The 144,179-nt window shown below is 44.8% G+C and overlaps 1 protein-coding gene across 1 annotated transcript; it reads right to left on the bottom strand.

Moving 5' to 3' along the window:
• Positions 1-25,163: 25,163 nt before the first annotated feature.
• On the bottom strand, positions 25,164-129,331 carry LOC110535061 (RIMS-binding protein 2). The gene is made up of 26 exons (XM_036935781.2): positions 129,002-129,331; positions 116,517-116,600; positions 67,585-67,674; positions 63,736-63,858; positions 60,152-60,256; positions 57,760-57,810; positions 57,207-57,227; positions 55,156-55,366; positions 54,221-54,375; positions 53,505-53,584; positions 52,900-53,009; positions 51,160-52,587; positions 41,957-42,108; positions 41,013-41,660; positions 40,278-40,418; positions 39,782-39,934; positions 37,178-37,924; positions 35,849-35,969; positions 35,188-35,301; positions 33,678-33,847; positions 32,912-33,080; positions 32,636-32,698; positions 32,183-32,286; positions 31,009-31,080; positions 30,640-30,783; positions 25,164-28,209 (listed from the first exon to the last, which is right to left on the bottom strand). Exons 1-26 carry the CDS (start codon positions 129,137-129,139, stop codon positions 28,015-28,017), a joined length of 5,589 nt encoding a protein of 1,862 aa, XP_036791676.2. The 5' UTR covers positions 129,140-129,331; the 3' UTR covers positions 25,164-28,014.
• Positions 129,332-144,179: the final 14,848 nt, after the last annotated feature.

Genomic DNA, 144,179 nt, shown 5'->3' with positions numbered 1-144,179 from the left:
GCCAGTCCTCTTCTGGCTGTGCCGGGTGGAGATCACAGTGGTTGTAGAGGGTGCAACAGGACAGCACCTCAAGAGTAAAAATGAACAGTTTAGGGTTCCATAGCCGCAGGCAGAACAGTTGAAACTGGAACAGCAGCAAGGCCGGGTGGACTGGGGACAGCAAGGAGTCATCATGGCAGGTAGTCCTGAAGCATGGTCCAAGGGCTCAGGTCCTCCGAGAGAAAGAAGGAGAGAAAGAGAAAGCAGACTTAAATTCACACAAGACACCGGATAAGACAGGAAAAGTACTCCAGATATAACATACTGACCCTAGCCCCCACCCACTTTGCCATATAACCCCACCAACTTTGCCAAAACTCTAGACAATATTCTGCTGCTGATGCCAGATGCCATTAGCAGTCTCTTTCTGATGTAAAGCAGACGGTCACTGAGCATGTGGTGCATGTGATGGGAGACTTAATCTTGCAAGCACAGCAACGCCTCCATGCTGTGCCCTTTTGGCCCTTAGGCACATCCATGCCTGCACAAATATATTTGGGCAGATGAACACTTGTGGCAGGAGCAGAAGGGACAGGGCTTGTTGCAGTGGTGCTGTAGCCAGCAAACTCCTTGATGCTCCCTCTAATGTAGACTGATTGGAGGAAGCATGCTGGCTGTGTTGAGATGTATGGGTTTGCATTCTACACAATACCATTTTATATAAAATGAAATGGGTAAAGTACACGTTAGCTAGTCATTGTGAGTGAGAGTCTGTTTGTTTGTATGAGAACGACCATAGCATATGTCTGTGTGTGTGTGTGTGTATATATATATATATATATATATATATATATACTTTTGGCCCTTTGGCACATCCATGCCTGCACAAATATATTTGGGCAGATGAACACTTGTGGCAGGAGCAGAAGGGATAGGGCTTGGTGCAGTGGTGCTGTGCTATAGCCAGCAAGCTCCTTGATGCTCCCTCTAATGTAGACTGATTGGAGGAAGCATGCTGGCTGTGTTGAGATGTATGGGTTTGCATTCTACACAATACAATTTTATATAAAATGGGTTTGCATTCTACACAATACCATTTTATATAAAATGTCTGACAATTTTTAGGGCCTTCCAATTTTTAGGGCCTTCCTCTGACACCGCCTGGTATAGAAGTTCTGGATAGCAGGAAGCTTGACCCCAGTGATGTACTGGGCCGTACGCACTACACTCTGTAGTGCCTTGAGGTCGGAGGATGAGCAGTTGTCATACCAGGCAGTGATGCAACCAGTCAGGATGATCTCGATGGTGCAGCTTTAGAACCTTCTGAGGAACCATGCCAAATCTTTTCAGTCTCCTGAGGGGGATTAGGTATTGTCGTGCCCTCTTCACGACTGTCTTGGTATCCTTGGACCATGTTAGTTTGGTGATGTGGACACCAGGGAACTTGAAGTTCTCAACTTGCTTGGTCCTCCTTTTCCTGTAGTACACAATCATCTCCTTTGTCTTGATCACGTTGAGGGAGAGGTTGCTGTCCTGGCACCACATGGCCAGGTGTCTGACCTCCTCCCTATAGGCTGTCTCGTCTTGTCGGTGATCAGGACTACCACTGTTGTGTCATCGACAAACTTAATGATGTTGATGGAGTCATGCCTGACGTTTAGTCATGAGTGAACAGGGAGTACAGGAGGGGACTGAGCATGCACCCCTGATGGGCCCCTCTGTTGAGGATCAGCGTGACAGATGTGTAGTTACCTACTCTTACCACCTGGGGCGGCCCGTTAGGAAGTCCAAGATCCAGTTGCAGAGGGACGTGTTTAGTCCCAGGATCCTTAGCTTATTGATGAGCTTTGGGGACGACATCATCGATGCACTTATTGATGAAGCCTATGACTGATGTGGTGTACTCTTCAATGCCATCGGAAGAATCCCAGAACATATTCCAATCTGTGCTCGCAAAGCAATTCTGTAGCTTAGCATCTTCTTCCTTTGACCACTTTTTTATTGACCTGGTCATTAGTGCTTCCTGCTTAAATTTTTGCTTGAAAGCTGGAATCAGGAGGATAGAATTATCCCCGCCAAATGGAGGGCGAGGGAGAGCTTTGTACGCGTCTCTGTGTGTGGAGTAAAGGTGGTCTAGAGTTTTTTTTAACCTCTGGTTGCATATTTAACATGCTGATAAAAATTTGGTAAAAGGGATTTAAGTTTCCCTGCAATAAAGTCCCCGGCCACTAGGAGGGCCGTTCTCGCTGTTCTGATTTCCAGAAGTTATTTTCAGTCATAAGAGACAGTAGCAGCAGCATTATATACAAAAGAAGTTTAAAAAGAAGTTACAAATAATGCAAAAAAATAACAAAAAAACAAAGTTGGTTAGGAGCACGTAAAATGTCAGCAATCTTCTCTGGCGATACTCGAGGGTATCTCTATGGCCCTCCGTCATAATGATCACGTGTCAGAAACAGTGTTAGAATTAATTTACGATCCCTTTGAGTATCTTGACGAGAACAAATGCAGAGGTGTTTATCATCACAAGATGATGAATATGATAAGATTACAGCAAGTGACTAGTAATAGTGGTGCTGATTCTGTTTAACTCTGACTGCCAGGGAACAGAAAGTCTGTTCCTTCCCATTTGTCTTTGATTCCCTCATATTTGTTCTCATTGTTTTGATGCTTTCATGTACTCTTCCATTGGTTTAGATGTGTGGCAGGGTTGCTGAATGGGACAACTTCAAACTAAATGTTTTCAGGGGGAAATGTGGAAAGAATGTCCATCGCAGTTATCATCCTCTAGGGGGATCTTTATCTCGCTTTCCATTTGTTTCCACTTACTGTAATTCAAAGAAGTTCCTACTTTTTGGTCAAGGCTGCATTTAATGGAGATAATGGTACAATGTAGTGCTTATTAAAGTTTAAAGGCAAAAACCTTTTAATCTATCAGTGTGAGAACCATTTCCATGGACTTTACTCTTTTGGGGGAAGAAGCCATCTTTCAGCATCGTTGTACGTGATGACTCAGTTTGACTGTGGTTTTGTAGAAGAACTGAGATAAGTAAGGATGGAGGATTCAAGACATACCCTGAGTGTACAAAACATTAGGAACACCTCCTAATATTGAGTTGCACCCCCTTTTGCTCCCAGAACAGCCTCAATTCGTTGGGTTATGGACTCTGCACGGTGTCAAAAGCATTCCACAGGGATGCTGGCCCATGTTGACTCCAATGCTTCCCACAGTTGTGTCAAGTTGTCCTTATTTCCTTTGGGTGGTGGAATATTGTTGATACACAAGAGAAACTGTTGAGCGTGAAAAAACGGCATCATTGCAGTTCTCAAACCGGTGCGCCAGGTGCCTACTTCCATACCCTGTTCAAAAGCACTTAAACATTTTGTCTTTCCCATTCACCCTTTGAATGGCACACATAAATACAGCATCCTTATCTCAATTGTCTCAAGGCTTAAACACCCCTTTTTAACCTGTGACATCAATAAGGGATCATAGCTTCACCTGGTCAGTCTATGTAACCCTTTGTTTTCTACTGTGTTATTGACTTGTTAATTGTTTACTCCATGTGTAACTCTGTGTTGTCTGCTCATACTGCTATGCTTTATCTTGGCCAGGTCGCAGTTGCAAATGAGAACTTGTTCTCAACTGGCTTACCTGGTTAAATAAAGGTGAAATAAAAAATAAATAAAAAAATGGCAAGAGCTGTTGTGTACACTCAGTGAATGTAAAGCCTTATATAAATCACTGTAGTACTTTTTGTGGTGAGGTACATTAAAGGTATACTATACTATATGGTGATATATTATGAATCCATGGGTTTAGAGGACATGGGTGTGTAGGCAAGGGAAGTGAGGTCAAGTCAGATTTAAAAAAAAAGTATTTTGCTCATCCTGCACAATCTCCATAACGTGAGAAACAGTGGTGTGTGTTTGTGCACCATTTTACTATGGGGTTGCGTTGATGCTGAGCAGATTAAGTTCCACAGCAGGCAATAAAGTAATCTAATTTCCCTAACCCGCTTACTGATATCATGCCACGGTATCCCTATTATTTAGAATCCCCTCATGTTCTACTTTTCCAATCAAGTGTCGGAGCGTAATAGGTCCACTGCTATTCCTATGAAGGCTTTGATCCTGCTTTGTTTGTTAGCATATCTTTGTTAAAATGGGACAGTGAGTTGGGGTGTAATAGTGCTGGCCATGACGTATTGGACAGACATACACCGTTTTTACATGTTTTGGGTCAGAAATACCCAAAACGACGATCATAATGACGATAATGATCCCGATGATCATACATTTTTAAACAACATAACCAATTGCATATGCAGTCCTAAAGTACATTCTGTTTTTCTTTTGGAGGAAGGCACCCACTCATTTCTGTTGGGCCTGGATGTCTCGCAGTGGTTGATTAGTGTAAGTGTGGGATCCACACTGCTGGGGGCTGCTGGGCGAGCTTAAAGCCTGAAGCGCATTCATCAACGTCCCTGGCAGGGGGCACCTTTCTCTGCCTCGCACTGCTCAGCTTGCAGCTCGCTCTCTGCCTCGCTTTTCTTCTTTTCCCTTTCATTTTCCTTTCTCTTCTTGGCTTTGGCCTTTGTTGTATTTTTTTTAAGGGAAGGGGTGGTGTTTGAAGGAAACTTTTTCTCCCCAAAGAAGGCCTTTATAGTATGTGTCCAATGTCTTATTATTGGAGTGAAAGGTGGTATGATAGATACAAATATTTTCAGAAGCCACACCACTTTTTTATCACTTGGAGCTACCGATTGAAATAGATTCCAGCTTCTCATTGAAGTATTGTTGTCTGTCTCATGGTTGGCTACCCCGAATATCAAATAGAATTTGAGGAAACGCTGTATTTACTGGTATGATGCTCATTGCGAAGAAGGGCATTCCTCCTTGGTCTTGTAATAATTTACTTTGTTACTCCAAGTGAAAAAGTCCTTAAGACAAGAGACCACTTGACACCACAACTGTCCTATAAAAGTATTTTGTTGCTCAAGGGAGATGTATGGCATCTTCCATGATAGCCAGCTTTATATGTCCAGGTGTTCAATTAGCACTTTATATGGAGTATTTACCTTTCATTTGCATTTAACTGGCCCGTCATAAACATTTACACATTACTTGCAGTCTTTTGGCAGAAAAACACTGTACAGGGTTACGTTTGTGTACAAACATACAAACATACTATTGCATTGTAGGATGTAACATTCATGTTGACGACACTGATGCCCCCTCTCCCTCGTCTCTCGCTCCCTTTCTCAGGCAGGTAAACAGTGACTGGAGCGATTCCTCTCAGACTGGTCCCTCAGGTCTGAATCAGTAATCACTCTTAGATCTCAGACATGAAAGACTTGCTTACATCTTCCTCAAAATGCCCTCCAAGGTGCCAACTTATTTTCGAACGGATGAAGGGTGAGATGGAGAGGGGAGGAAGAAGAAATGGTGAATCTTAGTTTAGCCCTCTTAAAAGAATGTGAAAGAGAAGAAAGTGACTTTGTCACAGAATCATTAACATCTGAATCATTCATCTTTCATCAAAGTCAACAAGAAAGGGATTGGTCCAATCCAGCCTTTAGGAAACTTCTGGCCTCCAAAAACTATGGGTGACTGCTTAGTCCGTGATGATCTGTGTGCCACCTCAGTGCATGTAAAAACCAATGTAAGAAGCTAGTCTAAACAAATACTCCACATTAAGTTTTGACAGAAGCAAGACAGATTTCTCCTTTGAAAAGAACAATGGGCATACAAAATTAGGTGTAATGACAGAGGCAAATGTTAGGTATCACAGCTAGATGATTTGAGTGGCTGGCCTGCAAGGAAAAACACATCAGACTCTCTTAATAGTTGAATCATACACTTCCTCATTATTCTTCGCTTACCAAAAATGAGAGACCAAGCAAGACAATTCTGATGTTATTAATAGGACCTGCAGGCCTGATATAATTTAAGATGATGTGTATTCTTTGGGCTTTTGAATTAAACTATTTTGTATATGAAAAAAATATAAAGTATTTTATGACATCATCAAGATAAGAGAGATTATAACATTATGTCTAGATTATAATCAAGTAGCCTAAACATGCAAGGCCGATACATCTATAGGCATGGATTTATGTAGCTGCCAGGCCTGTACTTTATCACCATCTGGTGGATATTTGTAAGATTTCAGCTGGCACTAGGTGCATGAGGTCTACTGAAAACATTTAAAAAAGCACTACATTTATTTTCAGATCTCTATCAACAACTGTGACCTGAAAGATACCCACCATTCTCATGACCAGTACAAACAGGTACTTTGGGCAACCTAACAAGAGTGCAGATGCCAAATATGGTGGCTAGCTAGCTAAGTGAGTCAAAAATAAATTTTCCTGCAAACCATCTAACATAAACTCACCCCATTCCTACAAATGTGCGCAACCGCAAAATTCAAACTAGGCTACAAAGAAGCGACTGTGTTGACGTCAAAATCAGGGGTGTGAACTAGGTTTTTATTCAAGCGTTGATCGACATGGTAATGGCTCTATAGTATTGGAGAAAAGTTGAAAAAACTGACCCTCCGTTACATCTTGATGTGTCATGTCGTAACGTACAGCAGCATAAAGCAACTATTTCTGTCTTACAATCTCTCTCCACCAGGTGTAGCACTTCTCTCATCCTTTAAAAACAAAAAATAGACAGTGACGGGGTAAGGGGGGGATACCTAGTCATTTTTTCGTCATCATTGCATGAGATCATCATTCTCAAAGCCGCTGTTTACTTCTAAGATCATTTTAGCACTGCCCTAAAACCCCGATTCAAATTCGACACAAACTTTCAAATAGGTATGTAATGACACATTATATAAACTCTTTATAGTGTTTTATATACATTTTACAGGCGATAAGGTGATAAGTTGGACAGAACGAACGAAAAACAAAACATTTCCCACAAGACATCTCTACTCACTATCACGCATTAGTTTCGCTTCCCCACCCGCCATTTTTAAAAAGACCCGATGGGGCTCATTGCCTGCTTGAATTATGCAGAAAAGGGCAGCGTTTAGGTCATGTAATTGATTCTGTTGGAAAGGAGAGAAATTGTGCTTTACAATGGTATTGACATTACAGTTGATCTGGAAGTATTACGTTTTTGGGGCGCGATATACGAGTTTACGTTAGCTAGCTCACTTTAGTTTATCTACTGAAACCCATATTGTGTTTTGCTAGCTAACATACATAATTTTTCTGTTTGCTTACCATTAGCTAAACAACTCCAGTTAGCCATATCTATAACTAAAAATAGAAGGTGTTTTACAATCAGAGATCTATTGCATATCAATTATAACACCTATTATATTTTTAGTCATAGATATGGCTACTAAACAGCAAGTTATAATGTTACAACTAGCCACCTAAAGCTAGGTTTACCAGCAAACGTTAGCTGAGGGCTAACTTGTTACTATGTGCCAGGCCTCCCGTTTGTGACTTCTTAGCAAACGCGTAACATCAACAACAATAAATACATAAACATATACATAAAGCTTATTAAAGAGCAGTGATACTATCAAGAGCAGTGTGCGGGTTCCCTCTTTTTTCTCATCTTATTCAATTGCTACCATGCACCTGCAAATAAGATAGCTCAGATGTGCGAGGGCCTTTTGAATACTAAATAGGTATGTAACATAAGTGACAAGGGTTGACATTGGTTATGATTATGACCATGGATCCATTTAAATGCATGACGCAAGATAGCATTCCGAAGAGATGTAAATAACAATTATTGGCATTCCAGCAGGCTAAGTTTACTAGCGGTGAGGAGAAACAATAATAGAACAATTTAACTGTTGTAAATCTCTAAAACTAATAAGCTTGTTTTACTTAAAAAATATGTGCCTAAGCATGCCTGTTAGACATGGCTGTAGCTGGATATTGTCTGCCTACCTACCTAGGTACATTTGTATGGTCTGGTCACTGTGCAAAGGTTGAGGGTTGTGCTATTGTGCTATATTTCTTTCTATTAGGCTAGATATTGTTCTAAATATAATCAAATCAAATGTTATTTGTCACATGCCCCGAACACAACAGGTGTAGTAGGCCTTACAGTGAAAAACGTGCTTACAAGCCCTTAACCAACAACGCAGTTTTTTTTAAGTAAGTAAGAACAAAACTGCAGATGGATAACTTTTTGGGGATCTGAACCTTTTCAGTCTCCTGAGGGGGATAAGCATTGTCATACCCTTTTCAAATCAAATCAATCAAATTTTATTTGTCACATACACATGGTTAGCAGATGTTAATGCGAGTGTAGCGAAATGCTTGTGCTTCTAGTTCCGACAATGCAGTAATAACAAGTAATCTAACTAACAATTCCAAAACTACTGTCTTGTACACAGTGTAAGGGGATAAAGAATATGTACATAAGGATATATGAATGAGTGATGGTACAGAGCAGCATAGGCAAGATACAGTAGATGGTATCGAGTACAGTATGTACAAATGAGATGAGTATGTAAACAAAGTGGCATAGTTTAAAGTGGCTAGTGATACATGTATTACATAAGGATACAGTCGATGATATAGAGTACAGTATATACGTATGCATTTGAGATGAATAATGTAGGGTAAGTAACATTATATAAGGTAGCATTGTTTAAAGTGGCTAGTGATATATTTACATCATTTCCCATCAATTCCCATTATTAAAGTGGCTGGAGTTGAGTCAGTGTCAGTGTGTTGGCAGCAGCCACTCAGTGTTAGTGGTGGCTGTTTAACAGTCTGATGGCCTTGAGATAGAAGCTGTTTTTCAGTCTCTCGGTCCCAGCTTTGATGCACCTGTACTGACCTCGCCTTCTGGATGATAGCGGGGTGAACAGGCAGTGGCTCGGGTGGTTGATGTCCTTGATGATCTTTATGGCCTTCCTGTGACATCGGGTGGTGTAGGTGTCCTGGAGGGCAGGTAGTTTGCCCCCGGTGATGCGTTGTGCAGACCTCACTACCCTCTGGAGAGCCTTACGGTTGAGGGCGGTGCAGTTGCTCTTCCGGCGCCGGCAGAGATGGCCGCCTCGCTTCGCGTTCCTTTTCACGACTATCTTGGTGTGTTTGGATCATGATAGTGTGTTAGTGATGTGGACTCCAAGGAACTTGAAGCTCTCAACCCGCTCCACTACAGCCCTTTTCGATGTGCACTCCTTTTCTTGTAGTCCACGATCAGCTCCTTTGTCTTACTCGAGTTGAGGGAGAGATTGTTGTCCTGGAACCACACTGTCAGGTCTCTGACCTCCCTATAGGCTATCTCATCATTCTCGATGATCAGGCCTACCACCGTTGTGTCGTCGGAAAACTTAATGATGGTGTCTTAGTTGTGCGTGAACAGAGAGTACAGGAGGGGACTATGCATGCACCCCTAAGGGGCCCCAGTGTTGAGGATCAACATGGCAGATGTATTGTTTCTTACGATTACCACCTGGGGCAGCCTGCAGGAAGTCCAGCATCCAGTTGCAGAGGGAGGTGTTTAGTCCCAGTGTCCTTAGCTTACTGATGAGCTTTGAGGACACTATGGTGTTGAACGCTGAGCTGTAGTCAACAAACAGCATTCTCACGTAGGTGTTCCTTTTGTTCAGATGGGCAATGTGGAGTCCAATAGAGATTGCATCATATTTGTTGGAGTACTTCTCCTGTCCTATTCGGTGTCCTGTGTGAATCTAAGTGTGCGTTCTCTAATTCTCTCCTTCTCTCTTTCTCTCTCTCGGAGGACCTGAGCCCTAGGACCATGCCCCAGGACTACCTGACATGATGACTCCTTGCTGTCCCCAGTCCACCTGGCTGTGCTGCTGCTCCAGTTTCAACTGTTCTGCCTTATTATTATTCGACCATGCTGATCATTTATGAACATTTGAACATCTTGGCCATGTTCTGTTATAATCTCCACCCGGCACAGCCAGAAGAGGACTGGCCATCCCACATATGCTCTCTCTAATTCTCTCTTTCTTTCTCTCTCTCGGAGGACCTGAGCCCTAGGACCATGCCCCAGGAATACCTGACATGATGACTCCTTGCTGTCCCCAGTCCACCTGACTGTGCTGCTGCTCCAGTTTCAACTATTCTGCCTTATTATTATTCGACCATGCTGGTCATTTATGAACATTTGAACATCTTGACCATGTTTTGTTATAATCTCCACCCGGCACAGCCAGAAGAGGACTGGCCACCCCACATAGCCTGGTTCCTCTCTAGGTTTCTTCCTAGGTTTTGGCCTTTCTAGGGAGTTTTTCCTAGCCACCGTGCTTCTTCACCTGCATTGCTTGCTGTTTGGGGTTTTAGGCTGGGTTTCTGTACAGCACTTTGAGATATCAGCTGATGTACGAAGGGCTATATAAAATAAATTTGATTGATTGATTGATCATATGTGGATCATATGTGGATCTGTTGTGCTGGCATGCCAATTGTAGTGGGTCTAGAGTTTCTGGGATGATGGTGTTGATGTGAACCATGACCAGCCTTTCAAAGCACTTCATGGCTACAGACGTGAGTGCTACTGGGTGGTAGTCATTTAAGCAGGTTACCTTGGCATTCTTGGGCTTGAAACATGTAGGTATTACAGACTCAGTCAGGTAGAGGTTGAAAATGTCAGTGAAGACACTTGCCCGTTTGTCAACGCATGCTCTGAGTACACATCCTGGTAATCTGTCTGGCCCTGCGGCCTTGTGAATGTTGACAGCTAGTGCTCTCATGCATGGTTCAGATTTGCTTGCCTCGAAGCAAGCATAGAAGGCATTTAGCTCGTCTGGTAGGCTCAAGTCACTGGACAACTCGTGGCTGAGTATAAATGCAACATTTATACCTAACAATTTAATTGATTTTACTGAATTACAGTTTATCTGTCATTTGAAATAAATTAATTACGCCCTAATCTATTGATTTCACAGATACCTTTAAAATAATGGGCTGCACAATGGACTTCAGGATCTTGTCACGGTATTTCTTGTACATTCTAATTGCCATCAATAAAATGCAATTGTGTTCATTGTCCTTAACTTATACCTGCCCATACCATAACCCCACCGCCACAACGTTGACATCAGCAAACCGTGATGTCACAACGTCATACACGTGGTCTGTGGTTGTGAGGTCCGTTGGACATACTGCCAAATTCTCTAAAATGACGTTGGAGGCGGCTTATTGTAGAGAAATAAACATTACATTCTGGTGGGTATTCCTGCAGTCAGCATGTCAATTGCGTGCTGCCTCGACTTGAGACATCTGTGGCATGGTGCTGGGTGGCACAAATGCACATTTTAGAGTGCCATTTTATTGCCCTCACCACAAGGTGCACCTGTGTAATGATTAGGCTGTTTAATGAGCTTCTTGATACGTCACACCTGTCACGTGGATGGATTATCTTGGCAAACATAAAATGCTCACTTACAGGGATGTAAACAAATTTGTGCCAAAATGTTGAGAGAAATATGTTTTTTGTGTGTATGGAAAATTTCTGGCATTTTCATTTATTTTCTTTTATTTCAGCTCATGAAACATGGGACCAATACTTTACATGTTGCATTTATATTTTTGTTCAGTGTAGTTTTCAAACCCTGCCACATCCAACGAGCGTCAGAGCCAGTGTAGTAGGATTCAAGCTTAGTCCTGTATTGACGCTTGGCTGTTTGATGGTTCGTCGGAGGGCATAGCGGGATTTCTTATTACATGCTGACCAGACCGGACACCTCGCGTGCACGAGCGTCGCAAAATACATTTTGAAATCCATGTTATTCAATTATTGCACCCACACTGCTCGCGCGCGCGCAAACGAGCGTCTGCAATGCCAAGGGCTAAAATAGAACTCCTTTCTATTTCTGACGCAGATCGCGCTGGAAGTTCTGCCTCTCCCATCTCCTCGTTGGTTATACCCACGTGGGTGATTGAAAGACTAACTGTTTTGCCGGTTGTCGTGGTAATGCTATGAAAGTGTAGATGCGATCACCATATAAGTTCAAAGATGAAAAAGCCTGGAAGGAGGAGAGATGACTAGAACGATTCGGTTGGCCGTTTTATGTGTGGATTAATTGTCGGAGTAGAGGACCTTGTGCATTTCAGATTAAATAACAACTCAATGTTTATATCCCAGGACAAATTATCTAGAAACAGCAAGCTAGCTAAATAGGACAAATTAGCTAGCAAGTGCAAGCTAACTACCTAAATTGCCATACATGTTTAATGCTTTTCGACCTGTCCCCAAATTAATGTCTTTGGTTCAGAGTTTGTTTTGATATTTTAACCTGCGTGTCGTGATCGCGTTTGGTGTAGGGGGACAAAATAAATGTATGCACGATGGCGCACGCGCACAGCCAATTTGGGTTCCGTGTAAGCGTCCGGATTAGTGTCCCACTCTTTGAAAGCGGCAGCTCTAGCCTTTACCTCAGTGCGGATGTTGCCTGTAATCCATGGCTTCTAGTTGGGATATGTACGTACTGTCACTGTGGGGACGACGTCATAGATGCACTTATTGAGGAAGCCGATGACTGATGTGGTATACTCCTCAATGCCATCTGATGAATCCCAGAGCATATTCCAGTCTGTGCTAGCAAAACAGTCCTGTAGCTTAGCATCTGCATCATCTGACCACTTCCGTATTGAGCGAGTAACTGGTACTTCCTGCTTGAGTTGTTGCTTGTAAGCAGGAAGCAGAAAGATGGAATTATCATCAGACTTGTCAATTGGAGGGTGAGGGAGAGTGTTGTACTAGTCTCTGTGTGTGTTGTAAATGTGGTCTAGAGTTTTTGCCCCGTGTTTGCACATGTGACATGCTGGTAGAAATGAGATAAAACAGATTTAAGTTTTCCTGCATTAAAGTCCCCGGCCACTAGGAGTCCCGCTTCTGGGTTAGCATTCTCTTGTTTGCTTATGGCCTTATACAGCTTGATGAGTGCGGCCTTAGTGCCTGCATCGGTTTGTGGTGGTAAATGGACAGCTACGAAAAATATAGATGAAAACTCTTGGTAAATAGTGTGGTCTACAGCTTATCATGAGGTACTCTACCTCAGGCAAGCAAAACCTTGAGACTTCCTTAATATTATAAATTGCTCATCAGCTATTATTGACAAAAAGACACAGACCACCACCCCTTGTCTTACCGGAGGTTGATGTTCTGTCTTGCAGATGCACTTATCCATGTCCTCATTCAGCCACGACTCTAAGAAATATAAGTTATTATAGTTTTTAATGTCCAGTTGGTAGGATAGTCTTGAACGGACCTCATCAAGTTCATTCTCTAATGATTGCACGTTCGCCAGTAGGACGGATGGTAACGGCGGATTATCCACTCGCCAACAAATTTTCACCAAGCACCTGGATCTGTGGCCCCTGTATCGGCGTCTCCTCTTCATGCGAATGACAGGGATTTGGGCCTGATCTGTTTCACCCAACTTGTTATTGTCTCCACCCCCTCCAGGTGTCGCTTGTTTCCCCCCGTGTATTTATCCCTGTGTTTCCTGTCTCTCTGTGCCGGTTCGTCTTGTATGTTCCAAGTCAACCAGGGTTTTTCCCGTTCTCCTGCTTTTTGCTATTCTCTTTTTCCTACTCTTCCCGGTTTTGACCCTTGCCTGTTTCTGGATTCTGTACCTGCCTAACTGACCATTCTGCCTGCCTTGACCACGAGCCTGTCTGCCACTCTGTACCTCCTGGACTCTGATCTGTTTTGAACTTTTGCCTGTCCACGACCATTCTCTTGCCTACTCCTTTTGGATTAATAAACAATGTAAGACTCCAACCACCTGCCTCCTGTGTCTACATCTGGGTCTCGCCTTGTGCCTTGACACTGGGAGGAGCTGTAAATCTTTTGCCTCCAATTCATTTAACAACAAATGTGTACGTGTGTCATTGTAGCATAACTGTATCATGTTAACTGTACCCCTCTCGATAGATTGGACCTTATCCTGGATTTCAAGCAGAAGAACGGTGGTGCTGAATGGCAGTTTGATCATGACAACACTCCTCCCACTGCTGTACAAGTGTTCCTTGAACTTACTGTATGTTTCTTTGGAATGTCAATTTCATCACGACCACCTATCCATCATCTGCTGATCACCAGTTATCTTAGTTACAGATTGTTAACCAGATAATGTGATTTAACCAATTTATGGTATATATTACTGGCAGTTACAGGATAGATACTGTTTGGGGTAGAGCCGTTTGAATTTAATTAAAAAATGACCCCTTTTTTCTCCCCAATTTCGTAGTATCCAATTGGTAGTAGTTACAGTCTTGTCTGATCGCGGCAACTCCCGTACAGACTCGGGAGAGGCGAAGGTCGAGAGACATGCGTCCTCCGAAACACAACCCAACCAAGCCGCACTGCTTCTTGACACAATGCACATCCAACCTGGAATCCAGTCCAACAAATGTGTCGGAGGAAACACCGTACACCTGGCGACCTGGTCAGCGTGCACTGCGCCCGGCCCGCCACAGGAGTCGCTAGTGCGCGATGAGACAAGGATATCCCTGCCGGCCTAACCCGGACGACGCTGGGCCAATTGTGCGCTGACTCTTGGGCCTCCCGGTCGCGGCCAGCTGCGACAGAGCCTGGGCTCGATCCCAGAATCTCTGGTGGCACTGCGCCACCCAGGAGGCCAAAAATAATCATTTTTTAAAATAATATATTTTTTTGCTCCATGAGGTAATCCAACAGTGTACCCCGTCATCTTATCTATTTCAAGTCTTCTCTAATTGATTGAGGCAGGTGAGTGTCCACACAAAAGTGCCTCATGTCATGATGACAGATATATGTCTCGATCAATGAGAGAGAAATTGAAGTAGACAATATGGCGGTGTTCACGTTGTTGGATTACTTCATGAAGCAACAAACGTAGCATTTTCTAAATTCAAACAGACCCCTTGCAACTGGACACAGACATCTTGAGACTCCTGTTTCCATGAATCGAGAATGAAGACAGCATCGCCAAGCTACGGTTGGTTGGAAATTCTCTGTGCTACAAAAAACAGTACCTATCCTGTAACTCCCAGTAACAGACACCAAAAATCTTATGGTAAGTCACATTATATGTTGTAACAATCTGTAGCTACAGTTCTCTGCACTTTACTACACCCGAGACACACTGAACTGTACTACACTGTACTTTTACCATATAACATTCTTGCTGAATACCCAGTTATTTTTGTGTTAGCATTAAATATTGTACGCTCCCCTGTATTTTAGATTTTGACAAATAAACATTATTTGGATATATCTGAATGTTAAACATCTGTTTGATGCTACAGAGCCCTGTACGGCTTTTATAAATATCTTCTGTGAATTCATAAAGGTAGACAGATTTTGAGGATTGATCCTAAAGATCTATGTACATGTTTTGGTCCTTTATCCAGTATAGGTACCCTGGCAATGGTGGGCTGTGGAAGCAGAGTGCTGGTCTTGTCCTGTTTGCGGTGTGTGGCCAGCTGGATAAGACTGCCAGAAGTGGTGTAGGGCTTGTAGACCTTAACCACCAATTGTTTGGACCTCTTGCAGAAGATTTGCTGGTACATAACGTCACGTGGAAAGACTTGGTTGTGGGGCTACCAATTTACACTTTTTGTGGAAGGGATGTAGGGCAACATGTTGCTGTTGGTGTCAACCGATTGGGACTTAAGTATTTAGAAATAGACTAGTGTTTTGTTTAGGGACAATGAGCGACATTGGGAGCTACTTTTTTAAGGAAAGATCAGTGAACATCTGGGGGGCTGCAGAAGGTGTGAAAAGTCTTACGGGGCAGTTTTTACACAGTACAGTGCCTAATGAAAATATTCAGACCCCTTGACTTTTTCCACATTTTGTTAAGTTACAGCCTTATTCTATAATGGATTAAATAAATACAAATCCTCAACAATCTATACACAATACCCTATTATGACAAAGCGAATAAAAAGGTTTTTACATTTTTTTGCAAATGTATTAAAAAAATTATTTACATAAGTATTCAGCCCCTTTGTTATGAGACTTGAAATTGAGCTCAGATGCATCTGGTTTTCATTTATCATCCTTGTTTCTACAAGTTGATTGGAGTCCACCTGTGGTACATTCAATTGATTGGACATGAATTGGTAAGGCACACACCTGTCTATATAAGGTCCCACAGTTAACAGTGTATGTCATAGCAAAACCCAAGCGATGAAGTCGAAGGAATTGTCCATAGAGCTCCGAGACAGGTTTGTGTCGAGGCACAGATCATTCTTAAATGGAAGATGTTTGGAACTACCAAGACTTCCTAGAGCTGAGCAATCGGGGGAGAAGGGCCATGGTCAGGGAGGTGACCAAGAACCCGATGGTCACTCTGACAGAGGAAACCTGGCACCATCACTACGATGAAGCATGGTGGTGGCAGCATCATGCTGTGTGGATGTTTTTCAGTGGCAGGGACTGGGAGACTAGTCAGGATTGAGAGAAAGATGAACAGAGCAAAGTACCGGGGGGATCCTTGATGAAAACCTGCTCCAGAGCGCTCAGGACCTCAGACTGGGGCTAAGGTTCCCCTTCCAACAGGACAACGACCCTAAGCACACAGCCAAGACAAGGCAGGAGTGGCTTCGGGACACGTTTCTGAATGTCCTTGAGTGGCCCAACCAGAGCCCGGACTTGAATCCGATCTAACATCTCTGGAGAGACATGAAAATCGCTGTGCAGCAATGCTCCCCATCCAACCTGACAGAGCTTGAGAGGATCTGCAGAGAAGAATGGGAAAAACTCCCCAAATACAGGTGTGCCAAGCTTGTAGCGTCATACCCAAGAAGACTTTAATCACTGCCAAAGGTGCTTCAACAAAGTACTGAGTAAAGGGTCTGAATACTTATGTAAATGTCATATCTGTTTTTTATTTGTAATCAATTAGAAAAAAATTCAAAAAACCTGTTTTTGCTTTGCCATTATGAGGGATTGTGTGTAGATTGATGAGGTAAAAAATATATTTTATACATTTTAAAATAAGGCTATAATGTAATAAAATATGCAACAAGTCTCAGGGTCTCAATACTTTCCGAAGGCACTGTAGATATAGCTGTGTATAGGAGATTGAAGAGAAATGGCACCTTTCAATCGTTCTCATACACAACAATATATTTACTGTCTCTAAGCACAACCCCCTTCCTCAAAGACCTATCTGTAAACCTCCCCAGCCCATTGACCTTGACAGATCATTCTTGTCAATAGTAGCAGGGGATTTTTGTCGCCCTGTCCTTGTATTGTTTTTTGAGAATCTGTAGAGAGAAGAATGAGGTGGTTGTGTCATTAAGGTTGTCTCAATTTTATACCTTTCAGTGTCCCTTGCTTGTTTTTTTCCCCCATAATCGTGTTGTGCTCTATAACCGCACGGTGTGTCCCCTCCCTCATGCTGCCACTTTGAGGTATTTTTCAGCAAGGCCTGTGGAATGACTCCAGATAACCTGAGTTTTAAAAAGAGAAAAGGCCAAAAGAGAAAAAGGGTAGACTAAATTGATCACATGGCCTGGAAGCTACTCTGTGGTCCTCAGGCTACGCCTAACCACCTGTAACCCCATAACACAAACACAAACCCATACAAACACTACCAAATTCATATTTATGCCAAGCTTTCTGTTAATTTAGCTATTTTAGCCATCAGCTTGTAAATATTTTTGCCAACTTACCTTCACCTTGTGCAAAGCTTGGGGTTGGAAAAACATGCTGGTGGAATCAGATTGTGTACCACCTTCAACAAAACACATAACAATACACAATTTAACCACCCAACTAATTGCATCGATCTCTGTTAGACTGGCAAGCTTAGCACACCTAGCATGGACATTTCAATATTGTCAGCTTGCTGTTAGCTAGTTAGCATCACTAAATCGGCAGCAAGATTGCTAGCCAGCTGAGAACCAACTAACCAACCATAGACAATTTATACACATTCATAATTTCTGGGCCAGCTGTGCATCCAAGGGCCAGCTGTGCTGCCTTGTTCTGAGCCAATTGCAATTTTCCTAAGTCCCTCTTTGTGGCACCTGACCACACGACTGAACAGTAGTCCAGGTGCGACAAAACTAGGGCCTGTATGATCTGCCTTGTTGATAGTGCTGTTAAGAATGCAGATCAGTGTTTTATTATAGACAGACTTCTCCCCATCCTAGCTACTGTTGTATCACTATGTTTTGACCATGACAGAGTTACTCTAAGCAGTTTAGTCTCCTCAACTTGCTCAATTTCCACATTATTCATTACAAGATTTAGTTGAGGTTTAGGGTTTAGTGAATGATTTGTCCCAAATACAATGCTTTTAGTTTTTGAAATATTTAGGACCAACTTATTCCTTGCCACCCATTCTGAAACTAACTGCAGCTCTTTGTTAAGTGTTGCTGTCATTTCAGTTGCTATGGTTGCTGACATGTATCGTATTGAGTCATCCGCATATGTAGACACACTGGCTTAACCCAAAGATTTTAAAAAGTAAGGGCCCTAGACAGCTGCCCTGGGGAATTCCTGATTCTTCCATTAAAGAACACCCTCTGTGTTATATTAGACAATTAACTATTTATCCACAATATAGCAGGGGGTGTAAAGCCTTAACACATACGCTTTTCCAGCGACAGATTATGATCGACAATGTCAAAAGCCGCACTGAAGTCTAATAAAACAGCCCACACAATCTTTTTATCATCAATTTCTCTCAACCAACGATCAGTCATTTGTCGGTCGTTTGAATTAAACAACACCATGAACCAAGCTTGTGGGCACGCCCTAGCGGGGCGATATCACGCCCTAGCGGGGCGATATCTGCATTCACTATGAATGCTGGACTTTGTGGTTCGCTGTGAGCAGACAAATACACAGGAAGTTGAAACTGGTCACATCTGGCCGGCCAACTGGTCCCATCTAGTTCGGCCGACTCGTACTATCTGGCTGGCCGACCAGTTCAATCTGGTAAAGGGCCTCATTGGAGCTGCGACTGCTTCTCAATCGATTACGGCTTCACCCCCCTATTGCCCTATCTCTGTTGACAGATTGAGAAGCAGTAGCAGCTCCGACGCAGGAGTAGGCGGAACATAGCTCGGAGCTAGCCCACAGCGCTGACGAAGAAACCAGAGCAGTGATGAGTTTCACTCTATTGGAATTCTGAGAGTGTGGAGCCTACATGAGTTCTTGCAGTATTGCCAATATGATCATGATAGTGCCAGCTCACTGTTTCTGACATCCCACCACCACCCCAGCCTCCATCTGTCTGGGTTCTGTGTTTCTTCCAACAGGGGATTTGATATAGCATATCATGCTCATTGCCTGTCGTTATAGTATCATCTTCATAAGATGTTTGGCTCTGGCAGTGAGCTACCCTGAAGGAGCAGAGCCCTAACGCCAAGACTATGCATTGTTGTATTCTGTAATACATGGTTAAACGTACACGTGGTGTTTCCTTTCTGTAATCAATTTGTTGACTATTACAGCTTTCCTATTGATCTTATTGCAAGTGTACCACACAAAATGCTGTTTGATTACATGACTGTGTACATTTATTATTACAACATTTTATGGTTCTGAAAACATAGATTGCATTAACAGGAGATTGGACTATTTCAAAAGGTACAGTACATTCTGTGGAAAAAGTTGTATTTTATCTAATTTAACCAGCACAGACCATGGAACTTGAGCAGAGAAATAACATGAATCTATTTAAAGTAGACATAGTAAAACAGTCATTCTGCATTACATCTAATTTCTCAGTATAGCTTGTGATTTATATAGAAATATCTCTTTGGTGATTTACCCCTCAACTACAGCAGAACCCTCTCTTTGGCCCTAAACAGTGCAGACAATAGTACGTCTTATATATAATCAATAATTTCAGTAAAATTATCAATATAAATAAGCTGAAAAGTATGACAAACAATGGTGCATACAGATATCATGTATACTGAACAAAAATATAAACGCAACATGCAACAATTTCAATGATTTTACTGAGATACAGTTCATATAATATCTGTCAATATCTGTCAATTGAAGTCAAATCTATGGATTTTACATGACTGGGCAGGGGCATAGGCCAACCCACTTGGGAGCCAAGCCCAGCCACTGGGGAGCCAGGCCCATCCAATCAGTTCTTCCCAATGAAATAGCTTTATTGCAGACAGATTGCATGCTCCCTCACAACTTGAGACATCTGTGTTGTGTGAAAAAACTGCACAAATTTAGAGTGGCCTTTTGTTGTCCCCAGCACAAGTTGCACCTGTGTAATGATCATGCTGTTTAATCGGCTTCTTGATATGCCATACCTGTCAGGTGGATGGATTATCTTGGCAAAGGAGAAATGCTTACTAACAGGGATGTAAACAAATTTGTGCACAACGTTTGCGAGAAATAAGCTTTTTGTGCATATGGACATTTCTGGGATCTTTTATTTCATCTCATGAAACATGGGACCAACACTTTACACATTGCATTTCTATTTTTGTTCAGTGTAAATCTAAGACTATTGTTGTCAAATACGTGCCTATCATGCAGTGGTGGGAAAAGTACTAAATTGTCATACTGAGTAAAAGTAAAGATACCTTAATATAAAATTATTCAAGTAAAAGTGAAAGTCACCCGGTGAAGTACTACTTGAGTAAAAGTATTTGGTTTTAAATATACATACAGTTGTAGTCGGAAGTTTACATACTTAGGTTGGAGTCATTAAAACTCATTTTTTCAACCACTCCACAAATGTCTTGATAATAAACTATAGTTTTGGCAAGTCGGTTAGGACATCTACTTTGTGCATCCAACAATTGTTTACAGACATATTATTTAACTTATAATTCACTGTATCACAATTCCAGTGGGTCAGAAGTTTACATACACTAAGTTAACTGTGCCTTTAAACAGCTTGGAAAATTCCAGAAAATTTTGTCCTGGCTTTAGATGCTTCTGATAAGCTAATTGACATCATTTGAGTCAATTGGATGTGTACCTGGGGATGTATTTCAAGGCCTACCTTCAAACTCAGTGCCTCTTTACTTGACATCACGGGAAAATCAAAATAAATCAGACAATTGCGATTGTAGACCTCCACAAGTCTGGTTCATCCTTGGGAGCAATTTCCAAACACCTGAAGGTACCACGTTCATATGTACAAACAATAGTGCGCAAGTATAAACACCATGGGACCACGCAGCCATCATACCGCTCAGGAAGGAGACGCGGTCTGTCTCCTAGAGATTAACTTACTTTGGTGTGAAAAGTGCAAATCAATCCCAAAACAACAGAAAAGGACCTTGTGAAGATGCTGGAGGAAACAGGTACAATAGTATCTATATCCACAGTAAAACGAGTCCTACATCAACATAACCTGAAAGGCTGCTCAGCAAGGAAGAAGCCACTGCTCCAAAAACGCCATAAAAATGCCAGACTACAGTTTGCAACTGCACATGGGGAAAAATATCCTAATTTTTTGAGAAATGTCCTCTGGTCTGATTAAACAAAAATAGAACTGTTTGGCCATAATGACCACCGTTATGTTTGGAGGAAAAAGGGGGATGCTTGGAAGCCGAAGACCACCATCCCAACCGTGAAGCATGGGGGTGGCAGCATCATGTGGTGGGGGTGCTTTGCTGCAGGAGGGACTGGTGCACTTCACAAAATAGATGGCACCATGAGTCAGGAAAAATATGTGGATATATTGAAGCAACATCTCAAGACATCAGTCAGGAAGTTAAAGCTTGGTCGCAAATGGGTCTTCCAAATGGACAATGACAACAAGTGTACTTCCAAAGTTGTGGCAAAATGGCTTAAGGACAACAAAGTCAAGGTATTGGAGTGGCCATCACAAAGCCCTGACCTCAATCCTATGGAACATTTGTGGGCAGAACTGAAAAAGCTTGTGCGAGCAAGGAGGCCTACAAACCTGACACAGTTACACCAGCTCTGTCAGGAGGAATAGGCCAAAATTCACCCAACTTATTGTGGGAAGCTTGTGGAATGCTACCTGAAATGTTTGACCCAAGTTAAACAATTTAAAGGCAATGCTACCAAATACTAATTGAGTGTATGTAAACTTCTGAACCACTGGGAATGTGATGAAAGAAAGAAAAGCTGAAATAAATCATTCTCTTCACTATTATTCTGACATTTCACATTCTTAAAATAAAATGGTGATCCTAAATTGACATGTATTTGGTAAAGGTGTATGTAAACTTCAACTGTATTTATAAAGTTCTGTATCTGTTGTCACTCTGCCTACAAGTGTACAATGCATTCATCTCAATGGAATTATCCTAATTCAAGAATTACAATCAGTCAGCAATACAATATGTTTGCAATTTAAAAAAAAAAAATAATCACACTAAAAGCAACAGCAGGGTGTTATTTTTGTACATTTCATCATATTTACTGTACATTTTTTAATGTACATGTCTCTTATATAAAACATTTTCAGATAAAATAGCAACATTACATTATTCTACCTCCATGTGTTCTGGAGTGAGTTTGTTTTGAGATTTGACTTGACCTCTTGTAACATTCCGACTCTTCTCCTCCACTCTGCTGTTCTCGGGCGAGTTCAGCAGGATGTAACGTTTCAAACATTTGTTTTAAAACATTTGGTGTGGCTGCATTGTCTTTATGGTCCTGGCCTTTGGAACCAACCTGGTCTCAGAGCATTTCATATTATTCTATACATACAGTACCAGGCAAAGGTTTGGCCACACCTACTCATTCCAGGGTTTTTCTTTATTTTCGACTTTTTTTTACATTGTAGAATAATAGTCAAGACATCAAAACTATGAAATACCACATATGGAACCATGTAGTAACCAAAAAAGTATGCAAAGCTGTCATCAAGGCAAAGCGTGACCACTTTGAAGAATCTAAAATATATTTTCATTTGTTGAACACTTTTTTGGTCACTACATGATTCCATATGTTATTTCATAGTTTTGATGCCTTCACTATTATCAAGGGTTTTTCTTTATTATTTTTTTACATACAGTACCAGGCAAAGGTTTGGCCATACCTACTCATTCCAGGGATTTTCTTTATTTTTTACATTGTAGAATAATAGTGAAGACATCAAAACTATGAAATAACACATATTAAATCATGTAGTAAACATATGTCTTATGTAACCATATCATACTAATTTGAGTGTCCCGGATTTACATTGACTATGTTACGAGATGAGACCAGGCTGTTGGAACAGCCTGCTGGTGCAGCTGAGGGCGTCAGAGACCATAGACATTTTTAAGAGAGAGCTCAAGACAACTTTATAGCCAGGCTTTTACATGGAGTGATGTTATTGTGCTATTTTATCAATCGGATATAATTTATTTGCTTTATAAAATTGTGTTTATCTTATTTATTTTACTTCCATCAGTCTCACTGGTTTCACTGTTTTTTATTGCCCTATTATTATTTTAATGTTTAGTTTCATTTTAATATCTATCTTATATTTGTCAATTTTATTTATTTATTATTTGAATTTTTGTTTTAAGAACTTTGAAATGCATAAACTTGTAAGAAATGTGCTTTATAAACATGCCGTACTTTAGAACAAACATGTATTTTTTATCCTTAGAAGTCCTTCCTCTTCCTTATTAAACAGGAGCATCATCATTATCAGGAACCTGCTTCCTGGTTGCTGTTGGATGACTTTCCTCTTAGCTCGTCCATTGGAAAACACCTGGTTTGAAGTCTATAAAGATTTGTCAAATTTCTGCCCAGCTAGAGCAGCCCCGGTCAACTTTAAGTGCTGATATTGGGAAGTTGTCACGCCCTGGCCATAGAAAGGCTTTTATTCTCTATTTTGGTTAGGCCAGGGTGTGACTAGGGTGGCATTCTATGTTCATTTTCTATGTTTTGTATTTCTTTGTTGTTTGGCGGTGTGTTTCTCAATCAGAGGCAGCTGTCTATCGTTGTCTCTGATTGAGAACCATACTTAGGTAGCTTTTTCCCACTGGGTTTTTGTGGGAAGTTGTTTTCTGTTTTTGTGTCTGCACCAGACAGAACTGTTTCGGTTATTCCTTTTGTAATTTTTGTATTTAGTGTTCAGTGAATAAAAGTATGGACACGTACCACGCTGCACCTTGGTCCTCTCCTTCCAACAGCCGTTACAGAAGTGGAAACATCTAGGAGCAACAACAGCTCAGCCACGAAATGGTAGGCCACACAAGCTCACAGAATGGGACCGCCAAGTGCTGAAGTACAAAGTGTGTAAAACTCGTCTGTCCTCGGTAGCAACACAGCACAATAATTGTTTGTCGGGAGTTTCATAAAATGGGTTTCCATGGCCGAGCAGCCGCACAGAAGACCAAGCTCACCATGCACAATGCCAAGCATCGGCTGGAGTGGTGTAAAGCTTGCCGATATTGGACTCTAGAGTAGTGGAAAAGCGTTCTCTGGAGTGATGACTCATGCTTCACCATCTGGCAGTCCGACAGACAAATCTGGGTTTGGTGGATGCCGGGAGAACGCTACCTGCCCCAATGCATAGTGCCAACTGTAAAGTTTGGCGGAGGAGGAATAATGGTCTGGAGCTGTTTTTCATGATTCGGGCTAGGCCCCTTAGTTCCAGTGAAGGGAAATCTTAAAGCTATCAAATAAATGACATTCTAGACAATTCTGTGCTTCCAACTTTGTGGCAACAGTTTGAGAAAGGTCCTTTCCTCTTTCAGCATGACGATGCCCTCATGCACAAAGCAAGGCCCATACTGAAATGGTTTGTAGAGATCGGTGTGGAATAACTTGACTGGCCTGCACAAAGCATTGACCTCAACCCCATCGAACACCAATGGAACACCAACTGCGAGCCAGGCCTTATCACCCAAAATCAATGCCTGACCTCACTAATGCTCTTGTGGCTGAATGGAAGCAAGTCCCCACAGCAATGTTCCAACATCTAGTGTAAAGCCTTCCCAGAAGACTGGAGGTTATAGCAGCAAAGGGGGGACCAACAATTTTGGAATGAGATGTTCAACGAGCAGGTATCCACATGCTTTTAGGCATGTAGTGTACAGGTTGGAACCGGTTCAGGGAACAAAACCAGAAAATAACAAATGTTTTCAAGGAATAGAAACAGAACCAGGAGCGAAAGTGATACATACTGTTCCGGAACAGAACCGCTATTGAGAACCAGTTAATAACGTTACATTCAAGTCATTGTTTTGTAGTCCCACTCAAACGTATGCTGTTGCACCATGGCATTTGGGAAATAAAACACGGCACAACCAGCATTACAAAATATCAAATTTGTTTTATAAAAAAAATTGCACATGCACACCCACACAATATTTTGTAACCCCCAATATAGGCTATTTCTTTTCATAAAGCTAGCACACAATTGCAGACTTTTAAAACATGGTTTTGAAGACACCATGGGGAAAGCTTTGCACAGTTTGATTATAAATTTTTATGTACAAAAAAGGCAGTCTGAAAATCAAGTATAAACATTTAAAAACAATTTACAAATGGACAAAGTACAAAAAGAGCAAGTCACTCAAACAATATGTATAGAAGCAATGACGGACAACTTATTATGGAAAAGATGTACATCTATTAACTGTAGATTGAAATGCCTATTTGGCTGAGAATTGTACAGAACGTTATACAGAATGCTTTTGATACATTCTTTTTTGGCAGTCTCAGTTCAAATCTCATGTAAGTAGTAGTTCAAAAACAAAACAGTGATGTAAATTGAATGGAAAGATGAAATGATGAACAAAATAGTGTAAGAGGTTCTTAACAGATGGAAAAAGGTTTCATTTCACATACAAACTGGACCAGAAAACGGCTGGACATCTGCATACTCATCATGGATAGTTTTGATAAATATAATACATTGGCTTTCAATTAATCATACATTCACTACTATATGTGCTAGTTGGGGGCTGACACAAATACAATACTTCAGGGCAAACAGAAAGAGCTCAGTTTCATAAATGAAATGGAGTTGGCTTCTGTGAACATGGAGTCAAATTAGTTGGAATTCTAGGGGTCATTATGGAGGTAGACTTGTCTTGTTGAAATCACAATTTCTATGTAACAGAAATAACTTAATATGACTTACATCCAATGAAGGTTATTCTATCAAACCTTGTGTCTGGGATAAGTCAAACATAACATTCTCCTACTGCATAATGCAAGTTTGGAGTGTACTCTACAAAAATGTTTTGTTTTAAACTAAATGGTAACCAACTGCACATTAATTCACACCATGCTTTGTTGTTGCACAGGAAGAATGCTGATTTAAACTTATCCTGGAAACAGTTTTGATTGAACCGGCCTTCAATTGCATTTCCTTCTTGTCCATTGTCTTGTACACAAACCTATGTCAAAATGGGATTGTGAATGCAGAATGAACACATTGCAAGTACTGTATATAACACGAAGAACAAAATAAAAGTGCCTTGAATTTTTTGTGCCAAAATAGTGACAATGTACAGACAAAAAAACCCATTAAATACACCTTTACATTTTCACCACACTTCTTTCTTTTTTTTCTCTTTATGTCATTTTTAATGTGGACAGAACATGAAGAGTGTAAAGTTGGGCCTTCTGAAGTTTCAAACAAGCTAATAATGCTCAGCTCCTCCAGAAAACATGACACTCTTACAAGTAATAAAATGCACATCACGAGCTTTGATAAACATCTTTTGCAAAAATATTTCATGTTTAGAAGTATGTATTGCAATGACATGAATGCATACAAGACATAAAAAAATCTCCACTGACTGGACACAAACAATTGTGCATTTATAAGGCAAATACATGGAGGTTGGTTTCAACTAGGCATTTCATGACCATTCAACTACTTAAAAAATAAAGAAACTGAATCTTGAAACCCTTTCCTATCTAATGTGCTTGTCCAGAGGTCTTTTGGTGTGTTTAAAGAACTAATACTTGCTGTTAGGAATTGATACTTGCTTATCTGACTTCGGTCTTTCTGGAGATGTAGCATATTTTACCAGTGCACAGATCTTGACTTCAGGTGCTAGGTCGTGACTAGTCAAATGTGTACCTGGGCTTGAGTTGAACTGAGAACCAATCTGACAATTAGGTTTGTATGGAATATTCTGTATGGAGGTAAAGAAAACGAGGACATGCTTTTTACTACTAAAATTACAGTAGAGTACATTTTGCTCAGTGTAGATTCTGTCATCAAATGCACCGACATAGCATGCACATGTGCCTTGCTAACATGTTCTGATAGAAAAGGCCATCAGTTAGCATGTGCTTCAAATGTTGGGTGGGAATGATCATTCTGGATGTGCTTTCAGGTAAAACATGCAAACCTCCCATACAGTTCCCATACAAGGACCTCAGCTGCCTGGCCATAAAACTGCTCTTTTCCTTGCCTCATTTGGGTACTACAACATGAAGTGTATGGTTAGGAAGGGCCACCAGTAGTAGTCTCATCAAGTATGATGTTGACTGGCCATTCTGAGCTCTATCGTTTGATCTCAGCCCTAAAGAGACTGGTTTAAACACCTCCTATTCTGGGGGACATTGTAGTCTTCAGTCAAACACACACCTACGTACTATTGGCCATTTCAAGATGGAGAATATTTTATCCCATCGCATTGCAGTCCTGTGCTTCAGATAGCAAAATATACATGACCAGAGAGGTTGGCTTATGACATTAAATGTCAAATGAGGTCCCTGGAACTTATTCAAAATACACACTGCAATTAAAAAATAAATGGTTTCTAGTAGACAACAACAGATGTGTAAGAGTACAGCATCTGACTGGTTATTATATGGCATCAAAATCTTCAACCAGTGGATTTTTTCGTCTCACAGGACTGAACTTACAGTAATGGAAGTGTTTGAGATTTAGGGCTCTATTCAATCCGCATCGAGGAAATTCAGCTTTTCAGCGTGATTGAAATATAAAGGCAATGTACCCGTGGAGTGGAGTGGAGTGGAGTGCAGTGGAGTGGAGTGGAGACTGCATTCATGGTAAACACTGCTCAATTGGAAATGACCTTTACATTTCTATCACGGAATCGGTACCGCTTCAGCACTACAGATTGAATAGAGCCCTCTATGATGTGGTTGGTAATATACTTCAAGTATATGAAGGGGTTATTTTACAGCGCCAAGTCTTTTCAATAGTTTCTTCCCTTTGGAGAGCAGTCCCTTTTTCTTTTTGGAGGACAAGTCGCGGGGGCCCCTGATGGGACTGCCAGGCCCCACGGTAGCAGGGCCAGTGCCGGGGATGTGTTGGTGCACTTTGGGGTAGGCAGCTCTTCTGGGCGGACTCGCTTTTTCCAACGGAACCTAATGGAAGACCCGTAAGGGACAGTTCAGGGGGGTTAAAAAGCCAGCCCTCTTGCACCCCAGTCACTACTCCCTTCCACTCAGTCCATTCTGTCTCAGCAGGGCCACCATACCTTTGGCTTCATCAGTCTATCTCCCTTATAGTGCAGCCCAGTTCAACTTGTCAATGCTCGGATGTCGTATTGCAATATTGTATTAACATTATGGGACAACATATGACAGCAGATTTTCTTTTTAAATATAAAGGGCATTCATATACAATTAGGTTACAGTAAACATCTAATATCTACATATTCCTTAATTGTAATCATGAGCTAAAAGGCTTCTTTTCAATTGCACTTAGGAAAGATGTAACCTTAAGATTCCATTAACATGAAACTGTAGTCTCTATCCTTAAGATCCCATTAACATGAGACTGTAGTCTCTAGCACAGTAGTATATGGCTGTAGTATATAACTACATATTAGACGTTAAAAATATGGTTAGAAAATCTAATTGATGCCACTTTCTATGAGAAAAACATGTTAATAGCTCTTTTTGCCATTTTGCATCATTCCTTATGTGAAAGAAAAAGTGCACCCCACCAACAACTTAACAAGGGCATTGTGGAGCGGACCACTATCTCAGGCATCTATGGGTAAAGAAATGCCAATTATATTTTTATCTGATTGATTGGATTGCCTGTCTGGCAGACATTTGATTACCATTGACTTGTTTCGAGCAGTTTGATTAAATTAAGTGTGGCAGGGTGCACTGCTTCAAGGAGAGAGGAGGTTCTATCAGAATGTTAGCTATAGAGTCTGATTGAATGTTACCACTAGTACTACGGGGAGGCAACCTAGACGTGCAACAATGGCCTTTTAGCTTACCATGATTTACAGCAGGAGGCTTATCTTGAGAGACTGACATTGTAATGTACAACACCCAGAGAAACAACTGAAGATACCATGCTTCTTGTCTAATGCATTGGCTAGGGTGGTCGTCCTTAACTTGCTCAGTAGCTCAGTTGGTAGAGCATGGCATTGCAACACCAGGATAGTGAGTTTGATTCCCGGACCACACATACGTAAAATGTATGCACGCGTGACTAAGTTGCTTTGGATCAAAGAGTCTGCTAAATGGCATATATTATTTATAAGTTAACACAATAACCTGAATGCTTCTACAAGAAACTCACGTCAAATATTAGCACGGACATCGCTGATAACTGCTTTACTGAGGGAAAATGTACTTACTACGAGTGTGATATGTGGTTGTCTCAGCTAGCTATCTTAAGATGAATGCACTAATTGTAATTTGCTCTAGATAAGAGCATCTGCTAAATTACTGTAAACAAAAACGGTAAAATATGTAAACTGGGATCAAATGTGTCATCCTGGTGTGTTCCACAGTATTCTATCACTAATGTTCTGGTTAATTTTAAAAAAGAGAAATATTTTCATCCATTCAAAATGAATGAACTGAAACATAAACTGGCATAATAAAGGTCATAAAAAGTGTGTGTGTGTGTGTGTGTGTGTGTGTTGCATACCGGAAACTAAGGGGAACCCATGTCATCTGCATTAGACGAGGGGAGCGTAACCTTGGTATCCTCAGTTGCTCACTTACGTGATGGAAACAGAGCCTCTAAGGTGTGAAATGAACACTCTTCTTCTGTTTTGCCAAGCGGGTGAGGAAAAGAAAAATGCAGTGATGGCATTTCAATAGTCTGCACTATGAGAATGACAAACTAGAACAGCCAAGAAACTTCAGATTAAACCTGCTGTTATTCAAACATTAACTTGCAATTATTTGTTAAACAAAGAATTATAGTCACATTATTTTACAGCTAGTATTATGATTACTTTCGAAATTATACTCTCAAAGAGCAACGTAACCTTCTTGATATCTTGCATGCTATTTTACAAGTAAGCAATATACAAAAACAAGGCTTCGGAAGCAAATACAAAAGTCATACTGTACTAGACTTATTATTGTTCACTATAAAAAGGTTCAAGGGGAATTCATGCATCATAAAGAGAAAACATACGGTGCTACAGTCTAGATGTTTCATCCTCCAGTACATCAAAACTATTTCCTCTATTAGAGCCTATTTTACATTAAACACAGGTAACACCCATAAAGCATGTATTGCAATGCTAAATGTGCATGTGCAAAAACATTTAAAAGTTACAATTTTCTTTTATTGTTTCTGTTTATTCTCTTTGAGAACGCTATATGAACATGTCCACATTTTAAAATCCTTCACAGCAGTCAACATTAAAAAATAAGAACGTTTACAGCATAATGCTCCGAAGTCTGACCTCCCATCATACGTTCAGGAATGAAACACTCACAAGCACAGACGGAGAACTAAAGGAGTAAGGAGGTTAAGGGAACGGAAAGGAGCGAATGGATGACAGAGGGCTAGTACTGCGAGAGAGCATGTACCCTTTTGGTCTTTATCCGCGCTGCAGCGTCCTGCGGGTATCGAGAATCTCCACATGGAGTGTCAGTGAGAAAAACCTCAACATCATCAGGCACTTCTTCTAGAAAGTTGGAGGGAACAAGACCTTTGTGTCCATTGAGCTCGCCCTGAGGGATCACAAACACACGGGGTGACTCGCAGAGAATGTACATCGGATTCCACAATATAGTGGACTAGACAAAAGGGATACAAAGTGATAATTTGTAATTGTTTATCCTACGACGACTATTACTACCACTGTCATTTCCACTGGTGTTTATTTGCACAAAGCTGGTTGAAGACAATGTGCTCCTTAAATATCATTATGTGTAAGTCACATCTCACATACTTACATAATGAAACCCATCTTCATCAATTTCACCAAAAACTGTTATGACGTCACCAGCGCAGAATGTCAGTTCAGCCTGTCAAAACAGTGAGATGTTCGAGTTAAGTTTGAGCTGCTTTCTCTACAACAAAGCAGCTTGAATCTGTTGAAGATTATCTCTACAACCCAACCACATTGGATATTGTTAGGGTTGAATTTGTGTGAAATGCTGTACTTCCTATTCCAATCACTGAGAAGCATTGCAAATCTAGAAGTGTCAATGAAGTCTTGGCAGACTGTTGCAACTATCAAATGCATCAAGTGTTGGATGGTTGAAAACAGGATTGCAACACAGACAATAGGCATACCACTCTACTATCTACTATCCACTCCTACAGGTCTCTCCAAAACACACAAACCAAACATAGGAGACTGCTCAACACACAGACCAACCCGAGGAAGGATGCCAGTGCAGGCTATGAGTGAGGGGCTGTGTTCATGAGAGGGGTATAACTGTAGCCTAATCCACCATGTGAAGACCACCTCTTCTGAACACTCCACCAACAGTTACAGAGAAAACACAGAGCGGACGCTCCTCTCACTCACCTCATTCAGCCCGTCTCTCCCGTACTGTGTGGCCGTGCCAATAGAAAGGCGAGAGTGAGTGACACCAGGGGGAAGGGCCATAAGTACAACAGGAAAAGGTTAAGCTACTAATAAATGGGGACTAAATTAATGGTACAGACTGGGAGTAAATCTAGGGAGTAAGTATGGCTGGTGTATTTGTGCAATGTTGGCAAGGCAAGCAGGTAAGTCGTTAGTAACAGGGTAGAACTACCTCTACACCTGACTCCATAACAGCAGGAATAGTCTTCAACAAGGATGGTCCCCCAAAAGCATCATACACACAGTACAGCATACAGTTGAATTATTCTGATGAGCTGTGAGACGTCTAATATAGGAAAAACTGAGGTGTGTATACAGGAAACACTGTGACCTGGACAAAATGTACTCCCGATCATATTCCTTTTTCTCAGTTTATAAAGAATCGACTGTCTATTTCTGTTTATAACATGTTATACAATCAAGGGCAGGGACAGAGGTATTGAGTCACATGCATCCTGATGGTATCTGGTCTGTAAATGGGGGTGGAGCCGTGGAGAAGAGGATATAAAGCTAGAGGTCTAGCAGTGCTGTACCTCCACATCCACGTTGGGGGAGCTCTCCCTGGGGTCGTAGTCATACAGGGCCACCATTCTACGTGTGGACGAGGGGTGCTGACGCCCACTCCGCCTGTTCCTCTCTGGACAATCAATAAGAATGATAAGTAACACACTAGAAATACTCACCTTACTACTGAGTTGTAAATTCCCACACTAAAATGACAGAATGTAATGCCTTATGATTAGGCATGAATGACTGTCTATTACCATGGCAAAGGCTGAATGAATGATTCCGTTTCAATGATACATGGTACATGATGGTGAAAGCCATAATGAACACTCCCACCCCTTTACTGGAGACGAGCATGTTGGAGACTGACAGAAAATACCCATAATTCCCTACTCAAACACTCATAAGAAAAGTGAAGAAAGGGTGGAAGAAGAAAAGCGTGAAGATGAAGGAAGAGTGCATCTAAAGAGAACACAGACCTCGCTTGGATTTTCGGGACCTGCGGTTTATTGAGCGGCCATCTTTGAAGCGGTCGCAGTTCACTTCACAGGAAAGCAGAGAGAGAAAAAAAGAACGAGGGAAACGATTGTAGAGACAGAGAAATTAGAGTACCATCAGCAAAAGACATAAGTGTAGAAGAAGAAAGTTAGAGAAAGAAGAGAAGAGAAAGGGAAGAGACAATCAACTGCAAAGTAGAGAGCGAAAGAGTGGCAGAGAAAAAAAAACAGAAAGTGGGAGTCCAGGTGCTGCACTACCTAATTTCTCTACAGGAGTGTTGAGTGGGAGGAAGCCCTGTTTGAGTAGCTGGTCCATCATCTCATCATCCTCAGTCTGGATCTCTGACACCATGTTACAGGGGATCAGACCTGGACGGTCACGGATCTCTGCCCTGTAAAAACCATCCGTGTCCTTATCCCCAAACACCTGACCAGCACAGAGAACAATGTTAGCAGGGGGGAGAGAAAGAGACTGCCACCACCATTACTGTTTTAATAGCAAATTCAAAGTTTAGATGCAGAATTATATCAAATTCTGGGCCTGTCCATTTCAGAGAAATGTAATGACCATAATGCTGTAAGTCAGGGATCATCAACTTAGATTCAGCCATTTCTCTTCAGCAGATGGTTGGGGGGTCGGAACATAATCATTTGTAGACTGTTTGAATTGTAGACAAATTGAATGTAAGAAGCCCAAACAGATATATTTGACTAAAATATAATAATTTCAAACCTTGCTTGCTTTTGTATAAGATCACATATTATGCATGGGAATATGTGGGAACAGATTTCCTAAATTAGAATCACTTGGAGCTGATTCCCTGGTGTTTTTACAGTCTTCTATGTAAAAAAATATATATTTTAAAAATATTATAAATTATATTTGGGGGCCAAATAAAACCACACGAATTTGGCCCGTGGGCCGCCAGTTGGTGAACCCTGCTGTAAGTCATCACTAGGCCCTGTTGCTGTTAGTCTGAGTGAAATAGATAGGACTAAAGCACTGTGTGGATCAGGGAAACACCTTGATGATCTGCCCCTCTTTGAAGGGCAGCTCCTCGTCAGCAGCATCAGGGTTGGGGGACATGGACAGGGGGTCGTAGTCAAACAGGGCCACAAATATACGTGCCAGGTCCTCTGACTCTTCGTAGTATTCTGGCGACCGGCGCCCGCGGCCCTGCCCGCCGTACCCATCTGAAACATAGGAGAGGGCACTGCTGCTACTGCCAGCCCTGCTACTGCCAGCCCAGGACAGGCTGGGGAGCAGAGTAGAGTGGAGGGTAGGGGGACGAGAAGATGTCACTTTGTCAGAGCTGATAGACAGGGGAGAGGGCCATGAAATGTATGTGTGAAAAACAGCTTTAAAGGGGTTTGAAGAATGGTAATTCTACACTATTGTGTCCATTGCGAAGTTTATCATCCTCTCAAGGAGCACCTGGCTCAAGTTTTTTTTAATAAGACCCTAATTACAGAGCAAAATCTACAACTTTGAATTAAATGAGAATATGTTAGCAAGATACTTATTTTACAAGTCTATGCTGTCTATAATTGACAGATAGCACAGATTGGCAGTTTTTTCCACACATCTCTGAATGCTGGTATGACAGACACCAAAACAACAAACAGAGTACCTTTATAACACTCGCAGGTACAGTTAGACAGAGGTCAAGTAGGAGAGACGCCAGCACATGTCATGCCAAGCTATGGGATGCAGAGGTAACTAGATGACAATGCACAATAATGGAGGGAAACAGACTGACTGTTCATTGCTGTTTTACCGTCTCACAGAGCTCAACAGATGCATGCGTTCCACTCTTCAAAATGAGGAAGTATACTTCATTATCAATACAAGAGGGGTAAAACCATGCTCACATTAGAAATAAAGTATTAAGGTAGAGGGCAAATTAACATTCCCAAAAGAAATTAGAACATCAAATGCCATAGCAGAAACCTGACTCATCAGGAGCATATCAGGGACAGTGAGGGGGAATGAATCCCCCTGATATTCATTCACTCATGGATTTCCTGGAACAAACGAACCAAATGCTTCAATAGCACAATTCTGTGAACATTTCTGTTAAATTATGTTTTAATGATACAATACTAATGTTTGGTTTAGATGACAGCAGGTTCAATGGAGTGATACCAACAAGACACCAGTCCACTTACACATCCAATGGTTTTCCTTCTCACTGGACTGTAAACAATCAGTCATGCAACATCACAGAGTCAACAGGGGGAGGCTATAGGCCCTGGGAGGAGGGCCAGAGAGGAGCAGAGGGAGGGTGTAAAGAAGGAAGGAGGGGGTCTCAAAGGGAGGCTGCAGGCAGACATACAGGAAGGGGAGGAGACACTCATTCTTCAGCTACAGAAAAAGTGTTCATCTGGTCTTCCCTGTCAGCCTAGTGTAAAATTCACACTCAAGCTTTAGACTACCATTCACCTCTAATATCAATTAGGGTTCTTAACACTGTCTTTTCTGTTACTTTGCAAGGTTTATTCATTTTGTTCGAGAGAGAAGCTGGGCCACATACCATTATGATGCCATATCCTGTGCCGAGCTACACTGCCGTGATAGTAAGCATTCTCCTTGCCAGGTGAGAAGTTCCCCTCACTCCCCTCACTGTTACTCTCCATCATGGTGATCTCTACAGACAATACCAATCAGATCACAGTGTTACTGTTAGGGACCCCCCCCCCACACTGCTCTGGCCCACGGCTTGGCTGGACATGCTGCTGGGGGAGGGGGGGGAGGGGTCAGGTGGTGGGATAAGGAAACAGGTTGTACTCTGGAGTTCTTCAACGTAAAACAGCAATGCTTTGCACTGTGTGAGATAGAGGGAAGGATTAAAGCGGGCGAGCCCTCTAGGATCACAGTATATAGAGGCTATAGACCGACAACCACACATCTCTTCATTTTTTCTGTTAGAAGCACCAAGTAAACGGTAGCAGCCCCTCCCCCGACCTGCTTATGCCAAGTCAGAAACACCATAAAGAGGTATGAAGATGGACTGAACTTCAGGTGTAGGGGAACACCACTACAGAGAACTACATGGTTGTTTAAGGTCATATGTCTATGGGAGAGATGTTCAGCTCAGCTCACATGAGTAAAGCAACACATGGGGAAAATAAATATACAACAACAGTCCCTGCAGAGGAGGACAGGGCATCTCGTCATGTGGTGACCGCACTAACCAATGGAAGGAACCATCATGGGCCGTCGCTGTGGGGGGTTGCCGCCGTGGACCGGCCTCCTCCCTGAATGGTCCAGCCGGTCGCCATGGGGGCATCCATGGGAGGGGGAGTTCCCTATAATCTTTAGAGGGAGAGAAAATACAGCTTAGGTTCAAATAAACTGCCTTCCTCACAGAACGAACCAGCCATTCAAAAGGATCGCAAAACTATAAGAGCAAATGACGTCACTTCCATTTGTCCTTAAGGAGGCAAAATAAGAGTAATAAATAAACCCATAAAATAAAGAGAACAAACAAATAAATAAACCATCAACAGAACCAAAGTAAATCAACCCCAGACACCACAACAGGATCAGATGTTTAGCTAAAGACCATTTGTTTTTTTTTGTTCTGCTCATGTCTGCTCCTTGATGAGAAGAGGGAGTGAGTGAGTAGAGGAAAGAGAATAGAATGGAGAAAGGCATAGTTAGCTGAGCACAACCAGAATGACTTCAGCCTGGGGCTCAAACCAGAGAGAGAGACTGAGGCCCAAAGGCTTCTCATCCAGTTAGTCATACAGGATATATGGGACAGAGATGGGGGCAGGGGAATCGAGCAACAAGCTGACCACTGCTGTGTGTGGTATGGGAGTAGGAGAGGACATTCTGCTGAATTTTTTTGGGGGGAAAACATGAAGAGGGGAGTGTTCATTGTCTGCCAAGCACTAACATGATGCAGATGGACTGATGGCTAAATCAGCTAAAGGCTATGAGAGACTACCCTCGATGTAATCCCACTAGGAAAGACTGGATTTGTCATAGGACTCCAGCCTTTACGAGCAATGAGAGCCAGGACATGCTGGAATTGAGATCCCCTGTGGAAGGTGGAGCAATCAGGGTAAAGTCAGAGGTGGGATAGGATGGGCAAGATGTCTGTCAGAGCTGCATATCAACCCCACTGGCTTGTTGAGAGAGGAGGGCGGAGCAGAATAGGGATAGCGCATCCCCATGCAAACTATTACGGTTGAGCTGCCATTTTGTTTTAAAATGAATCTTTCTCCTCAGAGACATCAGACACAAAAAACGTTTTGAAATGGCCTTTAGGTAATCAAAAATGCTTCAATTAAAAACTCACTGAACGTTCTAAAAACGAGCAAACTACACACATGAAAAACTACAAATAAGAATCACCATGAACATGTACGAATAACTTGCCAGAATACTGCACAAAACAAAAATAAATCAAAGTAAAGGCGGGAGACCCATAGAGAGAAAAAACACCAAGAATAAAGGTATGGTTTTACTGCTTGCTGATGGAATATACAGCAGATAAGAGTCTGAGTCACACACACCAGCGGCTGGTCCGAGACCCTGTTGAGCCTGTTCACATAGCTGGCCCTAAGGTCCCTGTGATAGGCCCTGTCCAGCTCGTGGAGCCTGCCCTCGCTCAGGGCTCCGTGTCTGGGGCTTTGCCCTGGCTCCCGCGTTGGCCCGTAGTGCACCTCCCTGTTCTTCAGGTCAGACAGGTGGCCCGTCTTAGGGCTGTCACAGTAGTCCTCATCCATGCTGCACTGCCGTGTCAGCTGCTTCTTCCTGCCTGCAGCCAGAGCCCTTCGTTCTACCGGCCCCTCACAGTGGATGTAGCGGATATGGCCCCTCATGGGGCTGCCGTGGGGGTAACCCCTGTACCCCAAAGAGCCCTCCTCCTCGCTGCCACAGTCCAGGCCACTGTCAGGACTCTTGGTGAGCCGGCGCAGGCTGCGCTCCTCGAAAGCGTAGGCATAGCGGGGAGAGGAGTGCTGACGCTGCAGCAGGCGGCGGTGGTTCTTGCTTGGGGAGAGGTGGTTGTGCTGATGGGGGTCCTGCTGGGAGATACGGGGGCCCCTGCGATGCATGCGGGGTGTACCAGGCCTGCCTCCGTCATCAAAGCGCAGGCGCTGATGATGATGACCCATCCCATTGACTCCGTCGGGCTCGTCCTCGGCCACCTCAGGGATGCTGTGGAGCCGTTTACGACGCAGGGACTTCTGTCTCACCACCTCCCTCTGTAGGTCCCAGCAGTCCCTCTCCTCTCCCAGGTCCTGACGCCTGTAATACTTCTGTATGACCAGAACGGTCCAGCCACAGAGCGGAGCGCAGAGTTGATTGGTTTGGATTGGCATTTGAACGAAGAGTTTTGTTTAAATTTCAGGAGGTTGGTTTAGTTTTTGAAGGTGTTAGAACAGGCAGGAAACAACACAGTGTGTGAATAAAAAATAAAATGGGGAAAAAAGACAAAATAAGAACAGAATTAGTTATTTGTGGCAGAATGGCTAGATGCAAGGCATGCAGTGTCATTCCGTGAGCTGGGGGAAATGGCATGCTCTGAACGGGAATCTGTGGGAGGAACCAAAGGCAGTGATAGACAGCCACACTGAGAATGGGTCTGGGAGAGGATTTCGGTAGCCAGGACAGATTAGTAAAGGGTGCAAAAAATCTGCCATATGAGAAATCCTCACAGAGAACTGAAACAGGTGACAAAGTCACGAAACATATAAGTGAATGAACTAATTTAGAAAAGCCTTAAAACACATTGCACCAAGCACAGCCTGGGCTAGTGAATAAGAAATATATATACTAACCAAGAGGAATAAGGCAGCAAACTGAGCAAAGCACTTGCATAAGCAAAATAAGACATGTTAAAAGTATCTCCGTCTGTTCTAACATTTTCAGACATGACCCGAGGTCTGTTCTTATGACAGATTTAGATTTTCCAATAATGACTATTTGCTAAATCTCAGCTGTGCTTGCTTCTGCTTTTTGACCCTTATTGCATGCACTACTGCACAGAACTCTACTCCATTTGAAGAACATAATACACGAATACATACAGGACATTCATTTGATGCACAGACATGAGATGACATGATGACATGATGATCTACTGTTATATGAAACATAGGCAGATTCAGTATCGGCATATTGATACGAGACCTAAAAACACTGTTCTGTTGAGTGCAGTACAGTATACAGGGTTGGATTCATACACTGTAAGGCATCCTATCTGGCTGACGTATCAACTGAAAGTCTACTCACAGCTGAAATATAAACGTTTCTTTGGAAGCCTTTCATACATTGACACTGCAAATGAATACATCTGAACACGTTACTTTGTATTTAGGATCAACACAGTAGAAATGGCCTGTTTCACTACTAAAAATGTCCCTCAGTAGATCTTGTTACACAACGACTGCTGGCTACACATCCACGTGTCAATTCAACATGTTCAATGGAGACAGGTACACACATCCACAAAGGCAACCATCTACACACCACAACAACAAAAAACTTGACCACAAAAGGTAGAACATGAGATGAACACAACCAAAAGTGAATTATTCCATTTAAGTAGCCTAAACTCACTTAAATGAGATTCCCCTATGCATTCGATGTACCATGACGACCCTTCTGGCTGATGGTACAGTACATTTTATAAGGTAAATGTTTGGCCACTGACATACTCTGTTAAAACACGGAGTATTAACAGAGTATTCATGAACAATAATGATGTGGACATTCTTTAAACTGTACACTAAAATGCAATACATATTGAGACAAAACAACATTCCATGTTTCGATCAATACCAAGCTCAGAAAGACGAGGCACATCGTGTTCACCTCTTCATACAGTACATGCTGGGTGTGTATTACAGCCATTCACATGGGTAAGTTAAGACTTGGAAGATAAAGCTGATGCATTGTTCTGTTCAGCTCAGACAAGGCTGGAGACCTCAGCAGGCAAAGCCCACAGCGGGCCTGCATGTAAAGCCTGACAGTGAGAGACAGGGCAGTCTGGGCCACGGTAGATGGGATGACCCTCCCTTTCACCCAACCACCCCCCCCCCCCCCCCCCCCCCCCCCGTACTCTCCTCTCCAAGTCAGACCCCCACTAGATGGGGTATGTGTGTGTGCTGTACCTTGAGAGTGTTGTGAGAGTTGATGCTGCGTCGACGGCCCTCCTCCAGCTGCATCTCAGAGTACAGGTCATCCTCATCCTCCTCCATGATGTCAGACAGGTCTGAGCCGCGGCTGCTCTCTGTCTGGTACTCTTCACTGTGGCTGTAGTGGTGCTGGGAGAAAGGGGGGGGGGGGGGGGCAGCTTTAACATGGAGCCACAGGTTAAAGTAACACCTTATTTTAAAACTTATAAGGTCTTTATTCATTTTTCTTTGTCCCACATCACTGTAACTCTACACAGAATAGAATAGAATGCATTTTTGCAGGGAGGAACGTCTCCAGAGTGATGCTGGGAGAGAAACAAACTGCCCACTGGGCACACACTGGTTGAATAAACATTGTTTCCAAACCATTCCAATGAAATGACAATGAACCAACGTGGAATACACGTTGAATGTGCCCAGTGGGTGTGTTATTCTGTATTTAACATGCGACAGGGTTGTTGTTTTGTATTACCCGTACATGTCTCCCTAGTTCAGAGCCTCTGAGGAACTCGTCCACAGAGGCCCCTCTCCTCCTGGTGTGGGGAGAGTCATAACCATCCTCCTCCTCGTCAGAGTTTATGCTCCGCTCACTGAAGATGTTCCTCTTCTCAATCTGACACAGGAAAACAGAGACAAGAAAACCTTACATATAGCTGCAGGTCAGAGGAGGCTGGTTTGAGGTGCTATAGGAGGACGGGCTCATTGTAATGGCTGGAATGGGATAAATGGAACGTACCAAACACATCAAACATATGGAAACCACTTTCGACATTCCATTTATTCCATTCCAGCCATTACAATGAGCCCATCCTCATACAGCTCCTCCCACCAGCCTTCTCTGCTGCAGATGCATCACACCATCACAATGACATTAGTTCTCTATAGTGTTGACTCAGTAGTACCATGTGGTGTTGAGAGTCTCGAAAGCACTTGGCACACAAATCAAGCTCTGTTTGCGCTGTACATCATCATGCCATAGGTCAATCTGAATTATAAACTTGGTGGTTCGAGCCCTGAATGCTGATTGGCTGACGGCCGTATACCACAGGTATGACAAAACATGTATTTTTACTGCTCTAATTTACTGCTCCGCGTCGCGTCGTGCCTAAGAACAGCCCTTATCCGTTGTATATTGGCTATATACCACACCCCCTTGGGCCTTATTACTTAAGTATACTGTATGTATGGTGGCTCTGTGGCTGCTTACCCGGTTACTCTCAGCGAACACTCTCTGTGCAGCTTCCCTGGCCATGGCCTTGGCGATGGTGTTGGGGATGGGGGCTCCCTGAGGCTGGGGCAGGATCCTCTGAGGAGAGGGCGAACGGCGCCCCTGGAAGTGGGGCGGCTCCAGAGTGTGTCCACACATGGGAGGAGGGAGGGGCGAGAGGGAGCGTTCCCAGGGCGGGCCAGGCCGCAGGCCTACCTCATGCTCTTTGGTTTCTGACTCTCTGGCACTTACTAGTTTGGGCTTAGACATGGGGTAAGGCTGGTGATGGGGGTGGGGGTGAGGGGGTGGGTGGCGCAGCGGCTGACCATGGGGCAAGGTGTAGGGCTGGGATTGAGAGTGGACCTGAGGTTGGGGGTGTGACAAGGGGTAGGTCTGGGGGTAGGGCGGGTGTGTTTGTGTGTGTGGCGGATGGTGCTGGGGCAAAGGATGGGGGTGTGCAGGGGGGCGATGGTGGGGTGAGTGATGGGGAGGCCCCAGGATACTGTGCGGTATGGTGGCCACGGGAGAGTCCTGAGACTCTCCTTCTGCTGATAACGTCCTGACAATGACCTCCCTGGCCTCCAGACACTGGATCCTGTTCAGCTCCACTGTCACATAGTCTGCCGTAGGGTACATCACCTCCGCTATCTGGACACACACAGGACAGGGACCACACACACATACACACCTCTTCAATACACATATCTTATGTAACAAACATAATATATTATTTCAGGCAAAATGGAGCCTGGTTACATCTGTTTGCAAATCACTGCATGACAAAAGCCCTGCAGAAACCATAGACTGAACATCACTGTTTCATCCACCAGATGGCGGTAGAGTGTTACACACAACTCACAGCATTGAAGGTTAGAGGTTACAACATTCACTCCCTTTCACAGGGTTGAACATGAGGTTCTGCATAATACATCATTCAAACGCACCTTTTGTCCCTTTGTGCACACGGCATAGCCAATCACGTTGGCTCCGTTGGAGGTTCCAGTGGGGGTGAGGAGGGGGGGCTTCCATCGTACCTGCAGCACCCCAGGATTCTGGCCCAACTGGACCTGCACCTCCTGGGGAGGGAAGGGAGGACCTAGGGAGGACAGCAGAAACACAGGTGTGTAAGGATTTAGCACGATGCATTATAACACTACAAAAACAATACAATATCAGCTGATATGTCAGTATATTCCATTATAGGAGACTAATGTCTTGACCTGATTCCATACAATGCCTGAGAGGCACTCAATAGTTCATGTTTCATTTGATTATTTAAGCAACGAAAGTGTGTAATGAGGCAATTAGGAAACAATATGATGTGTATTGAATGTACAGGTAAATGGAAACACGAGTAAATGAGGGATACAAAGCACTGTATATTTAATTAAAGCAGGTGCTTCCACAAATAAAATCACATTTTATTGGTCACACACACATATTTAGCAGTTGTTGTTACGGGTGTAGCGAAATGCTTATGTTCCTAGCTCCAACTGTGCAGTAATATCTAACAATTCACAACAATACACACAAATCTATAAGTAAAATAATGGAATTAAGAAATATATAAATATTAGGTTGAGCAATGTCGGGGTGGCATTGACTAAAATACAGTAGAATAAAATACAGTATATACATATGAGATGAGAAAAGCATTATGTAAACAAGCTGTTTTTCAGTCTCTCGGTCCCAGCTTTGATGCACCTGTACTGATCTCGCATTCTGGATGCTAGCGGGGTGAACATCCTTGATGATGTTTTTGAACTTCCTGTGACATCGGGTGCTGTAGGTGTCCTGAGGGCAGCTAGTTTGCCCCTAGTGATTCGTTGGGCAGACCACACCATCCTCTAGATAGCCCAGCGGTTGCGGGCAGTGCAGTTGCCGTAGCAGGCGGTGATACAGTCCAACAGGATGCTCTCAATTGTGCATCTGTAAAGGTTTGTGTGGGTTTTAGGGGCCAAGCCAAATTTCTTCAGCCTCCTGAGGTTGAAGAGGGGCTGTTGCGCCTTCTTCACCACACTGTCTGTGTGGGTGGACCATTTCAGATCGTCAGTGATGTGTACACCGAGGAACTTAAAGCTTTCCACCTTCTCCACTACTGTCCCATCGATGTGGATAGGGGCGTGCTCCCTCAGCTGTTTCCTGAAGTCCATGATCAGCTCCTTTGTTTTGTTGACGTTGAGTGAGAGGTTAATTTCCTGCCTCCACTCTCCCAGGGCTCTCACCTCCTCCCCGTAGGGTGTCTCGTCATTGTTGGTAATCAGGCCTACTACTGTTGTGTCTTCTGCAATCTTGATTATTGAATTAGAGGCGTGTGTGGCCACGCAATCATGGGTGAACAGGGAGTACAGTACGGAGCTGAGAATGCACCCTTGTGGGGCCCCAGTGTTGAGGATCACTGAAGTTGAGGTGTTGTTTCCTACCTTCACCACCTGGGCACGGCCCGTCAGGAAGTTGCACAGGGCAAGGTTTAGACCCAGGGCCTGGAGAGAACTAAGGTGTTGAATGCTGAGCTATAGTCAATGAACAGCATTCTTACATTGGTATTCCTCTTGTCCAGATGGGATACCTTTATTTAACTAGGCATGTCAGTTAAGAACAAATTATTATTTACAATGACGGCCTACCCCTGCCAAACCCAGAGGACGCTGGGCCAATTGTGCGCCGCCCTATGTATAGGGCAGGGTGCAGTGCAATGGCGATTGCATCGTCTGTATATCTATTAGGGCGGTAAGCAAATTGAAGTGGGTCTAGGGTGTCAGGTAAGGTCGAAGTGATATGATCCTTAATTAGCCTCTCAAAGCTCTTCATGCTGAAAGAAGAGAGTGCTACGGGGCGATAGTCATTTAGTTCAGTTACCTTTGCTTTCTTGGGTACAGGAACAATGGTGGACATCTTGAAGCAAGTGGGGACAGCAGACTGAGATAGGGAGAGATTGAATATGTCCATAAACACTCCAGCCAGCTGGTCTGTGCATGCTCTGAGGACGCGGATAGGGATGCCGTCTGGGCCGTCAGCCTTGTGAGGGTTAACATGCTTAAATGTCTTACTCACGTCAGCCACGGAGAAGGAGAGCCCACAGTCCTTGGTAGCGGGCCGCATCGGTGGCACTGTGTCATCCTCAAAGCAGGCAAAGAAGGTGTTTAGCTTGTCTGGAAGCAAGATGTCGGTGTCCACGACGTGGCTGGTTTTCCCTTTCTAGTGCGTCTGTGACCCTGCCACATACCTCTCGTGTCTGAGCCGTTGATTTGCGACTCCACTTTGTCACTGTACTGGCGTTTTAACTATTTGATTGCCTTATGGAGGGAATAACTACACAGTTTGCATTCAGCTATATTTCCAGTCACCTTGCCATGGTTAAATGCAGTGGTTTGTGCTTTCAGTTTTGCGTGAATGATGCCATTTATCCATGGTTTCTCGTTTGGGTAGGTTTTAATAGACACAGTGGGTACAACAACAACCTCTATACACTTTCTGATGAACTCAGTCACCGTGTCAGTGTATTCGTCAATGTTATTCTCAGAGGCTACCCAGAACATATCCCAGTCCGCATGACCAAAACAATTTTGAAGCATGGATTCCGATTCGTCAGACCACCGTTGAATAGACCTGAGCACAGGCACTTTCTGTTTGAGTTTCTGCCTATAGGAAGGGAGAAGAAAAATGGAGTCGTGATCAGATTTGCCGAAGGGAGGGCTGGGGAGGGGTAGGCATTTCGAAAGGTTGAGTAGCAGTGGTCCAATGTTTTCCCAGACCGAGTTCTACAGTAAAATGTGTTAGTAGAACTTTGGTAGCGTTTTCCTCAAATTTGCTTTGTTAAAATCCCCAGCTACAATAAATGTGGCCTCAGGACGTGTGGTTTCCAGTTTGCATAAAGTCCAGTGTAGTTCTTTGAGGGTCGTTGTGGTATCGGCTTGAGGGGGAATATACATGACTGTGACTATAACCAAAGAGAATTATCTTGGGAGGTAATACGGCAATACAGAAATAACACAAAAACTTAAATAGTGCAAAGTTGATTAGGAGCTAGAAGCAGAGCTGCCATAACTATTGGCGCCATCTTAGGAACCACACCTGTGTGGGTTGTTAGTTAAAAAAGCAATTAAAACCTCTTAAGCCCCTTTTTTTCAATTTTCGCCTTAAATTACATACCCAAATCTAACTGCCCGTAGCTCAGGCCCTGAAGCAAGGATATGCATATTCTTGGTACTATTTGAAAGGAAACACTTTGAAGTTTGTGGAAATGTGAAAGGAATGTAGGAGAATATTACACAATAGATCTGGTAAAAGATCAAAAAATAATACAAAGAAAAAAAAAACATTATTTTGTATTTCTTTTGGACCATAATCTTTGAAATGCAAGAGAAAGGCCATAATGTATTATTCCAGATAAGGTGCAATTTAGATTTTGGCTACTAGACGGCAGCAGTGAATGTGCAAAGTTTTAGACTGATCAAATTAACCATTGTATTTCTGTTTGCTGCTATAACATCCTCCACTTTTCTGGGAAGGCTTTGCACTAGATGTTGGAACATTGCTGCAGGGACTGTTGGGCAATTTGGCCAGGCTCACAGTCTGCGTTTCAATTAATCCCAAAGGTGTTCGATGGGGTTGAGGTCAGGGCTCTGTGCAGGCCAGTCAAGTTCTTCCACACTGATCTCAACAAACCATTTCTTTATGGACCTCGCTTTGTGCACAGGGGCATTGTCATAATGACACAGGAAGAGGCCTTCCCCAAATTTTTGCCACAAAGTTGGAAACACAGAATCATCTAGAATGTCATTGTATGCTGTAGCGTTAAGATATCCCTTCACTGGAATTAAGAGGCCTAGCTCGAACCATGAAAAACAGCCCCAGACCATTATTCGTCCTCCACCAAACTTTACAGTTGACACTATGCATTGGGGAGGTAGCGTTCTCCTGGCATGCGCCAAACCCATATTTGTCCATCGGACTACCAGACGATGACGCCTGATTCATCAGTCCAGAGAACGAGTTTCTACTGCTCCAGAGTCCAATGGCGACGAGCTTTACACCATTCCAGCCGACGCTTGGCATTGGCGCGTTGTGATCTTAGGCTTCTGTGTGGCTGCTCGGCCATGGAAACCCATTTCATGAAGCTCCCGACGAACAGTTCTTGTGTCGATATTGCTTCCAGAGGCAGTTTGGAACTCGGTAGTGAGAGTTGCAACCGAGGAAAGATGATTTTTAGGCGCCACAAGCTTCAGCACTCGGCAGTCCCGCTCTGTGAGCTTGTGTCGTCTACCACTTCGCGGCTGAGCCGTTGTTGCTTCTAGACGTTTCCACTTGACAACAGCACAGTTGACCGATGTAGCTCTAGCTGTGCAGACATTTTACGAACTGACTTGTTGGAAGGTGTCACTTTGAAAGTCACTGAGCGCTTCAGTACGGACATTCTACTGTCAATATTTGTCTATGGAGATTGCATGGCTGTGTGCTCGATTGTATAACTCTGTCAGCAACGGGTGTGGCTGAAGTAGCCGAATCCACTAATTTGAAGGGATGTCCACATACTTTTGATAGTTTATTCCTCAGAGCAGTCAAGTTGGTTTTCCCAGTCCGTCTACTTCTGCTGTGTGCTAACCAACATGACCCATCTGTACTGAGCTGACAGTGCCCCGCAGACATTGACACACACATGCGTGTGGGCACACGCATGCACACACATGCGCACACTCCTACAGAGGCAGCAGATGTAGTCAGCTGCCCATTCAGTACCATATATCCCAGAGCAGAGCAGTGAAGTGCAGAACAGTGAAGTGCAGAGCAGTGAAGGGCAGAGCAGTGCAGTGAAGTGCAGAGCAGTGAAGGGCAGGGCAGAGCAGAGCAGGGGCAGTGAAGTGAATAGTAGAGCAGTGAAATGCAGAGCAGAGCAGTGAAATGCAGAGCAGTGAAGGGCAGAGCAGTGAAGGGCAGAGCAGAGCAGTGAAGTGCAGAGCAGAGCAGAGCAGTGAAGCGCAGAGCAGTGAAGCGCAGAGCAGTGAAGCGCAGAGCAGAGCAGTGAAGTGCAGAGGAGAGCAGTGAAGGGCAGAGCAGTGAAGTGCAGAGCAGTGAAGGGCAGAGCAGTGAAGGCCAGAGCAGTGAAAGGCAGAGCAGAGCAGTGAAGTGCAGAGCAGTGAAGGGCAGAGCAGTGAAGGGCAGAGCAGTTAAGTGCAGAGGAGAGCAGAGCAAAGAAGTGCAGAGCAGTGAAGGGCAGAGCAGTGAAGTGCAGAGCAGTGAAGGGCAGAGCAGAGCAGTGAAGTGCAGAGGAGAGCAGAGCAGTGAAGGGCAGAGCAGTGAAGGGTAGAGCAGAGCTTGAAGGGCAGAGCAGAGCCTTGAAGGGCAGAGCAGTGAAGGACAGAGCAGAGCAGTGAAGTGCACAGTAGAGCAGTGAAGTGCAGCGCAGAGCAGTGAAGAGCAGTGAAAATCAGAGCAGTGAAGAGCAAAGCAATGAATAGTAGAGCAGTGAAGAGCAGAGCAGTAAAGGGCAGAACAGTGAAGTGCAGAGCAGTGAAGAGCAGAGCAGTGAAGGGCAGAGCAGAGCAGTGAAGTGCAGAGCAGTGAAGGGCAGAGCAGTGAAGGGCAGAGCAGAGCAGTGAAGTGCAGAGCAGAGCAGAGCAGTGAAGCGCAGAGCAGAGCAGTGAAGTGCAGAGGAGAGCAGAGCAGTGAAATGCAGAGCAGTGAAGGGTAGAGCAGAGCTTGAAGGGCAGAGCAGAGCCTTGAAGGGCAGAGCAGTGAAGAACAGAGCAGAGCAGTGAAGTGCACAGTAGAGCAGTGAAGTGCAGCGCAGAGCAGTGAAGAGCAGTGAAAATCAGAGCAGTGAAGAGCAGAGCAATGAATAGTAGAGCAGTGAAGAGCAGAGCAGTAAAGGGCAGAGCAGAGCCTTGAAGGGCAGAGTAGGGCAGAGCAGAGCAGTGAAGTGCAGTGAAAAGCAGAGCAGTGAAGAGCAGAGCAGAGCAATGAATAGCAGAGCTGTGAATAGTAGAGCAGTGAAAAGCAGAGCAGTGAAGTGCAGTGAAAAGAAGAGCAGTGAAGAGCAGAGCAATGAATAGCAGATCTTTGAATAGTAGAGCAGTGAAGAGCAGAGCAGTAAAGGGCAGAGCAGTGAAGAGCAGAGCAGTGAAGAGCAGAGCAGTGAAAGGCAGAGCAGTGAAAAGCAGAGCAGTGAAGAGCAGAGCAGTGAAGTGCAGAGCAGTGAAGGGCAGAACAGAGCCTTGAAGGGCAGAGCAGAGCATTGAAGGGAAGAGCAGTGCACAGTAGAGCAGTGAAGTGCAGCGCAGAGCAGTGAAGAGCAGTGAAGAGCAGAGCAATGACTAGTTGAGCTGTGAATAGTAGAGCAGTGAAGAGCAGAGCAGTAAAGGGCAGAGCAGTGAAAAGCAGAGCAGAGCAGTGAAGTGCAGAGCAGTGAAGGGCAGAGCAGTGAAGGGCAGTGAAGAGCAGAGCAATGACTAGTTGAGCTGTGAATAGTAGAGCAGTGAAGAGCAGAGCAGTAAAGGGCAGAGCAGTGAAAAGCAGAGCAGTGAAGAGCAGAGCAGTGAAGGGCAGAGCAGAGCAGAGAAGTGCAGAGCAGTGAAGGGCAGAGCAGTGAAGGGCAGAGCAGAGCAGTGAAGTGCAGAGCAGAGCAGTGAAGCGCAGAGCAGAGCAGTGAAGTGCAGAGGAGAGCAGAGCAGTGAAGCGCAGAGCAGTGAAGCGCAGAGCAGAGCAGTGAAGTGCAGAGGAGAGCAGAGCAGTGAAGCGCAGTGCAGAGCAGTGAAGGGCAGAGCAGTGAAGTGCAGAGCAGTGAAGGGCAGAGCAGTGAAGGGCAGAGCAGTGAAGGGCAGAGCAGAGCAGTGAAGCGCAGAGCAGTGAAGGGCAGAGCAGTGAAGGGCAGAGCAGTGAAGGGCAGAGGAGAGCAGAGCAAAGAAGTGCAGAGCAGAGAAAGGCAGAGCAATGAAGAGCAGAGCAGTGAAAGGCAGAGCAAAGCAGTGAAGTGCAGAGCAGTGAAAGGCAGAGCAATGAAGAGCAGAGCAGTGAAGAGCAGAGCAGAGCAGTGAAGAGCAGAGCAGTGAAGAGCAGAGCAGAGCAGTGAAGTGCAGAGCAGTGAAAGGCAGAGCAGTGAAGAGCAGAGCAATGAAGAGCAGAGCAGTGAAGGGCAGAGCAGTGAAAGGCAGAGCAGTGAAGTGCAGAGCAGTGAAGACAGAGCAGTGAAGAGCAGAGCAGTGAAGAGCAGAGCAGTGAAGGGCAGAGCAGTGAAGCACAGAGCAGTAAAGTGCAGAGCAGTGAAGAGCACAGTCTGATAATGTGCGTCAATACATCCCAAATCACATCTCTCCACTAGATGAGTGTCATAAGATATATACCTACCTTGTACACCCCTTTCTGAAGAGGACTCACTCGCAGTAGACATTCTGAGCGTTCAGCTATTCTAGTCATTAAACTGTGACTATTATAAATCATGAGTGTCGGTGAGAGCTCAAATGTGCATTTACATCCTGTCAGTGTAGCCCATCCATCTATGTACATTCATGCAGAGAAAAAACAACTAAGATGAATAACCCTTGTATGACATTTAGATTGCATGATACACCCACTTATTTCTAACCATCTCTGGTTAAGCAGTGGTCCTGGTTAGACCTCAACATGCATTATACTCAAATACAACAGCGTAACAAAAGTCAACACACAGAGTACTTTTGAAGAGAACAACTCCATGTATAGAACCAACCTCCTAGACACTAGTGTTAGAGGCTGATGTTGAGACAGTCTGCTCCAGGTGACTCTCTGAGTTCAATGAGTTTAACGGACCATGTGATGAGCTCACACCCAGTCACACTGTGGACAGACATTATTATTGATTCCAACATGTTCCAAGCTCCAGTATTGCAATGGAAATGGCTGAACATAAAGACAAAGGTGGGACGATTGCATCAAATACATCCAAAGAGAGAGGACTGTGGTACCTTATGTCACGGCAGAGAGCACAAAGTGGATCATGTAACTGGTGACTTTATCCTCAGGAACAAGATCAATCCCCAGTAATTGAAAGCCTCTCAAATGCTGTCTTTATCTTATCAAGCACCACCATCACATTGTGAGGTGAAGGCCCACTGTGTTCACAGGCAATAAGCCCCCCTCCCATGCTGCAGCTGTCTTCACACACACACACACACACACACACACACAGCTCCTAGTACAGCTGTCCCTCCTGTCCTGTCCCCTCCCTCACACCTTATCCTCCTCTTCCTAATAACCAACCTACAACACACTCAGCACGGCTAGACAGTACAATAAGTCAGCTCAATTCATTTCAGGATTGCAAAAATGTACAGTTGGACTTACCAAGCTTGTTCTTCAGTTGATCAGTATTTTAGACACACTCAGTCTTTTTTTGATAGGATTGATTACTAAAGTCCAGACAGAGGGAAATCATTGGTAGTGTTCTTCTTAGGTGGTTGTAAAGTGATTATCTTTTAATTGAAAGCCTAGCAGGTAGAGTCCTTCTCTCTCTCAGCAAGAGGGTGGTCTCAGGGGACCAATCCCATAAAGCTACAGAACACACTATTTACACCGATTAGGCATCTAGAGTTTCCCTCCCGAATCGGTTTTCTCTCTAGTCCACTGATGATATGCAGCCTCCTGCGGCAAACGCTTCCTGGACGTCTATACATCACACTGTTTCTCCCTCCATCTTTAGCATGTGCATCTCATCATTCTCAAAGCCAGCGCACACAAATCCTTGAGGGCAATCCCAAAAAAGTGACATAAAAATGAAAGTGAGCCTTTTGATGTCTGTCAGGTACAAGGCTGTAAATATAATGGCCTCAAAGCTTGTCAGAGCTACAGTAAATAGATTGCTGTGTTTACCCTAAATTGCCAGATGCTTTCCAGACAAAAATGGTTTTGAGAGCAGGAGAACTCAGGCTGGATATACAAAAGGCAGCAGAAGAAGCAGGAAATAGCTACACTTGCACAGCCTCCTCAATACCCCATGAAGAGACAAACAACCAGGCCAGTTATGCTGAGTACACCTCTTTTGGAGACATGAAAGCAGACCGATCCATCAACACACCTATCCATTACACCAAGCAATTCTTACAATTATGCAAAATGTCACCTGATGACTAAGTTTGGGTTTTAATGATGGGGGAGAGGTAGTAGGAGGGCTGACCTGCAGGCTGGGTGCAGAACTCCACAGAGATCTCCCTCTTGTCCCTGTGCTCCAAGGGCAGCTGCCAAGGCATCTGGTGTGTTCGCGCCACAGCCTTCACCTTGTAAACGGTCATGGGCTTCAGTTGGAAGAACTGGTACTTGTAGGCCCCTGCCTTCACCATGTCATACTCAGCGTCGTTCAGGAAGATGGTGTGGCTGTAGTTGCTGTTGCTAGGCTGCCAGGAGAGCTCAGCAGAGGTCTGTGTGATGTTGTCCACCCTCAGGTAGTAAGGAGCCACCACCACGTCCCTCCCCACCAGCAGTGTGCAGCGTAGCTCGTCAGACGGGCCTTGCTCCGTGATGCTCTGCACCGAGATGCGGTAGGTGTTGGTGGCCAGGTTCAGCTTTTCAACGAGCGACTTTGTCCTGCCTCCAAAAGGCACACTCATCCTCACCTCCTTGTCCACCAGGACGTTGTAGCCACTGATGGAGCCCCAGCCGGGCGGCACCACCGGAGGGTCCCAGCACACGATCACACTCTTGGCCAGCTGTTTGATCAGATTGATGCGGCGAGGGTAAGGCACGATGTTTTCACCAATCTCGTCAATGCTGACATCCAGGGTCCCTGTCCCGTTACTGCAGGAACCCATGGAGCCCAGAAAGTCCATGCCCAGGCTGCTGCTGCCCAGGCTAGTCAGAGTGCTGCTCAGACTGGAACCCAGGCCAGTGGAACCGTGACTGGAACCCAGAGTGGAACCCATGTGGTTGCCTAGAGTGGAACCGTGACTGGAACCGTGACTGGAACCCAGAGTGGAACCCATGTGGTTGCCTAGAGTGGAACCGTGACTGGAACCCAGAGTGGAACCCATGTGGTTGCCTAGAGTGGAACCGTGAGTGGAACCCAGAGTGGAACAGTGAGTGGAACCCAGAGTGGAACCCATGTGGCTGCCTAGAGTGGAACCGTGAGTGGAACCCAGAGTGGAACAGTGAGTGGAACCCAGAGTGGAACCGTGGGTGGAACTCATGTGGCTTCCCAGAGTGGAATCCATGTGGCTGCCCAGAGTGGAACCCATGTGGCTGCCCAGAGTGGAACCGTGAGTGGAACCCATGTGGCTGCCCAGAGTGGAACCGTGAGTGGAACCCATGTGGCTGCCAAGAGTGGAACAGTGAGTTGAACCCAAAGTGGAACTGAGGTTGCTCCCCAGGTTTCTCTCCAGGTTTCTCTCCAGGCTGGTCTCCAGGTCCAGCTTACTATCAGACAGCAGGCTGCTGATGCTGCTCAGGCACATGCTGCCCAGCCCTGTGGAGCCCAGGCTGCTGTGGTTACTACTGAGGTAGCCTGACTCTTTGGCCCCGTCCCTGTGCTGAGCAGAGGGCATCTCCTCATCCTTAACAAAGTCCACAAAGTTGGAAGGGACGAGGCCCTGCTGTCCATCCAGCAGCTCTCCTGAGGAACAGAGAGAGACAGAGCAGTAAGTAGTATTGACAACAACACTCACTGTGAAGAGCAGTAAGTAGTATTGACAACAACACTCACAGTACAGTGAAGAGGAGATAACAATCGTAAAAGCCATATTAGCACTGATTGATCCACAACTGCCTAATCCTCGTCTCATCTAATGCCCTTACAGTAAATACATACCATAATCCATGCCGTCTCTTAGCAACATCCTTCTGTTCTGAAATTATTATTATTATTTTTAAATCATGTGGATCGGTTTCTAACCAAGAGAGGGTAAAATACAGTGAGATATCAGACCTTCATAGAAGCCGTCATCATCCATGGTGCCGTACACGTAGAGGTACTTCCCTGCCACCAGGGGGAGCTCTGCCTCAGGATGCTCATTGGGCCCATTACAGGGGTTATAACTAGGGGAAATAAAGAGCAGAGGGCAATAGAGTCAAACTGATGAACTCACTGTGTTGCTCCTCTGAACCCAACACAAGTGGAAATATCTCAGGCGAATTATCTCAAGCTAGATGATGAATTCAGGTTCAAATCCAAGCACAGTCTTAATTTTTGCCACAAACCCTGCAGTACCTTTATGTGACTCTGTGAAAGGGGAATTACTGAAAGCTGCATTAAAAAACTAAAGCAAAATATAACATTTTCCAACATACTAAAAGAGAGAAGCAGTGTGGGTGGACAGCACTGGGTTTCATTCATGTATTTGCCTTTGTTCTGGGGGATTCCAATTTGTTCTTCTGACAGTTCATTTTCTTTGGTGAGAGCAGAGCACGGCATCATTATTAAGAGGTGTGTTCAAACCTCAGTGGGACACACTGTTGAAATGGGCTGTGCAGGGATGCATTTTTATATGACACTGTAGTGTAAGGCATCTCAAAGCAGCTCCCTCCTCTCACCTGTACCGGGCGACGCACAGACGGACCTTGCCTGTGAACCTCTTCTTGGTCCTAGTCGTTGAGCTTAGTTCTTTGTCCATCTGGTGAGAGAGCAAACCTTGAGAGATGTAACAGCCAAATATAATAAGATTTCTTTTCTCACTTATCATATTATTTTCTTAGTACGACCCTAGGTTTTCCTTATGCAATTTAAATACATGTTATGCTCTCTATTGTGGAAATCAGTGAGACTGATTTGGCCTTTCATGATCGCTGAGACTATAATCTTCTCCTTTAAACACTGTGTAAACCTGCCAGTCCTCCCAGCAGAGGAGAGTAAAAGTCAACAGATCGGCCATTTCACACCCCATCCTCTCTGCCTCACTGTTTCCTCAGTCCTGCCTCTCGACCGAAGCGGGACTTCAGCTTACACTTTCATAACAGGAAGCAATTTGGCAAACATGTAATAGATGCTGTAATTCTGTAACATTCGTGTAATACATTCTTTACCATCTTCAGAGGGGTCGTTTGAAAGAGCAAGCAAACTATTTAGGTCCATCCTCATTAGGCCCATTCAAGCAGGGCCATCCACGCACTCTCCTATTTCAAGAACAGCATATTTCATGTCAGAGGCTTAACATGGAATGACACTGAATGAGTGGTTAGTTTGAGTTCGAATGAGCGGAGGGAGGGTCATGCAGATGGACGCTGTTAGTAGGGGACGTAGTAGGGCCCACCTCGGTGAGGAGGGCCCGTTGGGAGCTCTCAGCTTGGCTGCTGCTGCGGGTGAGGAATGTTGGCTTTACAGACAGGAGCTCCGGCTTGTCCCCACTGATCTGGAGCGGTCGGATGAACTCAGAGATCACAGATCTGCTCAGCGGACTCTCATTGCCTGGGGGCAAAACAAAGGAACAGCTCCGATCTGACACATGACCGCGCCTACTAAAGTCATACTTCTATCTGTGAGTAGTAATAGTAATGTCCAAAATGGAGTGCTATATATCACTATTAGTTCTCCTTTTCATCATGTGATGGTAATTTGTCATCATCACCATTCATCATCCATACTTCATTTGATAAGATACATGAAATACATGATAAAGGTATAACATTACAAGAAACCACAGGATTACAACCCATTAACAATTAGAGAAATAAGAATCATAATTGCATTAGTGTTCTAAAAAACATGGTCTAAAATACAGATCCTTATGTAATCAGGAGAGTCAGATCCCAGGCACCGGCCCAACGTAAAGGTCAGTATTATTGGCATGTATTTACTTATTTAAGTTAACAAGGAGTTAACTTAAATAATGTTAACAACATTTGCCAAGCTGTGGTAAAGGCTATGTCACACAGTATCATGATGGATTATTTCATGACTTGCTCGATGTTTATCCATGTACGTCACAAGCGTTGCCTTCCAGATCTCCAATTTCAGTAGCAGCTGCACGTTTCTCTTTCCATCTTCATATTACTGGGTTGTTTATTTCAAATGTACTCTGGAGTTGTTTTGCTCTACTCCTCCCACTGTCTGATTCGACTGTTCAAACCTCTCACATACAGCTCACAGATAACTGAAATAACGGTTATATTGTCGTCTATGGGCTGTGGTCTATGACGTACAGTACACAGGCAAGCTGAAACAACGTTCTTCTGGGATTCCTCTAACCTTTCACTGTGGGGGCAGCCAGCCCGTTGAGGAGCTGGGAGAGGGATTTGTTGGGAGATCCGGGGGTTTCACCCGCTGTTAAGGGATCGGTGCCACTGCCAAGGATATCAAACTTTCCAGTCTGTAGCCGGAACTTCTCCAGCTCTTTGGACAGGAGGTTGAACTGCTCACTCTGTGTCCGACATTTCTCCTCCAGCTCTCGGACTTTTGCCTGGCGACAGAGAGCGAGTTAGAGAGAAAGATAGAGGGAGAAAGAGGGAGAGAGAGACAAAAGAGAAAGTAACAGAAGGAAAGAAAGAAAGTGAGAGAAGGAGAAGAATCGATATACTTGTCTAAATACACACACACACACACACACACACACAACATGAGGTAGGATGAGATATTGGACTTTAAAAACGTGGGTTTCATTCCTTACAGAGAAAAGGGAGTTGACGTCTTAAAGTTCCTACCAGGCAAAATACAGGTCAGTCATAAACACCTAAACTAGTGACAGTAAGCAGATCACATGCAGGACTACAGTTAATGCACATTATTCTATAGAGCAGCCTCTTGCTAAGAGGAAGTATGCATACCAAAAACTGCACTGTGTTCAAAGCGCGGGGAATGCTCCTCAACTTCATTGAACAGAGATAGTAAAATAAAGGCAAGAGTCATCATGAGTTACGAAGCTGACAAAAGAGGGGCAAGAGCAATTCAAAACATCATAGAACCATGCAGTCAAATCCTTGGCTGTCTACAGTGAAATACTGTCTGTAACCACACACCGGCCCATTGATAGGAGACCACAGTGCAGTGGGAGCATGGGCAGGCCTAGCAGAAACCCCAGATGTGCCCAGCTCATGATCTTCTCTTGGGCAGGGGTAAGTGTTGAGTGTTAACCATCAAATGTCGACGGACAACCCCTTATCACATAAACCCAAATCAGCCCCTTCATCAGACCACCCTGAGAGTGTTGCTAAAGTTACCATGTCATTTCCTGCATGCACTCCCCAAAGCAAAGTGATGCCTAATGCACAATGTCTGTGGCGTTTTGTTCAGCTCTGACTTTCATACGAACAAGTTATTGTTTGCCAGCGCGTGAACATGCTATTAGAGGAGTGACCTTTGCAATCGCTGCATATGATTCAATGGGTTTGTGCATTAGCACAGAGGGTGGTTAGCCTATCACCATCTCAAAGCCCTCCCCTGGGTGGGTATGACCAGTACTGTAGCAGCCTAGTGAAACACACTGCATGCAACGCCAACCAGAATGAATTCGTCAGAGCAGGATGATAGGATCAAATGGGTCTTTCCCTCTTTACGTCTGGAAGTCTGCTTATTTTTTGTCAAATCAGAATGTTAGAACGTCCTCATAATATACATGGTTTCCATTATGCCAGCATCTAAGCAGAATCCCCTCAGACATTAGAATGAAGCCATAACTAAAGTTAGGGATGATAAGAGCCTCTCCTGCGTCCCAGTCAGACCTTCTGTCCTGCTCTGTCCTGTGACAACCCATATCCCCAGTGTCTGTCCGGTAAGCAGTGCGGGCTACGAGCCAAGTGGAGTGTGGATGCTTGCACATGCTTTGATGTCAAGCTGAATGGAGGTGGCGAGTATGAGTCATCACTGTATGGAAAGGACAGCCTTGCCTTTGAAAAGCAAACATTCAAGAACTGGAAAAAAAATTCTGTCTGCACTGATACAACAACATTGCAGCTAGCTACAACAGAAAGACCTCATCAATGAATAAACGACTGGCCATTGTTTCACGTCCAGTATATGACATTGTTCAGCTCTTGAATCTTCACGTTTTAAAATGAGAATAAATCTAAAGCAAATATCTCCCATCAAAATCAGCATGACCTCTTGAGGGACTGCCACCTTGGATTGACTTATGCATAAAATATCACAAGCAATTTACTCCCAAATCATTACCACTTTCAATTCTGAACTGTCATTCCATGAACATTTACTTCCAGAGAGCCAAAGAAAAGGGGGGATATACCCCTGATTAGTGTACAGGCAGAGATTAAAATACCAAGTAAATAAAAACTATTCTGAAATACCTGCATGCTGTCCAAGTGGTTCTGTATATGCATAAAACACACACCAATAAAACAGTGAAAAGAAATTAGGCACAATTCCACATGAACACTCACACACACCTTGAAATCAAAACAGAAGATTTTCAGTAGCACTCATGCAAAATCATTTATTGTTAACAATAAACCACACATATCAAATAATACAATGATCAATAGCGATATGCAGCATGTGGATATACTGTTTGAATATGCTGCAAATACATTTACAAAACACAATAGCTAATTTGTCATATCAAAAGCACTGTTATGTTCTTATTTTGCACTTGCTAGTTACATGGGTATACGTTATAGACTTCAAATCATCACAATAAAGTTATCACGTGAAAATGGGCAAAAATCTGTTACTCCATCTGGCCCTTAGTCTTCATGCATGCCACATTCACAACCTTCAACAGAGTGCACATGGTCTCACACACTGAGCTAGTAGAGTTGAGAGGAGTAGAAAATGTCAGACACACACACACACACACACACGACAACACGGCCAGTCACCCCCCAGTGCCCTGACACTCACCTCTAACAGATGAACGGCACCCTCATGCTCCTTCTTAGCCTCAACCTGAGCCTGTAAAACATAACATGGGGAGGCTGTGTTCCATTCAGCACACACACAACAAATGACCTCTACAACCGGGACTTGGCTGGACAGCACTGAAAAACACTCAAGTTGGAAGACACTGTTTGAGCTGTTACAAAGGCCATTTATGACAACAATGGTGTATAAACATTCAAACAATTATAACAAACTATTCATCATGTATCTTCAATATACATCTGTAGTGCTCTCCTGAAACTCGACTGCAGGGCTATTCTAAATTATTAATCTTTGTGTGATATAAACCCATTGTACTGTACAATACAACATAAAATAATGCATGCTAGTTTACTTAATGTGACTGGGAACATCTGTTGAGAAACTAACGTTCCACATGAATAGGAGAACATCTGCACACTTTACAATTTCACGAATCCACTTCGCAGGCAATTCACTGTATAGCGAACGCAGAAAGTAGCCAGGGTCTATAGAAAGAGAACGCTGTAATGAGCTCATTTTGCTCCTTGGGAGAGAACGCGAGAGAGAGCGTGAGAGAGAGCAAGAGAGAGAGCAAGAGAGAGAGCAAGAGAGAGAGCGCGAGAGAGAGCATGAGAGAGAGCAAGAGAGAGAGCAAGAGAGAGAGCAAGAGAGAGAGCATGAGAGAGAGCAAGAGAGAGAGCAAGAGAGAGAGCAAGAGAGAGAGCGTGAGAGAGCGTGAGAGAGCGTGACAGAGAGCGCGACAGAGAGCGCGAGACAGAGCGCGAGAGAGAGCAAGAGAGAGCAAGAGAGAGAGCAAGAGAGAGAGCAAGAGAGAGAGCAAGAGAGAGAGCAAGAGAGAGAGCGTGAGAGAGAGCGTGAGAGAGAGCGTGAGAGAGAGCGTGAGAGAGCGAGAGAGAGCGTAAGAGAGAGCAAGAGAGCGTGAAAGAGAGCAAGAGAGAGAGCAAGACAGAGAGCAAGAGAGAGAGCAAGAGAGAGAGCAAGAGAGAGAGCGTGAGAGCGTGAGAGACAGCATGAGAGAGTGCAAGAGAGATAGCAAGAGAGAGAGCAAGAGAGCGAGAGAGCATGAGAGAGCGTGAGAGAGAGCAAGAGAGAGAGAGCGTGAGAGAGAGCAAGAGAGAGAGCAAGAGAGAGAGCAAGAGAGAGAGCAAGAGAGAGAGCGTGAGAGAAAGCGTGAGAGAGAGAGCGCGAGAGAGAGCTAGACAGAGCGCGAGAGAGCAAGAGGGCGAGAGAGAGCGTGAGAGAGAGCAAGAGAGCGTGAGAGAGAGCAAGAGAGAGAGCAAGAGAGCGAGAGAGCATGAGAGAGCGTGAGAGAGAGCAAGAGAGAGAGCGTGAGAGAGAGCGTGAGAGAGAGCGTGAGAGAGAGCGTGAGAGAGAGCGTGAGAGAGAGCGCGAGAGAGAGCGAGAGAGAGTGCGAGAGAGAGTGCGAGAGAGAGCGCGAGAGAGAGCGCGAGAGAGAGTGTGAGAGAGAGAGCAAGAGAGCGTAAGAGAGAGCATGAGAGAGAGCAAGAGAGAGAGCGTGAGAGAGAGCGTGAGAGAGAGCGTGAGAGAGAGCAAGAGAGAGAGCAAGAGAGAGAGCAAGAGAGAGAGCGTGAGAGAGAGCGAGAGAGAGAGCTAGAGAGAGCGCGAGAGAAAGCAAGAGAGAGCAAGAGAGCGTGAGAGAGAGCGTGAGAGAGAGCGTGAGAGAGCGTGAGAGAGAGCGCAAGAGAGCGTGAGAGAGAGCGTGAGAGAGAGAGCAAGAGAGCGAGAGAGCATGAGAGAGCGTGAGAGAGAGCAAGAGAGAGAGCGTGAGAGAGCGTGAGAGAGCGAGAGAGAACGTGAGAGAGCAAGAGAGCGAGAGCGTGAGAGAGAGCGTGAGAGAGAGAGCTTGAGAGAGAGCAAGAGAGCGAGAGAGAGAGCGTGAGAGAGAGCGAGAGAGAGCGTGAGAGAGAGCGAACGGCGCTGATGATTCCAGATGAGGTGTTTATGTGACACTTCCTATCACGTTCACACTCATGTAATCGCTGCGCTTGCTTGACGTCAGCTCCTCTGCTCAGAGGAGGCAGGCAAAACATCAAATCATCTGGGCCAGCCTTTTAGCAAGCCACCAAAAAACGTCAAGTCTGATCTAAGTTTTCACTGTGCTAATCTGCTCCCCATAGCAGAGTAAGAGCCTGTTACTGAGTTACTTGGTTCCAGGACTATCTTGCCATTGCCTGGGGGGCTGACAGACCGGCAGACAGACATCTGAAGGAGGGGATTTAAGAGGATACTCTGTAACTGTAGTAGTGCTCAACACAAAGCTCTTTGACCTCTGACCCAGCACTGGGCTAACAAGATGGGTCACCCCCTCCCTATGCAGCTAGCAATGGCATGGTGACCTGGTGTGCCTTACCTTCTGCAGAAGGTCAATTTCCTGCTGCTTTGCATTGAGTACAGCCAAGGCTTGCTCATGCTCCAACTCTAGCTGCTGCCTCCGCTCTGCAGCCTCGCGCATATGCTGTCCGAGGAGGGCGTGGGGGGGGGGGGGGGGGGGGGCATAGAGAGGGCTGCTGTTAGTAGAACTAAAAACCCATGACATCAGGATTACATGCCACAAGTCTCCGGTCCTCTGTCCTCAACAAGCTCCTGGCTCAAACTTTACAAATAATGAGCTTGTTGACATTTTACTGGACCTCAAGTCTTACACACTTCAGGCAGATGTTAGCCTGTCAAAACACCAATGTGACCAATGTCAATAACAAATGTCAATTTACAGTTTGTATCAAATGATCTAAATCAGAGAGATCAAGTTAAGGTGTTACCTCCCAAATCCTGGATATTAACTTCCAAATCCATACTAGAATGTACAGTATGTTGGAACAGAGTTTAAGGACGAGAACTGGAGAAGCTTTGCTGTGCATGATCAACCAATCATCAATCAACCATTTTCAGTTTGCTGTCCCCTTTGGGTAACACAATACCTGAGTTTGAAGTCTCATTACAGAAGAGCTGTCCTCATCAATGTTGTGTTCGCATGATCAATACATGGTTTTTAGTTACATGAAAAGGGTTAGCAAACTCCAAGGCATGCTCACTTGTCCGTGGTCGTCCATAACAACTAAAGAAGCCAAACAAAACCAAGGCTTAATGTAAGGCCTTCCTTATGTCAAAGTGCCATCCAATCATCTTATTGCTTTCATTTAAATGTAAAGAATCAGAGTTCCAGAGTTGTTAGAGGGGAGAAAGCAAAGGACATTTTCATGCCGTCCGACATACATCTGGGTCATTCCACCAATTCGGTGCCTTTTGAGATGTGTAAATAAAAGTTTGACTTCACTTAATTTTAACATTCTGTCACAAAGGGCACATGTTTAACTTAATAAAAACATGTTCTCATCTAAAGAGGTTCAATTGAAAATAATAAAATACTTAGTACCTATTAAATGCCAAATAAAGCATCAGGGTGGGTAACATGGGTAACAGTGTTGATGTGTTATTCTAGCCTGTCTATCTATGGGTAACAGGGTTGACGTGTTATGCTAGTCTGTCTATCTATGGGTAACAGTGTTGATGTGTTATTCTAGCCTGTCTATCTATGGGTAACAGTGTTGACGTGTTATTCTAGTCTGTCTATCTATGGGTAACAGGGTTGACGTGTTATGCTAGCCTGTCTATCTATGGGTAACAGTGTTGATGTGTTATTCTAGCCTGTCTATCTATGGGTAACAGGGTTGACGTGTTATGCTAGTCTGTCTATCTATGGGTAACAGTGTTGATGTGTTATTCTAGCCTGTCTATCTATGGGTAACAGGGTTGACGTGTTATTCTAGCCTGTCTATCTATGGGTAACAGTGTTGACGTGTTATTCTAGCCTGTCTATCTATGGGTAACAGGGTTGACGTGTTATGCTAGCCTGTCTATCTATGGGTAACAGTGTTGATGTGTTATTCTAGCCTGTCTATCTATGGGTAACAGGGTTGACGTGTTATGCTAGCCTGTCTATGTATGGGTAACAGTGTTGATGTGTTATTCTAGCCTGTCTATCTATGGGTAACAGTGTTGACGTGTTATTCTAGCCTGTCTATCTATGGGTAACAGTGTTGACGTGTTATTCTAGCCTGTCTATCTATGGGTAACAGGGTTGACGTGTTATGCTAGCCTGTCTATCTATGGGTAACAGTGTTGATGTGTTATTCTAGCCTGTCTATCTATGGGTAACAGGGTTGACGTGTTATGCTAGCCTGTCTATGTATGGGTAACAGTGTTGATGTGTTATTCTAGCCTGTCTATCTATGGGTAACAGGGTTGATGTGTTATTCTAGCCTGTCTATCTATGGGTAACAGGGTTGACGTGTTATTCTAGCCTGTCTATCTATGGGTAACAGTGTTGACGTGTTATTCTAGCCTGTCTATCTATGGGTAACAGGGTTGACGTGTTATTCTAGCCTGTCTATCTATGGGTAACAGGGTTGACGTGTTATTCTAGCCTGTCTATCTATGGGTAACAGGGTTGATGTGTTATTCTAGCCTGTCTATCTATGGGTAACAGGGTTGACGTGTTATGCTAGCCTGTCTATCTATGGGTAACAGGGTTGATGTGTTATTCTAGCCTGTCTATCTATGGGTAACAGGGTTGACGTGTTATTCTAGCCTGTCTATCTATAGGTAACAGGGTTGATGTGTTATTCTAGCCTGTCTATCTATGGGTAACAGGGTTGACGTGTTATGCTAGCCTGTCTATGTATGGGTAACAGGGTTGATGTGTTATTCTAGCCTGTCTATCTATGGGTAACAGGGTTGACGTGTTATGCTAGCCTGTCTATCTATGGGTAACAGGGTTGATGTGTTATTCTAGCCTGTCTATCTAACATCTGCTTTATTAAATTCTCCACGTGGTCTATATTAAAGGGCACTTCACTTATGTTAACAAGCTTTTAAAATTCAATATCGCTGCACAATTTCTACTTAAAATATCAAAGGGATGCAAAAGGCACTTATTTCGTGGAACAACCCATCTATCCCCTAGTTTACTTTCATTTCATTGTCATCATGAACAGTGATCTCTACCCCAGCTCTCTAACCCCCCTGGTCCCACATACCCACTGAACCAATAGACTCGCCTCATGCACATCCACATTCCACAGTGCGCTGGACTGGTCCTAGCCAGGTGCCCATTCGTGTCATAGTAAAGCAGCCCAGATAAATAAGGAGAGCTAGCATGGCTACTGCGGTAGAGAAAAGCATTCAAAATGGGGCTACAGTGGGCTGCTCCCCATACAGATGGGCATAACAGTGATACCTGATCAATCTAGCAGGGGAGAGAGGGGATGGAAGGGAGGGAGAGAGGGGATGGAGGGGAAGAAGAGAGGGGATGGAGAGAGGGGATGGAGGGGAGGAAGAGAGGGGATGGAGGGGAGGAAGAGAGGGGATGGAGGGGAGGGAGGGAGAGAGGGGATGGAGGGGATGGAGGGAGAGAGGGGATGGAGGGGAGAAGAGAGGGGATGGAGGGGAGGAAGAGAGGGGATGGAGGGGAGGAAGAGAGGGGATGGAGGGGAGGAAGAGAGGGGATGGAGGGGAGGGAGAGAGGGGATGGAGGGGAGGAAGAGAGGGGATGGAGGGGAGGGAGAGAGGGGATGGAGGAGAGGGAGAGAGGGGATGGAGGGGAGGGAGAGGGGATGGAAGGGGTGGGGCCAGGGTAAGAGAGGGGAGGACCGACAGCTCCAAGCTTCCTAGTCTTTCACAGCTTCTGGTTAAGCTTCCTCCCACATCGGCACTGGAAGGCAACAGACAGGTCAGGGATATTAGAGAGACAGAGAAAGGAGAGGAAGGTAGAGAGGTGATGGGGGTGAAAGGGTAGAGGCTGGCAGAGAATCAGGCTCTGTAAAGGAACCTGAGCTTGGGCTCGGCTTCTCATCATTCACAAGAGTACACAGACACACAGTAAACATACAGTAGACAAAATGTAAGGTTATCTACAGTGTGTCTCCAGACTCTCACCTTTAGCACCTGCTCTAGGTTCTCCAGTTTGCCTTGGAGCTGGGTCTTCTCCCGCAGGGCTGAATCTCTCTCCTGAGTCACAGCACCAAGGGTCTCTTTGAGCTGCGCATACTCTGACTTCACCTGATCACACAGAACACAACACGGGGAACCACAGTGAGACGAACAGAACACACACACGTACACCTCTGCTCTATGGGAGGAGATATCAGAGTGCTTAATGGGCGGACAGGAGGGCTGGCTGGTTGACAGCTACAGTATAATAATGGGGGAGTAACAGAACAACATGTTCTCACTGTCATAGATGTGTACTGTAGCATTGAACTGGGTCTGGGATCAACTACTGTATTTATGCATTTGCTCAGTTGTTGTCCAACAACGAAACAGAGTTGAATGAATCAACCCACTGGGCAAAAATGGTTGCTTCCATGTCATTTTAACCAATGAATTAAACGTGGTGACGTTGAATCAATGTGGAAAACTGATTGTATTTGAAAAAAATGTATCAACGTCAAGGAATTCCGTATTTATTTCACCCAACTTTTAACCTAAATCCAATGAGATTGTGATATTTCTTGTTGACAACCAAATATAAATCAAAACTAGACGTTGAACTGACGTATGTGCCCACTAGGATGTTTCTAATGTACTACTATAACTTCTGCTACTGTAAAATACAATTAGAAAAGGGATGGCTTGGCCTCCCGGGTGGCGCAGTGGTTAAGGGCGCTGTACTGCAGCGCCAGCTGTGCCACCAGATACCCTGGGTTCGCGCCCAGGCTCTGTCGTAACCGACCGGGAGGTCCGTGGGGCGACGCACAATTGGCCTAGCGTCGTCCGGGTTAGGGAGTGCTTGGCCGGTAGGGATATCCTTGTCTCATCGCGCACCAGCGACTCCTGTGGTGGGCCGAGCGCAGTGCACGCTAACCAAGGTGGCCCAGGTGCACGGTTTTTCCTCCGACACATTGGTGCGGCTGGCTTCCGGGTTGGATGCGCGCTGTGTTAAGAAGCGGTGCGGCTTGGTTGGGTTGTGTATCGGAGGACGCATGACTTTCAACCTTCGTCTCTCCCGAGCCCGTACGGGAGTTGCAGCGATGAGACAAGATGCTACTAAAAACAATTGGATACCATGAAATTGGGGAGAAAAAGGGCTAAATTTAAAAAAACACACACACAAAAAAAAAAGAAAAGGGCCACGCAATCACACCATTTATACTGTGACTCACACAGACAGCAGCTGATAATGTGCATTTTCTCAAAAACAGTTAGTGGAGCCGATCTCCTTTCCTCACTGCATCCATAACTGAATCATGAATAAAAAAAGCTGTTACAGCAGCAACACACAGAGCTACATTCAGAGTGGTCCACCTCCACACCGTCGTCTGTAGTAGGAAGAAAAATAGTTTTGGAGTGGATTGTTGTGTCTCAGCTATTGTGGGCAGATAGGACTGAACAGTATGGTGTAGAAGGGGAGCCAACTCAGGCTGATGAGAGTGCAGATGAGAGGTGTTGGTACCGTGCTCCGCCCCTCCTCATTAGTTCACTCGGAGATGATGATAGGGATCAGAACACAGAGGTACAGGTGTGGCAAGGGGTCTAATATCCGCCCATTGCATATATTGTGCTGCTCTCATATCAGCCTTGTTTGAGTGTCCAGTGTCCTGATAAGACATTAATAACCACATCCTGCCCCTACTGAACTCCCTTGACTCCCAGCAGCTACCTGCCAATCAGGTTTAGCATGATCTGATGATCTCCCTTGTCTGTGTTATCAGCTGGGCAGGAAGGAAGGCCTGTGAGGTGTGAGGGGCCAACAGGAAGATGATAATACAATCAGAGGCTTAGAGTCTCTTTTTACCCTTTATTTAACTAAGCAAGTCAGTTAAGAACAAATTCTTATTTTCAATGGCGGCCTAGGAACAGTGGGTTAACTGCCTTGTTCAGGGGCAAAACAACAGATTTTTACCTTGTCAGCTCAGGGATTCGATCTTGCAACCTTTGGGTTACTAGTCCAACACTCTAACCACTAGGCTACCTGCTGCCCCATGATCCAGATGTGGCTGGAGACAGCTTCAACATCAGCACTGTGCTTAAAGGAAAAATCCACTCAAAAAATACTTTTCATTAGTCCAATGTTGATACAGTCCCAAAATGTTTTGCATGTCAGCAGTCTTGTTTTCAAGATATAGGAAGTTTTACTTGCCACATCATGATGATGATGACGCATTTTGCATATGTCACTATGCTTCTTGAAAGTCTAATATCTTGAAAACTTGACTGCTGACGTGCATTTTTGTACTGTATTAATAGTGAACTAATGACAAAAATATAGTTTGAGTGGATTTTTCCTTTAAAAGCCCCGCCTTAGCTCACTGGTCACCATAGCAGCACCCACCCATAGCACGCGCTCCAGCAGGTATATTTCACTGGTCACCCCCAAAGCCAACTCCCCCTTTGGCCGCCTTTCCTTCCAGTTCTCTGCTGCCAATGACTGGAACGAATTGCAAAAATCACTGAAGCTGGAGACTCAAATCTCCCTCACTAACTTTAAGCATCAGCTGCCAGAGCAGCTCATTTTTTTATTCTCCTTTGCACCCCAGTATCTCGACTTGCACATTCAACTTCTGCACACCTATCACTCCAGTGTTAATTGCTAAATTGTAATTACTTCGCTACTATGGCCTATTTATTACCTTACCTCCTTAATCTTACCTCATTTGCACACACTGTATATATATTTCTTTATATTGTGTTATTGACTGTACGTTATTGACTGTACTCTGTGTTGTTGTTTGTGTCGCACTGCTTTGCTTTATCTTGGCCAGGTCGCAGTTGTATTTGAGAAATGGTAAATTTCAACTGGCCTACCTGGTTAAATAAAGGTGAAATAAAATAAAAAATATAAAAAATATACACCTTCATCTGTACTGAACAAAAATATTAACGCAACATACAACAATTTCAATGATTTTTCTGAGTTACAGTTCAAATTCATTAGGCCCTAATCTATGGATTTCACATGACTGGGCAGGGGCACAGCCATGGGTGGGCCTGGGAGGGCATAGCCCCACTAGCTTGGGAGCCAGGCTCACCCACTGGGGAGCCAGGTCCAGCCAAAAATAATTTTTAATACGTTTTTCACCACAAAATGTCTTTACTACAGACATATATACTACTCATTTTCATCAGCTTTCCGGGTGGCTGGGCCTGCAGGTGAAGAAGCCGGATGTGGAGGTCCTAGGCTGGTCTGCGGTTGTGAGGCTGATTGGACGTACTGCCAAATTTGCTAAAATGACGTTGGAGGCGGCTTATGGTAAAGAAATGAACATGCAATTCTCTGACAACAGCTCTGGTGGACGATCCTGCAGTAAGCATGCCAATTGCACGTCACCTCAACTTGAAACATCTGTGGCACTGTTGTGTCACAAAGCTGCACGTTTTAGAGTGGCCTTTGTCTCCAGCACAAGGTGCACCTGTATAATGATCATGCTGTTTAATCAGCTTCCTGATGTGTCACACCTGTCAGGTGGATGGATTATGTTGGCAAAGGTGAAACACTCACTAACATGGATGTAAACAAATTTGTGCACAAAATTTGACTAAATAATCTTTTTGTGCGAATGGAACATTTGATTTCAGCTCACAGAACATGGGACCAACACTTTACATGTTGCGTTTATATTTTTGTTCAGTGTATATATAACAGGAGAGAGAGAGAGAGAGAGAGAGGAAGGGCAGAGTGAAAATGGAGTGAACCCCTAAGACGGCGTGTGCAGATAAGGGAAGGGTTTAATTGTGCAGACATAATCCACAGCAGCTCAGTGTGGCTCTCTCTTCCACACTACCTACCTGTTCATATTGGACTGTGTTCTGGCTATTGTTGAACAAGTGGAGACTCAAGTGCTTCTTCTCCTGGAGAACATCTGGAAGCTCATTCTCCTGGAGAGAGAGGGACGACATAGAACAGATAGTGAACAGTGTTAAGACCTCAGAGGAGAGGAGCTCCTGAGTAAGGTAATGCTGCGCTCAACAGAGCAGACATGTTGCAGCCATAGGTGCTGCATTACTCATCCAAATGTGGGTTGCTCATCTGTGATAGAAAGCATGACTAAAGTAACACGATGCCGGCATCAAAAAGCAACATTTATATGGTGCATTCTGGAAGTATTCAGACCCCTCGACTTTTTCAACTTTTTGTTACGTTACAGCCTTGTTCTAAAATTGTTTAACTCTTTATTTTTTTCCTCATTAATACCCTGTAATGACAAAGCAAAAACAAGTTTTTAGCAAATTTATGCTAAATAAAAAACTGAAATAACACACTTACATAGGAATTCAGACCCTTTACTCAGTACTTTGTTGAAGCACCTTTGGCAGCGATTGGGTATGATGCTACAAGCTTGGCGTACCTGTATGTGGGGAGTTTCTCCCATTCTTCTCTGGAGATCCCCTCAAGCTCTGTCAGGTTGGATGGGGAGCGTCGCTGCACAGTCATTTTCAGGTGGTCTCTCCAGAGATGTTTGATTGGGTTCAAGTCCAGGCTCTGGCTGGGCCACTCAAGGACATTCAGAGACTTGTCGAGAAGCCACTCCTGCGTTGTCTTGGCTGTGTGCTTAGGGTCGTTGTCCTGTTGGAAGGTGAACCTTCGTCCCACTCAGGTCCTGAGCGCTCTGCAGAAGGTTTTCATCAAGAATCTCTCTGTACTTTGCTCCGTTTGTCTTTGCCTCGATCCTGACAAGTCTCCCATACCCTGCAGCTGATAAACATCCCCACAACATGATGCTTCCATCACCATTCACCATAGGGATGGTGCCAGGTTTCTTCCGGACGTGATGCTTGGCATTCAGGACAGAGTTCAATCTTGGTTTCATCAGACGAGAGAATCTTGTTCCTCATGGTCTGAGAGTCTTTGGGTACCTTTTGGCAAACTACAAGCGGGCTGCAATGTGCCTTTTACTGAGGAGTGGCTCTACGGACAATTCCTTCGAGCTCATGGCTTGGTTTTTTGCTTTGACATGCACTAACAGCTGTGGGACCTTATATAGACAAATCATGTCCAATCAAGTACATTTACCACAGGTGGACTCCAGTCAAGTTGTAGAAACATCTCAAGGATGATCAATGGAAACAGGATGCACCTGATCTCAATTTCGAGTCTCATAGCAAAGGGTCTTTATACTTATGTAAATAAGATATTTCTGTTAATTATTTTATGCAAACATTTCTAAAAGCCTGTTTTCGCTTTGTCATTATGGGGTACTGTGTGTAGATTGTTGAGGATTTTTTTTCATGTAATCCATTTTTAGAATAAGACTGCAACATAACAAAATGTGGGAAAGTCAAGGGGGTCTGAAAATACTTACCGAAGGGACTGTACAGTATACGACAGCTTAATGCTTCCATTTACACTGAATGTAAATAGGTGTTGCATTTTTAGACCCCCTCAACGCACCCATGGCATCCTCCTCCGCCATTCTTCCCACCATGTCAGTCAGTGGGAGATGAACAAAAAAACATCCCTTCATTGCAGAGGAGGAAAACTTAATTACATTCAATCAACAGCCACAAGGCGTGCAGCAGATGCAATCTGGAGTGTCAACTGCAGAGCTTCTCTTTGCTACGGCGGCAGGCAAAGCAACGGCAGTGTTGTTCTGCCAGGATGTAAGAAGCCTTCGCCACTCATGCATGATACATTTACTGTAAGTACAAATGTGTCTTTTATTGGCTAACTGACAGTGCACTGTGTTGCCCTGGTATTTTCAGATGTTTTACTTATGAAGGTCAGACATGTTGGTATAGAGGACAAGTGTGAAGACACACACACATACCAGCACTGAGGCACAAACGCACACAGGCACGCACACAGGCACGCACACAGGCATGCACGCAGCCACACACAGCCTAACAGAGAGATATCACTCCTAGAACATGTCATAACATATCAGACAGCAGAAATGGTTCTCTCAGTGCAGAGGGGCCACACATCAAAGAGACATATGAAACAGTCTCAAAAGACACAGCTCTGCGAGAGGGCTGGCTGTACAGTACTTCCATTCATTTACATTCCCTGTCAAAAACCCATTGGCGCTTCAAACCGCATCAATTCACTTGAGTCAATCAGGCAATCCCTCATGGATAAGCACATGATCACATTGGCATCCCTTCAACTCAGAGCTGATGTAGGTTGCTTTTCTAAAAGGACACAGGTCCAGGTGTACATGTATTTGAAGTGAGACCAACAGAGACCAACTAAAAAACCAAAACAGAGATGCTGCTACATCAGACTGCTGAGGGGAGTCATCATAACAATAAGACATACTATATGCTCTGAATGCACAAAATGCACAAACTTTATCTCTGCCAAGCTGAGGCTAGCCAACCCAGAGAGAGAAAGGCAGAGTGAGACGCTACTCCCCATACTCTGACAATTCATTTCACCGAACGATTTGTAATGTTTGTAGTTTGTTTGAAAAATACCATACTGAACGTGCAAACCAGACAATAGCTAGAATACCCTGTCGTCTCTCACAATGCTTAGATGTCATTTGCAAGCAACCTTTGAGATGGGAAAGCCGAACAGTTGTCAATCTTCCATAACCTTTGGCTTGACTAATAACTGTGTAAAACTACAAGGACAGATATAAAGTATGAAGATAATGAGGCCGGGAATATCTGTGCAACAAGTAATTACTTTAGAACAGGGATTTTCGAACTGGGGTCCACTAAGCCAGGGGGTCCGCACATTTTCTAAAATGTTTTTGGACAAATTCTTTTGGGGATTTGTGTGAACAATTATACATTTTATGAACACCGCTAACTGCAACAGAATACCAATAATGGATACCATTATTATGTCTCTGTGTCCAGTATGAAGGAAGTTCGAGGTAGTTTCACGAGCCAATGCTCACTATGCTAGCTCTTCCTGTTCATCCGACTCTAGGGAAGAAGACAACATGGCTTCATTGCCAAAATCTCAAACTATCCCCTCAATATTGAAGAAAGCAGTCATTAGAGCGAAAATTATTGGTGGGCATGTCATGCCAAATAGTGTCCACTTGCCAAAATGTGTCCACCCCCGCGTCACAATGGGATTCAATTAGCTATTAGTGTCCGTCATTAGGGCAGTTGCTAGAGTTTTGGAGCAGTGGCTTCTTCTTGCTGAGCGGCCTTCAGGTTATGTCGATATAGGACTCATTTTACTGTGGATATAGATACTTTTGTACCTGTTTCCTCCAGCATCTTCACAAGGTCCTTTGCTGTTGTTCTGTGATTGATTTGCACTTTTCGCACCCAAGTACGTTCATCTCTAGGAGACAGAACGCGTCTCCTTCCTGAGAGGGATGACGGCTTCGTGGTCTCATGGTGTTTATACTTGCGTACTATTGTTTGTACAGATGAACGTGGTACCTTCAGGCATTTGGAATGAACCAGACTTGTGGAGGTCTCCATTTTTTTTCAGAGGTCTTGGCTGATTTCTTTTGATTTTCCCATGATGTCAAGCAAAGAGGCACTGAGTTTGAAGGTAAGCCTTGAAATACATCCACAGGTACACCTCCAATTGACACAAATGATGTCAATTAGCCCATCAGAAGCTTCTAAAGCCATGACATCATTTTCTGGAATTTTCCAAGCTGTTTAAAGGCACAGTCAACTTAGTGTATGTAAACTTCTGACCCACTGGAATTGTGATACAGTGAATTATAAGTGAAATAATCTGTCTGTAAACAATTGTTGGAAAAATGACTTGTGTCACGCACAAAGTAGATGTCCTAACCGACTTGCCAAAACTATAGTTTGTTAACAAGAAATGTGTGGAGTGGTTGAAAAACTAGTTTTAATGACTCCAACCTAAGTGTATGTAAACTTCCGACTTCAACTACAGTGGGGCAAAAAACTATTTAGTCAGCCACCAATTGTGCAAGTTCTCCCACTTAAAAAGATGAGAGAGGCCTGTAATTTTCATCAAAGGTACACTTCAACTGTGACAGACAAAATGAGAAAAGAAATACCGAAAATCACATTGTAGGATTTTTTATGAATTTATTTGCAAATGATGGTGGAAAATAAGTAAATTCATTAAAAATCCTACAATGTGATTTTCTGAAATGTTTTCCCTCATTTTGTCTGTCATAGTTGAAGTGTACCTATGATGAAAATTACAGGCCTCTCTCACCTTTTTAAGTGGGAGAACTTGCACAATTGGTGGCTGACGAAATACTTTTTTGCTCCACTGTATACATTAGCACAGCTGAAAACTTTTGTTCTGATTAAAGCAATAAAACTGGCCTTCTTTAGACTAGTTGAGTATCTGGAGCATCAGCATTTGTGGGTTCAATTACAGGCTCAAAATGGCCTGAAACAAATAACTTTCTTCTGAAACTCGTCAGTCTATTCTTGTTCTGAGAAATAATGCTATTCCATGCGAGAAATTGTCAAGAAACTTTAGATCTCGTACACCCCTGTGTACTACTCCCTGCAAACTGGCTCTAACCAGAATAGAAAGGGGAGTGGGAGGCTCCGGTTGTCACGATCGTTAGAATGAGTGGACCAAGGTGCAGCGTGGTAGGTGTACATTTTCCTTGATTAAATGAACACCGAACAAAAACAACAAAATACCAAATGAAACGTGAAGCTAAATAATAGTGCTAACAGGCAACTATCCATAGTCAAGATCCCACAAAGCACAATGGGGAAATGGCTGCCTAAATATGATCCCCAATCAGAGACAACGATAAACAGCAGTCTCTGATTGGGAACCATACCAGGCCAACATAAATCACTAATCACCTAGATGACCCACCCTAGTCACTATCATGCTCCAACCAACATAGATAATAAACAGCTCTCTATGGTCAGGGCGTGACACCGGTGCACAACTGAGCAAGAGGACAAGTACATTAGAGTGTCTAGTTTGAGAAACAGACGCCTCACAAGTCCTCAACTGGCAGCTTCATTAAATAGTACCCACAAAACACCAGTCTCAACGTCAACAGTGAAGAGGCGACTCTGGGATGCTGGGAATCTAGAAAGAGTTCTTCTGTCCAACGTCTGTGCTCTTTTGCCATCTTAATATTTTATTTTTATTGGCCAGTCTGAGATATGGCTTTTTCTTTGCAACTCTGCCTAAAAGGCAGGAAACCTTGGTAGCAGTAATCTATCTGGTTATTTTTGGCCAAAATTCGGTTGTAGGTTTGGAGTTTTTAATCGGAGCGAAGGCCATGCTGTGGAAGGTAGCATTCTGCATATGTCCCTGATATGAAAAATTCAAGTTTATCTAACTCCAAATACAGTGCCTTGCGAAAGTATTCGGCCCCCTTGAACTTTGCGACCTTTTGCCACATTTCAGGCTTCAAACATAAAGATATAAAACTGTATTTTTTTGTGAAGAATCAACAACAAGTGGGACACAATCACGAAGTGGAATGACATTTATTGGATATTTCTAACTTTTTTAACAAATCAAAAACTGAAAAATTGGGTGTGCAAAATTATTCAGCCCCTTTACTTTCAGTGCAGCAAACTCTCTCCAGAAGTTCAGTGAGGATCTCTGAATGATCCAATATTGACCTAAATGACTAATGATGATAAATACAATCCACCCGTGTGTAATCAAGTCTCCGTATAAATGCACCTGCACTGTGATAGTCTCAGAGGTCCGTTAAAAGCGCAGAGAGCATCATGAAGAACAAGGAACACACCAGTCAGGTCCGAGATACTGTTGTGAAGAAGTTTAAAGCCGGATTTGGATACAAAAATATTTCCCAAGCTTTAAACATCCCAAGGAGCACTGTGCAAGCGATAATATTGAAATGGAAGGAGTATCAGACCACTGCAAATCTACCAAGACCTGGCCGTCCCTCTAAACTTTCAGCTCATACAAGGAGAAGACTGATCAGAGATGCAGCCAAGAGGCCCATGATCACTCTGGATGAACTGCAGAGATCTACAGCTGAGGTGGGAGACTCTGTCCATAGGACAACAATCAGTCGTATATTGCACAAATCTGGCCTTTATGGAAGAGTGGCAAGAAGAAAGCCATTTCTTAAAGATATCCATAAAAAGTGTCGTTTAAAGTTTGCCACAAGCCACCTGGGAGACACACCAAACATGTGGAAGAAGGTGCTCTGGTCAGATGAAACCAAAATTGAACTTTTTGGCAACAATGCAAAACGTTATGTTTGGCGTAAAAGCAACACAGCTGAACACACCATCCCCACTGTCAAACATGGTGGTGGCAGCATCATGGTTTGGGCCTGCTTTTCTTCAGCAGGGACAGGGAAGATGGTTAAAATTGATGGGAAGATGGATGGAGCCAAATACAGGACCATTCTGGAAGAAAACCTGATGGAGTCTGCAAAAGACCTGAGACTGGGACGGAGATTTGTCTTCCAACAAGACAATGGTCCAAAACATAAAGCAAAATCTACAATGGAATGATTCAAAAATAAACATATCCAGGTGTTAGAATGGCCAAGTCAAAGTCCAGACCTGAATCCAATCGAGAATCTGTGGAAAGAACTGAAAACTGCTGTTCACAAATGCTCTCCATCCAACATCACTGAGCTCGAGCTGTTTTGCAAGGAGGAATGGGAAAAAATGTCAGTCTCTCGATGTGCAAAACTGATAGAGACATACCCCAAACGACTTACAGCTGTAATCGCAGCAAAAGGTGGCGCTACAAAGTATTAACTTAAGGGGGCTGAATAATTTTGCACGCCCAATTTTTCAGTTTTTGATTTGTTAATAAAGTTTGAAATATCCAATAAATGTCGTTCCACTTCATGATTGTGTCCCACTTGTTGTTGATTCTTCACAAAAAAATACAGTTTTATATCTTTATGTTTGAAGCCTGAATTGTGGCAAAAGGTCGCAAAGTTCAAGGGGGCCGAATACTTTCGCAAGGCACTGTATATCCTTTAGTAAAAAAACAACGTTGAAAAATGTGAGAGCTCACATGCAGATGTGTCTCTCTCTCAGCCTCTCCATACCTTTACCCTTCTAGCTAATGGACTCTGTTAGAGTTTCCTCTTCCAATGAACTGTCAAAATAATGAAACTGTCTAGCAAATCTAGTATTTTTTAAATGTTTTTTTGCAGACCCCTTCACTTTTTCCACATTTTGTTACATTACAGCCTCATTCAAAAATGGATTAAATCTTTGTTTTTCTCATCAATCTACACAGAGTACCCCATAATGACAAAGTGAAAACCGTTTTTTAGAAATGTTTGCGAATGCATTAAAAATAAAACTCATTCCTTATTTACATACGTATTCAGACCCTTTGCTATGAGACTCAAAATTGAGTTCAGGTGCATCCTGTTTCCATTGATCATCCTTGAGATGTTTCTACAACATAGAAACTACTCAAATCAATGCATACATTGATATCCAAACAATTTTACTCAGATAAATGCATTCCTCCCCTCCCATCATCATCATCTGCTGGCCCCAATAACCCAGGTCTGGGTGGAAGGTAGTCAATAATTTAGAGTGTTGTGCCAGTAACCGAAAGGTCGCTGGTTCGAATACCCGAGCCAACAAGCTGAAAAAAGCTGTTGATGGGCAATGCTCTTCAACCTAATTTGCTCCAGGGGTGTTGGAATACTACCTGAGTGGTGCAGCGGTCTAAGGTACTGCAGCTCAGTGCTAGAGGCATCACTACAGACCCTGGTTCGATTCAAGGCTGTATCACAACTGGCCGTGATTGGGAGTCCCATAGTGCGGAGCACAATTGGCCCAGGGTAGGCCGTTGTGGCAGCGGAATCAGAATTAGTTGGGTAACATAGATAAGATGTTTTATTTGCATAATATGCTTATGTGAGATACTTGTCATTAGAATGTTTCCCTTTGGACTATAGGGTTGGCAGTTGCACTTATCCCTTCCCAGCTAGGGCTCAGTCACTTGGGGCCCAGAGAGGGGAGAGGTCAGGCTTGTCTTCATATGTGAATGTATCTGTTAAACCATCTGTCTTCTTATGGGAATGTGTCTTTACCTATTCCTAAACCATATGAAGGGATGGCGTGATTAATGGGGAACCAATTAAGTGTCTCCACAATGTCTGTACTCCAGTCACTCCCTCCTATGGCAGTGTCTGGAACCATTGTATGTCCCCTCTGATGTTGCACTTATCTTGAGATAGTATATGACCTAGAGGCTCACTCCCCTCAGTGAGCTTGTCCAGGAGTGGGTTGTTCTTGAGATGGGAGTATCTAGAATTGACAATTGATATATGCCATTGGATGAGTTGGTGTTTTTGTACTATTAAGTACCAGGAACGAGATTAGAACCTCGTCTAAGAGACCAAACTGAACAATAATTTATGGTGAATGCTATCTGGCTATAGGATACTCCTCTCTCAAGTAAAAGTCTTTACTTGTGAACAGTTCCTATTATCTGTGGTTTGTCATGTCGACTAGGGGGTGGATCTTTGCTATAAAAGATCTCAGTTGCCATTATGTTGACCACCCTCAACTTTTCATTAGAGATACTGAAATGTTGAAAGCCAAATGCTATTGCAAAAGCTTAATTATTATTAAAGGTGAAGTTTAAGTATAACTGGTGACTGGTGTGTGGTTTGCTCTCTCCTCATTTGGTAAAACAGGAAATTGCCAAGACACCGTCATTGAAAATAAGAATTTGTTCTTAATCTTTTGTAACTAGGGGACAGTATTTTCATTTTTGGATAAAAAACGTTCCCGTTTTAAACGGGATATTTTGTCACGACAAGATGCTGGACTATGCATATAATTGACAGCTTTGGATAGAAAACACTCTAACGTTTCCAAAACTGCAAAGATATTGTCTGTGAGTGCAACAGAACTGATGTTACAGGCGAAACCCAGATAAAAATCCAATCAGGAAGTGCCCCATATTTTGAAAGTGCTGCATGCCAATGGCTGTGAATGGGCTACGAATGAGCTTACGCTTTCTACGTATTCCCCAAGGTGTCTACAGCATTGTGAAGTCTTTATACGCATTTATGTTGAAGAATAGCCATAAGGGACCACATTGCGTAAAGTACAGAAGTAGCCATTATTCCAATCGCTTCTAATGAGAAACCAATTGTCCCGGTGGCTATATCATCTAATAGATATGTGAAAAACACCTTGAGGATTGATTCTAAACAACGTTTGCCATGTTTCTGTCGATATTATGGAGCTAATTCGGAAAAAAGTTTGGCGTTGTAGTGACTGCATTTTCCGGTCGATTTCTCAGCCAAACGTGAAGAACAAACGGAGCTATTTCGCCTACAAAAATAATATTTAGGGAAAAAAGGAACATTTGCTATCTAACTGGGAGTCTCGTGAGTGAAAACATCCGAAGTTCTTCAAAGGTAAATGATTTAATTTGATTGCTTTTCTTATTTTCGTGAAAATGTTGCCTACTGCTAGCAGGGCATAATGCTATGCTAGGCTATGATAAACTTACACAAATGCTTGTCTAGCGTTGGCTGTAAAGCATATTTTGAAAATCTGACATGACAGTGTGATTAACAAAAGGCTAAGCTGTGTCTCAATATATTTCATTTGTGATTTTCATGAATAGGAACATTTTCTAGGGATATTTATGTCCGCTGCGTTATGCTAATTAGTTTCAGGCAATGATTACGCTCCCAGATCCGGGATGGGTAGTATCAAGAAGTTTAACTGACTTGCCTAGTTAAAAAAAATACTATGGCTGACCCTGTAAAACAACACATTCCACTGCACCTATCTGATGTACAGTGCATTCGAAAGTATTCAGAGCCTTTGACTTTATCCACATTTTGTTACCTTACAGCCTTATTCTAAAATGCAATAAATAAAACACATTTCCTCATCAATCTACACACAATACCCCATAATGAAAAAGCGAAAACAGGTTTTTAGAAATATTCACATATTTTAACATAGGTATTCAGACCATTTGGCATTAGACTCTAAATTGAGCTCAGGTGCATACTGTTTCCATTGATCCTCCTTGAGATGTTTCTACAACTTGAATGGAGTCCTGTGGTACATTCAATTGATTGGACATGGTATAGAAAGGCACACACCTCTCTATATAAAGTCCCACAGTTGAAAGTGTATGTCAGAGCAAAAACCACATCACGAGGTTGAAGGAATTGTCCGGAGAGCTCCGAGACAGGATTGTGTTGAAGCACAGATCTGCGGAAGGGTACCAAAAAATGTCTGCAGAATTGAAGGTCCCCAAGAACCCAGTGGCCTCCATTCTTACAATGGAAGAAGTTTGGAAACACTAAGACTCTTCCTAGAGCTGGCCACCTGGTCAAACTGAGCAATCGGGGGAGAAGGGCCTTGGTCAAGGAGGTGACCAAGAACCTGACGGTCACTCTGACAGAGCTCCAGAGTTCCTCTGTGGAGATGGAAGAACCTTCCAGAAGGACAACCATCTCTGCAGCACTCCACCAATCAAGCCTTTACGGTTGAGTGGCCAGATTGAAGCCACTCCTAAGTAAAAGGCACAACAGCCCACTTGGAGTTTGACAAAAGGCAACTAAAGGGTTCTCAGACCATGAGAAACAAGATTCTCTGGTCTGATGAAACCAAGATTGAATTCTTTGGCCTGAATGCCAAGAGTTACGTCTGGAGGACACCAGGCACTGCTCAACACCAGGCCAATACCATCCCTACAGTGAAGCATGGTGGTGGCAGCATCATGCTGTGGGGAAGTTTTTAATTATGGGGTATTGTGTGTAAATTGATGGACTATTTTTTTGTTAAATCTATTTTAGAATAAGGCTGTTACCTAACAAAATGTGGAAAAAGTCAAGGGGTCTAAATACATACCAAATGCACTGTGTGATGGGTGTCCATGGGTCACTGCTTTTCCTGGGCTGGGGTCCCTGGGCAAGAAAATGTGAAAACTCCTACTCTGCAACACAAAAGTCTGAGGAAAAATAAATAAGGTATTTGATGCTTTGCCAATGGGGAGGTCATTTAAATGTATTATATTAATTATTCAGGATGGATCCAGGGAAGCCTTGTGAATAATGTATTTGGACTGTGGCCAGTGGGTAATTAGGTACATGTGCAGAATACCTGAATCTGCTCTCCTGTTAAAAGACTATCAGAGAGGAGCCAGCCAGCCGGTCATGTTTGACCAGACAGAGAGAGACAGAGTCTGGTTCCTGAGTCCAGCTGGGCTGGTGCGGGGGCTTGGTATGGGTCTGGGGCTGGACACTGCTGGGTGGCTAATTAGACCAGGGCTGAGGAATGGATTATCTCCCAATCTCCTCCAAGCAGCCAAGCAGGCACCACTGACCTTTTTAAGAGGGACACAGTGTTCTTCTCCTGTGTTCTCATTCAGATGACTGTTTACTCTTCAGCACCTCCCTTATGTAGAAAACTTCATGCATCAGCTGGGAGAAACTGAAACTGATATTGTGCAATTCCAATATATGAATAGAACAAGGCAATAATGAGGCATTACAAGAGAGCATCTGTGACTGGCTTGAAATGTGATTGCAATGGTTGTATGTACACACAGAATATGTGTCGAAACAATTACAGTGCATTTGGAAAGTATTCTGACCCCTTGAATTTTTCCACATTTTGTTATGTTACAGAATTATTCTAAAATGGATTTTATAAATAGATGTTTTCCTTCACCAATTTACACACAATACCCCATAATACCAAAGAAAAACGTTTTTGGGGAATTTTAGCAAATGTATAAGTAAGTATTCAGACCCTTTGGTATGGAACTCAAAGTTGAGCTCAGGTGCATCCTGTTTCATCCTTGAGATGTTTCTACAACTTGATTGGAGTCCACCTGTGGTAAATCCAGAGAATGCCAGACTTTGATGACAAAATTTGCCACGAAGGCCCACCACGCAACCTTCCTGTTCAAGTGAGCACAGCATATCAAGGTGAGTCCAAAAATATATTGTATGCTGCTGCCTAAATTATGTAATATGCCAGAGAGATATGTATACTATAGCTAAGAAATACTAAGTGTATGTTGTGTAGTAAGCTATTAGTAGCCCATGTGCCTCACCCTAAAAATTTGGTCTATTTTCCTCTCTTAATTTTGCCCACTGTTCTGACTTTTGAATATATTGAATATTGAATATTGTACGAGCGTTCATTGTCTGCTTATATGCCCCCTTTATATATCCTATGGTTCTGACTTGGTGTGCAGGGAGAACACGAAGAACGGCCCATGTTCTGAATTGTGTCGCTGTGCTGAACAAATAGTTATATTGACTACATTTGCCCTAGCTCACTCATTAACGTCTTAATCAAAATTACAGATGGCCTCTTATCCGCTAGTCATCCCCTTATGCCATAGTTTGTACATCTCAATTGTCAGTAGAAACCACATGTGTTTATGAGGCTGAATGAACTGTTTCACTGCCAGACAAGGCTCCGCTGATAGCCAGGTGTAGGAGTAGTAAGGTTTTGAGACTGCTGTTGGGACTCTGCTATTGGGACAGCTTTATGTAGGCCCGAACAGTTTGTGGGCACCGTTTTTCACTGCTATAGTGCAATTAATGTATTGTTTAGTATTGTGTGGTGTAGTGGCTTTGCTGCCATGCTTCCCCAATATTTTGGTTTTGTTTGCCCCACTGAGATTTACATGCTAAAATCGCCACTGGACTGTATCCCTTTTCATTTGAGCGAAAACCTTCCACACATGTTTGCCCAATGTAGAAGTGGTCACAAAGGGACTTTTGGGACCTAAATGCCAAATCATTCAGGAGATAGAGGTGATCAAAGTTCACACATTTTGCATACCCCACCCTACCATGAGATATCCATGTCTTCATCACTGAAAAAGATCAACAGTTGAGTTTGATATAATTTCAACGCTTACAAACATTGTTGTCAAACTATTCAATGATTTCTTGAAAATAATTACATAATTTTATTTGACCTTTAACGTCAATGATCTTAAAACACTTAAACTCATATTTTTCTAATTTTCACAAATGTTGTAGTTGACTGTTTTACATCATCTGAGGTGTTTGTGTTGGGCCCGTCATTGATTGAGACATAGTAAACTCTTAAATACAGGGTGGGTGTCATTTTAATCATAGAAATAGAATTCATAGAACCTATCCCTATCGACCTATCCCTTCAGGTCACTGCAATTATGCTGGAACACCACTGAAATATAAATTGAATCGAAACGAACATACAATTACTAAAAATGGTAGTGTTCACGGATATTAAAATGTAATGGGAATGTCTATTCTATTATCTATATGTCTATTATTGCAATAGGTTTCCTATGGATAACTGACTATTTCATTTAAAACAATGGATATTCCCACTTATGTCAACATTCTCTAATGTGTGGACCTCCAACCATCTTTGTGATCGCATTTAAAAGTTGAAATCCACGAGTATGTCTCAACTAATGGCACACACAACACAAACACCTCAGAAGAAACATAAAACAGGGTCTAAGATACAACATATATGAACATGAAAAAATTCTATGAAGATTAAAAAAAATCTGAGTTTAGACATTTTTTGATAATTGACATTAAAGCTTTCAAATGATATCAATGATAAAGACATGGATGTCTCATTGTGGGGTATGCAACATGTGTCAACTTTGAGTACTGTACCTCTATCTCCTGAATGTTTTAGCATTTAGGTCCAAAAACATTCTGACCACTTCTACCATGGCCAAACATGTATGGAAGGTTTCGTTCAAATCAAAAAGGTGTGGTCAGAAAATGATTGAAATCATATGGAATGACCCTTTACTGAGCAAATGACAATATTATTGTTTATCTCTGTTGAACTAAACGCAGTCTTGTGTTTTTACTTTTTTTACAACTACTTCAGTAGTTGATAAGACAAGCTGCCTCATAGATAATGTTGTTTTAACTGCCTACTGTACTATGTGTGAAGAGAAGAGTATTGTAGTGTTGTTAGTATGGCTAACGCCATCACCATGGTGACTGTCCTCATGAGCTTTGCCATGCTTTATTCCACATCAGTGATCAGGGCAGCAGCAAAATACACACTTTGTCTCTGGGTACTACTGGGTAGGATGAGGTGCCAGATGGTCCTGCCACTCACTACACACTCTAACATCAAGTGTTTCGTTTTTACTGAAATGTGTTTATGCAATCTTTACTAAAATAATGTTTATGCAGTCTTTCATATGGCACCTTCCCAAAATAGAAAAAAAAAAATAATCAGAGACATACCTTATCAAACCGACACAAAAAAACAAAGACAAGTGAGGCTGGCGTGGTCTGGCTAGTGCACTGACATGACCCTGGCTCAGCATTTACATTCACCTGGAGAGAAACACAGAGAGGTCAGCCAGTATAGACCAAACAGACGGACACTAATGCCTTCCCCCTATCCTCACTCCTCTCACATGGACACAGTGTTTCTCACTACTTGCCTCTGGTCCTGTCTCCGTGTCTGCCTGGCTGTGCTTCTGTTTCTCTCTGAGCTCAGTCTATATGGAGATAAGAGCAGCGCTGCAGTCTCTGTAGAGGCTAGCCTGCCTGCCACTCAAAGTTATTTGGGGACAGTTTCTCCTCTGGGTAATTCCTGGGGACTCAGGAGGTTGACAATGGGGACAGACAGGACAGAACAGGACAGGGGAGCAGCGCAGTGCAGTGGTGTGCTGCTGTGCTGTGGGGATGGAACATGAGAGGAGTACAGAAAGCACACAGCCTTTATGGAGTGATTATTTGGGGCAGAGCACCACACACAAAGTCAGCCCCTCTAAACAGAGGAGGAGGAGGCCCTTGGGGCAACGAATTGTGAATTCTAATGGTCCAGTTGCAAAGGCAGCGCCATTTAGCTTACTGATGAAACCTTACCCATGCAGCACTCTGCAGACTTCCACAAGAAAACAATGCACACAAAGTGTTGCTTGAATCAGTCTATCTACATTATTCTAGGATTACTATCTAAACATTTTGGAATGAATAATACATCTGACAATGACAAAATTATAACAATTGCGATATAACATGAATAGCAAATACAATGTCAGAACAAATGTCATGCTTAAACTAGTCCCTTGTGACAGACTTAGCATAAATGTAAACAAATGTTATCAAATTGAGTAGCTTGCGCATGCAACATTTGGTTCTGGACTCAGGAATGATGTTTAAACTGATACGATGAGACATGCGCTGTAGTCAGACATCCACTCAGTTGCACGTGACAACAGCTGAAATACTGCAAGTCTTACTGTGAGCGTTCTCTTGGTAACAATGCCTCAGCACTAGGGATGTGGAGGTCACACATTTGTCGTCAGCTGGTGATTGTCAAGCAAATAACTGTCGGTCTCACGGGTAATTGACAGTTAATTAACAAACACATTTAGCATCTCCTGGCTTCCACACATCACCTACAAGCCAGTCACTCTGACCTTTCGAACATCTACATTTAAAAAGTCTAATAAATCCATGTAATATAGCCTACACCTTCACAATAAATCTATTATTTATTTAAGACAGGTCTAAAGAAGCATGATATTAAGAAAATGTGGTCTATTTCAGAAGAACAGAATACCATACTCTTGTCCTTATGTTAGGTCCTGACCTGGCTATGCCAAATGGCTGTGGGCTACACTAGCTCATTTTGCAGACACTATTTGCTTAGAATTCCGTGGCATTAATTTATAGTATGAAGAATACAACTGAACAAAGCTGAATAAAATAGAAAAGATATTTCCCCCCAGCGATTTGAGGGAGTGCCCACATGCGGCTATTCTGTGTTGAGCAGTTAACAAAGATACAGGTACTCCTATATGCTTCATTTAGAGTTATTAATCTATCTTTAGTTGTTCCACAAACGTTGAGCTATATGTTTTGATTTTTAACACATTGTAAGATTGCGTGATGCGACTCTAAATGATGATGTCACGACTTCCGCCCGAAGTTGGTGCCTCTCCTTGTTCGGGCGGCGTTCGGCGGTCGTCGTCACCGGCTTTCTAGCTGCCACCGATCCACATGTCTTTTTCCATTTGTTATGTCTTGGTTGTACACACCTGGTTCCCATTGTGTTATTATTATTTCCCTGTTTCACCATCTGGTTCTCATGATGTTTTGTGCGTGATTGTTCCTGTTTTGTGTTAGTCTTGTGTGTTAGGGTTTGTTGTCCCTACGTGGATTTATTGTACTGTTTCTTTTTCCAGAGTAAAGTACGTTATTTTTTACTCAGTTCTGTTTCCTGCGCTTGACTCCGTCCTCACCTATACACCACTGACGCTGACAGATGATTTGAAAAAAGACGCTTGAAAGGCATGAGCTCTGCTTTGTTTTTTTTAACGTAGGCTGTACACACTACATCAGTCCCTCACTCACAATTTGACAAGCACTTGATAATACCTGGAATTTCACATAATGCACCCTAAAAACAATCTATGCCTTTTGCGGCCAGTGGCCTTTGTGCCCTTCTCCCTGAGTGCTGCGTTGCGCCCTTCTCCCTGAGTGCTGCGTTGCGCCCTTCTCCCTGAGTGCTGCGTTGCGCCCTTCTGCCTGAGTGCTGCGTTGCGCCCTTCTCCCTGAGTGCTGCGTTGCGCCCTTCTCCCTGAGTGCTGCGTTGCGCCCTTCTCCCTGAGTGCTGCGTTGCGCCCTTCTCCCTTAGTGCTGCGTTGCGCCCTTCTCCCTGAGTGCTGCGCGCTCCATCACTTGACCGGGTCTTTCTCACATGTGATCTATGCAGTTAAATACTGAATGGAAGACTCTTTTCCCGTGGTTTATTTTCATTCCATTCAGGTAGGCTATACTCCTGTTGTAAAGACAAGCAATGTGATTATTAGTGAAGTTAATAAATATAGTAGGCCTAGCCTATAGAAAGCTGATGGGATCCACTTTTTAGTAGAGGCCATCACTGTTTTCTCACAATTGCATTGCCTATAGAAATGTTGTGCAACATGAGCTCATGGGCCATCATGAAGTGTTTGATTAGATTTTCAAAAACATTTGCATTGATGTCAGAGTGATTAGAGGGACAACAGAGTGCTGAGTACCAGGCAGTTATATCAAGTTTGGTAGGCTACTAATCACCATCAGCAGCATCAGAGCTTGGAGACCTTACCACGACTAAACGGTCACGTGGAATTTCACTGCCTTCATGACTCGTAACTGTCACGCTGGTATAAAGGATTTTGGAGACAGGTGCATGAATACACAATAGGGGGTTTTAATATACCCAAAACAAACACATATACAAAAACACTGGGTTGTACACAAACAAAAGAGCGAGGGTAAACCTTGTTGAACGACACGGGACGATACCCGTAATACACAATATATAAAGCACGCCGCATAACAGCTGCACCAACGCATAGGTACTCACACCACCAACGGACATGGGAACAATAACCGACAGAGGGAACAGAGGGCACATATATAACATACTAATCAGGGGAAATGGGAACCAGGTGTGTGTAATCAGACAAGACCGGGGTTGATGATAATGAATCCCGTTCAGTGAAGCCTAGAAAGCCGGTGACGTAAACCTCCGGTACTGGTGAACAGAATGAGCAGCAGTACCGGGTGGAATCCATGACAGTAACCGCCGGTGTGGCAGTAATACGGTCACCGCAACATCCCTACTCAAATACAATCCCATAGCAGAGTGAAAACAGAATATCCAATACTCATAACACATGTGGCCCTCCACATAAAAGTCCCTTCAGAAATGGCACTGTTCTTTTCAATTCTTCTGTGTCGGATATTAGGGCTGAAAGGGGACTCAGCTCAGTACTTATGGAGTGATTACCTACTGTAGACCATCCAGGCCCCCCTGCGGTTCTGATGGGGAAACCCCACCACCGCACACATCCAGTTAGCTGTGCTATGACTCACTGCTCCCCTTTTCTCATGCAGTGATAAGACAGAATGGGTGCGGGGACGTAGTGACAGCTCATCATGGCTTCCTTTAAATCTAAGATATTGTGTGTTAGACTCAAGCAATGTAAAACAATACAACACTGCAATACAACGCAATGAGCCATAGCTAAATCAAAACAAAATGTCCATGCACTACATCTCCATTTCACAGCTTATTCAAAAGCACAAAAACCTACTATGTAATTACATGTGAAATATGCAGAAGGAACTGGACCAAAAGTTACATGAAATACCACAGTGTGCCACCACAGCAGCAAGATTTGTGATCTGTTGCCACAAGAAAAGGGCAACCAGTAAAATAACAAACACCATTGTAAATACAAGCCATATTTATGTTTATTTATTTTCCCATTTGCACGTTAACTATTTGCACATTGTTATAACACTGTACATAACCATAATATGACATTTGAAATGTCTCTATTCTTTTGAAACTTTTGTGAGTGTAATGTTTACTGTTCATTTCAATTGTTCATTTAACTTTTGTTTATTATCTTTTTGACTTGCTTTGGCAATGTAAACATATGTTTCCCATGCCAATAAGAGGAGAGAGTGAGAGCAAGAGAGGAGAGCGGGAGAGAGAGCAAGAGATGAGAGAGGGAGAGAGAGGAGAAAGAGAAGAGCGGGAGAGAGAGAGGAAAGCGGGAGAGAGAGGAGAGCGGAAGAGAGAGAGAGAGGAGAGAGAAGAGCGGGAGAGAGAGCGGAAAGCGGGAGAGAGAGGAGGGCGGGAGAGAGAGCTCTTGCTCTCTCTCCCTCGCTCTCCTCTCACACCGCTCTCCTCTCTCTCTCTCGCTCTCCTGCTCTCCTCTATCTCTCCTACTCTCTCCTCTCTTTCGCTCTCTCTCCCGCGAGACAGAACAAGAGAGAGAGAGGAGAGGGGGAGAGAGAGAGAGAGAGAGAGAGGAGAGCGAGAGAGAGAGAGAGGAGAGCGGGAGAGAGACAGAAGAGAGCGGGAGCGAGAGCGGGAGCGAGAGCGGGAGAGAGAGCGGGAGAGAGAGCGGGAGAGAGAGGAGAGTTAGAGAGAGAGAGCAGGAGAGTTAGAGTTAGAGAGCAGGAGAGTTAGAGAGAGTTAGAGAGAGAGAGCAGGAGAGTTAGAGAGAGAGAGCAGGAGAGTTAGAGAGAGAGGAGAGCGGATTGAGAGCGAGCGGGAGAGAGACAGAAGAGAGCGGGAGCGAGAGCAGGAGAGAGAGAGAGGAGAGCGGATTGAGAGAGAGAGCGAGAGCGGGGGAGAGAGAGCGGGAGAGAAAGAGCGAGAGGAGAGAGTGAGAGCGGGAGAGAGAGCGGGAGAGAGAGGAGAGTTAGAGAGAGAGAGCAGGAGAGTTAGAGAGAGAGGAGAGCGGATTGAGAGAGAGCGGGGGAGAGAGAGCGGGAGAGAAAGAGCGAGAGGAGAGAGCGAGAGGGGGAGAGAGAGAGAGAGAATGAGAGTTAGAGAGAGAGAATGAGAGTTAGAGAGAGAGAGAGAGAGAGAGAGAGAGAGAGAGAGAGAGAGAGAGAGAGAGAGAGAGAGAGATAGAGAGAGAGAGAGAGAGAAGGAGAGTTAGAGAGAGCGAGAGAGAGCGGATTGAGAGAGAGAGCGGGGGAGAGAGAGCGGGGGAGAGAGAGCGGGAGAGAAAGAGCGAGAGGAGAGAGTGAGAGCGGGAGAGAGAGCGGGAGAGAGAGGAGAGTTAGAGAGAGAGAGCAGGAGAGTTAGAGAGAGAGGAGAGCGGATTGAGAGCGAGCGGGAGAGAGACAGAAGAGAGCGGGAGCGGGAGAGAGAGAGCGGGAGAGAGAGCGGGAGAGAGAGGAGAGTTAGAGAGAGAGAGCAGGAGAGTTAGAGAGAGAGGAGAGCGGATTGAGAGAGAGCGGGGGAGAGAGAGCGGGAGAGAAAGAGCGAGAGGAGAGAGCGAGAGGGGGAGAGAGAGAGAGAGAAGGAGAGTTAGAGAGAGAGAATGAGAGTTAGAGAGAGAGAGAGAGAGAGAGAGAGAGAGAGAGAGAGAAGGAGAGTTAGAGAGAGCGAGAGAGAAGGAGAGTTGGAGAGAGAAGGAGAGCAGGAGAGTTAGAGAGAGAGAGAAGTCATGCAGAAGAGCGGCTCCTGACTTGTTTTAACTTTTTGGTTGTTAAGAGCGAGATTGACACGATTAAATTAGCAAAAAATGTATAGGTAATCAAATTGTACAACTGACGATCGACACAGGAGGAAAAGATTGACAGAGAGTGAATATGTCCTCCGTGTACAACGTAGAACACCAAATAATGCATGCAGTGCAGAATTAGGCCGATACCCCCACTAATTATCAAAATCCAGAAAAGAGCCGTTAAATTCTACAACCACCTAAAAGGAAGCGATTCCCAAACCTTCCATAACAAAGCCATCACCTACAGAGAGATGAACTTGAAGAGTCCCCTAAGCAAGCTGGTCCTGGGGCTCTGTTCACAAACACAACACACCCCAGGACAGAAGCACAATTAGACCCAACCAAATCATGAGAAAACAAAAATATAACTACTTGACACATTGGAAAGAATTAACAAAAAAACAGAGCAAACTAGAATGCTATTTGGCCCTAAACAGAGAGTACACAGTGACAGAATACCTGACCACTGTGACTGACCCAAACTTAAGGAAAGCTTTGACTATGTACAGACTCAGTGAGCATAGTCTTGCTATTGAGAAAGGCCGCTGTAGGCAGACATGGCTTTCAGGAGAAGACAGGCTATGTGCTCACTGCCCAACAAAATGAGGTGGAAACTGAACTGCACTTCCTAACCTCCTGCCCAATATATGACTATATTAGAGAGACATATTTCCCTCAGATAACACAGATCCACAAAGAATTTGAAAACAAATTCAATTTTGATAAACTCCCATATCTACTGGGTGAAATTCCACAGTGTGCCATCACAGCAGCAAGATTTGTGACCTGATGCCACAAGAAAAGGACAACCAGTGAAGAACAAACACCATTGTAAATACAACCCATATTTATGCTTATTTATTTTCCCTTGTGTACTTTAACCATTTGTACATTGTTACAACACTGTATATAATATATATATGACATTTGTAATGTCTTTATTGTTTTGAAACTTCTGTATGTGTAATGTTAATTTTTATTGTTTATTTCACTTTGTATATTATCTACCTCACTTGCTTTGGCAATGTTAACTAATGTTTCCCATGCCAATAAAGCCTCTTGAGTTTGAATTGAGTGAGTTAAAATACCAATCTTCATTGTGGTAGCTAGCCAAATTCAAATCTGTCAGCTAGCGCCAAATGTTTACAGGTGGTAACCATAGCAACATGGCCATAGCAACATCACCAGCATCGCCAGCAGCAAAAGAGACAGAGAGACCCCCCCCCCCCCCCCCCCCCATTTGAATACAAAGCAGAAATCAAATCAGAGAAGGGAAGAATCAATTTTAAACACAGGTTTCTGAGGGAGAACCCAGAAACTTTGTTTGCCGACTGCTCACACAACAGGACTGTTACAAACCTGTTATTTTACACACTACTGCCTGGAATACAGCTGGAACCAGGCATTTCAGCTATACCACAAAGAAAGTTATCTGCAAGGGAAGGCAAATCCACATTTTTTGAGGACAGCGATAAGGACCAGGAAAACAGGTTTCTGAAGGTAAACATGTATCAGAACGGCACTGTCATGGTCCAGGGCAGTGAGGCTGCACTCAGCTCTGTTGTGCAGGACTTCCCCACCCTAACGAAGATAGAGGAAAGCAAAAAAGAAAAGGACAGCACCCCGACCTCTCCTCTCCCCTCACCTCAGGCACCCCAACAGTAGGACTATCCCCTCCCCTCACCTCAGGCACCCAACAGTAGGACTATCCCCTCCCCTCACCTCAGGCACCCCAACAGTAGGACTATCCTCTCCCCTCACCTCAGGCACCCCAACAGTAGGACTATCCCCTCCCCTCACCTCAGGCACCCAACAGTAGGACTATCCCCTCCCCTCACCTCAGGCACCCCAACAGTAGGACTATCCCCTCCCCTCACCTCAGGCACCCCAACAGTAGGACTATCCTCTCCCCTCACCTCAGGCACCCCTACAGTAGGACTATCCCCTCCCCTCACCTCAGGCACCCCAACAGTAGGACTATCCTCTCCCCTCACCTCAGGCACCCCTACAGCAGGACTATCCTCTCCCCTCACCTCAGGCACCCCAACAGTATGACTATCCTCTCCCCTCACCTCAGGCACCCCAACAGTAGGACTATCCTCTCCCCTCACCTCAGGCACCCCAACAGTAGGACTATCCTTTCCCCTCACCTCAGGCACCCCAACAGTAGGACTATCCTCTCCCCTCACCTCAGGCACCCCAACAGTAGGACTATCCTCTCCCCTCACCTCAGGCACCCCAACAGTAGGACCATCCTCTCCCCTCACCTCAGGCACCCCAACAGTAGGACTATCCTCTCCCCTGACCTCAGGCACCCCAACAGTAGGACTATCCTCTCCCCTCACCTCAGGCACCCCAACAGTAGGACTATCCTCTCCCCTCACCTCAGGCACCCCAACAGTAGGACTATCCCCTCCCCTCACCTCAGGCACCCCAACAGTATGACTATCCTCTCCCCTCACCTCAGGCACACCAACAGTAGGACTATCCTCTCCCCTCACCTCAGGCACCCCAACAGTAGGACTATCCTCTCCCCTTACCTCAGGCACCCCAACAGTAGGACCATCCTCTCCCTTTACCTCAGGCACCCCAACAGTAGGACTATCCTCTCCCCTCACCTCAGGCACCCCAACGGTAGGACTATCCTCTCCCCTCACCTCAGTCAACGCTGACATCACCAGAGGGTGTGGCCTACTCCCGAACGTACACGTTGCTCACCACCCAACAATCACCCCAGAGCATCTGCAGGACCACTCCCACCTGAGGAAGCAGACAGTAGGGATGTTTGCCAAGTCTCTAAAGGACGTGGCACTTGGTAGACAAACACCCCATGCCACACTGGACAGAGGACCACCCAGACACACCTACCAGACCAGTGCACCAACAAGGAGCCCCAGGCCCCCTCAACACCACACCAGACCCAGCGCACCCCACAGGCCCCGCCCACCACCAGAGCATCACCACTTCCATCGGCTTAGCCAGACCGGGCCCAGCCTACTATCCCGCACCAGACCACCACCCCTACCAGACCAGAGAGGAAGCCCCACGGCCCAGAACTGGCACTCCTCCACTCCACAGGGCCCAACAGCAGGACCAGCGCAGCTACGCAGAGGTCGTCAGAGGACAGGAGAACCCTGTAGGATTAAGTGAGATTAAACAGCTCCTCCAATACATCTGCACTAAACACACACACGGACACACGGACACACACACACACACACACATACGGACACACACACACACAATTGTACTAGAATGTACTCAGTTAGCATGTGGAACATTCAGGGCCTAAACTCATCAACCTATCAGTCAGCATGTGGAACATTCAGGGCCTAAACTCATCAACCTATCAGTCAGCATGTGGAACATTCAGGGCCTAAACTCATCAACCTATCAGTCAGCATGTGGAACATTCAGGGCCTAAACTCATCAACCTATCAGTTAGCATGTGGAACATTCAGGGCCTAAACTCATCAACCTATCAGTTAGCATGTGGAACATTCAGGGCCTAAACTCATCAACCTATCAGTCAGCATGTGGAACATTCAGGGCCTAAACTCATCAACCTATCAGTTATCATGTGGAACATTCAGGGCCTAAACTCATCAACCTATCAGTTAGCATGTGGAACATTCAGGGCCTAAACTCATCAACCTATCAGTTAGCATGTGGAACATTCAGGGCCTAAACTCATCAACCTTTGGACTGAAGAGTTTAGCACTGGAGTTCAACAAAAATCTTAAAGATGGTAACGTCATCATTCTGCAGGAGACATGGTGTAAGGCTGACATTGTCACTCACTGTCCCACAGGCTACAGAGAGGTCATTGTGCCATCACAGAAACACAGCTCTGTCAATAGAGGCAGAGATTCTGGAGGACTGATCATTTGGTACAAATCTGAACTACAAAATTGGTAAATATCATATTTGGTTCAAACTGAAAAAATAACTTGTACTGACAGAAAAAGATGTGATCCTTTGCGCAATATATCCCCCCCTCAGAATCCCCATATTACTCAGAGGAAATCTTCCCCACCCTTGAGGAAGAGACATGCCATCTCCAGGCCCAGGGAAATGTGCTCATCTGTGGGGACACAAATGTGCGCACAGGAACACTACCTGATCTAACGAGCACACGAGGGGACAGCTTTATTACAGGCCATAGTGTCTCTAACTGTCTTAATCTCCCCCATAGAAACAACAGTGACAGCACCGTCAACAACAACGGAAGGGATCTGTTGCAGCTCTGTAGAAGCCTGGGTCTGTACTTTGTCAATGGTAGGTTACGGGGGGGGGGGGACTCTTTGGGGAGATTCACCTACTGCTCACCTCTTGGCCACAGTACAGTAGACTATATGATCACAGACATTGACCCCTTCTCTCTCAGCTCATTCACTGTCAAGCCACTAACACCTGTCTGATCACAGCCAAATTACGTTCCTCAAAAGAACAGACATGGAAACAACCACACATTCACAGCCCAGTGAGCTGTACAACATCAGAAATTCATACAGATGGGCCCAAAACAGCACAGAAGAATACCAGAAAGCAACCTGTAGCCAAAATATCCAGACACTCTTAGATAACTTTCTGGATAGCACATTCACTCACAGTAAAGAAGGCATCAATCTAGCAGTAAAAAACATCAACTATATATTCAGGCAAAAAGCAAAAGAAGCACAATTGAAATGGATAAAAAACAAAACAAAAAAGACCACAGATGACAACTGGTTTGATGCAGATTGTAAAATTATAAGGAAAAAACTTAGAACACTATCCAACCAAAAGCACAGAGGCCCAAATAATGGTGAATTACGCCTTCATTAATGTGAGACTTTAAAACTCTATAAACGTACACTCAGAACCAAAAAAGCATAGTACAACAGCAAGTAGCTGACACTAATTGAGGAGTTTATAAACACAAACAACTTCTGGCAAAATTGGAAGAAAGGTTTAAAAATCTAAACAAGAGGAATTAGCGATACAAAATGGTGACATATGGACAACCCATTTTAAAACACTCTACAACACCGTTCAAACTGACACAAACGCAGAACAACGTCAGATTCATGAGAAGTTGAATGGATTAGAGGAAGCTATAAAGGACAATCAAAATCCAATGGACTCCCCAATTACTGACCAGGAGCTCTATAAGAAACTTCAGGCTCTGAAATGTAAAAAAAAAAAGCATGTGGACCTGATGGCATCCTAAATGAGATGCTCAAACTCCCTAGTGCAAAATTTCAATTGGCTATATCAAAACTGTTTAATTTGATCCTGAGTGTAGGTTATTACCCTGACATCTGGAATCAAGGACTCGTAGCCCCAATATTTAAAAACGGAGACAAATTTGACCCTAACAATTACAGAGGCATTTGTGTGAATAATAACCTGGGGAAGGTTTTCTGTAGTATTATCAATGTAAGAGTTCTAAACGTCCTTAATAAGCACAATGTCTTAAGTAAAAGCCTAATTGGATTTATACCAAAACATCGCACAAGTGATCATATTTACACCCTACACACCCTGATAGATAAACATGTCCACCAAAATAATACCGAAATATACGCTTGCTTTATCGACTTCCAAAAAGCATTTGATTCTATTTGGCATACAGGACTGTTGTACAAAGTTATTGAAAGTGGTGTAGGGGGTAAAACATATGACATAATTAAATCAATTTATACTGGCAAGAAAATAACAGAATTCTTTAACCAGGGGCAGGGCCTTTGTCAGGAATCTGAGCCTTGCACTCTTCAATATTTACATCAACGAATTGGCCACTATTCTCAGGAAATTAGACCAAAGTTCTCAATTGGTACAAAATATATAGAGTACTGCACAGACTACAATTACTTAGGTTTAAAAATAAGCTCAACTGGACACCTTAATGAGGCAGTGAATGAACTGAGAGGGAAAGCACGCAGGGCATTCTACACCATTAAAAAGCTAATTCAAATTGAATTACCTATTACAAATTGGCTAAAACTAATTGAATATGTCATTGAACCAATTGCACTTTATAGCAGCGAGGTGTGGGGTCCACTTACAAAACAAGATTTCATCAAATGGGACAAACACCCCACTGAAACCCTACATGCAGAGTTCTGTAAGAGTATCCTACATGTCCAGAGGAAAACTACAAACAATGCATGCAGGGCAGAATCAGGCCAATATCCACTAATAATAAAAACTCTAAAAAGAGCAATTAAGTTTTGGAAACATCTAAAATACAGTGACCCCTCTCATATCATTACCAAGCCCTGCAATGCCAAGAGCTGAGCAAAGAAAAGAGTCCCCCCCATCCAGCTGGTCCTGGGGCTGAGTTCACAAACCTGTTCTACTAACACACTGAAGCCTCAGGACCAGAACATCCAATCGATCAGGATAAACCAAATTACAACACAGTCAAAACAAAACTATATTGCTTATTGGGAAACACAAGCACAAACACAAAGCAAAATGCAGTGCTATCTGGCCGTAAATCGACAGTACACTGTGGCTAAATATTTGACCATGGTTACTGATCAAAACCTTAGAAAAACCTTGACAAAGTACAGGCTCAGTGAGCACAGCCTTGCTATTGAGAAGGGTAGACACAGGAAAACCTGGCTCCCTGTAGAGGAAAGGGTGTGCAACCACTGCACCACAGCAGAACCTGAGACGGAGCTGCAATTAGAGAGTGTCATTTCCCCAAATTTGAAACCCTTATTCAAGGTTTCAAAGACATCTCTGATGAGAGTAGGCTACCCGTCCTGTTGGGGGAGGACGCAGAGTGCTGTGGGTTGGCAGCACACTACATTGCTGCCTGCCATAAGTTGAGGGACAGTGTCTGACAGACCAATCAACCTGCACATGTACTCTACTGTATGCTTATTGTTATTGTTGAATGTATGGTTATTTTGACACTTGGTTATTGTTGTTACTGTTGTCCCGTTGACAACATTGATTCCAATTTTTATATTGTAAATATCCAAAATAAGCTTTGGCAATATGTACATTGTTACGTCATGCCAATAAAAAAAAATGAAAAAAAATGAAAAATTGAGAGAGAGAGAAGAGCGGGACAGAGAGAGAGAGAGAGGAGAGTGGGACAGAGAGAGAGAGAGAGAGAGAGAGAGAGAGAGAGAGAGAAGAGCGGGACAGAGAGAGAGAGAGAGAGAGAGAGGAGAGTGGGACAGAGAGAGAGAGGAGAGCGGGACAGAGAGAGAGAGAGAGAGAGAGAAGAGCAGAACAGAGAGAGAGAGAGAGAGAGAGAGAGAGAGAGCGAGAGAGAGAGAGAAGAGCGGGACAGAGAGCGAGAGAGAGAGAAGAGCGGGACAGAGAGAGAGAGAGAGAGAAGAGCAGGACAGAGAGAGAGAGAGAAGAGCGGGGCAGAGAGAGAGAGAGAGAGAGAAGAGCGGGACAGAGAGAGAGAGAGAGAAGAGCGGGACAGAGAGAGAGAGAGAGAAGAGCGGGACAGAGAGAGAGAGAGAGAAGAGCGGGACAGAGAGAGAGAGAAAGAAGAGCAGGACAGAGAGCGAGAGAGAGAAAAGCAGGACAGAGAGAGAGAGGAGAGCGGGACAGAGAGAGAGGAGAGCGGGACAGAGAGAGAGAGAGAGAGAGAGAGAGAGCGGGACAGAGAGAGAGAGAGAGGAGAGTGGGACAGAGAGAGAGAGGAGAGCGGGACAGAGAGAGAGAGAGAGAGAGAGAGAAGAGCAGAACAGAGAGAGAGAGAGAGAGAAGAGCGGGACAGAGAGCGAGAGAAGAGCGGGACAGAGAGAGAGAGAAGAGCGGGACAGAGAGAGAGAGAGAAGAGTGGGGCAGAGAGAGAGAGAGAGAGAGAGAAGAGCGGGAGAGAGAGAGAGAGAGAAGAGCGGGACAGAGAGAGAGAGAAAGAAGAGCAGGACAGAGAGCGAGAGAGAGAAGAGCAGGACAGAGAGAGAGAGAGGAGAGCGGGACAGAGAGAGAGAGGAGAGCAGGACAGAGAGAGAGAGAGAGAGAGAGAGAGAGAGAGAGAGAGAGAGAGAAGAGCGGGACAGAGAGAGAGAGAAGAGCGGGAGAGAGAGAGAGAAGAGCGGGACAGAGAGAGAGAGAGAAGAGCGGGGCAGAGAGAGAGAGAGAGAGAGAGAAGAGCGGGACAGAGAGAGAGAGAGAGAAGAGCGGGACAGAGAGAGAGAGAGAAAAGAGCGGGACAGACAGAGAGAGAAAGAAGAGCAGGACAGAGAGCGAGAGAGAGAAGAGCAGGACAGAGAGAGAGAGGAGAGCGGGACAGAGAGAGAGGAGAGCAGGACAGAGAGAGAGAGAGAGAGAAGAGCGGGACAGAGAGAGAGAGAGAGAAGAGCGGGACAGAGAGAGAGAGAGAAGAACGGGGCAGAGAGAGAGGGAGAGAGAAGAGCGGGACAGAGAGAGAGAGAGAGAAGAGCGGGACAGAGAGAGAGAGAGAGAAGAGCGGGACAGAGAGAGAGAGAGAGAAGAGCGGGACAGAGAGAGAGAGAAAGAAGAGCAGGACAGAGAGCGAGAGAGAGAAAAGCAGGACAGAGAGAGAGAGGAGAGCGGGACAGAGAGAGAGGAGAGCGGGACAGAGAGAGAGAGAGAGAGAGCGGGACAGAGAGAGAGAGAGAGGAGAGTGGGACAGAGAGAGAGAGGAGAGCGGGACAGAGAGAGAGAGAGAGAGAGAAGAGCAGAACAGAGAGAGAGAGAGAGAGAGAGAGAGAGAGAAGAGCGGGACAGAGAGCGAGAGAAGAGCGGGACAGAGAGAGAGAGAAGAGCGGGACAGAGAGAGAGAGAGAAGAGTGGGGCAGAGAGAGAGAGAGAGAGAAGAGCGGGAGAGAGAGAGAGAGAGAAGAGCGGGACAGAGAGAGAGAGAAAGAAGAGCAGGACAGAGAGCGAGAGAGAGAAGAGCAGGACAGAGAGAGAGAGGAGAGCGGGACAGAGAGAGAGAGGAGAGAGGGACAGAGAGAGAGAGGAGAGCGGGACAGAGAGAGAGAGAGAGAGAGAGAGAGAGAGAGAGAAGAGCGGGACAGAGAGAGAGAGAAGAGCGGGAGAGAGAGAGAGAAGAGCGGGACAGAGAGAGAGAGAGAAGAGCGGGGCAGAGAGAGAGAGAGAGAGAGAGAAGAGCGGGACAGAGAGAGAGAGAGAAGAGCGGGACAGAGAGAGAGAGAGAAAAGAGCGGGACAGACAGAGAGAGAAAGAAGAGCAGGACAGAGAGCGAGAGAGAGAAGAGCAGGACAGAGAGAGAGAGGAGAGCGGGACAGAGAGAGAGGAGAGCAGGACAGAGAGAGAGAGAGAGAGAAGAGCGGGACAGAGAGAGAGAGAGAGAAGAGCGGGACAGAGAGAGAAAGAGAAGAACGGGGCAGAGAGAGAGAGAGAGAAGAGCGGGACAGAGAGAGAGAGAAGAGCGGGACAGAGAGAGAGAGAGAGAAGAGCGGGACAGAGAGAGAGAGAAAGAAGAGCAGGACAGAGAGCGAGAGAGAGAAGAGCAGGACAGAGAGAGAGAGAAGAGCGGGACAGAGAGCGAGAGAAGAGCGGGACAGAGAGAGAGAGAAGAGCGGGACAGAGAGAGAGAGGAGAGAGGGACAAAGAGAGAGAGAGAGAAGAGCGGGACAGAGAGAGAGAGAGAAGAGTGGGGCAGAGAGAGAGAGAGAGAGAGAGAGAGAGAGAGAGAGAAGAGCGGGAGAGAGAGAGAGAGAGAAGAGCGGGACAGAGAGAGAGAGAAAGAAGAGCAGGACAGAGAGCGAGAGAGAGAGGAGCGAGAGAGAGAGAGAGAAGAGCGGGACAGAGAGCGAGAGAAGAGCGGGACAGAGAGAGAGAGAAGAGCGGGACAGAGAGAGAGAGGAGAGAAGGACAAAGAGAGAGAGAGAGAAGAGCGGGACAGAGAGAGAGAGAGAAGAGTGGGGCAGAGAGAGAGAGAGAGAGAGAGAGAGAGAGAGAGAAGAGCGGGAGAGAGAGAGAGAGAGAAGAGCGGGACAGAGAGAGAGAGAAAGAAGAGCAGGACAGAGAGCGAGAGAGAGAAGAGCAGGACAGAGAGAGAGAGGAGAGCGGGACAGAGAGAGAGAGGAGAGCGGGACAGAGAGAGAGAGAGAGAGAGAGAGAGAAGAGCGGGACAGAGAGAGAAGAGCGGGACAGAGAGAGAGAAGAGCGGGACAGAGAGAGAGAGAGAAGAGCGGGGCAGAGAGAGAGAGAGAGAGAGAGAAGAGCGGGACAGAGAGAGAGAGAGAGAAGAGCGGGACAGAGAGAGAGAGAGAAAAGAGCGGGACAGACAGAGAGAGAAAGAAGAGCAGGACAGAGAGCGAGAGAGAGAAAAGCAGGACAGAGAGAGAGAGGAGAGCGGGACAGAGAGAGAGGAGAGCAGGACAGAGAGAGAGAGAGAGAGAAGAGCGGGACAGAGAGAGAGAGAGAGAGAGAGAAGAGCGGGACAGAGAGAGAGAGAGAAGAACGGGGCAGAGAGAGAGAGAGAGAGAGAGAGAGAGAAGAGCGGGACAGAGAGAGAGCGGGACAGAGAGAGAGAGAGAGAAGAGCGGGACAGAGAGAGAGAGAAAGAAGAGCAGGACAGAGAGCGAGAGAGAGAAGAGCAGGACAGAGAGAGAGAGGAGAGCGGGACAGAGAGAGAGGAGAGCGGGACAGAGAGAGAGAGAGAGAGAGAGAGAGAGAGAGAGAGAGAGCGGGACAGAGAGAGAGAGAGAGAGAGAGAGGGGAGTGGGACAGAGAGAGAGAGGAGAGCGGGACAGAGAGAGAGAGGAGAGCGGGACAGAGAGAGAGAGAGAGAGAGAGAGAGAAGAGCGGGACAGAGAGAGAGAGAGAGAAGAGCGGGACAGAGAGAGAGAGAAGAGCGGGACAGAGAGAGAGAGAGAAGAGCGGGGCAGAGAGAGAGAGAGAGAGAGAAGAGCGGGACAGAGAGAGAGAGAGAGAAGAGCGGGACAGAGAGAGAGAGAGAGAAGAGCGGGACAGAGAGAGAGAGAGAAAAGAGCGGGACAGACAGAGAGAGAAAGAAGAGCAGGACAGAGAGCGAGAGAGAGAAGAGCAGGACAGAGAGAGAGAGGAGAGCGGGACAGAGAGAGAGGAGAGCAGGACAGAGAGAGAGAGCGAGAGAGAGAGAGAGAGAGAGAGAGAGAGAGAGAAGAGCGGGACAGAGAGAGAGAGAAGAGCGGGAGAGAGAGAGAGAAGAGCGGGACAGAGAGAGAGAGAGAAGAGCGGGGCAGAGAGAGAGAGAGAGAGAGAGAAGAGCGGGACAGAGAGAGAGAGAGAGAAGAGCGGGACAGAGAGAGAGAGAGAAAAGAGCGGGACAGACAGAGAGAGAAAGAAGAGCAGGACAGAGAGCGAGAGAGAGAAGAGCAGGACAGAGAGAGAGAGGAGAGCGGGACAGAGAGAGAGGAGAGCAGGACAGAGAGAGAGAGAGAGAGAAGAGCGGGACAGAGAGAGAGAGAGAGAAGAGCGGGACAGAGAGAGAGAGAGAAGAACGGGGCAGAGAGAGAGAGAGAGAGAAGAGCGGGACAGAGAGAGAGAGAGAAGAGCGGGACAGAGAGAGAGAGAGAGAGAAGAGCGGGACAGAGAGAGAGAGAAAGAAGAGCAGGACAGAGAGCGAGAGAGAGAAAAGCAGGACAGAGAGAGAGAGGAGAGCGGGACAGAGAGAGAGGAGAGCGGGACAGAGAGAGAGAGAGAGAGAGAGAGCGGGACAGAGAGAGAGAGAGAGGAGAGTGGGACAGAGAGAGAGAGGAGAGCGGGACAGAGAGAGAGAGAGAGAGAGAAGAGCAGAACAGAGAGAGAGAGAGAGAGAGAGAGAGAGAGAGAAGAGCGGGACAGAGAGCGAGAGAAGAGCGGGACAGAGAGAGAGAGAAGAGCGGGACAGAGAGAGAGAGAGAAGAGTGGGGCAGAGAGAGAGAGAGAGAGAGAGAAGAGCGGGAGAGAGAGAGAGAGAGAGAGAAGAGCGGGACAGAGAGAGAGAAGTTCCGGAGTTCCAAATTGAGCAGCTGCTGAAAAATGAGCTCCTGTATATATTGAGATTTAAATGGTTTTTTAGAGTGAAGTACATCGAAAAAATCAAAAGAAAACTGCAAGACTCAATAGAAGACAATACAAGCAACAAACCAAAAAAGACAGGATTTCGAAAAAGTAACTATATTTCATAAAATTATACAGTTATCTTAGCTAGCTGAATTGTTAGCTGAATTGTTTACATGTTGCTAAGCAGTTGCTAGGGACTCTCCTGGAAGAAGCTAGCTAGCTTACAAAGAATAACAAAAAAAATATCTAGTTAACAGAAGAAAGGAAGACAAAATAAGGACAAAATAAGGACAGAAGAAAAAAGAAAAGAAAAAAGGACAACAAAGTGAAACAGTCCTCTGAAGAAACAAGAGAGCATTATACAAGAAACAGCACTTCTATTGCAACATTGTAGCCAAAATCACCAGCGTTGCTATGGAAATTGTTTACCCACCAGACATCCAAACAGAGAAAGCTAAGAAAAGTTTCAAAGGTTTGTTGATGGGACAGAACCATGAATGCCTGTTTGCAGATCTTACCAGTTACAAAACAAGAGCAAATTTAATTTTTAATACCAATCGAGGGAACATATGGAAAAAGGTTATTTGCAACCATTTCCCTTTCTCAAAAAAGAGGGGCATCAGCCAAGGATGTCAGATCAGCATTTTTGAAGAAGCTGACCAGAGCAACACATATCAAACAGTAAACTTATATAATAATGGAACTGTATTGATACAAGGCAATGATTCAAGCCTCCAGGCTTTTGAGAATAGGTTTGCTACCCTAAAAGAAGACGCTGACATCATCTCAGAAAATGAGGAAAAAGTCAAGGAGGGAGATGGAGAAAAGCAGACCCCAATGGTCTCTGTGACCCAGCAGGAAGCCCTCAACGTCCCTTTACCTACCTCACCTGCAGCAGACAGAGTCAAGGACATGACAATTTCAATAAGAACACCTGCTATGCAACGTTTCCACAACACCCTCTCTCTAGTCGAAGCAGAGGTCATAGAACTCAGAGAGAAGAAGCTTCAAGAGGAGGACACTGTCCAGAAACTCAAAGAAGAGATGAAACAGTTCAGGGAGGAGAGCAGAGCATCCATAGCTAAATTAGAAAGCAGAATGGACAAGCTGAGTCAGACAAATGATGACCTCAGAGACCATCTGAGCACAACTAGAAAGGAGCTCGAACAAAAAGAGAGGTACATTGACACCCTCAACCGGCAGAGAGTCATTGTGTCCTCTGCATCTAGAAAACATGTCCACCAGCTTGGTACAACACAAGCAGAACCTGAGACCAGCATGGCCTCCACTACACAGCCGGATGACACTGCACCAGCCTACCAGTCTGCTCCAGCCCAGGTCAACCTACCAGCCTCTCAGTCTGCTCCAGCCCAGGTCAACCTACCAGCCTCCCAGTCTGCTCCAGCCCAGGTCAGAATACCAGCCTCCCAGTCTGCTCCAGCCCAGGTTAACCTACCAGCCTCCCAGTCTGCTCCAGCCCAGGTCAACCTACCAGCCTCCCAGTCTGCTCCAGCCCAGGTCAGAATACCAGCCTCCCAGTCTGCTCCAGCCCAGGTTAACCTACCAGCCTCCCAGTCTGCTCCAGCCCAGGTCAGAATACCAGCCTCCCAGTCTGCTCCACCCAGACAATCACCCACAACTGCAATTCTAATTGATTCAAATGGGAAGTTCTTAGTCCAGGAAAGATTATTCCCTAGACACCAGGTGTATAAGTTCTGGTGTCCTACAACTGAGAGTGCAATGCAGCTACTCAGTCAGACCAGGATTGACACCCCTGACAACATCATCATCCACACTGGCACAAACGACCTTCATGCCAAAGGTGAAAATGTATCTGGGGCAGTGAGAAGAGTGGCAGAACGGGCACAGGCTATGTTCCCAACAACCAATATAGTTGTGTCCACCCTCCTACCAAGAAAAGACTTCCCAGAAAAGTTGATCGACAAAATAAATCAACAGATCACTGTGGACTGTGCCTCACTGCTCAACGTCAGAACGGCTCACCACCCCACTCTGACATGTCAACACTTATATGATAATATACATCTTGATCAGGACAGTATCAGAACCTTTGCCAAGGACCTAAAAGATGCAACACTTGGCAGGGACCCACACACCCATCACCCCAGCAACAAAGGTCCCACGCCCCACCTTCTGAAACAACAGTACCTCCACCATCCCGAGGAGAAAAGAGCAAGACATGGCTTATTACAGCACAGCTCTACTAGACCAGGCCCAACACAGCACAGCTCTACTAGACCAGGCCCAACACAGCACAGCTCTACTAGACCCGGCCCATCACAACACAGCTCTACTAGACCTGGCCCATCACAACAAAGCTCTACTAGACCTGGCCCATCACAACACAGCTCTACTAGACCTGGCCCATCACAACACAGCTCTACTAGACCTGGCCCATCACAACAAAGCTCTACTAGACCCGGCCCATCACAACACAGCTCTACTAGACCCGGCCCATCACAACACAGCTCTACTAGACCCGGCCCATCACAACGCAGCTCTACTAGACCCGGCCCATCACAACACAGCTCTACTAGACCTGTCCCATCACAACACAGCTCTACTAGACCCAGCCCATCACAACACAGCTCTGACCACTACTCCAGGGTCGGTCAGAACACTGCCCTTCAGGGAAGTAGACCACATGATGCAGTCCACACCATGTATCAATTAGATCGTCAGCCTACATATGCTGAGGTAACCTCTGGCAGAAGACCCCTAGAACAATCAGAGATAGGAGAGGTGCGCCAACTACTGCAACTAATATGCAGACTACTGAGCTAGACAGTCCCTTTAATTCACACACGGGCACGCACGCGCACACACACACACACAAACACACAGGGTTGCAGATTGCACATAACATAAGTACAATGCAATCTTATTCCATTCTTATTCATTTGTTTACAAATATTCCTAAATGTATTGACACCGGTATTATAATAATTATTATATGTAATGGTGTGTGTGTGTGTGTGTATGTGTGTGTGCGCGTGTGTGTGTATGTATGTATGTATGTGTGTATATGTGTATGTGCATGTATGTGTGTATATATATATATATATATATATGTATGTGTATGTGTATATATATGTATATATATATGTATGTATGTATGTGTGTGTGTGTGTATGTATGTGTGTGTGTGTGTGTATGTATGTATGTATGTATGTGTGTATATGTATGTGTATGTATATATGTATGTGTATGTATATATATATGTATATATATATGTATGTGTATGTATATATGTATGTATATGTGTATATATGTATGTATATATATGTATATGTGTATATGTGTATGTATATATATGTATATATACATATTTTTTTTTTTTTCGATGTACTTTACTCAAACCAGTGAATATCACTTATTATAAATGAGATCATTAACTATCAGCTCTTGGAATATCCAGGGCCTATACTCTTCACATTTTGGTTATAAAACAACTAATCCAGAATTGATTAAAAACATCAAGGGACAGGACATCATAATCCTACTGGAAACATGGTGTCGTGGAGACATAGATACTCAGTGTCCCTCAGGCTATAGAGAAAGTTTACTACCATCAATCAAACATAAAAATGTTAAACGGGGCCGAGACTCAGGTGGAATCATCATTTGGCATAAGCAGGACTTAGCACTGAATGAAATGAAAAAAGGTACCACTCACATTTGGCTAAAACTTAACAAAGGTACAATCTATTGTGACAATGATGTATACATATGTGCAGCTTATGCTCCTCCTTCAGATTCATCATATTATGATGATCAGTTTTTTGACAATCTCCAGACAGAAATCATTACATTTCAGGCGCAGGGTAAAGTGCTTCTTTGTGGAGATTTCAATGCAAGAACAGGTTCTGAGCCTGACTACACTGATGCGGGAGGTAACCACCACATATTTGGACACCCCTCCTTGTACAGTAGCCCTATTATAAATAATAGAAACAGTCCTGACCAAATACTGAACAAAAATGGAAAAGAGTTAGTACATCTCTGTCGAGCCTTAGGCCTGTACATGCTTAATGGTAGAATCAGAGGGGACTCTTTAGGTCAGTTTACTTACTGCTCAGCTCTTGGGACAAGTGTAGTCGATTATGCCATCACTGACATTGACCCCTCCTCCATTAGTGCATTCACTGTCAGACCACAGACACCATTGTCAGATCACAGTCAGATCAACGTGTTTCTGAAGAAATTAACCGGCAATATTCATTCAAAAAAACAGCCCAATAAACTTTACAACATAAACCAATCGTTCAGATGGGCTCCAAACAGTGCAGAGGCATTCATTGAAACATTGAACTCAAATGAAATGATGAACTCTATACAGTTTTTCAATAACTCACAGTACCAAAACAATAAAGATGGTGTCAATTCAGCTACCCAAAACATCAACTGCATATTCCAAAAAGCAGCATCGAAAGCAAATTTGAGAAAACCAAAGCAATGCAACATCAGAAGCAAAAATCAAAATGTTTCTGACAAATGGTTTGATAATGAATGTAAAACAATTAGAAAACACCTAAGACAAATGTCAAACAAAAAACATAAGCAGCAAAACAACCCAGAGCTACGATATGAATACTTTGAAACTCTGAAACAGTATAAACAAACACTGAAATGCAAGAAATTGAATTATACCAACAAGACACTTGATGAAATTGAAAACGCAATTGACCAAAATCAGTTCTGGGACATGTGGAACAATTTAAGCACAACAAAGCCACAAGAATTAGCCATACTGTCATGTACTGTCATGTTGTCTTGTCTCTGTCCTTTCCCTTCACCCTGTCTCCCTCTGCTGGTCGTGTTAGGTTACCTTTTCTCCCCCGCTTTCCCCCAGCTGTCCCTTGTCTCCTCTAACTACCCATTCACCCCGTTCCCCACCTGTTCCCTTTTTCCCTCTGATTAGGTCCCTATATCTCTCTCTGTTTCTGCTCCTGTCCTTGTCGGATTCTTGTTTGTTTGTGTCATTCATGCCTGAACCAGACTGTCATCATGTTTGCTGTAACCTTGTCCTGTCCTGTCAGAATCTGCCGGTCCATCGGAGCCTACCTATGTTTGGTAATTAAAGAAGCTCTGTTTAAGTTGATTCGCTTTTGGGTCCTCATTCACGCACCGTAACAGAAGAATCCGACCAAGAATGGACCCAGCGACTTCGGATCCTCTCCACTCAGCCGTCGAGATCCAGGGAGCGATGCTAGGCAGACACAAGCAGGAATTGTCTGCTGCTCGACATGCCGTTGAGACCCTGGCCACCCAAGTCTCCAACCTCACAGAACAGGTTCACCATCTCCGCCTCGATCCACCGGCCACTTCCAGGGCTTTCGAATCTCCGGAGCCCAGAATCAATAACCCGCCGTGTTACTCTGGGGAGCCCACTGAATGCCGCTCGTTCCTCACCCAGTGTGATATTGTGTTTTCTCTCCAGCCCTACACTTACTCCAGGAGCACTGCTCGTGTCGCCTACGTCATATCTCTCCTTATTGGACGGGCTCGTGAGTGGGGCACGGCAATCTGGGAGGCAAGGGCTGAGTGTATTAACCAGTATCAAGACTTTAAGGAGGAGATGATACGGGTTTTTGATCGATCTGTTTTTGGGGAGGAGGCTTCCAGGGCCCTGTCTTCCCTATGTCAAGGCAATCGATCCATAACAGACTACTCTATTGAGTTTCGTACTCTTGCTGTCTCCAGTGGCTGGAACGAGCCGGCCTTGCTCGCTCGTCTTCTGGAGGGTTTCCGCGCTGAGGTAAAGGATGAGATTCTCTCCCGGGAGGTTCCTTCCAGCGTGGATTCCTTGATTGAACTCGCTATTCGCATTGAGCGACGGGTTGATCTTCGTCACCGAGCTCGTGGAAAGGAGCTCGCGCTCTCCGTCGCCTCCCTCTCCGCATCACTACCATCTTCCTCTGCCGGCTCGGGTGCTGAGCCCATGCAGCTGGGAGGTATCCGCATCTCGACTAAGGAGAGGGAACGGAGAATCACCAACCGCCTCTGTCTCTATTGCGGTTCCGCTGGTCATTTTGTCACTTCATGTCCAGTAAAAGGCCAGAGCTCGTCAGTAAGCGGAGGGCTACTGGTGAGCGCTACTACTCCTGTCTCTCCTTCAAGATCCTGCACTACCTTGTCGGTCCATCTACGCTGGACCGGTTCGTCAGCTTCCTGCAGTGCCTTAATAGACTCTGGGGCGGAGGGCTGTTTTATGGACGAGACCTGGGCTCGGGAACATGACATTCCTCTCAGACAGTTAAAGGAGCCCACGGCCTTGTTCGCCCTGGATGGTAGTCCTCTCCCCAGGATTCAGCGTGAGACGCTACCTTTAACCCTCACTGTTTCTGGTAATCATAGTGAAACCATTTCTTTTTTAATTTTTCGTTCACCTTTTACACCTGTTGTTTTGGGCCATCCCTGGCTAGTTTGTCATAATCCTTCCATTAATTGGTCTAGTAATTCTATCCTCTCCTGGAACGTCTCTTGTCATGTGAAATGTTTAATGTCTGCTATCCCTCCTGTTTCCTCTGTCTCTTCTTCACAGGAGGAGCCTGGTGATTTGACAGGGGTGCCGGAGGAATATCACGATCTGCGCACGGTGTTCAGTCGGTCCAGGGCCACTTCTCTTCCTCCACACCGGTCGTATGATTGTAGTATTGATCTCCTTCCGGGAACCACCCCCCCCCGGGGTAGACTATACTCTCTGTCGGCTCCCGAACGTAAGGCTCTCGAAGATTATTTGTCTGTAGCTCTTGACGCCGGTACCATAGTCCCCTCCTCCTCTCCCGCCGGAGCGGGGTTTTTTTTTGTCAAGAAGAAGGACGGGTCTCTGCGCCCCTGCATAGATTATCGAGGGCTGAATGACATAACAGTGAAGAATCGTTATCCGCTTCCTCTTATGTCTTCAGCCTTCGAGATCCTGCAGGGAGCCAGGTTTTTCACTAAGTTGGACCTTCGTAACGCTTACCATCTCGTGCGCATCAGGGAGGGGGACGAGTGGAAGACGGCGTTTAACACTCCGTTAGGGCACTTTGAATACCGGGTTCTTCCTTTCGGCCTCGCCAACGCTCCAGCTGTCTTTCAGGCATTAGTCAATGATGTCCTGAGAGACATGCTGAACATCTTTGTTTTCGTTTACCTTGACGATATCCTGATTTTTTCACCGTCACTCCAGATTCATGTTCAGCACGTTCGACGTGTCCTCCAGCGCCTTTTAGAGAATTGTCTTTTTGTGAAGGCTGAGAAGTGCACGTTTCATGCCTCCTCCGTCACATTTCTCGGTTCTGTTATTTCCGCTGAAGGCATTAAGATGGATCCCGCTAAGGTCCAAGCTGTCATTGATTGGCCCGTCCCTAAGTCACGCGTCGAGCTGCAGCGCTTTCTCGGCTTCGCGAACTTCTATCGTCGTTTCATCCGTAATTTCGGTCAGGTGGCAGCTCCTCTCACAGCCCTTACTTCTGTCAAGACGTGCTTTAAGTGGTCCGTTTCCGCCCAGGGAGCTTTTGATCTCCTCAAGAATCGTTTTACATCCGCTCCTATCCTTGTTACACCTGACGTCTCTAGACAGTTCGTTGTCGAGGTTGACGCGTCAGAGGTGGGAGTGGGAGCCATCCTTTCTCAGCGCTCCCTCTCTGACGACAAGGTCCACCCATGCGCGTATTTTTCTCATCGCCTGTCGCCGTCGGAACGTAACTATGATGTGGGTAACCGCGAACTGCTCGCCATCCGGTTAGCCCTAGGCGAATGGCGACAGTGGTTGGAGGGGGCGACCGTTCCTTTTGTCGTTTGGACTGACCATAGGAACCTTGAGTACATCCGTTCTGCCAAACGACTTAATGCGCGTCAGGCGCGTTGGGCGCTGTTTTTCGCTCGTTTCGAGTTCGTGATTTCTTATCGTCCGGGCTCTAAGAACACCAAGCCTGATGCTTTGTCTCGTCTCTTCAGTTCTTCAGTAGCCTCCACTGACCCCGAGGGGATTCTCCCTGAGGGGCGTGTTGTCGGGTTGACTGTCTGGGGAATTGAGAGGCAGGTAAAGCAAGCACTCTCTCAAACTCCGTCGCCGCGCGCTTGTCCTAGGAACCTTCTTTTCGTTCCCGTTCCTACTCGTCTGGCCGTTCTTCAGTGGGCTCACTCTGCCAAGTTAGCCGGCCACCCTGGCGTTCGGGGTACGCTTGCTTCCATTCGCCAGCGTTTCTGGTGGCCCACCCGGGAGCATGACACGCGTCGTTTCGTGGCTGCTTGTTCGGTCTGCGCGCAGACTAAGTCCGGTAACTCTCCTCCTGCCGGCCGTCTCAGGCCGCTTCCTATTCCCTCTCGACCGTGGTCTCACATCGCCTTAGATTTTGTCACCGGACTGCCTTCGTCAGCGGGGAAGACTGTTATTCTTACGGTTGTCGATAGGTTCTCTAAGGCGGCTCATTTCATTCCCCTTGCTAAGCTTCCTTCTGCTAAAGAGACGGCACAAATCATCATCGAGAATGTTTTCAGAATTCATGGCCTTCCGTCAGACGTCGTTTCGGACAGAGGTCCGCAATTCACGTCTCAATTTTGGAGGGAGTTTTGCCGTTTGATTGGGGCTTCCGTCAGTCTCTCTTCCGGCTTTCACCCCCAGTCTAACGGTCAAGCAGAACGGGCCAATCAGACTATTGGTCGCATCTTACGCAGTCTTTCTTTTCGCAACCCTGCGTCTTGGTCAGAACAGCTCCCCTGGGCAGAATACGCCCACAACTCGCTTCCTTCGTCTGCGACCGGGCTATCTCCTTTTCAGAGTAGCCTCGGGTACCAGCCTCCGTTGTTCTCATCTCAGTTCGCCGAGTCCAGCGTCCCCTCCGCTCAGGCTTTTGTCCAACGTTGCGAGCGCACCTGGAAGAGGGTCAGGTCTGCACTTTGCCGTTATAGGGCGCAGACTGTGAGAGCTGCTAATAAGCGTAGAACGAAGAGCCCTAGATATTGTCGCGGTCAGAGAGTTTGGCTCTCCACTCAGAACCTTCCCCTTAAGACGGCTTCTCGCAAGTTGACCCCGCGGTTCATTGGTCCATTCCGTATCTCTCAGGTCATTAATCCTGTCGCAGTGCGACTTCTTCTTCCGCGATATCTTCGTCGCGTCCACCCGGTCTTCCATGTCTCCTGTGTTAAGCCCGTTCTTCGCGCCCCCGCTCGTCTTCCCCCCCCCCCCCCCCATCCTTGTCGAGGGCGCACCTATCTACAGGGTCCGTAAAATCTTGGACATGCGTCCTCGGGGCCGTGGTCATCAGTACCTAGTTGACTGGGAGGGGTACGGTCCTGAGGAGAGGAGTTGGGTTCCCTCTCGGGACGTGCTGGACCGTGCGCTGATTGATGATTTCCTCCGTTGCCGCCAGGTTTCCTCCTCGAGTGCGCCAGGAGGCGCTCGGTGAGTGGGGGGGTACTGTCATGTACTGTCATGTTGTCTTGTCTCTGTCCTTTCCCTTCACCCTGTCTCCCTCTGCTGGTCGTGTTAGGTTACCTTTTCTCCCCCGCTTTCCCCCAGCTGTCCCTTGTCTCCTCTAACTACCCATTCACCCCGTTCCCCACCTGTTCCCTTTTTCCCTCTGATTAGGTCCCTATATCTCTCTCTGTTTCTGCTCCTGTCCTTGTCGGATTCTTGTTTGTTTGTGTCATTCATGCCTGAACCAGACTGTCATCATGTTTGCTGTAACCTTGTCCTGTCCTGTCAGAATCTGCCGGTCCATCGGAGCCTACCTATGTTTGGTAATTAAAGAAGCTCTGTTTAAGTTGATTCGCTTTTGGGTCCTCATTCACGCACCGTAACACATACAAGATGTAGGAATTTGGAAAACTTACTTTGATAATCTATACAAAAACATCCCACAAAAAGACTTAAACCAGAACCAATTAGAAATTAAAGAAAAATTGAACATCCTGGAATCAGTCATTAAAAACAACCAAAATCCATTAGATTACCCAATAACCCAACAAGAACTAAATGAAAAGCTAAAATCTATTAAATCAAAAAAGGCTTGTGGTGTAGACAACATCAGAAATGAAATGCTGAAAAACAGCACACCTGAGTTGCAAAATGCTGTGCTTAAATTGTTCAACATGGTTTTAACTTCTGGCTGCTTCCCTGATGTCTGGAACCAGGGGCTCATCTCCCCTATCCACAAAAGTGGAGACAAATCAGACCCCAATAATTACAGGGGAATTTGCGTCAACAGTAACTTGGGAAAGATTTTCTGTAGCATTTTGAATTCAAGAATTCAAACCTTTCTTCAAGAAAAAAATGTAATAAGTAAATGTCAAATTGGCTTTCTCCCTAACCATCGCACTACTGACCATATATACACCTTACACACACTAATTAATAAACACGTCCACCAAAAAAAAGACGGCAAAATCTTTGCTTGCTTTATTGACTTTAAAAAAGCATTTGATTCGATTTGGCACGAAGGGCTATTCTACAAAATTCTACAAAGTGGGCTTGGTGGTAAGGTGTATGACTTAATAAAATGTATGTACACAGAAAATAAGTGTGCAATAAAAATCAAAAACCAAAGAACAGAATTTTTTTCACAATGTCGAGGTGTGAGACAAGGCTGCAATTTGAGTCCAAATCTTTTCAACATTTATATCAATGAATTAGCAGACATGTTGGACCAATCTCCAGCCCCAGGACTCACACTATTTGACACAGAGGTGAAATACCTGCTATATGCTGATGACTTGGTACTTCTATCACCAACCAAAGAAGGTCTTCAACAAAACATTAATATTCTGGAGCAATATTGCCATAATTGGGCCCTGGCAGTAAATTTCCAAAAAACTAAAATCATGATTTTCCAAAAAAAACCCAGATGTCAGAAACAAAAATGTAAATTCACCCTGAACAACACCTTAATTGAACACACAAAAAATTACACCTACCTTGGTCTGACCATATCTGCATCGGGAAACTTTAATATGGCAGTGAAGGCACTCAAAGAAAAAGCCCGCAGAGCAATGTATGCAATAAAAATGAAATTATTCAAAATCAACATCCCAATTAGAATTTGGACTAAAATATTTGACAGTGTAATCCTACCAATAGCACTTTATGGAAGTGAGGTTTGGGGGCCACTCAATAAACTGGATTTTAAAATGTGGGACAAACATCCAATTGAAACCCTACATGCAGAATTCTGTCGGAAAATTCTACAAGTCCAGAGAAATACACCAACTAATGCATGTAGGGCAGAATTGGGCCGTTTTCCAGTAATAATGAAAATACAGAAAAGATCATTAAAATTTTGGCTACATCTAAATTCAAGTCCAAATTCGAGTCTGCAATTTAAAGCACTTCAAGCCCAAGAGCTGAGCCCAGAAACGAGCCCTCTCAGTCAGCTGGTGTTGGACCTCACCAATCAAGCTGACACCAGCACTGCTTCAAAAGAAAGAATTCCAATAAACAAAATCATGAACCAATCAAAGGAATCATACTTACAATACTGGAAAAACGAAACAAAATCCCAAAGCCGACTAAATTGCTATCTGACCCTAAACAGAGAATATGAATTGGCTGATTATCTCTACTCTGTCAGAGATACGAAGCAGAGACAGATCCTTACCAAGTACAGGCTGAGTGACCACCGATTGGCAATAGAAACCGGCAGACATAAAAAGACATGGCTACCCAAAGAGGAGCGTGTATGTGGTCACTGCATGACAGGGGAGGTAGAGACAGAGATGCACTTTCTCCTTTACTGTGATAAATATTCCTCACAAAGAGATTCATTATTCACAGAAATGACTACATATATTCCACATTTTTACAAATTGAACCCAGAGGAAAAACTAAGAATACTCATGGGCGAAGGAGCAATGGCTCCTCTTGCAGCCAAATATGTATTTTCCTGCCATAGCCTGAGGGACACTGAATAATAACATCTGCATAGTAAACAGTAACTTACTTATTATTACTATTATTGTTATTACTATAATTATTAATGTTTACTGTAGACTGTTACCATTTTATTGTATTTATTTTTGTATTATTATTTACTACCATTTTATATTATTATTTGCTATCATTTACAATTTTGTTACAATGTATATTGTATACATTGTTGCTTTGGCAATATTGACACAATGTTTTTCATGCCAATAAAGCAGCTTGAATTTGAATTTGAATTTGAATTTGAGAGAGAGAAAGAAGAGCAGGACAGAGAGCGAGAGAGAGAAGAGCAGGACAGAGAGAGAGAGGAGAGCGGGACAGAGAGAGAGAGGAGAGCGGGACAGAGAGAGAGAGGAGAGCGGGACAGAGAGAGAGAGAGAGAGAGAGAGAGAGAGAGAGAGAGAGAGAGAGAAGAGCGGGACAGAGAGAGAGAGAAGAGCGGGAGAGAGAGAGAGAAGAGCGGGACAGAGAGAGAGAAGAGCGGGGCAGAGAGAGAGAGAGAGAGAGAGAAGAGCGGGACAGAGAGAGAGAGAGAGAAGAGCGGGACAGAGAGAGAGAGAGAAAAGAGCGGGACAGACAGAGAGAGAAAGAAGAGCAGGACAGAGAGCGAGAGAGAGAAGAGCAGGACAGAGAGAGAGAGGAGAGCGGGACAGAGAGAGAGGAGAGCAGGACAGAGAGAGAGAGAGAGAGAAGAGCGGGACAGAGAGAGAGAGAGAGAAGAGCGGGACAGAGAGAGAAAGAGAAGAACGGGGCAGAGAGAGAGAGAGAGAGAAGAGCGGGACAGAGAGAGAGAGAAGAGCGGGACAGAGAGAGAGAGAGAGAAGAGCGGGACAGAGAGAGAGAGAAAGAAGAGCAGGACAGAGAGCGAGAGAGAGAAGAGCAGGACAGAGAGAGAGAGAAGAGCGGGACAGAGAGCGAGAGAAGAGCGGGACAGAGAGAGAGAGAAGAGCGGGACAGAGAGAGAGAGGAGAGAGGGACAAAGAGAGAGAGAGAGAAGAGCGGGACAGAGAGAGAGAGAGAAGAGTGGGGCAGAGAGAGAGAGAGAGAGAGAGAGAGAGAGAGAGAAGAGCGGGAGAGAGAGAGAGAGAGAAGAGCGGGACAGAGAGAGAGAGAAAGAAGAGCAGGACAGAGAGCGAGAGAAGAGCGGGACAGAGAGAGAGAGAAGAGCGGGACAGAGAGAGAGAGGAGAGAGGGACAAACAGAGAGAGAGAGAAGAGCGGGACAGAGAGAGAGAGAGAAGAGTGGGGCAGAGAGAGAGAGAGAGAGAGAGAGAGAGAGAGAGAGAGAGAAGAGCGGGAGAGAGAGAGAGAGAGAAGAGCGGGACAGAGAGAGAGAGAAAGAAGAGCAGGACAGAGAGCGAGAGAGAGAAGAGCAGGACAGAGAGAGAGAGGAGAGTGGGACAGAGAGAGAGAGGAGAGCGGGACAGAGAGAGAGAGAGAGAGAGAGAGAGAGAGAGAGAAGAGCGGGACAGAGAGAGAAGAGCGGGACAGAGAGAGAGAAGAGCGGGACAGAGAGAGAGAGAGAAGAGCGGGGCAGAGAGAGAGAGAGAGAGAGAGAAGAGCGGGACAGAGAGAGAGAGAGAAGAGCGGGACAGAGAGAGAGAGAGAAAAGAGCGGGACAGACAGAGAGAGAAAGAAGAGCAGGACAGAGAGCGAGAGAGAGAAAAGCAGGACAGAGAGAGAGAGGAGAGCGGGACAGAGAGAGAGGAGAGCAGGACAGAGAGAGAGAGAGAGAGAAGAGCGGGACAGAGAGAGAGAGAGAAGAGCGGGACAGAGAGAGAGAGAGAAGAACGGGGCAGAGAGAGAGAGAGAGAGAGAGAGAGAGAGAAGAGCGGGACAGAGAGAGAGCGGGACAGAGAGAGAGAGAGAGAAGAGCGGGACAGAGAGAGAGAGAAAGAAGAGCAGGACAGAGAGCGAGAGAGAGAAGAGCAGGACAGAGAGAGAGAGGAGAGCGGGACAGAGAGAGAGGAGAGCGGGACAGAGAGAGAGAGAGAGAGAGAGAGAGAGAGAGAGAGAGAGCGGGACAGAGAGAGAGAGAGAGAGAGAGAGAGAGGGGAGTGGGACAGAGAGAGAGAGGAGAGCGGGACAGAGAGAGAGAGGAGAGCGGGACAGAGAGAGAGAGAGAGAGAGAGAGAGAAGAGCGGGACAGAGAGAGAGAGAGAGAAGAGCGGGACAGAGAGAGAGAGAAGAGCGGGACAGAGAGAGAGAGAGAAGAGCGGGGCAGAGAGAGAGAGAGAGAGAGAGAGAAGAGCGGGACAGAGAGAGAGAGAGAGAGAAGAGCGGGACAGAGAGAGAGAGAGAAAAGAGCGGGACAGAGAGAGAGAGAGAAAAGAGCGGGACAGACAGAGAGAGAAAGAAGAGCAGGACAGAGAGAGAGAGGAGAGCGGGACAGAGAGCGAGAGAGAGAAGAGCAGGACAGAGAGAGAGAGGAGAGCGGGACAGAGAGAGAGGAGAGCAGGACAGAGAGAGAGAGCGAGAGAGAGAGAGAGAGAGAGAGAGAGAGAGAGAGAGAAGAGCGGGACAGAGAGAGAGAGAGAGAGAGAAGAGCGGGACAGAGAGAGAGAGAGAGAAGAGCGGGACAGAGAGAGAGAGAGAGAGAGAGAGAGAGAGAGAGAGAGACCCAGCATTATCCATCCTGTTGAAATACTGTATATGTTTTAAAATGTCATGGAAAGGCGAGCACAAAGGGAGAAAAGCTCCTCTTTAAAACGCCTTCCAGAGTAGTCAGAGTGGATTACTCTCAGCACTAGCTGCTTTCTGCCTTGTCCTTTCTTCTCTTCCTGACCCTTTGTATAGAGCCAAGGCCATGCAGCCCAGAAGGCACACTGACATTTCTGCTACTTTCTGAGAAACGGTCCTTGGGGTGCAGAGGTAGGAGAGAGGCAGCAGAGGAGAGGCAGAGAGCAGCACATGGGAGCAGAGGGCTTGTGTAACACACAGCTGACCCCCTGTGAACAACTATGACATCTACATAACCTGAACTGTACACCACTCAAAAGCCTGAAAACACCTACCCATTCAATATATATATTTATTTTCACTATTGTATGCATTGTAGAATAATAGTGAAGACATCAAAACTATGAAATAACACATCGAATCATGTAGTAACCAAAAAAAAAAGTGTTAAATATATTTTATATTTCAGATTCTTCAAAGTACCCACCCTTTGCCATGATGACAGCTTTGCACACTCTTGGCATTCTCTCAACCAACTTCACGAGGTAGTCACCTGGAATGCATTTCAATTAATAGGTGTGCCTTGTTGAAAGTACATTTGTGGAATTTCTATCCATTTAATGCTTTTGAGCCAATCAGTTGTTTTGTGACAAGGTAGGGTTGGTATACAGAAGAGAGCCCTATTTGGTAAAAGAACAGGTCCATATTATGGCAAGATCAGCTCAAATAAGCAAAGAGAAACGACAGTCCATCATTACTTTAAGACATGAAGGTCAGTCAATCCGGAAAATGTCAATAACTTTGAATGTTTCTTCAAATGCAGTCAAAAAAACATCAAGCACTATGATGAAACTGGCTCTCAGGAGGTCCGCCACAGGAATGGAAGACCCAGAGTTACCTCTGCTGCAGAGGATAAGTTCATTAGTTACCAGTCTCAGAAATTGCAGCACAAATTAATGCTTCAGAGTTCAAGTAACAGACATCTCAACATCAACTGTTCAGAGGAGACTGCGTGAATCAGGCCTTCATGGCCAAATTGCTACAAAGAAACCACTACTAAAGGACACCAATAAGAAAAAGAGACTTGCTTGGGCCAAGAAACACAAACAATGGACATTAGACCAGTGGAAATCTGTCCTTTGGTCTGATGAGTCTAAATTTGAGATGATTGGTTCCAACCGCCGTTTCTTTGTGAGACGCAGACTAGGTGAACGGATGATCTCCACATGTGTGGTTCCTGCCGTGAAGCATGGAGGAGGAGGTATGATGGTGCTTTTCTGGTGACACTGTCGTGATTTATTTAGAATTCAAGGCACACTTATCCAGCATGGCTACCACAGCATTCTGCAGTGATACGCTATCCCATCTGGTTTGCGCTTAGTGGGACTAGCATTTGTTTTTCAACAGGACAATAACCCAACACACCTCCAGGCTGTGTAAGGGCTATTTGACCAAGAAGGAGAGTGATGGAGTGCTGCATCAGATGACCTGGCCTCCATAATCACCCGACCTCAACCCAATTGAGATGGTTTGGGATGGGTTGGACCGCAGAGTGAAGGAAAAGCAGCCAACAAGTGCTCAGCATATGTGGGAACTCCTTGGTTGAGAGAATGCCAAGAGTGTGCAAAGCTGTCATCAAGGCAAAGGGTGGCTAGTTTTAAACAATCAAAATATATTTTATATTTGAGATTCTTCGCACTTTGTTGCTTACTACATGATTACATATGTGTTATTTCATAGTTTTGATGTCTTCACTATTATTCTACAATACAGAAAATAGTAAAAATAAAGAAAAACCCTTGAATTCGAAGCTGTGTCCAAACTTTTGACTGATACTGTATATCTGTGCCGACATAGTAAATGTATTCTTGGGGCCTGGCTATGTAAATGTATCTCTATAATGTATTTCTTCTAGAATAATGTGTGTGGATATTGTCATCTGTGGAAGGAGCAGTGTAAACAGGAATGCATTAATACTGTACAACCTAGCATTATCAGAATGATGTTCAATGGATTTATTTTTGTAACGCTACACATGCAAATACAATTAATGTGAGTCTATTTTGTCCATTTCTATAATCACCTCTAGAATGCCAGCAGTGTGACAAACACCACAGTCTCTCTCTCTCTCTCTCTCTCTCTCTCTCTCTCTCTCTCTCTCTCTCTCTCTCTCAGAAATCAATTGGACTGAGAGTGAGAGCCAGAGGTACTGTATTTTTAGAGCACTTACCAAGGTCTGACATGTTTGATTATTTTTCTTCACTGCCTCGTCAAGATCTTCACACTCCTCCCTTTTCCTGCTGCTCTCAGTCTCCTGAGAAAAAGAAAAGACTAACTGTGGATGGCTTCTCTGCTTTGGCAGGGACAATGACTTAAATGTTGTCATGCCACAGTATGACAACACAGTGTCCTGGGAGAGAACACGGTCTGACAATGAGACTTGTCAGTGGGGGACAGACCGTTTTATTTATTCAGTGCTGTCTCAGCGTGTGTGCGTGTGTGTGTGTGTGTGCGAGGGTGGGCTAGAGAGATAAGAGGGCGAAAGACTCCAACTCTTTTCTTCTTCATTGCGATCCCAATGCCACTATAAAAAGGTGTCAACCACCTGCCTCTCAATTCTGGGAGCCTCAATGTTCAGCATAAGCGTAGTTCCGATTGAAGAGAAAAACGTTAAAAAGCCCTTCACTTTTTCACTTGTAAAAAGCCTCTGTGGATCTGTGGATTACAATAAACATAGAAATTAAAACCCAATGACCCATATCCTGTCCTCATTTTCAGTGACCAATACAGAGCTGTTATTTTACACTCCAGAGAGAGGGCTGGGTTATAATAACATGCTGTCTTTAGAGTCACTCCTATAAAACACAAGCTCAGAGCCTCCTTTCCCAGCAGCCCCTCTGCCACCAGGCCAGGCTGCTGATACTCCTTCCCTACATGTAATGAGATGCGTTTCCCATCCAAGCCTCTGGTTTTCACAACACCCATCTATCGATTAGCTGTTTAACTGAGTTGTCAATTGAATAGGTCGTCTTCCAGGGAATACGCAGTTCGAGAAAATAGGTGGGATGAAAGCCATAAGTGGTCCCAGGATCCACAGATATATATGTATAATGACAGAAAATAATGGGATGAATTCTCAGGTGGACTGCCTGGTACAATATAACATTTTCATTTCAGCATTGACAGGTTTAACTGGGTCCAGGTGTCACCTCAAACTAAGTCCCCATAAAACAAATGAGGAGACCTTGAAAGCCCTAGTGGTGTTATTTCTAGCTGCAGATTTAATCAATGTCTTTATCCACGATGAATTGACACATGTTATAGGAACCTATCAAAACACATGTCCTAACTGTGAACAGCAACTGGCCTGTGTCAATATTGTTTCCTTCTGGTCTTAAGTAGATTTTGGGCTCCCGAGTGGCGCAGCGTTTTAAGGCACTGCATCTCAGTGCTAGAGGCGTCACTACAGACCCTGGTTCGATTCCAGGCTGTATCACAACCGGCCGTGATTGGGACTCCCATAGGGCGGTGCACAATTGGCCCAGCATCGTCCGGGTTAGGCTTTGGGCGGCGTAGGCCGTCATTGTAAATACGAATTCTTAACTGACTTGCCTAGTTAAATAAAGGTTAAATAAATAAAAATAAAGATTGCGCTCCAGCCAACGGATTGATGTGAAGCTTAAATAAGGAATGCCCTTGCTAAGCATGCTGAGAGTGAACGGGTGCAGAGGAAGTGCAGCTGGATATTAAGATTAGTGTGTAGAATTAAAAGGGATTTTAACTGTGTCAATGTGGTCTACTACTGCACACTCTCCCTGGTGGAATGGAGCTAGACCAGGGGAGAACGACTGCCCCCTCTCATTGAAGCCAACGACAGACCACGGTACTGCAGGCATTGTTAGGAGAAAACAGGATCCTCCTTATAGTGAATGGAAAAATTGCAAACTTCCTGTAAATAAACAGACATTAGAAGAAAATCATGGTACCAATAATTGCTTCTAATTCCAGAAGAAGTTAAGGATAATTTAGTTGCTAATGTCAGCTTTCACTGTCTTTGTAATAGAAAGTTACTTATTTGATTTTTTATATCAATATGATGGACTGTGTGTCAATATGTTGGTTGTGCTTTTGTTTTGGCACAGGGGTTCTCCAGCAATATGTCAGAGGCAGAACGAGAGCGGATGGAAGGGAGGGACCAGCTTTGCTCTTTGACCTTGTGCTGCTTAACCCCAGGCAACTGACAGTTGCTATGACTGCATCTTTGACCACCCTTATCTCTCACAACCAGTCTACCAGACTGTGATCAAGGTCAATTATGCGTGTGTGTATGCTGTACGTGGTTATGAGTAGAGGGTTACATTTTTCCACCTACATTATTAACCATGAGTAAATTGCACACACCCACCACAAAAATCTCTCTCTCTCCGTCTGTGTCCCTGGTGTGCCACTACAATTTGTACAGTTTTTTAGAACCAGACGGCTTGACATCGGGCTAAGCATTCCTATGAATATTTCACACGTACGCACATGCATACATACACAGCTCCCGAGCTGCTCAGGCCCATTTGTCTGGAAGGCACCAGCCAATGTTCAATTAAAAAACCCTCCGATAAAAGAGTCAAATGGATGCCGTTGTGAGCAATGAGCTCCAGGATAAAGTGTATAGGCGTTTACTGCACATTTACATGAAGACAGATGAGGGCGACGAACCCCCTTAAACTGGAACTATGGTTTGGGCCACAATGACATTAATATAAATACATGCACAACAGAGGAGGGTTAAACAGTATAGTGAACTATTTCCTCCCTGTCCACCCACATGTACTAACTACAGTGTGTGTGGGAGTCATGTGTTCTCCAGACTGTGTGTTAGTATGTGAGCCAGTGAGAGTCTCCTGTTGCATCCAGGAACCATGTGTCTTAATTGTGAATCATATGGGACAACTCCAGTACTGAGAGACACGGAGGAGGGGAGAGAGGCACTGGGGTTGCTACAGACACTACAAGTACAGGCAACCAAAATAATTCAAAGCAAACTAGTAAACTGGTGTCATGGCTTGAATCATATTGTATAGGACGTTCATACACAGTATGAAGAGCATTGTGGCAAGTAGGTTTGAAGCCGAGCACAACACTCATCACATCAGAGCATGATGCCACAACAGTGACCTGACATAATGGTCTGTAGTGTGTTCAGCACCATAGAGAGCACTCGTGTTGACAGAAGAGGGAAAAACACTTGCTATCCTGTGGTAGTTTCCTCAGGCTCTCAGCTTCTGGTTGGGCTGCAGTGGCCTGGACACATCTTTCAGAGGATATGTCCCTCCCTCCTAGTCCCAGCCAACCAGGCACTTCTAGCCCCTGTACCCTGTCCTCTTCTACCAGTCCTTTCAGCATAATCAACCCCACAGTTCAGACATTGATTTAATGACATAGGATTCTCTTCCCTTTTCATCCTCAGCCCTTCTGCTGCTGTCTTACCATGTAAATATGAAAAAGCTGGTTATTTTCTGTGGTGAGGGTGCAGGGGAATATGTCCTCTCACCTCACCATGCATAGTGATGGCTCTTCCTAACCCTGCCTATGCTGGAGCGAGCGAGATAGATAGATAGATAGATAGATAGATAGATAGATAGATAGATAGATAGATAGATAGATAGATAGATAGATAGATAGATAGAGTGCCTTGCGAAAGTATTCGGCCCCCTTGAACTTTGCGACCTTTTGCCACATTTCAGGCTTCAAACATAAAGATATAAAACTGTATTTTTTTGTGAAGAATCAACAACAAGTGGGACACAATCAGAGAGATCAGAGAGAGAGATTCTCTCTCTCTGATGAAACTGGCTCTCAGGAGGTCCGCCACAGGAATGGAAGACCCAGAGTTACCTCTGCTGCAGAGGATAAGTTCATTAGTTACCAGTCTCAGAAATTGCAGCACAAATTAATGCTTCAGAGTTCAAGTAACAGACATCTCAACATCAACTGTTCAGAGGAGACTGCGTGAATCAGGCCTTCATGGCCAAATTGCTACAAAGAAACCACTACTAAAGGACACCAATAAGAAAAAGAGACTTGCTTGGGCCAAGAAACACAAACAATGGACATTAGACCAGTGGAAATCTGTCCTTTGGTCTGATGAGTCTAAATTTGAGATGATTGGTTCCAACCGCCGTTTCTTTGTGAGACGCAGACTAGGTGAACGGATGATCTCCACATGTGTGGTTCCTGCCGTGAAGCATGGAGGAGGAGGTATGATGGTGCTTTTCTGGTGACACTGTCGTGATTTATTTAGAATTCAAGGCACACTTATCCAGCATGGCTACCACAGCATTCTGCAGTGATACGCTATCCCATCTGGTTTGCGCTTAGTGGGACTAGCATTTGTTTTTCAACAGGACAATAACCCAACACACCTCCAGGCTGTGTAAGGGCTATTTGACCAAGAAGGAGAGTGATGGAGTGCTGCATCAGATGACCTGGCCTCCATAATCACCCGACCTCAACCCAATTGAGATGGTTTGGGATGGGTTGGACCGCAGAGTGAAGGAAAAGCAGCCAACAAGTGCTCAGCATATGTGGGAACTCCTTGGTTGAGAGAATGCCAAGAGTGTGCAAAGCTGTCATCAAGGCAAAGGGTGGCTAGTTTTAAACAATCAAAATATATTTTATATTTGAGATTCTTCGCACTTTGTTGCTTACTACATGATTACATATGTGTTATTTCATAGTTTTGATGTCTTCACTATTATTCTACAATACAGAAAATAGTAAAAATAAAGAAAAACCCTTGAATTCGAAGCTGTGTCCAAACTTTTGACTGATACTGTATATCTGTGCCGACATAGTAAATGTATTCTTGGGGCCTGGCTATGTAAATGTATCTCTATAATGTATTTCTTCTAGAATAATGTGTGTGGATATTGTCATCTGTGGAAGGAGCAGTGTAAACAGGAATGCATTAATACTGTACAACCTAGCATTATCAGAATGATGTTCAATGGATTTATTTTTGTAACGCTACACATGCAAATACAATTAATGTGAGTCTATTTTGTCCATTTCTATAATCACCTCTAGAATGCCAGCAGTGTGACAAACACCACAGTCTCTCTCTCTCTCTCTCTCTCTCTCTCTCTCTCTCTCTCTCTCTCTCTCTCTCTCAGAAATCAATTGGACTGAGAGTGAGAGCCAGAGGTACTGTATTTTTAGAGCACTTACCAAGGTCTGACATGTTTGATTATTTTTCTTCACTGCCTCGTCAAGATCTTCACACTCCTCCCTTTTCCTGCTGCTCTCAGTCTCCTGAGAAAAAGAAAAGACTAACTGTGGATGGCTTCTCTGCTTTGGCAGGGACAATGACTTAAATGTTGTCATGCCACAGTATGACAACACAGTGTCCTGGGAGAGAACACGGTCTGACAATGAGACTTGTCAGTGGGGGACAGACCGTTTTATTTATTCAGTGCTGTCTCAGCGTGTGTGCGTGTGTGTGTGTGTGTGCGAGGGTGGGCTAGAGAGATAAGAGGGCGAAAGACTCCAACTCTTTTCTTCTTCATTGCGATCCCAATGCCACTATAAAAAGGTGTCAACCACCTGCCTCTCAATTCTGGGAGCCTCAATGTTCAGCATAAGCGTAGTTCCGATTGAAGAGAAAAACGTTAAAAAGCCCTTCACTTTTTCACTTGTAAAAAGCCTCTGTGGATCTGTGGATTACAATAAACATAGAAATTAAAACCCAATGACCCATATCCTGTCCTCATTTTCAGTGACCAATACAGAGCTGTTATTTTACACTCCAGAGAGAGGGCTGGGTTATAATAACATGCTGTCTTTAGAGTCACTCCTATAAAACACAAGCTCAGAGCCTCCTTTCCCAGCAGCCCCTCTGCCACCAGGCCAGGCTGCTGATACTCCTTCCCTACATGTAATGAGATGCGTTTCCCATCCAAGCCTCTGGTTTTCACAACACCCATCTATCGATTAGCTGTTTAACTGAGTTGTCAATTGAATAGGTCGTCTTCCAGGGAATACGCAGTTCGAGAAAATAGGTGGGATGAAAGCCATAAGTGGTCCCAGGATCCACAGATATATATGTATAATGACAGAAAATAATGGGATGAATTCTCAGGTGGACTGCCTGGTACAATATAACATTTTCATTTCAGCATTGACAGGTTTAACTGGGTCCAGGTGTCACCTCAAACTAAGTCCCCATAAAACAAATGAGGAGACCTTGAAAGCCCTAGTGGTGTTATTTCTAGCTGCAGATTTAATCAATGTCTTTATCCACGATGAATTGACACATGTTATAGGAACCTATCAAAACACATGTCCTAACTGTGAACAGCAACTGGCCTGTGTCAATATTGTTTCCTTCTGGTCTTAAGTAGATTTTGGGCTCCCGAGTGGCGCAGCGTTTTAAGGCACTGCATCTCAGTGCTAGAGGCGTCACTACAGACCCTGGTTCGATTCCAGGCTGTATCACAACCGGCCGTGATTGGGACTCCCATAGGGCGGTGCACAATTGGCCCAGCATCGTCCGGGTTAGGCTTTGGGCGGCGTAGGCCGTCATTGTAAATACGAATTCTTAACTGACTTGCCTAGTTAAATAAAGGTTAAATAAATAAAAATAAAGATTGCGCTCCAGCCAACGGATTGATGTGAAGCTTAAATAAGGAATGCCCTTGCTAAGCATGCTGAGAGTGAACGGGTGCAGAGGAAGTGCAGCTGGATATTAAGATTAGTGTGTAGAATTAAAAGGGATTTTAACTGTGTCAATGTGGTCTACTACTGCACACTCTCCCTGGTGGAATGGAGCTAGACCAGGGGAGAACGACTGCCCCCTCTCATTGAAGCCAACGACAGACCACGGTACTGCAGGCATTGTTAGGAGAAAACAGGATCCTCCTTATAGTGAATGGAAAAATTGCAAACTTCCTGTAAATAAACAGACATTAGAAGAAAATCATGGTACCAATAATTGCTTCTAATTCCAGAAGAAGTTAAGGATAATTTAGTTGCTAATGTCAGCTTTCACTGTCTTTGTAATAGAAAGTTACTTATTTGATTTTTTATATCAATATGATGGACTGTGTGTCAATATGTTGGTTGTGCTTTTGTTTTGGCACAGGGGTTCTCCAGCAATATGTCAGAGGCAGAACGAGAGCGGATGGAAGGGAGGGACCAGCTTTGCTCTTTGACCTTGTGCTGCTTAACCCCAGGCAACTGACAGTTGCTATGACTGCATCTTTGACCACCCTTATCTCTCACAACCAGTCTACCAGACTGTGATCAAGGTCAATTATGCGTGTGTGTATGCTGTACGTGGTTATGAGTAGAGGGTTACATTTTTCCACCTACATTATTAACCATGAGTAAATTGCACACACCCACCACAAAAATCTCTCTCTCTCCGTCTGTGTCCCTGGTGTGCCACTACAATTTGTACAGTTTTTTAGAACCAGACGGCTTGACATCGGGCTAAGCATTCCTATGAATATTTCACACGTACGCACATGCATACATACACAGCTCCCGAGCTGCTCAGGCCCATTTGTCTGGAAGGCACCAGCCAATGTTCAATTAAAAAACCCTCCGATAAAAGAGTCAAATGGATGCCGTTGTGAGCAATGAGCTCCAGGATAAAGTGTATAGGCGTTTACTGCACATTTACATGAAGACAGATGAGGGCGACGAACCCCCTTAAACTGGAACTATGGTTTGGGCCACAATGACATTAATATAAATACATGCACAACAGAGGAGGGTTAAACAGTATAGTGAACTATTTCCTCCCTGTCCACCCACATGTACTAACTACAGTGTGTGTGGGAGTCATGTGTTCTCCAGACTGTGTGTTAGTATGTGAGCCAGTGAGAGTCTCCTGTTGCATCCAGGAACCATGTGTCTTAATTGTGAATCATATGGGACAACTCCAGTACTGAGAGACACGGAGGAGGGGAGAGAGGCACTGGGGTTGCTACAGACACTACAAGTACAGGCAACCAAAATAATTCAAAGCAAACTAGTAAACTGGTGTCATGGCTTGAATCATATTGTATAGGACGTTCATACACAGTATGAAGAGCATTGTGGCAAGTAGGTTTGAAGCCGAGCACAACACTCATCACATCAGAGCATGATGCCACAACAGTGACCTGACATAATGGTCTGTAGTGTGTTCAGCACCATAGAGAGCACTCGTGTTGACAGAAGAGGGAAAAACACTTGCTATCCTGTGGTAGTTTCCTCAGGCTCTCAGCTTCTGGTTGGGCTGCAGTGGCCTGGACACATCTTTCAGAGGATATGTCCCTCCCTCCTAGTCCCAGCCAACCAGGCACTTCTAGCCCCTGTACCCTGTCCTCTTCTACCAGTCCTTTCAGCATAATCAACCCCACAGTTCAGACATTGATTTAATGACATAGGATTCTCTTCCCTTTTCATCCTCAGCCCTTCTGCTGCTGTCTTACCATGTAAATATGAAAAAGCTGGTTATTTTCTGTGGTGAGGGTGCAGGGGAATATGTCCTCTCACCTCACCATGCATAGTGATGGCTCTTCCTAACCCTGCCTATGCTGGAGCGAGCGAGATAGATAGATAGATAGATAGATAGATAGATAGATAGATAGATAGATAGATAGATAGATAGATAGATAGATAGATAGATAGAGTGCCTTGCGAAAGTATTCGGCCCCCTTGAACTTTGCGACCTTTTGCCACATTTCAGGCTTCAAACATAAAGATATAAAACTGTATTTTTTTGTGAAGAATCAACAACAAGTGGGACACAATCATGAAGTGGAACGACATTTATTGGATATTTCAAACTTTTTTAACAAATCAAAAACTGAAAAATTGGGCGTGCAAAATTATTCTGCCCCTTTACTTTCAGTGCAGCAAACTCTCTCCAGAAGTTCAGTGAGGATCTCTGAATGATCCAATGTTGACCTAAATGACTAATGATGATAAATACAATCCACCTGTGTGTAATCAAGTCTCCGTATAAATGCACCTGCACTGTGATAGTCTCAGAGGTCCGTTAAAAGCGCAGAGAGCATCATGAAGAACAAGGAACACACCAGGCAGGTCCGAGATACTGTTGTGAAGAAGTTTAAAGCCGGATTTGGATACAAAAAGATTTCCCAAGCTTTAAACATCCCAAGGAGCACTGTGCAAGCGATAATATTGAAATGGAAGGAGTATCAGACCACTGCAAATCTACCAAGACCTGGCCGTCCCTCTAAACTTTCAGCTCATACAAGGAGAAGACTGATCAGAGATGCAGCCAAGAGGCCCATGATCACTCTGGATGAACTGCAGAGATCTACAGCTGAGGTGGGAGACTCTGTCCATAGGACAACAATCAGTCGTATATTGCACAAATCTGGCCTTTATGGAAGAGTGGCAAGAAGAAAGCCATTTCTTAAAGATATCCATAAAAAGTGTTGTTTAAAGTTTGCCACAAGCCACCTGGGAGACACACCAAACATGTGGAAGAAGGTGCTCTGGTCAGATTAAACCAAAATTGAACTTTTTGGCAACAATGCATAACGTTATGTTTGGCGTAAAAGCAACACAGCTGACCACACCATCCCCACTGTCAAACATGGTGGTGGCAGCATCATGGTTTGGGCCTGCTTTTCTTCAGCAGGGACAGAGAAGATGGTTAAAATTGATGGGAAGATGGATGGAGCCAAATACAGGACCATTCTGGAAGAAAACCTGATGGAGTCTGCAAACGACCTGAGACTGGGACGGAGATTTGTCTTCCAACAAGACAATGATCCAAAACATAAAGCAAAATCTACAATGGAATGGTTCAAAAATAAACATATCCAGGTGTTAGAATGGCCAAGTCAAAGTCCAGACCTGAATCCAATCGAGAATCTGTGGAAAGAACTGAAAACTGCTGTTCACAAATGCTCTCCAGCCAACCTCACTGAGCTCGAGCTGTTTTGCAAGGAGGAATGGGAAAAAATTTCAGTCTCTCGATGTGCAAAACTGATAGAGACATACCCCAAGCGACTTACAGCTGTAATCGCAGCAAAAGGTGGCGCTACAAAGTATTAACTTAAGGGGGCTGAATAATTTTGCACGCCCAATTTTTCTGTTTTTGATTTGTTAAAAAAGTTTGAAATATCCAATAAATGTCGTTCCACTTCATGATTGTGTCCCACTTGTTGTTGATTCTTCACAAAAAAATACAGTTTTATATCTTTATGTTTGAAGCCTGAAATGTGGCAAAAGGTCGCAAAGTTCAAGGGGGCCGAATACTTTCGTAAGGCACTGTAGATAGATAGATAGATAGATAGATAGAAATCTGTTCCATTCTGTTTTCTCAGTCTTGTCTCTGGGAGAACTGTGGAACAGTTCGGGATGAAAGATGCTTGAAGCCAGAATTAACCAGGTTAACCTGAATTTGAATCCTATTGACAAATATACTGTCAAAAAGACTGCTACCATTCAGCGGAGGTCATTCAAATGTACTGAGGCGGGCAGTCACACAGCGCCAGAACATTTGACCTTTTACTGAGGGAGTAACACACAGAAACACACAGTCCATCATCTGTGACAGGAGAGCAGAGCTTTACAGCTAATTTGTTGCCCCTCAAAATGCCAGCCGAAGATATACACACAACGGAAGTGACCAGGAGACAGACTCCTTGTTGTTCTATGTATCCCTGCTTTCCCTCTCCATCTGGGAGGGCAGGGTTAGGGAAGCTCTGTATGAGCTAACTCCACAGTGAGGATGGGAGACAGAGTTAGCTCTGAGGGGAGGCAGTAGCCTAGCACTGCGTAGCATTAGCGTGCGACTGGGCTCTAAACAACCTCAAAAAGAATCTCCCTCTTTTACCTAACACCACTGCCCAGGCAGCTGCACTCAGGATCCACAGAGCAGCACTGACTACACATCTCATACTGTACCCCCAGCCCAATTACACAGTAATCCAGCCCAGCACATAAAGCAGTTATGATCAGAAATCATTTGAAATGGCAGAGTAAGTTACATAACTGTGCAGCTTTAGTCTGTTTGCGCAGCCGCAGATGCCTACACTGTTAACACTCTACTTGTCTGGCTTGTGTGTGTGTGTTGTGTGCCTACTGAATCACAGAACAGACACAGTGCAACTCTCAGACACCCTCAGCCCCTCCCTGCTCCCCTGTGAGTCCTGTGGCAACCTCCCCTCAGCTGCTAAGAGCACACTGACAACACTCCTCTCACATGCAGAGACACACACAGTGATACTCACACAGCCTGGAGCAAAGGGAGATAAAGAGATGTACAGAGAGAGAGAGAAGAGGAGCGATGAGAGAGGGTGAAAGAGTGACAGCAAGAGTGTGTGTGTGTGTGTGTGTGTGTGTGTGAGAAGGCCAGGAGTATTTCCTTGACAATATGAAGAGAGACACTGAGACAGACACAGAGAGAGACACACAGAGAGACAGAGAGAGAGAGAGAGAGAGAGAGACAGAGAGACAGAAAGACACAGAGACAGAGAGAGAGAGAGAGAGAGAGAGAGAGAGAGAGAGAGGACAGAGAGAGACAGAGAGAGAGAGAGAGAGAGAGAGAGAGAGACAGAGAGACAGAGAGAGAGAGAGAGAGAGAGAGAGAGAGAGAGATAAGAGGGTAAAGCATAAAAAGGAGAGAAATGGAGGGAGGCAGGATTTAACTTATAAGCTCCTCAGCTCTGCAGCATTTTGTGCTGGGTATCAGTATAGCTTTAGCCCTTATCGGGGTCTTCTATACTAGACTTCCAGTATTAAGCGTCATGCAGCAGTAGCCCCAGAATCAGCAGTATGCTCTCCTCGGCTCTGGTCCCTATCTCCCCTGCACAGAGTGGCAGCAGTAGCCCCAGAATCAGCAGTATTCTCTCCTCGGCTCTGGTCCCTATCTCCCCTGCACAGAGTGGCAGCAGTAGCCCCAGAATCAGCAGTATTCTCTCCTCGGCTCTGGTCCCTATCTCCCCTGCACAGAGTGGCAGCAGTAGCCCCAGAATCAGCAGTATGCTCTCCTCGGCTCTGGTCCCTATCTCCCCTGCACAGAGTGGCAGCAGTAGCCCCAGAATCAGCAGTATGCTCTCCTCGGCTCTGGTCCCTATCTCCCCTGCACAGAGTGGCAGCAGTAGCCCCAGAATCAGCAGTATGCTCTCCTCGGCTCTGGTCCCTATCTCCCCTGCACAGAGTGGCAGCAGTAGCCCCAGAATCAGCAGTATGCTCTCGTGGGCTCTGGTCCCTCTCTCCCCTGCACAGAGTGGCAGCAGTAGCCATAGCAACAGCAGTCGCAGTAGCCATAGAAACAGCAGTAGCCATAACAACAGCAGTAGCAGCAGCAGTAGCCGCAGCAGTAGCCATAGCAACAGCAGTAGCAGTAGCCATAACAACAGCAGTAGCCATAACAACAGCAGTAGCAGCAGCAGTAGCTGCAGCAGCAGCAGTAGTAGTTCTGCAGCGACAAGACTGACCCCCTCCACATAAACTTTGTCTTTACTCCAAAAATGATTTATCTACAGTAACGAGTAAGTAGCTAAACTTTACATGTATTGCATGATCGCTTATCATAAACCTCTATGAGAACGACCGTTAGTGGGTTTATGTTTTCACATTTGCCCAAAACGCATTTGCCCCCCGGCACCCCGGCCTCTATGTCTACATGATATTGTGCACTGGTAATAACACAATAAGAACACCTCAAACTTCAAGAATCAGACTACATACCTTCGCACGTTTGCTTTGACGCGTTCTCTTCTCAAACGCGCCTTTGTATTTTGGCACTGCGCCAGATCCAGTCCATGGAAGTACAGTAGCAACAGCTGTACCTTGTCCTTTCTGATGGCATATCTCGTTCATATGCATCGTCGCCGAAGTGCTTCCTACACACACGCAGCGATGCAAGGTTGGCTGCAGGATTATTTACAGTAAATCATATTTACTATTTTGATTGCTACTAACCATCTCCGTACGTTTTATAGGACAACAGCTACATGTGGTGCCTTCTTCCCTTGATTTCCTGTATAAAGTGCAGCCAGGGACCGATTTTTCCACTTTGCGTAACCCACTTTACATGCGATAACCCTAACTATCAACTTTTGCACCAGCTCGTTCTCCCCGTCAAGCTCCATATAAGGGCATGTCGTGACGTTTCCAAGTAGCAGGATCTCTGCTGCTGTGGCATTCCGCTACAAAAAATACATAAAACAATCGCACTTTTTTATGGTGAAAAACGGACAGTACTTTTGACAAAAAAGAGCTCTTAAAAAAAATAAAAAATAATTCACACTTCACGAATTTCTGAATTAGGAATTCAGTGGCAGAGCGAGGCCTGCATCCAGCAACATTATGTTGTTTTTGACCCGTTTTTGCATCTGTTTCCGTACAGCACTACAGGGAGAGAGGAGGAGAGGGCAAACTCCACTGAACTAGTTTCAATGTTTGGAATCACTTGGGAGTTTCTGGATTTTGGGTAAACTTCTTCTTTAAGGTTGGAAGCATGGGCAACTGAGGATGTTTGAGTGTTTTTGTATGTGAACAAGTTTTGTGGAGTAAGGCTCACACAGAGAGAATCTGATGACACCCACCACACTGATGACATAATTATAGCCTTGTTCCCACTCCCTCCTGCCTCTGCTAACCACTCAAATACGCAGAGGCTTACTCGCTCTCAGACCATGACATTTCAAACCTCTGCAGATGCACTGTCTGTTCTAGAGGTCGACCGATTAATCGGAATGGCCGATTAATTAGGGCAGATTTCAAGTTTTCTGTATTTTTGGGCGCCTATTTTCCAATTTAATTTTAAATTTAAATGTAATTTAACTAGGCAAAAGTCAGTTATGCACACATTCATATTTTCAATGACGGCCTAGGAACGGTGGGTTAACTGCCTCGTTCAGGGGCAGAACGACAGATTTTCACCTTGTCAGCTCGGGGGATTCAATATTGCAACCTTACAGTTAACTAGTCCAACGCAATAACGACCTGCCTCTCTCTCGTTGCACTCCACAAGGAGACTGTTCCTCGAATGCAGTAAGCCAAGGTAAATTGTTAGCTAGCATTAAACGTATCTTATAAAAAACAATCAATCATAATCACTAGTCAACTACAAATGGTTGATGATATTACTAGATTTTATCTAGCGTGTCCTGCGTTGCATATAATCTGACTGAGCATACAAATATCTAAGTATCGGACTGAGCGGTGGTAGGCAGAAGCAGGTGCGTAAACATTCATTCAAACAGCACTTTCGTGCGTTTTGCCAGCAGCTCTTCGTTGTGCATCAAGCATTGCGCTGTTTATGACTTCAAGCCTATCAACTCCCGAGATGAGGCTGGTGTAACCGAAGTGAAATGGCTCGCTAGTTAGTGCGCGCTAATAGTGTTTCAAACGTCACTCGCTTTGAGCCTTCTAGTAGTTGTTCCCCTTGCTCTGCATGGCTAACGCTGCTTCGATGGTGGCTGTTGTCGTTGTGTTGCTGGTTCGAGCTCAGGGAGGAGCGAGGAGAGGGACGGAAGCTATACTGTTACACTGGCAATACTAAGGTGCCTATAAGAACATCTAATAGTCAAAGGTTAATGAAATACAAATGGTATAGAGGGAAATAGTCCAATAATTCCTATAATAACTACAACCTAAAACTTCTTACCTGGGAATACTGAAGACTCATGTTAAAAGGAACCACCAGCTTTCATATGTTCTCATGTTCTGAGCAAGGAACTGAAACCTTAACTTTCTTACATAGCACATATTGCACTTTTACTTTCTTCTCCAACACTTTGTTTTTGCATTATTTAAACCAAATTGAACATGTTTCATTATTTAATTGAGGCTAAATTGATTTTATTGATGTATTATATTAAGTTAAAATAAGTGTTCATTCAGTATTGTTGTAATTGTCATTATTACAAATAAAATATAGAAATCGTCCGATTAATCAGTATCGGCTTTTTTGGTCCTCCAATAATCGTATCGGCGTTGAAAAATCATAATCGGTCAACCTCTAGTCTGTTCACATGGTAACACTCGCCTCCAATTTCAGATAATTTATCTGTGCACAGTAAACATCTCCGGTATTCACATAACCAATACACACCACTGATCTATCTCCATTCTCCAGTGTTCACAGGTCCCCAGCTCAGATGGACTCAATCATTGTGCCAGCGGGTCAATACATTAGAGTGGGCAGTAGCCAGACAGCCAGGTAGATGAGGCAGCTGCTGAGGGGAGCTAGGTAGGTATTCACTCACTGTTCTCTTTCTGAGCAGGAAGGACACAGTGTTCATCACATCAGCCCAGCCACAGGAGAGAAGAAAATTGGAGAGTAGAGCCTCCAGGTATGTGTGGAGAGCACTGAGCATGTGTGGATGATGTGTGAGTGAGGGGACAGGGGGAGGCTAAGGCTGCATCTCAACACAGACGACCACAAGTGACCTAGAGAGTGACGTCACACCATCATTACCAGGCTGCCACTACATAGTCATAACACACCCACCACACATTCTAAATACAAGCCAGAATGACACACAATCACTCTCAGATCTCTCACCCATCTCTCACCCACATAAGTGTCCATGTTCTCCATTATTCAGCACATGTCGTGCAGGGGGACTCGGGGCACATATTTTCCACGGTCCTGCAGTGAGGTTGGCAGCCTCCCTCATTCTGTTCTGCAGACAGACCGTGTGTCTGGTCTGTCCCGTCATCTGAGTCCCTCTCTCTCTCTCTCATCACAGGCCCGTGGAGAGACTTAGAGACAGGAAACATTACAAGCCCTGCCATGAACACATTCATTCACATCCAGGCCTGTTTGTCTGGCTGGACACTTGGGCTCTGCCCAGATAAGCTGATTATGACACAAAATATTACATGCTGTCCTATTTGTTCTGATCCAGTTTTATCACAATGTCTCTGGTAATGTAAAATCACTGACCCATCAAACCATTAACCTCACATTTACTAAGGTAGCTAACACAAATTCACAATTTTTTTACAACGTAGTAGACTTTTCCACCCACTCACTATCTGATTTGATCCGTTAATGCCTGTCCCACTCCAGCAGCACACCTCTCTCTGTGATAGAACATTCTGTAGTATTGAAATTCACATCACGAGAACGGCAGCTAGCTTTTGAAGTGGAATCTGCTCTAACTAACGTATGCTTCTCCGCTGGTCTATCCTCATCCCCTTCCTCTGCCTCAGATGAAGGTCCGCTCCTCAGGATGAAACACTTAAACACGAGCAAAGGCTAATTCACTGATGTCTCTCCCTGCATTCATTTGCTGTGTTTTCTTCCAGCCCCAGAGAGAGAGAGAGAGAGAGAGAGACAGAGAGAGAGAGAGACAGAGAGAGAGAGAGAGACAGAGAGAGAGAGACAGAGAGAGAGAGAGAGAGAGAGAGACAGAGACAGAGAGAGAGAGAGAGAGAGACAGAGACAGAGAGACAGAGAGAGAGAGAGAGACAGAGACAGAGAGAGACAGAGAGAGAGAGAGAGAGTAGGGGCTCTTCCAGGCAGAGCGGAGGTACAGTACTGCGACTGCATGGCGGAGGTAGGCAGTGTCTCCCTTTGATCTTGATCCAGTTAGAGCTACAGACTTATGTTCTGCTGTTTAACTCTACAGGGAGGAGACTGATGTGAGGAAGAATATCCCATTTGAATATACCCAATTATACCCAATCCACTATTTGTTTATGGCTTATTAGAAAGGCACTCTGGAGAATGCTGAACAAACATCACATTGGACTACACTACAGTACAGTACCCATCACCTGTTCAGACCTGCAGGGACAGCTTATGTCGTTTTCACATGGGTATTGTCATGAATCAACTAAGAAACTACAGTGCCAATGCCGCAATGCTGGTATATTTTTTGCAGATTATCGACTTGCAGCTTTGGGCAAACTGTCTCACAGTTTCACTAAAGGCATGAGTGAATAGTCAGAGGGAAGCCCCTGGCTGCGTCTATCCTGAGTCTCAGTTTTAGTGGCAGCCAGGCCAGGCTAGGCTAGGACAGGCCAGGCTAGGCTAGGCTAGGGCTAGGACAGGCCAGGCATTCACATCCCTGCCTGCATCAACCCAATCGGCAGCCTGCCTGCCCCCTCACACTGTTCTCTATTAGTGGACCCATCAACAATGACCCACCAGAAAGAGACAGGGGGAGGGAGAGCGAGGAGGGGGGTTTGAAGGGAAAGAGGGTAGAAGGGCCTGGAATATTTCCTTGACGATATGCCCTGACCTGGGAAAACACTGGGTCCTACTAATAGTATAGTATCAGAGGAGATGGTAGTAGCTAGAAGCAGGCAGGGCCCGTTAATGGGTGCTGGGTGAGCGGTCTGGGTCTGGGAGGAGAGACCAGTCCATGTAGTAGTGGCCTGTAATGGGAAGCAGGTGGTGCTCAGAAGGACATAAATAGCTACACTTTCACCCCTATGGAGCCTGGCACAGGAGCAGGAGAAACAGACGCCACCGCCACCAACCCCAGCCCATCTGAGCCTGGCCAGACTGAGACGTTCCCTCTCTCCACTCCCTGGCACTGCCAATTTACTACAGGACACTCCGTTACTGGACAGACATTACCTGAGCAGAGGACAGTGAGTGCCCACAGCTTCCAGACTTCATTCAATTTTCAACTACTTAATCTGAGAGAGTCAGTCAGCCTGTATGCAATAATACAGCTATCACAATATGCACTTTACAGAATGTTAAGTACATATGGCGTTATTAACCAACAAAACCCTGCGTGGGTGTATGATTTGAGTTCTTCAAAGGTGCTTCCAGTCATTTTCATCATCAGTCCTCTTAACAAAAACTAAAAGAGAAAGGAGCTGGGCCAATTAAATTAATGGAGTGAAGCATACACAGAACATTGCACAAATGAAAGAGCAACACACAAACACACATGGTCACAAACACGCATCACACACACACACACACACGGCAGAGTGGAACAACTGAGGAAGTGTCCCTGCTGAGGCTCAATTGAAAACAAATGACTTTATTTTCTACAACAGAGCCCTGTAACTCCAGGGTATTTGAGGATTGCAAATCGGAATCAAATTCTCTCGGCCTGCATGTTTTCTCCGTAAGCCACAGGGAAACAACATTTGCAATCAAAAGACCTCGACTGGCAACTAAATTTAGCAGGTATTGTAACAAGCCTTCATGATCTCACCGACACATAAATGAGAATATGATTATCATGAGACCAGGGCTGTAGCCAGGATTAAAAACAATATTTTAATACATACAGAGGGATCTGTTAGCAGAAAAGTGTTTTATAAACAAAAAGGTAAACAAATATGTTTACAGAAGAATAAATAAATGTGTGCAGTTGTACAGCTAATGTCCTGCAATTCTACAAATGCAGTCATTACCCATGCCATGTCAATATGATTGTGAGTGAAAATGACTAACAAAATCAATTGGGGCCCCTGGGCTCGTGCCCTGCGTAGGTAATTCGGTAGGTAATTGGGCCATGATTACTACAAGTTTAGATAGATGGCTAGACAAATGAACTAATCAAAACACTTGTAACTGACATGGGCTAAGTGAGTGTCGGTGAGTGACATATAACAAGAGGAAATTTGCTGATGCACAACCATTTTTTTTTAAATTGCACCTTGTGTATTCTACCTCTCAACAATAATACATTATTTTTATTTATTTTTTAAATTGGAGAAAAAAAAGACAAATGTCCTGACCATGGTGTCCTCTTATGGAGCTACGGCCATGCATGAGTCAAATAAATGATGTCCGGCACATATAGGATCCTTAGTTGAGATTTACATAAAGAGTCAATGCTTTGTATGCAAGGCCAATAGGATAGCAAAGGCAGAGTCAGTCACGCAGGAGTCACAGTGCAACATTACTTCCGGCGCCGACAGAGATGGCCGCCTCGCTTCGCGTTCCTAGGAAACTATGCAGTTTTTTGTTTTTTTACGTGTTATTTCTTACATTAGTACCCCAGGTCATCTTAGGTTTCATTACATACAGTCGAGAAGAACTACTGAATATAAGATCAGCATCAACTCACCATCAGTACGACCAAGAATATGTTTTTCGCGACGCGGATCCTGTGTTCTGCCTTACAAACAGGACAACGGAGTGGATCCTATGCAGCGACCCAAAAAAACGACTCCGAAAGAGAGGGAAACGAGGCGGTCTTCTGGTCAGACTCCGGAGACGGGCACAGCGCGCACCACTCCCTAGCATTCTTCTTGCCAATGTCCAGTCTCTTGACAACAAGGTTGATGAAATCCGAGCAAGGGTAGCATTCCAGAGGGACATCAGAGACTGTAACGTTCTTTGCTTCACGGAAACGTGGCTTACTGGAGAGACGCAATCCGAAGCGGTGCAGCCAACAGGTTTCTCCACGCATCGCGCAGACAGGAAAAAACATCTTTCTGGTAAAAAGAGGGGCGGGGGCGTATGCCTTATGACTAACGTGACATGGTGCGATGAAAGAAACATACAGGAACTCAAATCCTTCTGTTCACCTGATTTAGAATTCCTCACAATCAAATGTAGACCGCATTATCTACCAAGAGAATTCTCTTCGATTATAATCACAGCCGTATATATCCCCCCCCAAGCAGACACATCGATGGCTCTGAACGAACTTTATTTAACTCTCTGCAAACTGGAAACAATTTATCCGGAGGCTGCATTCATTGTAGCTGGGGATTTTAACAAGGCTAATCTGAAAACAAGACTCCCCAAATTTTATCAGCATATCGATTGCGCAACCAGGGGAGGAAAGACCTTGGACCATTGTTACTCTAACTTCCGCGACGCCCCCCTTTCGGAAAAGCTGACCACGACTCCATTTTGTTGATCCCTGCCTACAGACAGAAACTAAAACAAGAGGCACCCACGCTGAGGTCTGTCCAACGCTGGTCCGACCAAGCTGACTCCACACTCCAAGACTGCTTCCATCACGTGGACTGGGAGATGTTTCGTATTGCGTCAGATAACAACATTGACGAATACGCTGATTCGGTGTGCGAGTTCATTAGAACGTGCGTTGAAGATGTCGTTCCCATAGCAACGATTAAAACATTCCCTAACCAGAAACCGTGGATTGATGGCAGCATTCGTGTGAAACTGAAAGCGCGAACCACTGCTTTTAATCAGGGCAAGGTGTCTGGTAACATGACCGAATACAAACAGTGCAGCTATTCCCTCCGCAAGGCTATCAAACAAGCTAAGCGCCAGTACAGAGACAAAGTAGAATCTCAATTCAACGGCTCAGACACAAGAGGCATGTGGCAGGGTCTACAGTCAATCACGGACTACAGGAAGAAACCCAGCCCAGTCACGGACCAGGATGTCTTGCTCCCAGGCAGACTAAATAACTTTTTTGCCCGCTTTGAGGACAATACAGTGCCACTGACACGGCCTGCAACGAAAACATGCGGTCTCTCCTTCACTGCAGCCGAGGTGAGTAAGACATTTAAACGTGTTAACCCTCGCAAGGCTGCAGGCCCAGATGGCATCCCCAGCCGCGCCCTCAGAGCATGCGCAGACCAGCTGGCCGGTGTGTTTACGGACATATTCAATCAATCCCTATACCAGTCTGCTGTTCCCACATGCTTCAAGAGGGCCACCATTGTTCCTGTTCCCAAGAAAGCTAAGGTAACTGAGCTAAATGACTACCGCCCCGTAGCACTCACATCCGTCATCATGAAGTGCTTTGAGAGACTAGTCAAGGACCATATCACCTCCACCCTACCTGACACCCTAGACCCACTCCAATTTGCTTACCGCCCAAATAGGTCCACAGACGATGCAATCTCAACCACACTGCACACTGCCCTAACCCATCTGGACAAGAGGAATACCTATGTGAGAATGCTGTTCATCGACTACAGCTCGGCATTCAACACCATAGTACCCTCCAAGCTCGTCATCAAGCTCGAGACCCTGGGTCTCGACCCCGCCCTGTGCAACTGGGTACTGGACTTCCTGACGGGCCGCCCCCAGGTGGTGAGGGTAGGCAACAACATCTCCTCCCCGCTGATCCTCAACACTGGGGCCCCACAAGGTTGCGTTCTGAGCCCTCTCCTGTACTCCCTGTTCACCCACGACTGCGTGGCCACGCACGCCTCCAACTCAATCATCAAGTTTGCGGACGACACAACAGTGGTAGGCTTGATTACCAACAACGATGAGACGGCCTACAGGGAGGAGGTGAGGGCCCTCGGAGTGTGGTGTCAGGAAAACAACCTCACACTCAACGTCAACAAAACTAAGGAGATGATTGTGGACTTCAGGAAACAGCAGAGGGAACACCCCCCTATCCACATCGATGGAACAGTAGTGGAGAGGGTAGCAAGTTTTAAGTTCCTCGGCATACACATCACAGACAAACTGAATTGGTCCACTCACACAGACAGCATCGTGAAGAAGGCGCAGCAGCGCCTCTTCAACCTCAGGAGGCTGAAGAAATTCGGCTTGTCACCAAAAGCACTCACAAACTTCTACAGATGCACAATCGAGAGCATCCTGGCGGGCTGTATCACCGCCTGGTATGGCAACTGCACCGCCCTCAACCGTAAGGCTCTCCAGAGGGTAGTGAGGTCTGCACAACGCATCACCGGGGGCAAACTACCTGCCCTCCAGGACACCTACACCACCCGATGTCACAGGAAGGCCATAAAGATCATCAAGGACATCAACCACCCGAGTCACTGCCTGTTCACCCCGCTATCATCCAGAAGGCGAGGTCAGTACAGGTGCATCAAAGCTGGGACCGAGAGACTGAAAAACAGCTTCTATCTCAAGGCCATCAGACTGTTAAACAGCCACCACTAACACTGAGTGGCTGCTGCCAACACACTGACACTGACTCAACTCCAGCCACTTTAATAATGGGAATTGATGGGAAATGATGTAAATATATCACTAGCCACTTTAAACAATGCTACCTTATATAAATGTTACTTACCCTACATTATTCATCTCATACGCATACGTATATACTGTACTCTATATCATCGACGGTATCCTTATGTAATACATGTATCACTAGCCACTTTATACTATACTATGCCACTTTGTTTACATACTCATCTCATTGTACATACTGTACCCGATACCATCTACTGTATCTTGCCTATGCTGCTCTGTACCATCACTCATTCATATATCCTTATGTACATATTCTTTATCCCCTTACACTGTGTACAAGACAGTAGTTTTGGAATTGTTAGTTAGATTACTTGTTATTACTGCATTGTCGGAACTAGAAGCACAAGCATTTCGCTACACTCGCATTAACATCTGCTAACCATGTGTATGTGACAAATAAAATTAGATTTGATTTAGATTTGATTTGAACATTAGCATAAACTATGCGTGTCAGTGAATGGCTGGATGGCTGCTGCTGTTGCTATTGCTAAGGACTCAATTGTCAATATGATCTCTGGTCCTTATCCAAAGATCAGAGAGGGGGTGACGGCGCTTTGATTTCTGCACACAGGGAGGGGATAAACAATAGGAAAACATGACCACAAAACATGTCACTCACTCCAATACTGGCACCCTTCACAACAATATTTACATGCCACATCCAGTTTTATGAACAGAAGAAGATTAACAAGAGGGCTGAGAAAGAAAATTAGAATTGAGAAACAGGGTGGGAAATAGTGAGTGAGTGAGCGAGAGGGTAGAGGAGGGGGGTAGTAAAATAAGGTCAGCAGGCGAGTGAGAATGTTGACCTTTGCTAGATAAGGCTTTCTTCCCTGCCTCGTTGGATCCGAACAGGTGGTGAGACTAATTATATTGCAGTTATGTCCTTGACAGGAGAAGAAAAAAAACACACATCTAAGATACATTTAAAAATGTGTTCCAACTTACTCTGTTTTCGCACTCTTTGTGCCTCTGTGAATGGTTTCTGTTTTAATGTTGACGGTAATAAAAAGGAGACAGTATATGTTTGTAGACCATGGGATCCAACGGACCTGGTTGATAGCAAGGGAACGTTCCTTATTGTATCATGCAGTGGATATTAGCGGATTACACCATAGCTAGTGTGTGTGTGTGTGTGTAAATGCATGTCTTTTTTATTTATTTAACTATGTGTGTATTCAGTGGGTGGGGACTTCAGGCCCAGAGCCAGCCAGACCTTCACTGACCAACCAGTATACAGACCCCAATATCATCAAAATAATGCTCCCACACAAGAAAAAACACCAAATCTGTTAGCAACCAATCCTTAGATTGTCAAAGCAGAGTCTCTGTGGGTGAACTGTCAAAGCAGAGTCTCTGTGGGTGAACTCAGAGTCCAGAGACACAGTATCTCATTTAGCCTCACTGTGAGAGGAGTGTTCTCAAAGTTGGTCCACAATGTGATGTGACTGTGTGGCCAGAACACAACCCCCATCCACTGATCTGTCTGACTTTCCCTAGACCAGACACTCTGTACCAGAGACGCTGAGTGTGTGTCTCCCCACTGCTTCCGCTCTGAAGCCAAGCCCTTCACTTCGCATCGTCTTACCTCTGGAAGTAATGTCAGTAGATAAGATATTAAATCCTTCCCCACTAGAAAGGATAAATGATCAAATCAAACTGTATTTGTCACATGCACTGAATACAACAAGTGTAGACTTTACCGTGAAATGCTTACTTACAAGCCCTTAACCAACAGTGCAGTTCAAGAAGAGTTAAGAACATATTTACCAAGTAGACTAAAATAAAAAGTAATAATAAAAAGTAACACAATAAGAATAAGAATAACAAGGCTATATACAGGGGGCACCAGTACCGAGTCAGTGTGTGGGGGTACAGGTTAGTCGAGGTAATTTGTAGTTAAGGGGGAGAGGGGCTGCATAGAGTAAAAACAGCGAGTAGCAGCAGTGTACAAAAGCGGGGGGGGGGGGGGGGGGGTGTAAATTGTCCAGTGGTGATTTGATTAATTGTTCAGCAGTCTTATGGCTTGGGGGTAGAAGCTGTTGAGGAGCCTTTTGGTCCTAGACTTGGTGCTTCGGTACCGCTTGCCATGCGGTATCAGAGAAAACAGTCTATAACTTGGGTGACTGGAGTCTGTTGACAATTTTATGGGATTTCCTCTGACACTTCCTCTAGGTCCTGGATGGCAGGAAGCTTGGCCCCAGTGATGTACTGGGCCGTTCGCACTACCCTCTGTAGCGCCTTACGGTCAGATCCGGAGCAGTTGCCCTACCAGGCGGTGAAGCAACCAGTTGCTCTCAATGGTGCAGCTGTAGAACCTTTTGAGGATCTGAGGACCATTGCCAAATCTTTTCAGGCTCCTGAGGTGGAAAAGGTTTTGTTGTGCCCTCTTCACGACTGTCTTGGTGTATTTGGACCATGATAGTTCGTTGGTGATGTGGACACCAAGGAACTTGAAACACCAAGGAACTCCACTACAGCCCCGTCAATGTTAATAGGGGCCTGTTCGGCCCGCCTTTTCCTGTAGTCCACGACCAGCTCCTTTGTCTTGCTCACCTTGAGGGAGAGGTTGTTATCCTGGCACCACACTGCCAGTTCTCTGACCTCCTCCCTATAGGCGGTCTCATTGTTGTCGGTGATCAGGCTGTTGTGTCGTCATCACGCGCTGAGGTAGTACCGTCCACTCTCTCTCACAGCCAGAGTCATCAAAGTTCTCACTAAAGGCCTGAACGGATTGCGATCAATGAACAGCCACCAAAATAGTGTTTCGTAGAAACTACTCAAATGGATGCATACATTGATATCCAAACCATTTTACTCTAAACCTGATTATCTAATGTCATGAAGATACCCGATAGACAGCACATTAGAACTTATGATTAATGCATTTCCTTTTAACCTGAACATTGCTGGCAATGACATGGCAGATGATGGGATTAGCTGAGGAGAGGAGTGCCCATTACGGCCGAGCTGCAGAGATCTGACTGGACATCCATGATACTGCTGGACACTGGACCTGCCCGGTCCTCACTGGGAGGAGAAAGTACATCATTTAGAGAACAGATAAATGCATTCCTCCCCTCCCATCATCATCTGCTGGCCACAATAACCCAGGTCTGGGTGGCAGGTAGCCAATAATTTAGAGCGTTGGGCCAGTAACCAAAAGGTTGCTGGTTCAAATACCTGAGCCGACAAGGTGAAAAAAGCTGTTGATGTGCCCTTGAGCAAGGCTCTTCAACCTAATTTGCTCCAGGGGTGTTGGAATACTACCTGAGTGGTGCAGCGGTCTAAGGCACTGCATCTCAGTGCTAGAGGCGTCACTACAGAACCTGGTTAGATACCAGGCTGTATCACAACTGGTCGTGATTGGGAGTCCCATAGTCCGGCGCACAATTGGCCCAGCGTCGTCCGGGTTTGGCCGGGGTAGGCCGTCATTGTAAATAAGAATTTGTTCTTAACTGACTTGTCTAGTTAAAGGTTAAATAAATAAAAAATACTATGGCTGACCCTGTAAAACAACACATTCCACTGCACCTATCTGATGTACAGTGCATTCGAAAGTATTCAGAGCCTTTGACTTTATCCACATTTTGTTACCTTACAGCCTTATTCTAAAATGCAATAAATAAAACACATTTCCTCATCAATCTACACACAATACCCCATAATGACAAAGTGAAAACTGCTTTTTAGAAATATTCACACATAAGTATTCAGACCACTTGTCATTAGATCGAAATTGAGCTCAGGTGCAAACTGTTTCCATTGATCATCCTTGAGGTGTTTCTACAACTTGATTGGAGTCCACCTGTGGTACATTCAATTGATTGGACATGATATAGAAAGGCACGCACCTGTCTATATAAGGTCCCACAGTTGACAGTGTATGTCAGAGCAAATACCAAGCCATGAGGTCAAAGGAATTGTCCGTAGAGCTCCGAGACAGGATTGTGTCGAAGCACAGATCTGGGGAAGGGTAACAAAACATTTCTGCAGTATTGAAGGTCCCCAAGAACACAGTGACCTCCATCATTCTTAAATGGAAGAAGTTTGGAACCACCAAGACTCTTCCTAGAGCTGGTCAGGGAGGTGACCAAGAACCCGATGGTCACTCTGACAGAGCTCCTCTGTGGAGATGGGAGAACCTCCCAGAAGGACAACCATCTCTGCAGCACTCCACCAATCAGGCCTTTATGTTAGAGTGGCCAGACGGAAGACATTCTTCAGTAAAAGGCACACGATAGCCCACTTGGAGTTTGCTAAAAGGCACCTAAAGGACTCTCAGACCAAGAGAAACAAGATTGGTCTGGTCTGGTGAAACCAAGATCGAACTCTTTGGCCTGAATGCCAAGTGTCACGTCTGGAGGAAACCTTGCACCATCCCTATGGTGAAGCATGGTGGTGGCAGCATCATGCTGTGGGGATGTTTTTCAGGGGCAGGGACTGGGAGACTAGTCAGGATCGAGGGAAAGGGGAACAGAGCAAAGTACAGAGAGATCCTTGATGAAAACCTGCTCCGGAGTGCTCAGGACCTCCGACTGGGGAGAAGGTTCACCTTCCAACTGGACACAGCAAGACAACGTAGGAGTGACATCTGGACAAGTCTCTGAATGTCCTTGAGTGGCCCAGCAAGAGCCCAGACTTGAACCCGATCGAACATCTCTGGAGAGACATCTCTGTGCAGCGACGCTCCCCATCTAACCTGATAGAGCTTGAGAGCATCTACAGAGAAGAATTTGGCACACCAAAAACAGGTGTGCCAAGCTTGTAGCGTCATACCCAAGAAGACTCAAGGTTGTAATCGCTGCCAAACGTGCTTCAACAAAGTACTGAATAAAGGGTCTGAATACTTTTGCAAACATTTCTAAAAACCTGTTTTTGATTTGTCATCATTGGGTATTGTGTGTATATAGAGTGGGAAAAAACTATTTTAAGGCTGTAACGTATCAAAATGTGGAAAAAGTCAAAGGGACTGAATACTTTGTGACAATAAAACATTTATATTTTTTGGGGTACTGGATGTAGTCAGAGTACTGCGGCAGGTAGCCTAGTGGTTAGAGCGTTGGGCCAGGAACCGAAAGGTTGCTGGATCGAATCCCCAAGCTGACAAGGTAAAAGGTAAACATCTGTCGTTCAGCCCCTGAGCAAGGTAGTTAACCCGCGCCGAAGACGGGGTGTCGATTAAGGCAGCCCCCCCGCACCTCTCTGATTCAGAGGGGTTGGGTTAAATGCCGAATACACATTTCAGTTGACCGCATTCAGTTGTACAACTGACTAGGTATCCCCTTTCCCTACTGTTGCAGCACAGAAAATATCCCACAGGATCCCACAGCTAAAGAACTCCACATTATGTAGTAAATGCAGGCTGGTTCCTTCAGCCCTCTGGTTGAATGACCAGAATTAGTGCAATTTGTATGGCAGTCAAGGTGTGTTTTCCAATCAACGCAACATGGAATAAGAAAAGACAAACACTGTCTGTCAATTTAATCCAAAAGACTAGCTGCACATGAACAGTACCTAAGAGGGAGAGAGAGAGGATATTAAGATGAAAAGAGGGAGAGAAAGAAAGAGAATGTGAGAGTGAGAAGAGTGGGACTGTAGCTCCCATTCTGGCCCTGCAGCCCTGTGGCTGAATGCACACACAGGGTTGCGTAATGGGCCTGCTCACATCCTTGTGTGAAACCCAGCCAGGGCTATTGCACATGTAGCTGAAGAGACCACTCAAAGCCTTGAGGGGAAGATAGGGAAGTGGAGTTATTTCAGAGGGCATGCACAGGATGAGACTGCCTTGTTGTGACACAATACACTAAAAATAGCCCTATCTTAATAGAAAAAAAACAAAGTGCCAGTCAAATCCTAACTGGCATGAGAAGGAGGAGCTGGAGGAGGCAGCAGAGGAGCAGGTGGGGGAGGAGCAGGAGGAGGCAGATGAGGAGAAGGAAGAAGAGGAAACTCAGTATTTCAGTTAAAGAGAGAAGACAGTGAGGGCGCAGT

Source organism: Oncorhynchus mykiss, chromosome 11, assembly GCF_057628025.1.
Source record: "Oncorhynchus mykiss isolate SJ-2025 chromosome 11, ASM5762802v1, whole genome shotgun sequence".
NCBI lineage: Eukaryota > Metazoa > Chordata > Actinopteri > Salmoniformes > Salmonidae > Oncorhynchus > Oncorhynchus mykiss.
Note: the sequence above shows the minus strand (reverse complement) of the source record. Positions and strands in the feature narration are given on the sequence as shown.

Bases quoted from the DNA above. Each gene is read 5' to 3' on its own strand.
- LOC110535061 (XM_036935781.2), bottom strand. From the start codon at position 129,139: ATGCATATGAACGAGATATGCCATCAGAAAGGACAAGGTACAGCTGTT. The intron at 42,109-51,159 runs GTCAGCCCTCCT...TGTCCTCCCTAG, and splicing joins GTTCTGCACCCAGCCTGCAG to GTCCTCCCTTCCCTCCCCAG. The intron at 35,302-35,848 runs GTTAGTGCGGTC...TATTGTCTGTAG, and splicing joins CATGATGGTTCCTTCCATTG to AGATCACCATGATGGAGAGT.